This window comes from Carettochelys insculpta, chromosome 10 (assembly GCF_033958435.1).
Source record: "Carettochelys insculpta isolate YL-2023 chromosome 10, ASM3395843v1, whole genome shotgun sequence".
Lineage (NCBI taxonomy): Eukaryota > Metazoa > Chordata > Testudines > Carettochelyidae > Carettochelys > Carettochelys insculpta.
In genome coordinates, this window is record NC_134146.1 from 3,114,733 (window position 1) to 3,257,136 (window position 142,404).

General features: G+C 48.9%; 4 protein-coding genes, 1 long non-coding RNA gene and 1 pseudogene across 6 annotated transcripts; 5 read left to right on the forward strand and 1 right to left on the reverse strand.

Annotated features, from left to right (window-relative positions):
- Positions 1-3,461: 3,461 nt before the first annotated feature.
- Positions 3,462-7,466, forward strand: LOC142018484 (alpha-1,4-N-acetylglucosaminyltransferase-like). The gene is made up of 2 exons (XM_075004353.1): positions 3,462-3,884; positions 6,764-7,466. The coding sequence occupies exons 1-2, from the start codon at positions 3,474-3,476 to the stop codon at positions 7,373-7,375; spliced, it is 1,023 nt and encodes a 340-aa protein (XP_074860454.1). The 5' UTR covers positions 3,462-3,473; the 3' UTR covers positions 7,376-7,466.
- Positions 7,467-30,830: 23,364 nt separating this feature from the next.
- On the forward strand, positions 30,831-35,019 carry LOC142018628 (alpha-1,4-N-acetylglucosaminyltransferase-like; annotated as a pseudogene).
- Positions 35,020-54,146: 19,127 nt separating this feature from the next.
- On the reverse strand, positions 54,147-82,644 carry LOC142018446 (uncharacterized). 2 transcript variants are annotated; one of them, XR_012646825.1, is made up of 3 exons: positions 82,558-82,644; positions 79,697-79,918; positions 54,147-54,808 (listed from the first exon to the last, which is right to left on the reverse strand). It is a non-coding gene; the product is annotated as an uncharacterized LOC142018446 (long non-coding RNA). The 2 variants fall into 2 exon arrangements; XR_012646826.1 differs by having other exon boundaries at positions 79,697-79,938; positions 82,558-82,641.
- On the forward strand, positions 58,002-63,597 carry LOC142018617 (alpha-1,4-N-acetylglucosaminyltransferase-like). The gene is made up of 2 exons (XM_075004579.1): positions 58,002-58,430; positions 62,971-63,597. The coding sequence occupies exons 1-2, from the start codon at positions 58,020-58,022 to the stop codon at positions 63,595-63,597; spliced, it is 1,038 nt and encodes a 345-aa protein (XP_074860680.1). The 5' UTR covers positions 58,002-58,019.
- Positions 82,645-83,651: 1,007 nt separating the features above from the next.
- Positions 83,652-97,795, forward strand: LOC142018339 (alpha-1,4-N-acetylglucosaminyltransferase-like). The gene is made up of 4 exons (XM_075004073.1): positions 83,652-83,735; positions 87,074-87,187; positions 93,691-94,127; positions 96,494-97,795. Exons 3-4 carry the CDS (start codon positions 93,717-93,719, stop codon positions 97,085-97,087), a joined length of 1,005 nt encoding a protein of 334 aa, XP_074860174.1. The 5' UTR covers positions 83,652-83,735; positions 87,074-87,187; positions 93,691-93,716; the 3' UTR covers positions 97,088-97,795.
- Positions 97,796-109,727: 11,932 nt separating this feature from the next.
- Positions 109,728-117,912, forward strand: LOC142018629 (alpha-1,4-N-acetylglucosaminyltransferase-like). The gene is made up of 3 exons (XM_075004588.1): positions 109,728-109,775; positions 112,312-112,748; positions 117,286-117,912. The coding sequence occupies exons 1-3, from the start codon at positions 109,763-109,765 to the stop codon at positions 117,910-117,912; spliced, it is 1,077 nt and encodes a 358-aa protein (XP_074860689.1). The 5' UTR covers positions 109,728-109,762.
- The last annotated feature ends 24,492 nt before the right edge of the window (positions 117,913-142,404 follow it).

The window sequence follows — 142,404 nt, forward strand, 5'->3', positions numbered from 1 at the left end:
CTCCACGGCCAAAGGCCGTCTCAAAGAAAAGGGATGAAAAAGTGATGCTCTCCATGGACGGGGCAGATCAATTCCCGGTCAGCATCTACGTATCCCGAGCGAGCTTTCTCAGAAGGGTGCAGGGACGATACTTGCAGAGGTGCCCAGGAGTCCTTGCGCGCAGGGGCCTGGCTACACCTGAGGGGTTACAGGTCACTAGGCAGCGCTGCCAGACTGCCGCCTTCAGTCAGAGACCACGTGGGAACTTGCGAGCCCCTGGAAGTCGAGATGGCCTGTCTGAGTGCCCTTTGACGGAGCTTGGAGGGGTAGTCATTACAATACCCTGGGACAGGCAAGAGATGAGAGAGCGTCTTGGCTTACTCCAGGTTCACACCCTTCTCACGGCAGCCTCCCCGGGGGGCGAGGGTCGTATGGCAAAACAAAGGAGTTCTGCTCTGTCACCAGCCACCACCTCCCCATGGTGGTCCAGCACCCGGGAACACGTCACGCGTCTCATCTTCTGAAGGGGTCTGGTGTGGGGAGGGAACTTTCAGACCAGGCATTTAGCGTGGCTGGACATCAGGCAGCAGCAGCACCCTTGTAGGGGCCGCTGCCCAGAAGAACATTAGTCCGTGTTTCAGGAGACACTGCCAATCCCTCACAAACTCCTCAGGATGGATTTGTAGACTTGCACCGCACACCACCCACCTGCACCTCTCCTCTGCAGAGAACACGGCAGCTCTCCAAGGACAGTGCACATGTGCCAGAGCATGCTCGAGGCCCATTTCAGGTCCAGGGAGGAAGATACTCCTTCACTGGGTTAGCAGAACAGCCGAGCACCTTCAAAGCAGCAGAGCCTCCATTTGTCCTTTGGAAAATCCTCCTCATTGCACTGCAGAGGTACATGTTTTTGTGCATCAACCTCGCATGTGCTCAGAGGCCTACAAATTGAAAATGTAGCGGTTCTTCCTCTTATCGCAATGCAAACAGTGCGCAAATGCCAGTGCGAGGCTAGAAAAGCAAGGCAAAAGATACCACTCGGAAAGTTCTACCTAGCGTGAATGTACTGCCCAGGGAGTCTGCAGTCATAGGCACCGGGTCCTGGGCTTCTCCTACCTTCCTGATAATTCTTATGCCTACTTTTTGAAAGCGTCCTCATTCAAAGTAATTCAGCATTGGTTTCCAACAGACTGCAAGCTCGGTCTGGCTTTTACTTATCAAAGACGGTGAGTTTTGATTTGTTTACAACTACCTCACAAGAGAACAAGGGGGAAATTGTATCATGAGATCGAATATAGTTTGTTTTCCTTTCATGAATGTATTAACTATATGATATATTACACATTATTGACTCTAGAGGTTCCCCAGAGGATGGAAATTTATTGTGAGTCTGGGCTTAAATCTAAAACACAACTGACATTGATGTGCACTTGAAGGTTTCAACTTTTCATTTAATTTGTAATTAATCAGTAACAGACTATAGCAGATTTGTAAAAGAGAGAACTGGCCTGTGCGGCTCAGCAGGTGAAATGTCTCCTACAGATAACTGTGTCACTGGAAATCCATTGCCAGAAGAGCTAAGAACTATCACCACCCTCGCTGCATGCAGAGCCAAATGCAAAACCCAGCCCCTTTCATCCAGACAGTCCCATGAGAGAACCTGCATTTACACAGATTCCTTCGTAAGAAACAAGAAAAAAACTTAAGTCTGCTTCTTGGTGTCAAGGAAGCAGCAGAGACATAGAGAGCTGGTTCTTTTAAGTAATGGAAGGTGCTCAGCTCCCACGGCGATGGGTCCCAGATAGCTATGCACGGTGACGGTTTGTACAGCGATGACTGATAGCTAGATACGGACACAATTTAACTTTTCTTGCAGTCTGTGTGGCTTTACAGTTATGATGTGGGTGAGTCGGTTCAGATAGAAAAGGAATTCACAGCTCCTTAGTCCTCAATCCAAATCTGAACTAACAGAAATTTGCGGTTTAAAAGTTTCAGCTGACTGAAAAAAATGTCCAATAATATTTTAAAACAGTCAGAGCAGGGAGGAAAACCAGCCCCTCTCCCCACCACATGTGTGTGAGAGCCCCAGCATTATGAATTGATCTGCCTTTTGTATACTAGACTTATCACAGTTCGCTGGGAATCCCGGGGGAACGATTCTGAATATACACAACCCTTGCACACCTGCTGTCTATTCTGTGGAAAGGCTGAATAATTTTTAATGCAAAATACAATCAGAACAGGTATGAAATCACAACTGTCCCAGAGGGAGATCATGCCCAGAAGCACCATGTGTACAGGTGCTTGGTCCTGGGTCTGTGCATGGTCCTTTCCCGTCTGACAGCAAACCAGGGAGGGCTCTGGGGATGGGTGAATGGGAATCAGGCAGAAAGGCTGGGGCTACATTCAGCTGCATAAGCTAAGCTGAGCCCCTTATGCTGGGGACCTCTTCACAGTAGGATTCCAGGGACGGGTGCTATCAGGAAGAGTCTTTGGCAGCAGCCCAGGTACATATCACAGCACTTTCTGTCTTACAGCGTTATCCAAAATATAAAATGAGGGTCCCCCTTTGGCACTGAGGCTGCTGGTCAAAATCTCAGCCTGGCTGATTCATAAGCATTGGCAGATCTGTCTGTAATGGACATGCACCGGTAAGATGCAATCAAGCATCAGCCCCAGAGTGAATACACCTGAAACGCAGTCTGGTCCAGGTGTTGGTGCAAATCCTGCCTCCTTCATGCAGCAACCTCTGATCTACTGGCCTCCTGTGGGGTTGTGCGGAAAGGCTGAATTTAGCTGGCACATTTATTTTTCACTTCGCTCAGCCAAGAGGTAATAGAGGGCAAAGGGACCATAACCTGAGTTCCACAGAGACTGCATGGCCAAGTAGACGGCTATTACTAAGAGAAACCCAATACCTTACCATGAGAATATACACAGAAAATATCCTGCCCACTTCCCTTGGGATCTCCTGCGATCAGAAAGGTGTGAGTGACTGTTGAACCTTTTGCTCCCATATATGAAGCTCCCATGAAAAGACGGAAGGTTGACCTCTTAGTAGCACCTTTACCTGGGTCTTAACACTCAGCATCCCTTAGCTCAGTGGGTCCTTTGTTTGAATAAAAGATGTGGCTCAGTTAGGTTCAAGTCAATCTTTCCTTCCTTTTCACTGCCACTGAAGTTCATTGCCACATGGAGAACATCTCTGGTTTGATGAGGGAAGCCTTCAGGATTCTAACCCAGAGACAGCTGACGAAACTTTTTCGTAAACTGCTGCCTGAGTCAAAGAGGCTCCTGCCCTGTCGGGTATGTGACGTGGTTTAACTCTTGATTCCCCAGTTTTGCAATATGCTATCAATCGCATAAGAAATAATCCAAGGTAACAATAACTTCTGAAATCCTTTCCTCTCACATATTTCTCCTGGGGATAAACAATGGACAACTGACGTTGACTTTTTCCTTTTAAAGGCTCAGATGTCCAAAGGAAAGCAAGGATGCTGAAGGAGCTCCAAATAGCACTCTATCTCTTTTTTGTCTTTGTCTTTGCTGTTTTATATAAACTCTCCCTGCAGTACATCTGTGTCTTCTCGTGTGTGCCTACTGCAAAGCAGTTCTTGAGGGAAGAGGATGTGATGAGCCAAAGCAGAAGCATCATATTTGTGGAGACCACAGACCGCCTGGAGCCTCCTCATTTGGTTTCATGTTCTGTGGAATCTGCTGCCCGGATCTACCAGGACAGACCTGTTGTTTTCCTCATGCAAGGGCTGAAAAATAACGCATGGCTGGATTCAAATTCCGCTTACCCAGCCTTCTCCCTCTTATCTGCCATGGAGAACGTCTACATTATTCCTCTCCAGATGGACGCTTTGTTCCAGGAGACACCCCTGCTCCCATGGTATCGTAAGGTGAGAGGAAATGTAAAGAGGGAAATGTTTTTGAACATGATTTAAAGTAGAGGTGGTAGAAATAAATAAAAAAAAATAACATGAAACTGGTTGAGTACAGCCAGGATGGACCCCTTTTTTATGGCAAATGGAACATGGGAATAATAAGCTTGATAACCATGTATTCTTGCCTTCACTATCTTCTCCAAAAAGATAATTTTTGATAAGTAAGTTTTGCTTCAACAGTTTCCTTCCGTGTAAAACTAAAGTGAACATTTACTATTTGGGAAGCATGATTTAGGTGCTTGTTACAGGTCTGACAGCAGTGGAAGTGTTTGCAAGCAATCTCCAGAAGTGAGAGGGGAATTCAGAGGTCAGGTGTAACTGGGGGAGAAAGGAAGTGGTACTTTTCCAGGCTCCACCCATGCCTCATAGCAGTGTTGTTCAGACCGTTCATATGCCTATGAGTTCTTGTTTTGACCCAGATGAAATGCAGGGAGGCACCACAACAATACTCTACACTTGCTTCATGTTTTCATGGGTCTACTGACAGCCATGACAGTTAAGGACTTCCTTATTTGTAGAATAAACAGGCAGCTGGTGGCTATACTGGTACACCAGCCCTCCATGCATCTGCATGTCCCATTCTCTCTCACTTCCTATCTTCTGTCGAGATTGCCAGGAGAGGCCCGTTCCGAAGCCCAGTGATGTTCATGAGACTCTCTCAGTTTGGGTGCGTAAACTGAGATGGCTCTGGCGGGGGGGGGGGGGGAGGTGTGTTCCCTTGTGGCTGTAACAGTTAATGATTCATATTCTCACTGGGTGCATCTACACTAGGAACTAACTTTGAAGCTAACTTCGAAGTAGGGAGCCCAACTTTGAAGTCCTTACTCCATTCCCGGGAATGGAGTAGTCCCCTACTTCAAATTTTAACTTCGAAGTCGGGTGTGTGTCGACGCTCAACTTAAAAGTCGCTTACTTCGAAGTACAACTTCCATATTTGTTGTAACGTATAAGTTGTACTTCGAAGTAAGCAACTTCAAAGTTATGTCTGTAGTGTAGACGCAGCCATTATTTCATAAATACTGGATGTTTCCATGGCATTGGACACACTTGTACAGCCACACCCAATAAAATCTACATCTGCTCTGGTCTTTGTTGCCAATATCTCTTAACTAAAAAAGAAAAACAGCCAGTAAGAGTTGGGCTACCCCTCCGCTATGAGATAAATTTGAGTTTAAGGCAGTTAGCTTGATATTACCATCGGACTGTCTTCACTGTAAATATTATTAGTTCGACTTAGGGAGCACTAACATCAATGTCATAATATCGTGGGAACTGGCTAGGTGTGGCGTCAAGTTCGAATTCAAAAGTCCGATTAAAGGCCAGTGTGGAAGCGCCACATCTTTAAATCAAATTTATTAGCTTCCACGTACCCCACAATGGCCCTCACTGCTCCGCTCTGGCTGCTGCTCTTCAGGTGCGCCAGCATTAGGTACCAGGAAGACTGTGAATTTCAAATCGGAACAAGAAAGCCTGTGGCTGTGGGGTCGTGTTTGTATGAGCCTGAGAAATGTCTTTCTTTGCTATTAGTGCTGTGACCGCATCTACCCATTACAAATAGCCCCTGTGTTTGTGGCTCTGTCTTTACACTAGTTATTTTTTTCTGCGCTGCCTGGCACCAGCTGCTACCCTGCCGCACTGCATGGCAGCAAGGCTGTTGTGGGGGTTGTGTTTGCATGAGGCAGAGAAACTCCTTCTCAGCTGTTTACATTTGTGTGCAAACTCCCCTCGCTCCCCCACAGGTGCCATGCAGTCAGGGTCCTTCCCACGCTCAGCCACATCACGTGGGTGGCCCCCAATCCAATTAAAGGCCATTCAGTGCTGACCAGGCTACCAGGCAGCACCGCGTCCTGGCTTGCACATGGCTAAGGCTCTAAGGGCAGGAAAGAATTTTGGGAGTTTGCTGCTGCTGGGTGGGGGAGGTCTCCCCCCAGTGGCTAAGATATTCAGGACATTTCTGCCACCGGGGGGGGGGGGGGGAAATTCTCCCCCAGTGGCTAAGACTTTCGAAGCATTGCTGTCATCCCCCATATTGGCAACTTCTGTGTAGCTAAGAGGGAAGATAAAAATCTTTTTTTTCCTTGCCTTTTCTATCCTCTTTCTTCTAACTTCTTGCAGAGAAGAGTGGTTGGAGGGCCAGCTGAGAATACAGATTGTGTACAGAAGCTGTGGAATGAACAGGGAGGTGAAATACCTTCCCTTCAGCAACTCTCTATTTTCAAAAACATTCCTATCAGCTCTTTCTTTGTGCTTTTCATTGTCCCCGTGTTATTTTCAGGGACCAGATGCAATCAAGGGAGGGGGGACAGTCAGTGGAGGGCCAGCTGAGAAGACACTCACTTGCTGATTTTTATAAAATCCTTGATAATTCAGTTAAAGAAGAAAGATTTCCATTAGCTTTGCCATCTTTATTGATGCCCTACCTTTCCTTCTTTCTGCCTGGAAAGATGAACGTTTGCTTACCACGGGAGGAGAATAAGGGCAACGCAACATGGGAAGATGATGTCAGATACCAGCAAAAATACCCAGACTGTTACAGGGATGAGAGGACTGTGAGATAGTGGATGTTTGCTGATTGAGCATGGCAGCAATAAGTCATCTTTGTGAGGAGCATGTGGGGAGGTGATGATCATCAGAGTAGAATTTATAAAATCCAGCGTTACAAAATCAATATTAATAAATTCAAATGTATCTCATAGTGTAGATGTAGCCTTTAAGAAACTAAAGTTGGGATAGACCTGCCGAGAGCTTATATAATAAATAGCGAATAGAGCAGGTGCGGCGCTTTTCCAGACTGAAGTCAATTGCATGTCTGTGATCCCTTTCCTGCTCTGCAGATAAATGCACGCCAAGAAGAATACTGGGTTCATGTCAGCTCTGACGCCAGCCGACTTGCACTCGTCTGGAAATATGGTGGGATCTATTTGGACACAGATGTCATCTCTACCAGGCCTATTCCAGTGACAAACTTCCTGGCGGCCCAGGCTTCCCGGGAGTCAAGCAATGGGGTTTTTGGCTTTCCTCAGCGTCACTGGTTCATTTGGGGTTGCATGGAGGATTTTGTTCAAAACTACAATGGAGCCGTTTGGGGAAATCAAGGCCCAGTCCTAATGACGAGGAGGCTCCAGGCATTGTGCAACCTGACCAATTTCCACGATGTGGAGGACCTGAGCTGTCGTAACATTTCCTTCTTACATCCCCAGCGCTTCTACCCCATTCCCTACCCAGCATGGAGGCGGTACTACGAGGTCTGGGAGACAAGCCCTGTCTTCAACAACTCCTATGCTTTGCACCTGTGGAACTTCATGAATAAGGATCACGAGACGGTGGTTGCAGGAAGTAACACCTTGGTAGAAAATCTGTACAAAATGTACTGCCCCACCACGTATGAGGTCCTTATTCAAGGCGCAAAGCGCAGTGATGAAGAGCAACAAAATAAGACTGAATAGCTGAATCTAGCAGAATGAGTTGATCCTTCCAGGCCTGACAGTGATTCAAATAAACCATTCAGAACACGTATTTCTTCTTGGTGACTTTCAGCCATTTTCTATCTGCTGACCGCATTGTGGAAGAGAATCTCTCAGAAGCCACCTTTCCCCCAAGTTTTCCCAGGAGCTAGATTTGCATAGCAAGGCGGGGGTCTAATTATCATGTCATCACCAAGGGTACCTATGTCTTGTCCTTTACAGTCAAAATTTCCAAAGCAACTCAGTGGTCCAGGAATCTGAGCCCCTTTCTCAAAAGTCATGTTGGTTTTGGGAGCCAAAGCTCTACTGAACATCAGGGTCAAATTTTCATAGGGGTCTGCAGGTGCTGATAAGAGCTTTTTAAAATCTCATTGGCTGTCCGACTGCTTCCTTAGCTGTCCCAATGACCCTCCGAATCTGACCCCTAAGATGTGTTTGGAAATTCTGATCTGTTACGTGCTTCACGCAGGAATAGTACCTTGCTCATTGAATCTCTGAGCGGCTGAGGCCTCTCGCTAGTACTGTGATATCCATGTTCAGTAGCAGTGAATATAATGATACCCTACGAATGGTAGCTCAAACCTTCCCCACTGCAGGGGTTTGTTACAATTGTTGATTTTCTTCCTCTTTTCCTTCAGCTGTGGTCCTGCCTTCCGGACAGTGACATTTTAAATGTCCATGTAAGTAAAAGCTCTCACCCACCCCAATGGCTCCGAACTTTTATTCCCCTTTCAAGCCTCCCTCACAGTTCTGGGATGAGGAAAAGCAGAAAGGGGACTGTGTGTTTTATTCCTTCATACGTCTGTCTAAGTTGTTGTATGTCCCCATTCCTGCAGGACGTGTGCATCTCACTCAGACCACTGAATATTGTCTCCCAACAAAGGCTGGGAAGTTCTGTTCTCCCCATTGCTCCACTGGAGAACCCAGCCATGGAGATGAACACCTACAGACCCACAATGGAGCCTAGGCACCTAAAGCCCAGGGTCAGGCACTACCCCGATCCACACAGCCCCCATTCAGCTCCTGCCTGACCCTGTAGCTGCCTGGACTCAGGTTTTCAGTTCCCCTGGCACCTCAGTTCCTGCCTCTCGGCACATGTGCTACCTGCAAGGTCCACTCTGAGAGGTGTGCTCGGAGCACAGAATGGGCAGGGGAAGGACGCCTCCCTTCTAGCCTTCAGCCCAGTGGTTAGGGAGCTCACGCCGTGTGAAGGGGAGGCCAGTTCAATCCCCCCTCTGCCTGGCAAGGGGAAGGGATTGGACCTCAAGTGGTCCACCACAGAGGGGAGTGAACAAGCCTGCAGGGCATTCTGGTGTGAGTTTCTCCACTGGTGAAGCTGGATAGAGTTTGTGTAAATATGTACACTGGGGCGGAGCAAGCACGACTCCAGGTACATCCTCAGGCGGTGAGCTGGTGCCAGGCTGCAGCCACAGTGCTGTGTTGGGCACAGGAGCTCAGTCAGAGCTAGCGCCCGCAGAGGTACCTTGTGGGACGGGCCACGGCACGGGCAGGAGAGTGGCTGCCACTGGGCTGCGGTCAGAGGAAGCTCCACGTTCCAGTTCAATAATAAGAGTCGGGCTCGAAGTCAGAGACCAGAGGCAGCGCCAGGCTGCAGTCAGGAGGGTCAGGCTCAGAGCAGGTGTCAAGGTACAGTCCGCGGTCACAGTGGGCCGAAAGTCGATATGGTTGTCCAACTTCCTGGGGCTCCCTCCATAGTTAAATAGGGCTTCTGACCAATCAAAGGGCCACAAGGTGCTGTCACTCTGGGTCTCTTGGGCGGTACTTCCTGTGGTGCCTACTCTTCACACTGCTCCCTGGCTGTGGCTTTGCATGGGCTCCTGAAGGTGCTGTGTCTCAGGCTTTGCAGGACCTGCATTCTGGTCCCTGAGTCCTTGCGCCCATGCTGGAAATCACACCTACAGCTGCAGTGCAGCTGCACCTGGCAGCTGAATGACAAGATCTTTCACCCCCCGCCCATCACCCGCCTTCCCTGTTCACCGGGATGCTTCCCTGCACTCAGCAGCATGATTTGCAAACCACAGCAGCAGCAGATTTCCCAGCATTTAGTCTCACGGCCTTGCGCTGCAGGTTACATTTACTTGGCAAGAAATTTAGGCTGAATTACTTTCGGTGTTAATTCAGATCCTTTGTTTCCTGGGCCTGTAGCAACTAGAAATGTCAGATGGATCCCACTCTGCCTACAAGGCTTTTGGTTTTGTTTATTTATTTATTTAATTAATTTTTAAACCCACAGCTCGGGGGGGACGGCATTTTAATAACCCATTATTCAGTGCTTGCTGTCTGCCATGCTGTGTGTTTTGTAAACTCAGCCACAAACGAGCAGGTGACAAGCTGTAGCCATCTCTCTGCAGCAGCAAATTACAGTGAAGTTAACAAGGGGAAATCTACAATCGCCCACGCCCATAGCTGGGCTGAATGAACCGAGCTCTGGCGCCTTCACCCATTGGGCCTCGTTCTACTCTCCCCTAGCCCCACCCGCAGCCAAGAATACAGGCACCAAAGTCCTGCAGCTACACCAGCGCCCAGAGGCTACCAGGCAGAGGTGAGTGGCTCCAGTTGCCACAGCAACAGCTTGGCTTTGGGGAGCATTTTGCAATTTGTTTAAACCACGAGGCACCAAGCACTCACCCTGAAGATTCGGAGCAGTGTCCTTTCCCCTTCAGGTTCTGAAACCTTGCGATGTAAAAGTCCGCCTTCGCATGAGTGACCCTTCGCAGAATTCAGAGCTGCATCTGCAGAGCTCACCTCCGCCTTGGGAGTGCGGGGGGGGGGGGGGGGTCTACCCCTCAAGACACCCACATGTGCGCCCACCTTTCAACAACCACTGATGGTATGGAGGGAGAAGCCCTAGAGACGAGATGGATAACACCACAGGGCTCCTCCCCATCTCTGTGATTCCAGCCCTCTCACACACGGGGCATTCAGGTGTTGGTGGGCAGACCCCGGCTACATTTTCAACAGTTTTGATTGGTTATCTCCGAAACCGTGGACATGGGAACGCTGCATCTCCAGCTGGGCGCAGACTCTTTTCCCATTGGCTTTCCCAGTGTATGGTGAGAACAATGCAAATCTTTATATCTACATCAAAAAAAAAATAGTAGCTTAAATCAGTCATCTGGCAAATCAATTAAAGTGGAATTTTTACCCAAGAGACTTATTGCCAAATAAGCAGGAGGGGAGAGCCTGCTGGCTGCTCTGTGCGAATGGGGTATGTGAGACTTCCCCACTCTTCGAGCTCCTCTCCGGGGGGCGATAAAGGCCCTTGAAACCACAAAGCTCAGGTAGTGGGAGTGGGGGCTGGGAGTGGGAATGAGGGGGCGCGTAGGACACAGTGGAATATTTGATAATAATGAATAATACTTAATACTCGCCCCCTTTGCTCATTCACAGTGCTCAACACACCCAAACGGTCCCATCTTTAGCTTGTGAGTTCCCCAGCACCACAAAGTAGCTGTGGGCTTGTGCAGCACCCGGCACAGGGGGAGTTCTCCTCCACAGAGGGGGCTTCTAGGGGCTTTGGGGAGGCAAACGAGGCAGAGGAGGGGGAAGGCCCTCAGCCCCTCCCAGAACCTGCCCCTCGAGTATTTCAGCCCTTCTCCTGCATCCTCCCACCCGGTCACACTCCATATCACGCCACTGGCCACCTCACGGCGCTCCTTGTTCTCAGAGCAACCTCCCCTCCTCATGGTGCTGCTCAGAGCACCTGTGATTCCAGCCTCTGACCAGCCCCGCGTTTCCCCTTTCAGAAGCAGAGCAGAATGGGGGACAAGAACAGCCCCGTGTCTCTTACCAAACCAGCACACCTGCACTCCCAGCAAACAGGGCAAATAATCAAGCATGGTGGGCCAGATCCAGCTGTTAAAGATCCACCTAGCTCCGCCGCTGGCAGAAGAGCTGCATTAAGCCAGATGTAGTTCTGGTCCCATAATTCATTAGTTCTTCTTTGGCATTTCAGTTCACTTCTCTCAGAGAGATTTTGTGTAATTTTGACATGCAACAGAGCAGTTCATTTGTGAGCATTTGTTAAATTTTCACAGCGGTTGCAAATTATGTGGGGGGGGGGGGAGAAGGGACAGCAGGTGAGTAGCACCATAACGATTTCATGGCAGTGAACTCTGAAGAAGTGGGTCTTACCCAAGAAAGTTCATCTGCTAATACATAATTTTGTTAGTCTTTAAGGTGCTAAAGAACAGCTTGTTTTTGAGAGACCCAGAAAGGTAGGTCAGGTCTACACTAGCCAAAGATGTCGATTTCAGATATGCAATTCGAGCTACAGCAACTGTGTAGCTTGACTCGACTTATCCGTAATCAACTTACCTGCCCGTCCTCAAACAGGAAGGTCGATGAGAGGGTTAATCTGGGTTGACGTGGCCTTAGAATTTTCTAACCATTACAACAATCTGTCAAACATTATATTACAATGTAAATCCTGTTACATCAGGGCCTAGTGAGTTCCAAAAAGGCATATTTATTCTTTTGCTTCCCTGTGTACTTTGATCTTTAACTATGGAATTGTTTGCATTGATTTGCATGTGTCCAGTGAAACAGATATTTGCCAACATTTATTGATAACAATCTTTATCCTCCAAACCTAGTTGTAGATTTACATGTAGCCTCTTTCAGGACTAATACACGGAAAAGGCACCCCTTATCTGCGTCTCCATCTCTCACAATGGCTAGACGGGAGGTAGTTTCTCAAAGGGCAAAGGAAATTACTCATTCCATTTCTAAAAGTCGGGGCCCTTTTGTAGCCTGTTTTTATACTAATCAATGACCTGTTTTGTCCTTGGAATTTCAGGATGAACTCAAAACATTAACCCCAACTTACTGCCACTCAAGCCAAAATGATCAGTGTGTTTTTGCAGGGTTCAGATTTACTCAGTGGAGGGTAAATACCACTGTGCTGAACTGTACCTGAGTCCAAGCACGGCAAAGAGTGAAGCCCTGGCTCTGTTGTGGACCATGGCAAAAGCCTTTGCCGGGGAAGGACTTCAGGAGAAAATCCTCAGCTGGTGTAAATCACCACCAAGGGTCTGGTCCTGGTTTACATCAGCTGAGGATCTGGCCCAGATCTGATGCCCTCAGTGCCTGCCCCAGCAGCTGTGATGTCTCTGTTTGGGTGGGGACAGGCCTGCCCTGCCCTGCCCTGCCCTGTCCCTCCTGCCATCCCAAGTCCTAGGACTGGGGTGTTGGGCTATCAGTAAGCTGGATTTTATGGGAAATAAGTTTTGATAACACAAATCAAAGTTGTATTGAAATTTTGCTTGAGATACCCAGGAAGGTCCTTCCATGCAGAAAATGACAGTAAAGACAAATGGTTCCCAGACAGCCAGGCACACAGAGGAGGAGGGAATTTATAATGAGAACCAACTTACATCATATTAAGGAGGTTGATTCTCACTAGTGCTCTGACAATATACAGGAAGTGCACGAGGCATGTGAGAACCCAGAGTATGCCTGTGTTGCTGGCTACAGAGCTTGACAGGACCCAAATTTACTAAATTTGGACTCGGCCTTAGACGCCTCTTTCTCTTTGTGTTCCAGAGAAGTTGAGGAGATATTGCTCTTAACCGTCTGTGCTGTGTTATGGCAAGGGTATTCCTGGAAACACAGGGACCCTGAATTTACACGCCCAGATCTGCAGCTGATGTAAATCAGCACCACTCCCTCCATGCAAAAGGAGATTGTTGTGTCTTTTGCATTTTACGCAACTGAAATATTATATTGGAACGACCAAGGCTTAGTGGGCTTCAAACAACGGAGCTGACCAACGACATACCATATGCAATGTCAAGCTGCACATCACCCTCCAAATCCAGTGTTAAAAATACTAGTGAAGTTGCAAAAGTCAGGCAATGCCAGAATTAAGGAGGTTCTGGGTCTGTATTAGTACATGATGATGTAATTAAAGACCAGGCCATTGGGCTACTGGAGCGCTAAACTAACGTTATACAGACCACCTCAGTTCTGGCAGTCCTCTGCTTTCGAGAGCTTGCCTTGGAAAACTCAGGGATGTTCTGCTAATGTTGGCTTTGTGGATAGGTGTCCGTTGAAGCCCCACGTTAGGGAGGCAAGCCTCCCTCACCTAATGCCCTGCACCCGTATGGGAGAGCCCCAAAGCCTTTGCTCCCTGATAAAAGGAAAAGCTCCAAGCCCCCACCCGCAGACTGGAGGAGCCCCAGGCTACAACGGGCCAAGCCCCTGCTGCCCCATCTGTAACACTTCTTACTTCCCTGCCCTCAGGAGGACAATCGCGTTCAGCAGCAGACCCTTTTGGGTGCAGACTGTGGGGTTCGTGGGGAAGAGGGGGCACCGCGGCCCAGTTGTTGGTAAGCAGGTATGCCGCCCCTCCCACAGTTACGTGGGTGGAACTTCCCAGGTTTTTTATAAAGGAAAGAGCAGCACGAAGTTCTGAACGTTTCTCCATCAGCAACCAGGCCTTTTCTCCTTTTGCCCTACCTCGCTTGCCCACCCCTGATCTGGGACGATGCCCTGTTCCGTGGGCTGGTTTCACTCCGCCTTCACTGCAATGGCAGGAATTTGGGGCTTGTCACGCAGAACCAGTCTGTCCATCAATCCAGTCTGCATCCCTGCCTCCAGGAGTAGCTAAGGCAGCACGGGATGCTTCATAAGAGGCTCCCATGAGGAAATGAGCCATAGAATCACAGAATCCTCGGGCTGGACGAGACCTCGGGAGGTCTTCGAGTCCAGCCCCCTGCCTGAAGCAGGACCAACCCCCACTAAAGCATCCCAGCCAGGGCTTTGTCAAGGTGGGACTTAAAAACCCCTAGGGATGGAGGTTCCACCACCCCTCTCCACTACCATTCGTACTCTGTGACATATCTCTCGACCTACACAGTGATCGCTTTATGCCCTGACGTAGCTGCTTCCCCATCTTCTCACGCAGCAGGATTACAGCCTCTCTCTTTCTGTCATGATGTGATGGAGTGGGGGATACCTGTGTGTATGTGAGTGGCTCACAGAAGGTGTGGGTCTCCTGCTGAGGGTAACCTTGACGACCAGGTAACAACTTTGTACTGGAGACAAAGGAGGAGGTGGAGCCTGAGGGGTTTGAATTGGAACTGGGAGTTGGGAAGCAGTTAGTCTTGGCTGAGAGAGAGCGAGACCAAGGAGAGGGCAAGGCCCCAGCTCTGGGGGCCCCTCGGGGCCTCCTCTCCCCAACGTGGATTGGACTGGCTGTCTCCACCTGCTGTACCAACTCCTCTGTACGATGCTGTGTCCTGTCGGCTAATAAACCCGCTGTAATCCTGCTGAGTGAGAGACTCTCCTGCCTGCAGACGGGGTGCAGAGCTTGGGGGACTCCGAACCCCATCACACATGCTCTCTAAAATACCACAAGGATATGCAATATACTCAAACGTTGCCTTCTCTTCATAACCGTATTTCTGCAGGGCCTTTGCTGTACCTAAACAATAGATCCTGCCAGGTATTAGTCACGGTAGCTTGCCCATACCTCTCCCAATGAGTGAAGTCATCAGGATGGGCAGGGTAAGCTCTTAAACAGCTTGTGTTCAATTCCAGGAAAGCCACAGAATGAACCTGTCCTGTTCTTTTGGCCAAGAAGCAAATAGGAGAAAGGAGTGTGATGCCAGGCGCAGCTGCCTCCTGGAGAGCTGGTGGGGAGAGACCACTGTGAGAAACTCAAGTGAGGAGCTGATGCGCACCTCCTGTGCTCCTCGGAGGCCAGACAAGCATCTCAGCCTTAGTTCTGCCGACACCAGTGCAAAGAAGGGGCAGCTCCACTGACTTGCACGTGGTATCTCCTATTTCATGCGAGTGCAGCTCAGAGCAGGGCCGGGACATGCACATTATGATGGGTGGGGATCCCCGGGAAGCCACCTGGGGTTCTGAGATACCTCTCAGGGTACGTCTACACTGCCAAGATGGGTCACCGTGTGGCCATGAAAGAGCGAGAGCATTCACGCTGCAATGTGATTTTGTCAGGAAAAACACCCACTTTTTTTTTTTTTTACAACAAAAAACTTGCACCTTTATGGGAGACATTTTTTTGCTTTTCCTCTCCCTTTGCAGTCCACAAAGAGCCCATGTAAACATTGCTGTTTACTTCCAGAAGTATCTGACAACGCCCTGCCTGATGCAGCTGCTCAGCGTTTTCATTGCCTCTCCCCTTTCAGAGATCTGAGAAGTACCTGACTGCTGAGGACGCTGATCCCTCTGGGAACCAAACAAAGACAATTTATTGGACTCCTCCTCAGCCCAGGAGGATTGTTCCTGCAGTGGGAGGGCGAAAGGTTTCCATGCTGCTTTGGCATTCTTCTGCAGGGAGAGCTCACAGAGCTAGTCAGGATGCTGCTCCCAGAAGCTGAGGAGGCTGTGGGAGAACTTGGCGGGAATCCCATATTGCCCGGGGTTCAGCTCTGCCTTCCCACAACACTGCATTGTGGGATACACACCCACAGTACATGGCTCATGCTGTGGATGATGGTGCCCCCAACGAGGACATGATCTGTCATCAGAGAGAACAAATGTAGTAGTCCATGTTGACTACTCTTGATCACTTTCCACTCCTCCAAGTGCTACAAAATGGATTCCTTGAGGATCCCCTCCATGATTTTTCCAGGGACTGAGGTAAGGCTGACCGGTCCATAGTTCCCTGGATTGTCCTTCTTTCCTTATTTAAAGAGGGGCACTACATTTGCCTTTTCCCAATCATCCAGGATCTCTCCTGATTTCCACAAGTTTTCAAAGATAATAGCCAGAGGTTCTGCAGTGACATCTGCCAATTTCCTCAGTGCCTTTGAATGCATTAGATCCGCACCCATGGATTTGTGTACCAGTAGCTTTTCTAAGTAGCTCTTATCCTGTTCTTTCTCCACCAAGGTCTGCACACCACCCTCCCATACTGCATTGCCTAGTGCCGTAGGTCGGGAACTGAACTTGTCCATGAAGTCTGAGGCAAAAAAAGGACTGAGGACTTAAGCTTTTCCTGCATCATCTGTCACTAGGACAACAAGAAGCCCTGTGGCACCTTATAGACTAACAGATATTTTGGAGCATAAGTTTTTGTGGGCAAAGACCAACTTTGTCAGACGCCCAGTCCAGACACAGGGTCAAAATCTGCCTTCCTCATGCAGCAACCTCTGTGCTATTGGCTGGCTCACAAAGGCTGGTTTTGGCCTGTGCATTGCTTTTTTTCATTTCATGCGGCCAAGAGGAAATAGTGAGTGAATGGAGCCTTGCTCTGGCTTATTTATACCTGGCCCTGCAGATTTCCATGACCAGCATCTGATGAAGTGAGTCTGTGCTCACGAAAGCTCATGCTCAATACTTTTCTGTTAGTCTATAAGGTGCCACAGGACCCTTCATTGCTGTTATAGATCCAGACTAACACGGCTACCCCTCCGATACTGAAAGTCAGTGTGACTTAGGAACCCATGGGTCAGATACTCCAAGGTGTTTGATGCCTACTGATACAGGCAATTGGTTCTGAAAATCCCATTACGTGTTTGTGTTTATCTTTAGGTGCCTAAAGCTTTTTAAAAATCTGTCGCCTTAGATGTGTTTGGATATTTTGCCTTTTGATTTGCTGTGTGCATGCCCAGCACCTCGTGCAACAAAGCCCAGAGCTGGCTGAGGCCTCTGACTACTATTGCAATCATAAATTCATAGAATCATAGACTCCGCAGGCTGGAAGGGAACTCAGGAGGTCAACGAGTCCAGCCCCCAGCCAGAAGCAGGATCAGCCTTAGTTAAATCATGGCAGGTAGGACATAAAAACCTCTACGGATGGAGATTCCACCACCTCTCTAGATAACACATTCCAGTGCTTCACCACCCTCCTGGGGAAATAGTTTCTCCTCATATCCAACCTACACCTCTCCCTCTGGAACTTCAGACCATTGCTCCTTGTTCTGCCATCCATCAGTAAGGAGCACAGCCTCTCTCCATCCTCTTAGAACCCCTCCTTTAGGAAGTTGAAGGCTGCTATCAAATCACCCTTCAGTCTTCTCTTCTGCAAACTAAATAAGCCCAAAAGTCACTCAGCTTCTCCTCATAGGTCATGTGCTCCAGCCCCCTCATCATTTTCGTTGCCCTCAGCTAGACCTGCTCCAATGCATCCACATTCACGATATCCGTGATATCCATGCTCAGTAATAATAAATGTAATTTCACCCAGCAAATAGTAGCCCGAACCTCCCCCACTCCAGCTATTTAGTGCAGCTGTTTATTTCCTCTCTTTTTAGCTTCAGCTGTGCCCACTGCCTTCGGGACAGTGACTTTTAAATATCCATATAAAGAGAAGCTCTAACCAACCCCAGTGGTTCTGAATTTGTATTCCCCTCTGAAGCCTTGCTCAAGCTTCTGGGATGGAGTGCAGAGAAAAGGGGGCTGTGTTTATCAGCTGTTTCTGTATCCGCCTCTGTTAGCATTTATATGGCCCCATTCTTGCAGGATTTGCACATCTCACTTAAATTATTGAATTTCCTTGCCCTGTGCGGCTGGGAAGTGCTGTTCTCCTCACTGCCCCACTGGAGAACTCAGCCATGGAGATGAAGTTCAAGAGACCTACAATGGAGTCTAGGTACCTAAAGCCCAGCGTTAGGCAATACCGCAATTCACACCACCACCATTCAGCTGCTGCCTGAACCTTTAGCTGCCTGGAGTCATGTTGTATGTTCCCTTGGCACCTCTCATCTGTACAAATAATTTCAAACTCATTGGAACCAAGAAACCACAACTCTAGGTACAGGTTGAACCTTTCTAGTCTGAAAGTCTCTCTCCAGAAACATCTGTAATCCGGCATGACTTTAGGTAACTGGACAAACACTTATTGGGGTGTGCCAAGTTTCCCGCGGTCCCATAAAACTTGTTTCTAGTCACCAGTACTGGCTGTTAGCCTTCTGTGCGCTTATTTAGCTGTGATTTACCCCTAAATGTCTTCTAAGAGCCCAGGAAGCTGTGTAAGTATTGGTAATGTGCTAGACAATATTGACTGCCCGTCACCTCGCAAGGGTCAGGTCTCAAGGCTGCGGGATGAGAGAGGTTTTACCTGTATGCCCTCGGGCAGTAAGTGAGCTGGTGACAGACAGTGGCCACAGTGCATCTTAGCCTGTTAGCTCCACAATAGGCTTCCAAGGGAGGTGGCGGAAGCCCCATCATTGGAAGGTTTTACGAACAGTTTGAACAAACCCGTTTAGGATCTTTTGGTGTTGTCACAGGGCAGGTCGCTGAGCTGAGGATTTCTCAAGGTCCCTCCCAGTCCAGCATGACTATGACACTGTTCCCAGTACTGCCCTTTCTTTTTTAGCATTGGGCAGTTTACTTATACTCCCTGGGCTCAGCTCTTCATCTAAATTTGGGGATAAAATACACATCCCCCATAGACCGCACATGGCAAAGCACTAGGACCCAGGGGGGTTCAAATCAGTGCCCTGCATGGCTCAAGGCAAAAATCATTTCCATTTCTGAGATTCACGCAGACCCAGACAATGTCCAGGGGTCCAACAGTCCAAAGACACTCAATGTCAATGCGAGGCACAAGGGACTCTTCACATGCCAATTTTGTCACTCATTCCTTCTCTAAACCTGAAGGCCGAATTGTGTTTTATGCTGTTGCTCTCACCGTGCACCAAACTCCTAACCACGAGACAATTTACGGCATGTAAGCAGTAATAAAACATTTATAAGTACTTGATGAGGATATTTACAAAAGGGGCTAACCCCACATTGGCTAGCTCCAACATAGTCGGGCATGCATTAGCAAAGGGCCCTTTAAGAGGTCATGTTTGACAGCCTTTAAGAAACAAAGAGGGAGCCGTGCTAGTCTATACACTATCAAAACAAAAAGCAGTCAAGTAGCACTTTAAAGATTAGCAAAATAGTTTATTAGGTGAGCTTTCGTGGGACAGACCCACTTCTTCAGACCATAGCCGACCAGAACAGACTCAATATTTAAGACACAGAGAACCAAAAACAGTAAGCAAGGAGGACAAATCAGAAAAAGATAATCAAGGTGAGCAAATCAGAGAGTGGAGGGGTGGGGGGGAAGGTCAAGAATTAGATTGAGCCAAGTATGCAGACAAGCCCCTATAGTGACTCAGAAAGTTCCCATCCCGGTTCAAACCACGTGTTAATGTGCCGAATTTGAATATAAAAGCCAGCTCGGCTGTTTCTCTTTGAAGAACGGTGTGAAAGTTTTTTTTCATTAACACACATACCTTTAGGTCATTGACAGAATGCCCCATGCATTTAAATGTTGACTAACTGGTTTGTGGATCTGGAGTGTTTTGATGTCTGTTTTGTGCCCATTAACCCTTTGTCTAAGGGAGTTAAAAGTCTGTCCAATATACAAAGCATCTGGGCATTGTTGGCACATGATGGCATATATGATGTTAGTAGAGGAGCATGAGAAAGTGCCCGTGATTCTGAGAGTAACCTGGTTAGGTCCAGAGATGGTATTTCCAGAGAAGATATGTGGACAAAGCTGGCAGCGGGCTTTGTTGCAAGGAAAGGTTCCAGGACTGGTATTCCTGGGGTAGAGACTGGGTCTGTTGGTGAAGATCCTCATAAGGTTGAAAGGTTGTCTGTAAGAGAGAACAGGCATGTCACCCAGGGCCTTCTGGAGTGTGGCATCCTGATTAAGGATAGGTTGTAGGTCTTTAATAATTCATTGCAGTGGTTTGAGCTGGGGGCTGTAGGTGATGACCAGTGGTGTTCTGTTCTTGGCTTTTTTGGGATGATCTTAGAGTAGCTGGTCTCTGGGTATTCGTCTGGCCCTGTCGATTTGTTTTTTTACTTCTCCTGGTGGGTAATTCAGGTTTATGAATATTTGGTAGAGATCTTGTAGTTTTTGGTCTCTATCAGTTGGATCAGAGCAAATGCAATTGTATCTAAGAGCTTGACTGTAAACAATGGATCTAGTCACGTGTGCAGGATGGAAGCTAGAAGGGTGTAGGTAACTATAGCGATCAGTAGGTTTTCGGTACAGTGTGGTACTGATCAGGCCATCCTTGATTAATATTGTAGTGTCCAGGAAATGTATCTCTTGCATGTTGTAATCGAGGCATAAGTTGATGGTGGGGTGTCGATGGTTAAAGTCTCTGTGGAATTCTTCTAGAGTCTCTGTACCATGGGTCCAAATCATAAAGATGTCATCAGTGTATCTCGAATAGAGGAGGGGTAATAGGGGACGAGAGCTGAGGAATCATTGTTCCAGGTCAGCCATAAATATATTAGCATATTGTGGGGCCATGCGGGTGCCCATAGCAGTTCCACTAATCTGGAGGTATAAATTGTCCCCAAATCAGAAATAATTGTGTTTGAGAACAGAGTTACAGAGGTCAGACACCAGATTGGCTGTGGTGGCATCAGGGATGGTACTTGTGATTGCTTGTAATCCATCTTTGTGTGGAATATTAGTGTACAGAGCCTCTACATCCCTTGTGGCAAGGATGGCGTTATCAGGAACTTTTCCAATGTTTTGTAATTTCCTCAGGAAGACGGTGGTATCTCGGAGATAGCTGGGAGTGTTGGTGGCATAGGGTTTGAGGAGGGAGTCCCCGTAACTGGATAGTCTGGTGGTAACGGTGCCAATACCTGAAATGATAGGGCGTCCAAGGTTTCCAGGTTTGTGGATTTTGGGAAGTAAATAGAATAATCCAGGCTGCGGCTCAGATGGTGTGTCTGAGTGAATGAGGTCCTGAGCAGCAGCAGGGAGTTCCTTCAGTAGCTGTTGTAATTTCCTTTGGAATTCCAAAGTGGGATCAGCGAAGAGACGTCTGTAAAATGTGGTGTTGGAGAGTTGTCTGGCTGCCTCCTGTTCATAGTCTGACATTCAGGATGACAACAGCACCCCCTTCATCAGCTGGTTTGATTATGATGTCTGGGTTATTTTTGAGACTGTGGACAGCATAGCGTTCAGCATAGTTGAGATCGTGTCTCATTTGGTGTTGTTTGTGTATAAAGTCAGCCTGACCACGGTTGTGGAAGCACTGTACATAGAAATCCAGACTTTCACTACGAACCTTGGGGGAGTCCACATAGAGTTCTTCTTCTTTTGTTGGTGGGGGGGGGGCGGGGGTCGAGGGAGTCAGAAACGTCACTGATGAGGTCATGATCTTTGTAATCTTCAGGGCGCGCCGCATACACGCAAATGCAATCAGGAAGAGAAAAATTATGCCTCTGTTTTCTTCCTGGCAGCTAAAAGGACGACTCCACAATTGGCATTGGGGAGAGGAAGGGATTTATCATCATAAACATCATATACATATATTATCCCTGTATATTCTGTAGCTGTACACAGCTACACCACCTTGATCTTACTTTTTTGCCATGTTTTGTATTATTACACCTCTAGTCTTTTTAGCCTCATATCTGTATGTCACGCAGAGAGAGGATGTTGGCAGCAAGTATGCCAAGGGATGTGATACACAGACCACAGTGGTTCAGGACCCAAATGAACAATCGTCATGCTCCACAGCAGCCTCCACATTGTAAGTTCATTGTTTCATTCAATATACATCCATTTCACAGCAAAGCAGCTGATTGCATATTCTACAATTGGCTAATAACAAAATAAAAACATCCCGATTGGTGAACGGCTTGGACGGGTTATTAATAACCACATCCAGTGATTTCATAGCCTGTGCCCCAAACAGCAGCAAGTGGCATCTTGAAAAGCTGCTTGTGGCTGCCAAGCCTCAGTCTGTGGATCACTGGCTTAGTGGTTCTGCTTAACATTCATAGACAGTGCCAGCCTGAGCCCCCTGCCACCCAGAAACCTGGCAAATATCTTGCCATGTGGTAGCTGTTTCCCCTCCCCTTTTTATCAGACCTGTATCCAAGGAGAGAAGCCCTGTTGCCAGGGCCTACACATAAGAACAGCCACACGAAGCAAGACGAAAGGTCCTTCTAGCCCAGTGACTTGTCTTCCAGCACAGGCCAATGCCGGATTGCCCAGAGGGAGAGAACAGAACATGTAATTATCGACTGATCCCTCTCCTGTCATCCGTTTCCAGCCTGTGACAAACAGAGGCCAGGGACACCATTCCTTACCCATCCCAGCTCATAGCCATTGATGGACCTAACCTCCATGAGTTTATCTAGTTCTTTTCCGAACCCTATGAAAGTCCTGGTCTCCACCACATCCACTGGCAAGGAGTCCCACAGGCTGATCATGCACTGTGTGAAGAAAAACTTCCTTTTGCCATTTCTAAACCTATAGGCCACTGTCTGCCAGCTACAGGCAGCTCTTTGCTAACATCCCATCGTGCAAGGCCAGCACTCGTAAGCACTGGGGAGGGCCGCTGTCCTGCACGATTAGAGCTGAACTCCAAAACTCAGACGGTGGAGCCTCTGGATGGCCCCCAGACCCTGGGTGGTCATGTGACGGAGAGGGGAACAGGTGGGAAAGGTTGCCACGGAGGTCCTTCATTGCATTCCAAGTGGGCAGCAGCAGTTTAAAGAGCAACCAGCGTGAGAGGTTATTTCTAACTCCTTGCACCAGGGCAGCCATCAGTTTTATCACGGCCACAAGCGTAAATCTGAATCTTAACTCTCCCAGTGGGGTAAAAGGGAGGCGGGAGCGAGAGGAGAAACCTAGTGAGAAAAGACAACAAAGCAGGGTGGTTTATCTCCATCACAACTGTCACCTGTGCTGTTCCTATGGGCACCAGCCTGCCCCCTCTTGGGTGGAGACACCCAACCGAGGTATCACCAGGCTGCGCAGCTGTCTGCACCCTGTACTGACAAAGCAGGCCTGCTGAGGCACTCTGATTTCCGTCTCCGAGACAGCAGACAGCGTCACTGCCAGGGCCACGCCCAAGGTGTGTGGAGAGGGGCAGGTGAGCAGCCGCTCAGAGCACAAAAACGGGGCAGAAGAAGAGGGAGGAGAAATGATGGGAAAAAACACTGTAAGGGGTGCAAATATGCTTGTCACGCAGGGCACTGAACTGCCTCGTTAGGGGTCTGCAAGCAGCCACAGCTGAGCTACTGCACAGCGGTTCCTTGATTCCGAAAGTAAAAGTAACACAGGAAAAATACAAGAACCTCCTGCACACGTTCATTGGTTGGCCAGAGGATTCTCCTCGACTCCATCTCCACCAGGCCAATGCTCAGGGTCAGTCCTTCCAGGCCTGCCTTAATGGCAGGGGAGGCCCGTTAGCCCGTCCATTTGCTGGATCACAAAACAAGCCCTGAGCCGGTTTAATCTCAGGCTATTTGAACCAAAACCCTTTTCTGCGGCTGTTGCTGCCTGGAGACTTTGGTTTGAAGTGGTGGCTGTGAGCCTGTCTCTGGGGACTGGGGTCTCTTTGGAGGTGTTATCAGAGGGACTCTTCCCAGCCCCTATCTCCCCCCCCACAACTTACTATTAGTAGCACCTGGAGGGCTCTGCTCCCCCTCCCTCACAGACAGCACACAATCCCCGCCTGCGATGGCTACAGAAATGCAGTTGAATAAGGTTCACCCAGCACATAGCAGGAAATGGCCCTGTCTCACCCTTTTAACAACTCTGCCTTGTCTATGCTTGGTCTATGTTAGCTTGCGAAACCAAGACATGTCCATGCTAAGGACCACCAGCCTCCCCGCTCATTGCTTCCCGCTTCACCGCAGAGTCACTGGACCTAGTCCATTTATTCATGGCATTTCACAGCCAGACCCTTAGTCAGCCCATCTGTACCACAGGCCCTGTCTGTGGCAGAGCTGGTACTCCACAGACGACGAGCACAACGTGGCCCCACCTGTCGCTGGAGCCACTTCCAAAAGAAGCAGCTTCCCCTCCCTTGGTGTTCACACCTCCAGATCAACTGCTGGTAGTAAGCCTCACCCTTCCTGACTGAGCTAACCTTGTTATCCCCACCCTTGCTCTGGCTTATTTATACCTGGCCCTGCAGATTTCCAAGACCAGCATCTGAAGAAGTGAGTCTGTGCTCACGAAAGCTCATGCTCAAAACTTTTCTGTTAGTCTATAAGGTGCCACAGGACCCTTCGTTGCTGTTACAGATCCAGACTAACACGGCTACCCCTCCGATAGTTGACTTCCAACAGCGTGACATTAATGTGCACCAGAGAAGCTCTGGCCAGTGGTGTGAGATACGTGAGCGCAGACAAGATTCACACCCTTTGCGGGAGAGTTAGGTGACATGTAGACAGGCCCCATGTCTCCTAAGCCCCAACCTAGGCATTAACCACTGGCCACTTCTCCCATCCCAGGGGGCCACTTCTAATCCAATCCTGGCGGGGGGGGACAAACAGAAGTCCATTGATCATGTGGGGCCAGGTCCCAAACCAAGGTTTGGCAGTAGCTGAGGCAGGGCTCAAGTTTCCACCGGCCTGCAGGGAGCCCCCAGGCTTTGGGTGTCTGAGGTCAGGTGTCCCACTCTTGCAGAGATGTGCAGGAGAAGCAGGCTGAAGGAAGGCATGCATATCCATTTGCCTTTCTGGCAACAGGTAGGTCAGACTCCCAGCAAGGCTCCCGGCCTGGGGGACTGACTCTGGTTAGCAGGCCTGGTGCTCAAGCTCCCCAAACAGCTGCTTGTGGCACTGTGAATTTGAGGCACGGTCTGGAGTGGCAGCTAGGAAGCTGAGGGAGGCGGTTGCTGCCCAGGGCCGTGTGCACCTACCCACGGGGCCAGCATGGGAGGGTATTTGCACAGCTGCTCATGATGGAAATATAAAATTCAAACTCTCTGAACCGTCACCTAGCGGAAGGTGGATTCCTGAGCACAATAGGCCATTGTTTCTTGAGCTCTCAGATCACCTCTGTGCCAGTCTGGGTCAAGTTTGTGAGCTGAAAGACAGCCTGTCAAGGTGTCTAAGGACACTGCTTATCAGGAGGCAGCATTTAAAAGAGATGTAGGGGAAAAATGGCTTGGATACACCCCATCACTGTAGCTGCTGATATTCCATGAACCTGACACATATCTTTATACATTGAATAGTAACAGAGAGGGAGTCGCGCTAGTCTACACACTATCAAAACAAAAAGCAGCCAAGTAGCACTTTAAAGACTAGCAAAAAAGTTATGAGGTGAACTTTTGTGGTCCCACCTCATAAACTATTTTGCTTGTCTTTAAAGTGCTACTTGGCTGCTTTTTGCTTTGATCTTTATACTTGGTCACCCAAAAGTCAATGATCTGCAGCTACTTAGACTTGCATAAGATGACATGTGCATCGACCTTTTAGCTACCATCTGCTCCAGGACAGATTTAGTTCTGATTTCAATATTCCCTAGGGAATTCGAGGACTATTAACAAGAGCTGGGTGAAGTGCTTTGCTCAATTGTCTTTTTTTTTTTTTTCATCTGAAAAGTGCCGCGTTGGGTGAACTGAAACATTGGGCACAATCGGGCAGAGTTCACCACATCGTTTTGGTTGAGGAAAGCAAACTTCAAAGAGACCAAACCCTTCTGTTCTCGCCGGTTCTGAAAAAGGCCTTTTGATGCTACACAACTTTTCCTTTCAAATTTTCCTGCCATCTTCCAGCTGAAGCAGGTTTACAAGCAGGTGTTGACAATGAAACAAAAATGGGCACAGCATTTTTAAGTGCATTTTTTCCAATGTTTTTGGTCACCAAAAGTTGTTGGTTTTTTTGGCGGGGGTGGGGGGTGGGGTTAGGGGGACTGTTTTATGACAGCTCCAGACTCTTTTGTTTTCAATTTTTGTAGCTGGCCCAGCAAGCCTTAAGCCAAAATGTGCTTGCTTAGAAAGCAGTGGGCTGTGTGCTCACTTCTCTGTGGGCTGGTACACAGTTTATAGCTCAGAGGAGCAGGAAAAGGTACACCACCACTCCTTTCTCCCTCCAGCTGGGCTGGAAACATAGGGGCAGCCTGGGCTGGAATTGAGCATGGAGTGAGCCTGGCTGGCATCAGGGTGACCTCTACCCCACACAAGTTTACTGTGCCCTCCATATTGATGAGCTGACTGGTATGATGACCTATGGGCCTAGCTGTGCTCACAGCAGCGTGTTAGATAGGATCCAATTTCCTGTGACTTCCGAAAGACTTGGCATCTTACAAGAAAAAGCAACCACTGAGATTCATTTCAACTTTCAGCTCTCCAGAGAAGAGAAGTGAACATTTTGACAACAGCTGCCTACAGGCGAAGTGTGACTTGGATACATATCTCACTGCCCAGGGACTTTGAAACACCGACCATGGAAAACATTTCCTCAGAATAGGACCACAAAGATTTGCATTTTGCCTTCACAATGTCATATGCAGAGTGAGATACGTTGGCCTATCCATTTATTCTATTTCCACAGTTTGTAAGTAAAATGCCTTTAGGCCTGTTTTGGAATTAGATCTGCTGTTGCAACCACAGTTTGGCTCGTGTCTTGAGGAAGAGTTGAGACATCAGAATTTGAGTGTCCCCCAAAGATGAAATATTGTAATGTAATTACAATATTTGCACATTCCCATTAAAAATCGAATCATGGTAAACTCTTGGCTAACTGCTTCCAGCTAACATTGCCAAGGGGATGAAGCCAAGATGACAAAACTCATTTAGATGCAGACACACCTCGGTTTCCCTGGAAGAACATGATCTCTGTTTTCATTGATCTGAGTGATTCATGTTAGCTGGGAACTAAGATACTAAAAAGGCTGCGGGTGAAATCCTGACCCAACTGAAGTAGCTGGGAAAACTCTCTTTGACTTCTGCGGAGCCAGAAATTCATCTGATTATTTCCCCGTGTCCTTTTTGCGATTTGTTTCCTTGTTCTCTAGGTCTCACTGGCAAATTTTATTTCTGTCCCAAGCGCAGGCTGCAGGATGTACAGTTGTCTGTTTGAAAAGTTGAGGCTGACTGATTGCTGAGTCAGCTGTACTCACTCCCTCTCACCCACCCTGAAGTGCCAGTCAAAGCTGGCATTGGAAGGCTGGACAGGGCCTCTTCAACAAGGGAGCTGGAAGATCCAACTTCTCTAACATCGGCTCCACAGGACAGGTTATTTGCCAAGTGCAAATGAAGACTTGGAAAGAAAATGAAAAAATCCAAAGTAAAATATTTCCGTGAGCCTGAGATCCTAAATCAGACATACGCACTGATACACACGAATGCACCAACATAAATACAGGCCCACACAGAAACATAAAAGCATGTTGGACTCTACCTTCACAATTGCCCTGCCTTTTCTTCTCCTCTCAGAACTTACAAAGAGGCACACGCTTCCTATCTGTTGCTACTGTATAATCACTGCCAAACCCTGAGGCTTCCCCAGGGAATACGCAGCAAAAGCAGAGAGAGGAAAGCCCGGAGCTACTGGGCTGAGGTCCCTGGACAGGAGCCCACCTGGGTTCCCCTACCCACCCCTGGGGAAGTAGCTCAGCAGGGCAGTGAATGGGAAGACCACTGGAGTCCCCATGGAAGTGAGAGAGAATTGAAGGACTGGACCCAGGCAGTTGGGGAACACAGAGTGGCCTGGCTGGAAGGCCAAGTAACCAAGAGAAGATTGTGGTTCCTGGAGTGACAGAGGGGCTGCAGAGCAGAGAGAGAGGAAAAGAAAGATGGAGTGATGGCATGCAGACCACTGGAGGGGGTGGTGACCTCAAGCGATAATCCCCAGAGTGACCAGAAGAAGGTGCCCAACCAGAGGTGAGCGGAGCACCGTGTGACACCCACCTAACTCAGTGCCAGATGCTTCAGAAGGAATAAACAGAAGGAGGTAATGTAGAGTGATCCCATCAGCCCATCCCAGCTATTGGCTTTCCATGAGTCCTTAAACCTCCGAGCAGGGGGTTGCATCGTGGCCAATAGCCAGGGATGTACCTATCCTCCTTGACCCTGCCTAATTCTTTCTTGGAACCCAGCTATATTTTTGGCCTATCCAGCATCCCCCACCAATGAATTCCACAGGTTGACTGTATGCAGTAGAGGGCCCCTTGGTTTCTTTTAAACCTGCTGCCTATTAATTTCACTGGGTGAAACCAGATTCTTACAGCATGCGGACGATTAAACAACATTTCTCTATTCACTATCCCCACAGGTTCATAAATGTTAACACCTCTATCATAGCTGCCCTTGGACATCTCATTTCTAAGCTAAGCAGTCCAAGCCTATTTAAACCTCTTCTCACATTACAGCTATCTGTAGTCCTAAGCATTTTTGTTGTTCTCCTCTGTAATTCTGCCAGTTGTAAATTAGCTTTTTGAGAAGGGGCAAAGAGATGCCTGCAGTATTCAACGAGTGGGCATATCATGGATTTATACAGCAGCCCTATGATATTTGATATCTATTCTTTTTCTGTGCCTCCTAGCATTCTGTTAGCTTTCTGGATTTCTGCAGCACATTGAACTGATGTATTCCGAGAACGATCCACAATGACTCCAAGATCTTACTTGAGTAGTAACAGGGAGATTAGACCTCAACATATTCTTAATATAGTTAGGATTATGTTTGACAATGGGCATTCCTTTGCCATTATCTTGCCCAGTCACGGAATTTTCTGACATCCCCTTGTGACATTGAGAAGTCTGATATGGACTTAATATTTTGATTAATTTTGTATCATCTGCAGACTTTGCATCTCACTCCTTATTCCCTTGCCCAGATCACTTATGAATTTGTAGAACTGATATCTCTACCCCTCCACACTGGAGTGAAGTAAACTGGCCATTTATTCCTAACATTTGTTTCCTATTTTTTAACTAGCTACCAGTCCGTGAAAGAAACTTCCCCGTTATCCCATGGCTGCTTACTTTGCTGAAGAGCTTTGGTGCGCGACCTCGACAAAGGCTTTCTGCAGATCTAAGTACATTGTGTCTACTGCACCACCCTTGTTCACATGCTTGCTGACTCTCTCAAACAATTGGAATGAATCAGTGAAACACAATTTCCTTTTAGAAAATAATTAAAAAAAAAGCCATGTTGACTCTTCCCCAACATGTTGGGTGTGTCTACACAGAGCCCTAATGCCAACAGTTTCATACAAATAAGCAGTCTCGAAAATGCAAAATGAAGGTCCACTTGCATATTTGTGTGACTAATGTGCGTATTCATGAGGGTAATTTGCATACCATGGCAGTGGTCAAGCAGTGTACACAGGGGTTATGCTGGAAAAAAACACCCTTTGTTGGCAGCCCCTTATACCTGAGCCCCCATGTACCATTGATTTCTGCCTCAACATATAAATTAGCCTCATGAATATGTACATTAGCTGCACAAATATGCAAATGAATCACTATTTTGCATTTTTGAGACAGCCCCTTTGCATCAAACTGTCGGCACTAGGGCTCAGTGTGGACACAGACATTACGTTCATCTGTGTCTGATAATTGGTGTGGAGAAAATGTGGTATTTTGTCTGTATTCTGATCTAATTAGTCCATCAATTAGACAAGTTACCAGATAAACCAATGTGGGGATATTGCCTCACTTCACTAGAAGTACAACGTACATGGTTTATTCACAGGCTTAGTGAGTATTATGGATGGCTACTTCACCTTTTCCCCTTCAGACACCTGAAATCCACAACAATCGCCTTCATCCCGTATACTAGAAGGGAGTCCAGGTATGTCTCACTTTCTGTCTTGCAGCTTTGCCCCAAACAAGTGGTCTCCTTCAGCACTGAGGCTCCTGTTCCAAAACCTCAGGCTGGCCAATGAGCATCGGCAGATCCGTTTGCAATGGATATGCACTGGTAACTTGCAATCAAGTGGCACGCCCGGAGGGACACACTTAAGACACAGCCCAGTCCAGACACAGGGTCAAAATCTCCCTTTCTCATGCAGCAACCTCTGAGCTATTGGGTGGTGCAGAAAGGCTGGCTTTGGCCTTTGCATTCATTTTTCATTTCATGCAGCCAAAACAAAATAGCGAATGGATAAAAACTCTGCTTCCACAGAGGTTCACAGCCAAGTAGCCTGGGTTTCTCCTCATTGTACCAATGCCCTGCAGTGAGAATCTGCATAGAAAAACACACTTCCTTTGGGATCTCCCAAAGATCTGAGAGAAGTGAGTGACTGCGGTTCCGCAGCACAGAGTTGACTCTGCTACTCTGCTATATGATGCACCCAGGACAAGACAGTGGATTGTTTGGTTATTGGAACTTTTCACTGGTCCTTGTCAAACATGCACTGCCTTAGCTCACTGGGGGCCCTTGCTTGTTTGCCATGAGACTCTCAAATAGAGCCCAGGCAGTTTCTCCTTCTTGTTTTGAGCTAGGACTGTCAATTGCATGAGAAACATTCCAAAGTGGTAATAACAGTTGAAATCCTGTCCTGTCACCTTTGTTTCCCAGTGACAAACAATGAGCAGACTCTGACTTCTTTGTTTGCTTATTTTTATTAAGACTCATCTGTCGAGGGAAAAGCGAGAACGCTGAAGGGGACCAAGATAGTGCTCTGTGTCTTGTCTGTCTTTTTCCTGGCCTTTTTCTATAAACTTTCCCTGATGTCTGGCAGAATTTTTTCACACATTCCTCGTCCTGAGATATCCCTGATGCAAGAGGATGTTATGAACCAGAGCAGAAGCATCATCTTTGTGGAAAAAACAGACCACCTGGAGCCTCCTCATTTGGTTTCATGTGCTGTGGAATCTACTGCCAGGACCTACCAGGACAGACCTGTTCTTTTCTTCATGGAGGGTTGGGGGGCTGAAAAATAACATACAGGGGGATTCAAATTCCACTTACCCAGCATTCTTACTCTTACCTGCCATGGAGAATGTCCTCGTTCGTCCATTCCAAATGGAAGCTTTGTTTCAGGAGACGCCACTGCTCCCATGGTTTCGTAAGGTGAGAGGAAATACTAAGGGGAAAATATTCTTGAATAAGAAACAAAGTAGGGGGGTGGGAAATGAGCACTTTGGCGCAATTTGTTCAAGTTCTCAAGGTGCTTGTATTTTGTGCTATCCATTGTGGAGCCTTTTCCTATGAGGCTTTGCCATGAGCTTGTCAAAACATTCCTTGAGGCTGTTAAGGATATTTTTCAGAGGTCAGTTTTGAGGAAAATAGCTGACAGACTCTTCCAATCTCCCTCCACACCTCTGAGAAGTGGTGTTCACATGCGTTTGAGGCCTGTTTTGGCCTGTCTGGAAAGGCAAGCATTTGTCACTGAGTTACTCTGCACTTCCTCCCTGGTTTTATTCTTAATGGGTCTATTGGTGGGCAAGGACTTCTTTAACTATTTTTAAATGAAAGCCAAGAGTCTTCAGAATGAACAAGCAGCTGGCCGCTGTACTGGTACATCAGACTACCCTGCATCTGCATAACCCAAGGCCTGAATTTCTCTCTCACTTTTTATCCTATTTAGAGATTGTCAGGAGAAACCTCTTCCGAAGCCCATGGAAGTCAATGAGAACAAATCAATTGTTTTCTGTGGGCTTTGGATCAGGCAGTGAGTATATCATTCTGAAGGCCCAAGAAGAATCTGTTGAACAACTGTCCAAAGCCAAAATCTTCATGACTGAGGATATGAGGGAAAATCTCAAACACTGTCCATTCGTTATAGGTGACAAATCTGAGGGACTGGACCAGACTGAGGTATGTCATTAGGGGAGGTTTCAGAACAAAACTGATAAATTAAACAGTAATATGTCCCCAACGCTGGATGTATGCACTCAAGAGTTCTAAACAAACTCATAGGGGAAATCATAGAATCAAAGAACACTAGAACTGGAAGGGACCTCAAGAGGTCATCGGGTCCAGTCCCCTGCCCTCATGGCAGGACCAAGCACCATCTAGACCATCCCCGACAGGTGTCTGCCTAAAGTGCTTTTAAATATTGCCAGTGATGGCAATTCCAGAACCGCCCTAGGTAGCTTATTCCAGTGTTTACCTACCCTGACAGAAGGTTTTCCTAAGGTCCTACCCAGCCCTCTCTTGCTGCAGTTCAAGCTCATTGCTTCTTGTCCTATCCTCCAAGGCTAAAGAGAACAATTTTTCCTTCTTCCTTGTAACACCCTTTAAGATACCTGAAATCTACAATCATGTCCCCTCCCAGCCTTCTCTTTTTCAAACTAAACAAACCCAGTTCTTTCAGTCTCGCTTCCTAGTGCATGTTCTCTAGACCTTTAATCATTTTGCCGCTGTTCTCTGGACCTCCTCCAATTTATCCACATCCCTCTTGAAATGTAGTGCCCAAAACTGGACACAACACTCCAGTTGAGACATAATCAGCACAGAGCAGAGTGGAAGGATGACCTCTCATGTCTTGCTCACAACACTCCTGTTAATGCATCCCAGAATCATGTTTGCTTTTTCTGACAACAGCATCACACTTTTGACTCACATTTGGCATGTGATCCACTATGACCTTTAGAAACCTTTCTGCAGTACTCCTTGCTAGCCAGTCGCTTTCCACTCTGTAGCCGTGTCTACACGTGCACGCTACTTCGAAGTAGCGGCACTAACTTTGAAATAGCGCCCGTCACGGCTACATGCGTCGGGCGCTATTTCGAAGTTAACTTCGACGTTAGGAGGCGAGACGTCGAAGTCGCTATCCTCATCAGGAGATGGGGATAGTGCCCTACTTCGACGTTCAACGTCGAAGTAGGGACCGTGTAGTCATTGCGCGTCCCACAACTTCGAAATAGTGGGGTCCGCCATGGCGGCCATCAGCTGAGGGGTTGAGAGACGCTCTGTCTCCAGCCCCTGCGGGGCTCTATGGTCACCGTGGGCAGCAGCCCTTAGCCCAGGGCTTCTGGCTGCTGCTGCGGCAGCTGGGGATCCATGCTGCATGCACAGGGTCTGCAACCAGTTGTCGGCTCTGTGGATCTTGTGTTGTTTAGCGCAACTGTGTCTAGGAGGGGCCCTTTAAGGGAGCGGCTTGCTGTTGAGTCCGCCCTGTGACCCTGTCTGCAGCTGTGCCTGGCACCCTTATTTCGATGTGTGCTACTTTGGCATGTAGACGTTCCCTCGCAGCGCCTATTTCGATGTGGTGCTGCCCAACGTCGAAGTTGAACATCGACGTTGCCAGCCCTGGAGGACGTGAAGACGTTATTCATCGAAATAGCCTATTTCGATGTTGCTACATCGAAATAAGCTATTTCGATGTAGGCTTCACGTGTATACGTAGCCTGTATGTGTGAAACTTATTATTCCTTCCTAAGTGGAATGCTTTCCTTTCTCCTTATTCAACTTCATCCTATTTACCTCAGACCATTTCTGCAGTTTGTTTAGATCATTTTGAATTACGACCATATCCTCCAGAGCAGCTGTAACACCTCCCTGCTTGGTATCAACTGCAAATTTAGTAATCTTATTATCTATGCCAATATCTAAATGTTTGATTGACCAGAACCGATCCCAAAACAGAGTTCCACTTGTTAGGCCCTTCCAGCACTATTGTGAACTGTTAATAACTACCCTCTGAGAATGGTTATCCAGCCAGTTATGCACCCATCTTATAGTAGCCCCATCAGCAATGGCTCTTAAGTAGAATAAACTGGGAGGAAAAGAAAAGGAAGTATTTCTTCACACAACTCACAGTTAACCTGTGGAAATTTTTGCCATAGGATGTCTTGAGGCCTGACGCTATAACAGGGTCCAAAATAGATCTGGACAAATTCATGGAGGAGAAGTCTATCAATGGCTCCTAGCCGGGTTGCACAAGGATGGTGTCTCTAGGCTCCGTTAGCCAGAAGCTGGGAATGACCAACAAGGAATAGATTGTAGGGTGATAACCTGTTTTGTTCACTCCCTCTGTGACTCTGAGGCATTTATCGTTGACCACTGTCAAAAGGGAGAATATTGGGCTAGATGGACCTTTGATCTGACCCAGGGTGGCCGTTCCTATCATCTTATCATTCAGTCTCATTATTTCACAAATATTGGATGTTTCCTTGGTGTTTACTGGGCCTTGGACACACCTGTACAATCACACAGAACAAAACTGACACCTGCGCTTGCCTTCTTCCAGCAAAGGGTCACAGCTGAGAAAAGGAAAACAGCCATTCATTGTAAAACTGAGGATAGGCTGCTGAATGAGTTACACACTACATAGCTGAAGGGAGTAGAAGTCCTGACGTTTTACGGCGGAGTGAACTGTATCACTTTGATCTTTTTACACCTCTGCAGGTAAATGCAAAGCAGGAAAAATATTGGATTCATGTCAGCTCTGACACCTGCTGACTTGCACTCATCTGGAAATATGGTGGGATCTATTTGGACATACATGTCATCTCCATCAGGCCTATTCCAGTAACAAACTTCCTAGTGGCCCAGGCTTCCCAGGACTCAAGCAATGGTGTTTTTGGCTTTCCACAGCATCACTGGTTCATTTGGGGTTGCATGGAGGATTTTGTTCGAAACTACAATGGAGCCATTTGGGGATATCAAGGCCCCAGCCTCGTGACAAGAAGGCTCAAAGCGTTGTGCAAACTGGCCAATTTCCAGAAGATAGAGGACTTAAGCTGTCACAACATTTCCTTCTTACATCCTCATCGGTTCTACCCCATTCCCTACCCAGCATGGAGGCGGTACTATGAGGTCTGGGAGACAAAGCCTGTCTTCAACAACTCCTATGCTTTGCACCTGTGGAACTACACGAACCAGGAACGCAAGACGGTGGTTGCAGGAAGTAACACCTTAGCAGAAAATCTGTACAAAGCATACTGCCCCACCACGTATGAGGTCCTTATTCAAGGCACAGGAGGCAGTGGTCAAATGAAACAAAATAAGACTGACTAGCAGAACAAGTTGACCCTTCAAGACCTGAGAGTCCTGTGAATAAATAACCTGTGTACAACGCCAACCTCCTCTTAGTCAGTGACTCTCAGCCATTTTCTGGCTGCTGAGAACTTTGGAGAAGAGAATCTCCCAGAATCCAACTCTTCTTTCAAATTTTCCCAGGACCGACTGAAATGTGTCGCAAGGTGAGGGATGTAAATGTCTTTGGTGATGACATAATCACTAAGTTTTGTCCTTTGTAGTAAAATATTCCAAAGCATTTAAGTGACATAGAAGCCTGAGTCCCTTTCCCAGAAGTTACTTTGCTTTGGGAGGCAAAGCTCCACTGAAGGTCAGTGGGAGAAGGAAAACACGGGTCAGATCTTCCAAAGTATTGGGTGCCTACAGATGCGGGAAGTGGTTCTGAAAATCCCATTACGTTTCCATGTTTATCTTTAGGAGCCTAAATGCTTATAAAAATGTGCCCCCTTTGATGCTTTGGGAAATTTTACTTTATGAGTTGCTGTGCGCGTGCCCGGCACTTCGTGCAATGAAGTTCAGAGCTGCTTGAGGCCTGCTGCTAGTACTGAAATATCTCCATTCACTAATAATTAATATAATGGCACTCAGGAAATGGTAGCCCAAACCTACCCCACTTCAGGGGATTGTTGCAATTGTTTATTTACTCTCTTTTTTGCTTCAGCTGTGCCCCCTGACAATTTTAATGTCCTATAAATAAAAGCTCTAACCAATTGCAACAGCTCTGAAATTGTATTCCCCTCTCGAGTCTTCCTCAAGCTCTGGTATGGAGAGCAGTGGAAAGGCGGCTGTGTTTATTGATTGTTTCTATATCTGCCTCTCTAACTATTTACATGGCCCCGTACTTGCTGGATTTGCATAGCATAGGCACTCAAAGCCCAGTGTGAGGCACTACCTCTATTTACACAGCCTCGATCCATCTCCTGCCTGATCCTTCAGCTGCCTGGACTTGTTTTTTACATTTCTGTGACTCCTCTATTTTGTACAAGTGACTACATATACACTGGGGCAGAGTAACCATGACTCGGGCAGTGAGCTGGTTCCAGGCTGTTGCTATAGTGCTTTTTTAACCATTTTACTGCTGCAATAGGCTTCCAAGGGAAGTCATGCAAAGCCCATAACTGGAAGGTTTTCAGAACAATTCGAACAAATACCTGTTAGGGATTGTTTGGTCCTGTCACAGGGCAAGTGGATGGATTGAGGATTTCTCAAGGTGCCTCCCAGCCCTACATTGCTATGACGCTATTCCCAGTATTGGAACATTGGGCAGTTGATTTAAACTCTCTGGGGCTCAGTTCTCCAGCTAATATGAAGAATACATGTTCCTAATGGACCACAAATTGCAAACGTGCACAGCTGTGGTGCATCAAGGCCAAAGATATTTCCATTTGTGAAAAACACCAATGTCCAGCTAGTGCACTGCCCACTAGCCCCAACACACGTAATCGCAGTGTGAGACGCTAGGAATGGAAAAGGAAATATCTCGTTTTTTCCTGTTCTGGGGATAGAACCCCTTTCCCTGCAGCTGGAGTCACTCAGTTAGAATTGAAACATACATCCGTAAACCAGGAAACTTGATGAAAAAAGATCAGCATTCATGGCAAAAACCAGAGGGTGGTGTTTACAGGAGGAGAGACGTCAACAGGAGATACAATCGCCAAGAAAAAGAAAAAGCAACGAGGGGTCCTGTCGCACCTTATAGACTAACAGAAATGTATGAGCATAAGCTTTCGTGAGCAAAGACCCACTTCGTCAGATGCAGGGAGTGGAAATTCGCAGAGGCAGGTATAAATAGGCAGGCCAAAGCAAGGCTGGAGATAACGAGGTTAACAGTCAGGGAGGGTGAGGCCTGCTACCAGCAGTTGATCTGGAGCTGTGAACACCAAGAGAGGAGAAACTGCTGTTGTATTTAGCCAGCCATTCATAGTCTTTGTTTAATCCTGAGCTGAGGGTGTCAAATTTGCAGATGAAATGCAGCTCAGCAGTGTCTCTTTGGCATCTGGTTTTAAAGTTTTTTTGCTGTAGCACCGCTACTTTTAAATCTGTTACTGTGTGTCCTGAGGGATTGAAGTGCTCTCCTACAGGCTTTCGTACATTGCCGTTTCTGATAGCCGACTTGTGTGCATTCATTCTTTTCCGTAGGGACTGTCCAGTTTGTCCAATGTATATAACAGAGGGGCACTGCTGGCACATGATGGCATATATTACATTGGTAGATATGCAGCTGAATGAACCTGTGATGGTGTGACTGACCTGGTTAGGTCCTGTGATGGTGTTGCCGGTATAGATATGTGGGCAGAGCTGGCACCGAGGTTTGCTGCATGGGTAGGTTCCTGAGTTAGAGTTGCTGTGGTGTGGTGTATAGTTGCTGGTGAGAATTTGTTTCAGGCTGGCAGGTTGTCTGTGGGCAAGGACCGGCCTGCCTCCCAAGGCCTGTGAAAGTTGGGGATCATTGTCCAGGAGGGGTTGTAAATCACTGATGATGCGCTGGAGGCGTTTTAGCTGAGGACTGTAGGTGATGGCCAGTGGTGTTCTGTTGGTTTCTTTCTTGGGCTTGTCCTGTAGTAGGAGTCTTCTGGGTACACGTCTGGCTCTGTTGTTCTGTTTCCTTACTTCCTTGGGTGGGTATTGCAGTTTCAAGAATGCTTGGTAAAGATCCTGTAGGTGTTCGTCTCTGTCAGAGGGGTTGGAGCAAATGCGGTTGTATCTTAGTGCTTGGCTGTAGACAACAGATCGTGTGGTGTGTCTGGGATGGAAGCTGGAGGCATGAAGGTAGGCGTAATGGTCAGTGGGTTTAACGGTAGAGGGTGGTGGTTATGCGGACATCGTGTATTTGCACCGTGGTGTCCAGGAAGTGGATCTCCTGTGTAGACTGGTCCAGGCTGAGGTTGATGGTGGTGTGGAAGTTGTTAAAATCCTGGTGGAACTCCTCCAGAGTCTCCTTCCCATGGGTCCAGATGATGAAGATGTCATCGATGTAGCGTAAGTAGAGATGGGGTGTAAGTGGACGAGAGCTGAGGAAGTGCTCTTCCAGGTCAGCCATAAAAATGTGGGCATACTGAGGGGCCATGAGGGTGCCCATAGCTGTGCCACTGATTTGGAGGTATATATTGTCACCAAATCTGAAATAGTTGTGTGTGAAGATAAATTTATGGAGCTCTGCCACCAGTTGTGCTGTGGCATCATTGGGGATACTGTTCCGGACAGCGTTTATTCCATCTATGTGTGGGATGTTGGTGTAGAGAGCCTCTACATCCATGGTGGCTAGCATGGTGTTTTCTGGAAGATTACCAATGTTTTGCAGTTTTCTCAGGAAATCAGTGGTGTCCCGGAGATAGCTGGGAGTGCTGATGGCAGAGGGTCTGAGGAGAGAGTCCACATAACCAGACAGTCCTGCAGTGAGAGTGCCAATGCCCAAGATGATGGGTCGTCCAGGATTTCCAGGTTTGTGGATCTTGGGTAGTAGATAGGACTAGGAAAGGACCTAGGAGTTGTAGTGGACGAGAAGCTGGACATGAGTCAACAGTGTGCCGTTGTAGCCAAGAAAGCTAACGGCATATTAGGTCGCATCAAGAGTAGCGTTGCCAGTAGATCCAGAGAAGTGATTATTCCTCTTTATACGGCTTTGGTGAGGCCGCATCTGGAGTACTGTGTCCAGTTCTGGGCCCCCATTTACAGGAAGGATGTGGATACACTGGAGAGGGTCCAGCGGAGGGTGACCAAAATAATTAGGGGGGCGGGAGTGTATGACTTATGAAGAAAGGTTGAGGGAACTGGGACTGTTTAGTCTGCAGAAGAGAAGACTGAGGGGGGACTTGATAACAGCCTTCAACTTACTGAAGGGAGGCTGCAAAGAGGCTGGAGAGAGGCTGTTCACAGTGGTCACAAATGGCAGAACACGGAACAATGGTCTCAAGTTGCGGTTGGAAAGGTCCAGGTTGAACATTAGGAAAATCTTTTTCACTCGGAGGGTGGCGAAGCATTGGAATGGTCTACCCAGGGAAGTGGTGGAGTCTCCATCCCTGGAGGTGTTTAAGTCTCGCCTCGACAAAGCCCTGGCGGGGCTGATCTGATGGGTTTGGTCCTGCTTAGAGCAGAGGGCTGGACTCGATGGCTTTTTTAGGTCTCTTCCAGCTCTATTGTTCTATGATTCTATGATGGAGTAGCCCTGGACGGGGCTCTAATGGTGTGTTTGTGTAGATCTGTTCCTGTGCTTGTGTAGGGAGTGTCCTGAGCAGATGGTGCAGTTTCTTAGTGTATTCCTTGGTGGGATCTGAAGAAAGTAGCCTGTAGAGTTTGGTGTTGGAGAGTTGTCTGGCAGCCTCCTTCTGGTAGTCAGACCTGTTCATGATGACAGCTCCTCCTTTATCCCCCTCTTTGATTTTAATGTCCGAGCTGTTTCCGAGGCTATGGATGGCATTGTGGAAAGTGCAAGTTCTCAGAAATGCATGGAAACATGTGAGTGCGTCTCCGAAAGCAGACTTCAAATGAAAAATGGATGGAAGTGAACCTCCCAGATGGGCACATGGGCACTGCACCTTCCTGCAGTGTATAACAGGAACACACTCTGGGTGCAAGTTTCTACAGTACTCAGCATTGGCTCTACTCTGCATTCGGGGTAACTCTCCCATTAACTTCAATGGGAACAAGGTGAAATGAAGGCTGGGAGCTTTTGAAAGTCACACCCTGAAGAGTGAGAGCAGGGAAAAAGTGACGTATCTATGCTCATGCTAGGCTCCCACAGAAGCCGACACCAGCATTGTAAAGGTATGCCGTCGCACACCAGCCAGGCGTGGAGACCTAGATGAGACAGCAAGTCCCACATTTCTCACTGTTCTGGATGCAGTCCCAGGATGCAGAAAGAGAGATATTTATTTGCAGCGGAGAAAGGGCAGTGTTAGCATCTGGGTACAAGGCCTTGGTGAGATCTCATCTGCAATATGTGAACAATCCTGGTTGCCCATGTTTAACAAAGATGAATTCAAAATGGGACAGGTGCAGAAAAGGGTTACATGGACAAGCTGAGAACTGGAAGACCTACCTTATGAAAGGAGATACAAAGAGCTTGGCTTGATTAGCCTAACCAAAGGAAAGTTGAGGGTGATGTGATTGCGCTGTAGAAAGACACTCAACCAGGGACAGGCATGAGTTATTTAAGTTAATTCACAATATGGACACAATAACAAATGACAATCAATCAATCTCCTATCAGCAAGATTATGCTTGAAATTAGGCAAAGTTTTCTAGCAATTAGAGGAATGAGGTTCCGGAAGAGTCTTCCCCAGCAAAACCCCCTAAATGGCTCCAAGACTGAGCTTGGATATGGTTATGGAGTGGATGCCTACGATGGCATGAGACCAACTGGCAACTGCCAGTCACAAAATTCCCAAGCAGCTGAAGACAGGAATCTAGATGGAGAGGGCTCTGAGATACTGCAGGGAATTCTTCGCAGGTGTCTGCCCAATGGGTCTTCCCCACGTGCTCAGGAACTAACTGATTGCCAGATCTGGGGTCAGGAAGGAATTCCCACCCACCCCAGACAATCTTATTCGAAACCTGTGGGCAGGGTTTGATTTCCTCTTCCATATCGGGGAGGTGTGTCTTGCAGGTTTATCCTAGTCTAAATGGTGGATTCGCTGTGACTTGAAATCTTTCACCATTCTGCAAGGACTTCAGTAACTGAATCCAGCGGTCAGGGTACATTTCAGGAGGGGGTTAGAGAGGTCCTCTGGTTGGCAGGACGTCTGAAGAGATGATCACAATGGGTTCCCCCAGCCTTAAAGTCTAGTTGTCTCTAGTTGTGTTTTTCCTGTTCCTGCGGAACACAAGAAAAGAAACAGGCCCATAAGCTGGAGCAGGAGCCAGGGCTCAGATCCAGGGAGGCAGAAGATGAATTCCAGAGCGGGAGGGTCAACCAGAGTCATGAGGCAGGGCTGGGGGCTGAAGCCAGAAGTCTGAGGACAGAGGGGCCCAGGGATGGGAAGAGGCTCCAACAAGGACTGGAACAACGGCAGACACAGCTGCAGGCCTGGAAATCATTGAGGAGCTGCTGGTCTGCTGTGGGGGCAGCCAAGGCACGGCTGCCAAACCGGAGGCCAGTCAGGAGCACAGGCTCCTTAGCCATTTCCCTGTGTTACAAAGAGGGTTTGTCAGAATAGGTTTCTCTTGTCCATGTGCATTTACCTGGAGATTTTCTTGCAGCCTTATTGTGTTCCATATCAAACTGGGGAAATATGGGCTCATTGGTCACCCAGCCACAGTAAGTCGGGGAACAGGCCAGCGGCTGGGCCTAGCTGGTCTGGTCCCTGACAGTCACTGCTTATCGGTAAAGCCCGTCAGAGAGAGAATGGGTCCATCTGAAGATGGGAATGTCAACGGTTCAGGGATCTCCTGAAGAAAATCTGTTGCTGGGACACAGCTCAATAAATCATCTCAGTGTAGATCATAGAATCATAGAACACTAGGACTGGAAGGGACCTCAAGAGGCCATCGAGGCCAGCCCCCAGCCCCAATGGCAGGACCGAGTACTGTCTAAACCATCCCTGATAGACATCTATCTAACCTGTTCTTATATATCTCCAGCGATGGAGATTCCACAACCTCCCTTGGCAATTTATTCCACTGTTTGACCGCCGTGACAGTTAGGAACTTTTTCCTGAGTGGGAATGAAGATTTAGGAAAAATAAAGGAAAACAAAGCTCCCAAATCAAATATACACACACATGCACATGTCCTCACCAATGTAAACACAGGCACATATACCAACATGAAACTGATTGGACTGTCCCTTCTCCTTTTACCTTCACAATAAAGTTTCAATCAAGTCTGGCCTTTTCTTCTTCTGGAATGTATAAAAACTGCATCCTTCCTTTCTGTTGCTACAGCGTAACCCTCCAGCTTGCTGGGGCTCCAGTACCCTTCCAGTCACCATTGGCTGACTGAAAACTGAGTTAGTGGGAACAAAATAAAGCAAAGTAAATTTAACATTGAAATAAAAAAAAAAATCTAGGAGAGGCTGAATTACTACTGCTAGGCTGGAGCATCCAGAGACCTCCCAGTAGAATTCTGATATAGTTTAAGAAGATCCAAACAGTCACACTAGGTCAGTTCAGTGTCTTCCAGCTGTGATGGGGTGTCCGTCCACTCAGAACTGGTCGTCAGGTTGGGCTATTAACTCAGGTGCAGCTTGCACCTGAAGGGTGAGCCAGGGAGCAGAAAACTGCGTGCAAGCACATTCACCTGGGGATAAAACAAGGAAGCTGGCAACAGAGCTGCTGTTGAGAAAACACCCTTAGCTCGTTGGGGAGAGGGAGGAGAATTTGGATGTGATACACCCAGAGACGGGAGGTGAACCAGAACTTGTGGGAACCTGTTCAGGGAAGAAAGAGTGATACCTGGGAGAGGAAAGCCCAGAACTATAGGGTGGAAAGCTGGGCAGTGGAACTCAGGGAAGCATGTGGGCCTGCATTCCCTACATGACCCACTCCCCGGGGAAGTGGCACCAGTGGGGCAATGAATGAGGACACTGCCTGAGTCACTGTGGCAGTGATAGAGGGGTTGAAGGCGTCTACCCCAGAATGGAGAATGCTGAAGGACTGGGCCAATGCCTGGAGGGGGTCCAGCATTTCCTCCATGACAGAGGGACTCCAGGCCAGAGAGACGGGTCATGCGACAGTGAGCAGAAGCCTATGGACGGTCAATAGGAGAAGGTGGACAGGCCAGAAACAGGAAGGTGCTCAGGGCCTGGGTGACTGGCAGCCCACTCCGAAGGTGCTAAGGTTGTTGGAACAGAGAGCATATCCCGATGAAAGGAAACAGATGGATCAGGAATGTGGAAGGATCAGAGTTATATTGTTATGGAAGAAGTATAAGAGTTATATTGCAAAAATCACACTATGATGCAATGTTGCTTCTGAGCTCCAGAAGGGGAAGTTATGTTGATACTGTGTGAAGCAATGTAGGGTGGGTTTCGATGGAGCCAGGTGTGCCTAGGAAAGCAGGAACCAGAGCCGTAGGTGTTAGACACTAATTAATTAAGATAACCAGAGAGTCATAAATAGGAGATTGCTGAAGGTGATACAGAAACGAAGATACGCTACTAATCTCAGGGGCTATGTGGGATGGGTGTGTGTCTGTTTTTTTCCTTTGTTTATTAACTTGCCCTCTTTTGTCTGTATAAATTGAGAAACTTGAGCTCTAGCAAGAGGGCTCACTTTTTTCTGAATGTATTAGCAGAGCAGCTTTGCTAATAAACAGAGTGGTCTGACAAATTGTGAGTCTCGAGTCTAACTTCGACAGGAGGTAAGTCTCAATCAGGAGCTAAGAACAAACTCTCCATCTTCACCCATCCGAGAGAAACAGTTTAGTTGGAAGCTAAGTTTCCAAAAGACTGAGGATGAAATCCTGGCCCAGAAACTGAGTCACAGGAGGACTTGAATTCCCTGTGAGGAGACGTGACCCCTACAGAGAAAAGCATGACAGGAGCTACAGGAAGAAATAAGCTCTTCCCCTAAGAAATCATGCCGTTCTATTAAAGTGCTATGTGACTGCTGTTTTGTTTTGAGTGGGGACAGTATGTAATGAACAGTCCACCTGACTCAGATCAGAACGCAGCAGGCCCAGATCCAGCACCTGCATGTGAAGGAAGAGCTGAGAACAAGGCCACACACTGCAAACAGGTTTGCTGAGGCAGAAATAGGTGGAACCTACAATGCCAACAATTTTGTAACTGAGGGGGCTGCTCCTTGGAACGTGCAATCAACGCCTCGGGAAGAGGGAGGAGTGGATTGAGCTGATCTACCCAAAAAGGAAGGGAACAAGGTTGGAAGAAGCAGTCCAGGGACGGAGCAGCGAGGGCTGGGAGAGGAAAGCTCAGAGCTGCTGGTTGGAGAGCTCCAGGACAGCAGTATTCCTACGTGCCCCAAGGAAAGTGGCCCCAGCAGGGCAGAGAGTGGGAAGACGGCCTGAGTCCCATAGAAATGAGGGAGATTTAAGAGACAGGATCCTGGCCGTTGGGGAACGCAGAGAGGCCCAGCTACAGGGCCAAGTAACAACGAGGAGCTTGTGGTTCCCGGTGCGAGAGAGGGGCTGCTGCAGAGGAAAAAGCACAAGAGAGGGGACGAGAGAGCGTGAGAGTGACTGAACTCCTACCGTGGAAGAGGGTGGTGACCTCAAGTACTAGTCCACAGACTGACCAAAAGAAGGCGCCAGCAAGAGGTAAGTGGATCACCCTTTGATAACAGGTGCCAGATGCTTCAGAAGGAATAAACAGAGCAGGGTAGTAGGTGGCATCCTTCAGTCTGCACAGACTGTGGATCGCGCCCTTTAAAGTTTCAATTGGGGACTTCATTTACAGCATCTGTTGTGACTATGAAGACCCACACGAGAGTGACAGTCCTTGCTGCATCTCTTGCAGATGTAGTGGGCGTCTGGCAAGTCCTTATTGTGCTTTCTGTGCGCTCGCTTCTCCTCTGCTAGCTGTCTGATCTTCAACTCGCCCTTCTGAAGGCCCTTGTGTAAGCCCTGCCTCCATCTGCCGCGGTCGTCTGCTAGTTCTTCCCAGTTGTCCAGCTCGATGTCTACCTCTCTGAGGTCTCTCTTGCAGACATCTTTGTAGCGCAACTGGGGGCGTCCGGGAGGTCTTTTGCCAGAGGCTAGCTCACCATACAGGATGTCTTTTGGAATCCTTCCATCGTTCATCCTGTGGACGTGGCCAAGCCAGCGGCGCCGACGCTGCCTGAGGAGGGTGTGCATGGTTGGGATTCCAGCTTGCTCAAGGACGACGGTGTTGATCACTCTGTCCTTCCATGATATTCTAAGGATGCGCCTGAGGCAGCGCAAGTGGAAGACGTTCAGCCTCTTTTCCTGGCGGGCACACAGGGTCCAAGTCTCGCTGCCATAAAGGAGGGTGCTGAGGATGCAGGCTCTGTAGACTTGCATTTTGGTGTGAGTGTACAGCTTGTTGTTAGTCCACACTCTCTTGCTGAGTCTGGACAGAGTTGTGGCCGCTTTTCCGATCCTCCTATTTAGCTCAGTGTCCGTGATGGTGGACCCGAGGTAAACGAACTCGTGGACAACCTCTAACGTATAGTTGTCAATGCTGATTGATGGGGATTCAGCAACATCCTGACTGAGTACATTCGTCTTCTTTAGGCTGATGGTAAGCCCAAAGTCCTTGCACGCTTTGCACAGAAGAAACAGAACAGGGTAATGTAGACTGATTCTGTCAGCCTATCCCAGCTTTTGGCTTCCTGGGAGTCCTTAAACCTCTGAGCATGGGCTTGCACCTTGGCCAATGGCCAGTGACAAACCTATCATCCTTGACCTTGCCTAATTCTTTTTTTGAACCCAGCTATATTTTTGAACTATATGACATCCCATGGCAATGAATTCCACAGGTTGACTGTATGTGGTAGGGATCCCTTTGGCTTCTTTTTAAAGTCCTGCCTATTAATGTCTCTGGGTGAACCCTGAATTCTTATATTACGTGGAGGGTTAAATAACATTCCTCTATTCATTTCCTCCGCACGTACATGAATGTATATATCTCTATTATATCCCCCCTTGGTAATCTCTTCTAAGCTGACCAGTCCCCATTTCACTATTCTTTCCACAAACTGCAGCTGTTCTATATAACTCACCATTTGTGTTCCCCTTCTCTGAACTTTTCCTTTTTCAAAGACAGGTGGGGGTGAGGGCAAACAGAACAGCTTTCAGCATTGAAGGCATAGGCCTGTCATGGTTTTATATAGTGCCATTTCCTTCAAACACCAGCTGGAGCATGGGGAGGGGAGAGGGAGAGGGCCAGTATATTTTGTGGGCCCCTCCAGTCGCTGGGGTGGGGGCCAAAATGAGGGGTTTAGTGTGGGAAGGAGCTGTCAGGAGGTGGACTTGGGCTCTGGGCAGGAGGGAGGGTGCAGGAGTGGGCTGGAAATTAGGCTTTGGGCAAGGTGGGGTGCAGGAGTGACTGTGTGCTGGGGGGAGGAGGTCACAGAGGGCTGGGGTAGAAGCCTCACACGAGAAGCAATTGAGCCAGAGCAGGACCTGCCTATGGTGTGGGGAGGAGAGCCATAGAAACAGAAATGGCCCCTACAAAGGGGCAAGGAGCTGAGGAGATAAGAGAAAAACGAAGCCCCGTATTGAACCTGAAGCAGTTGTGGCAAAAGCAGAGAGACAGGTGAGACAGTGTGTGGTGATAGGCCCCCAGGCAGGAAGCTGACCCATGCAGCAGTTAGCTCCCAGAGGGAACACTGTGTGAACTCAGCCCTTGTGCAAGAGGGTGCTGGGGACTTGCTGTAGAAGACGAAGCAGCTTCAGCAGAGGCTGGTAGTTTACAGTCGAGCCTATCAGGTAGTTCTGAATGGCTTGCAATCCTAGTGGAAGAAGTTAAGGGATGCCATGGAGTGGGGTGGGGTGAGGATTCATTCTCATGGTCAGTGATATAAAGTGGTAGAGGGATGACCTGGGTGCTTAGCTACGTAAGAGTCCGGGGAGATGATAGCTCCCCCTCCCACAGTAATCTGAGTTAAGGATAATTAATATTCATAGTGTGTGTAGTTTGAGCTGCTGGCTAACACTAAGAGCCAATTACATAAGAACATAAGAATGGCCATACTGGGTCAGACCAAAGGTCCATCCAGCCCAGCATCCCATCTGCCGACAATGGCCAATGCCAGGTGCCCCAGAGAAGGAGAACAGAAGACAATGATCAAGCGATATATCTCCTGCCATCCATCTCCTGCCCTTGTTCTGAAGGCTGGGGCACCATACTTTATCCCTGGCTAATAGCCATTTATGGACCTAACCTGCAAAAATTTATCAAGCTCTTTTTTAAACCCTAATAGAGTCCTGGCCTTCACAGCCTCCTCGGGCAAGGAGTTCCACAGGTTGACTGTGCGCTGTGTGAAGAAAAATTTCCTTTTATTAGTTTTGAACCTACTACCCATCAATTTCATTTGGTGTCCCCTAGTTCTTGTATTATGGGAAAAGGTAAATAATTTTTCTATGTTCACTTTCTCCACACCATTCATGATTTTATATACCTCTATCATATCGCCCCTCAATCGCCTCTTTTCCAGACTGAAAAGTCCCAGTCTCTCTAACCTCTCCCCATATGGGACCCGTTCCAAGCCCCTAATCATCTTAGTCGCCCTTTTCTGAACCTTTTCTAATGCCAATATATCTTTTTTGAGGTGAGGAGACCACATCTGCACGCAGTACTCAAGATGTGGGCGTACCATAGTTTTATATAGGGGAAGTATGATATCTTTTGTCTTATTATCGATCCCTTTTTTAATAATTCCTAACATCCTATTTGCCTTACTAACTGCCGCTGCACACTGCGTGGATGTCTTCAGAGAACTATCCACTATAACTCCAAGATCCCTTTCCTGATCTGTAGTAGCTAAATTTGACCCCATCATGTAGTACGTGTAATTTGGGTTATTTTTTCCAACATGCATTACCTGACACTTACCCACATTAAATTTCATTTGCCATTTTGCTGCCCAATCACTCAGTTTGCTGAGATCTTTTTGTACTTCTTCACAATCCCTTTTGGTTTTGACTGTCCTGAACAACTTGGTGTCATCTGCAAACTTTGCCACCTCACTGCTTACCTCATTTTCGAGATCATTGATGAACAAGTTGAACAGGATCGGTCCCAGGACTGACCCCTGGGGAACACCACTAGTTACCCTCCTCCATTGTGACAGTTTACCATTTATTCCCACCCTTTGTTTTCTGTCTTTTAACCAATTCCCGATCCATGAAAGGATCTTTCCTCCTATCCCATGACCACCTAATTTACATAAAAGCCTTTGGTGTGGGACCGTGTCAAAGGCTTTCTGGAAATCTAGGTATATTATTGAAGCTAACTTAGTTTACCCACCTGTCTGACTTAAATCTAGATTAGACTAAGAGACTGTTAGAAAGACAAAAGCTGAAAAAGTTTAGAAATTAATCTTAGCTCCTAACTCCTCCAGCCCTGCTTCTTCCTTCCTTGTTTTTCCTAACTTCTCCCTCTCCAGAAGTGGCTGGGCCCTCCTTCTATGCCCAAATGTATCTTCCTCACCCCCAGACTATCAGGGTACACTAACTTCGTGGGCTGGACACACAGCATATATTTGTGCATATTGATAACATGTACATACCTATCAGTGATATTAAATCATTCTCACCTACATTAGTTCTGTTATTTCTTCTCTTCTTATGGTGTACTTGTTAAATTTGAGGGTATTCTTGGAAACCCCCTATGCCATAAAAGTCCTATTATCTATCACCATCTCTCCAGGTGAAAAAATCATAAATACCTGCAAGTTGTTTTGGCTATCTGGTGGAAAGATACCAGACAAAAGCACAATTATCTGACATATCTGGGTGAATAAAAATACCAATTTGCCTCAGATTAAATACACGCTATTGCTGGGAGATCACTTGCGCATTAGAGCCAATTTGCTTGACTAGATACCTAGAAGCCTCCTACATTAAAACCAGCAATTATACCATAAGACAATAAATACATCTCCAGACAAACAAGCAGGTTATCCCTATAGCCGACACCATGGATAGCCACTTGAGTGGTGAGAGTCCTCCTGACTGGCCTAAGTCCACAGCCAGCACTTAGAGCCAAGACCGAAGTATGCTAAATCTACTGGGTCACCCCGGTCCATGGACTTGACGACTCCCTCAAGGAATTCTAATGGATTGGTGAACCCTGACTGTCCTTTACAGAGCCCCATGTTGACTCTCCCCCCCATGTATTAGGTTCATGTGTGTAATAATTGGTGTGCAGTACATGGTACTTTGCATTCTGATTTGATTTATTAGTGAATTAAACAAGTGACCAGGTAAGCCAATGTACTCAGTTTAGTCACAGGCTTAGTAGGTATGATAGATAGCTACTGCAGACTTTCCCCTTCAGACACCTCCAATCCCCGAGTGTCAAACAATCGCCCTCATCCTATACAGTAATCCCTAAATTTACGTGGAAGTTGCGTAAATTGAATTTCTTAAGTTAAATTGTTTCTATCTTTGTATAAACAAAAGGTAATTGTTAAAGCCTCTAATAAGTGTAATTTTCCTCTTGCTGCTGTACCCGAACCAAACGCAAACCAAAGAACCCAGCCTGCCCTGGCTGCTTAGCGTAGCTGCTGGTGCGGCATCACCCCCTTTGCCCCACCGGACCATTAGCTGGCACCTGGGCATCGGCTCACAAGGGGTTTCTAAAATATATACCCCAAATTAAAAAGCATAAAAAGAAATCCACCCCCAGCTACTGCTGAAGTGCCACCGTGGCTAGAGGACAACGTGAAAGGAGAAAGGAGAGGTGAAAAATGGTTTTCTAAACAGTCGAAGTTAAAGCCTGGGGAGGAAAACAGAAAAGCATTGGAACTCTAGAAAGTGAAGGGTAAAAGTGCCATTATGAAATCCAAAAAAAAAAATAAAAACAAAAAAATTGAACAACAGCTAGCTTAAGCCTCAAAATTTAATTAAAAACCAAAAAGTACATCAGAAGCAGGAAGCTTCCTAAACAGCCCGTAGGGCCACTGGACGTTAGAGATGCTAAAGGATCACTCAAGGACAATAAGACCATTGCAGAAAATTACATAAATACTTCACCTCAGTCTTCATAACTGAGGATGTGAGGGAGATTCCCAAACACGAGCCACTATTTAGAGATAACAAATCTGGGGAATTGTTCCAGAGTGAGGTATTATTAAAGCAGGTTTTGGAACAAAATCATAGATTCAGCTGTAATAAGTCCCCACCCCTACCTGGTATTCACTCAAGAATGCTGGAGGAACACAAATGGGAAATAGCAGAAACATTAACTATATGCTCAGGGGGGTAGCTATGTTCGTTGGTTTTGCATCTATACACTAGGAGTCCTGGGGCACCTTAAATACTGACAGATTTGATTGGGCATAAGCTTTTGTGGGTATTGAAGATGCTTCTGACAAAGAGCCCTTGCCCACAAAAGCTTTTTCCTAAATAAATCACTTAGTCTTTAAGGGGCCCTGGGACTTGATACTATAGTTTGCAACCTATCCATTAAACCAAATGACTATAGAATGGCTAATATGATGTCAGTTTTTTAAAGGGTATCAGAAGTGATCCTGGCAATTACACACCGGTAACCCTGACTCCAGTACCCAGCAAACTGGCAAGAAGTACTGTAAAGATCAATATTATCAGATGTGTAGGTGAATTTCGTTTGCTGGGGATGAGTCAACATCATTTTTGCAAAGCAAAATCATGCCTCATCCATCTATTAGAATACTTTGAGTGGGGTCAACAAGCATGTGGACAAGAAGGATCTTATACTTGGCTTTTCAGAAAGCCCTTGACAAGGTCCCTGACCAAAAGCCCTAAAGCAATATAAGTGATCACGAAAGAAGCAGGAAGATAGGAGACAAAGAGTGGGAACAAATGGTCATATTTTAGAATGAAGAGAGGTAACTAGTGTCACCAGATGTCTGTCCTGGGACCAATCCTATTCAACATATTCCTAAATGATCTGGAGTAAGGGGTAAACAGTGAGGTGGCCATGTTTGCAGATGATACAACGTTAATAAATATATTAAGTTCAAAACTGATTGTGACATGTTACAAAGGGCTCTCACCAAACTGGATGACTGAGGAAGAAAACAGCAGGTGAAATTCAGTGCTGACAAATGCAAAGTAATATATATTGGAAAACATAATTACAATTATACATATAGAATGATGAGGTCTAAATTAGTTGTTACCAATGAAGAAAGATCTTGGAGTCATTGTGGCTAGTTCTGTGAAAACTTCCTCTCAATGTATAGTAGAAGTCAAAGTCAAAAAGGCACATTGAATGTTGGGAATCATTAAGAATGTGATAATAATAAGAAAGACAATAAGAAATAAGAAGAAGAAGAAAGACAAACCATGCTATGACCCATCTTGAATAGCCATCTCAAAAGAGATATATTGGAATTGTAACAGGCTCAGAAAAGTGAAACAAAAATAATCAGTATTGTAAGGCTTCCATAAGAGGAAAGATTTTCATCTTGGGAAATAGAGGCCCAACGGGGGATATGATTGAAGTCGATAGCATCATGCCTGGTGTAGAAAAAGCAGACAAGAACTGCTGCTTACTCCTTCTTGTTACACAGGAGCTAGGGGCCACCAACAGAAATTAACAGGCAGTAGGTTTACAACTAGAGAAGGGAACTATTTCTTCACACAGTGCATAACAAAAACAACGGAACTCTGACAGAGGATGTTGTAAAGACCAAGACTAGAAAAGGGTTCAAACAAGAACTATATAAATTCATGGAGCAGAGATCTATCAGTAGCTATTAGACAGGATGGTCAGGGATGGTGTCCCTACACTCTGTTTGCCAGAAGCTGGGAATAAGCAGCAGAGATCTGTTCATCCCCTCTGGAGCACCTGACATTGGTCACTGTCTAAAGACAGGATACTGGGCTAGATGGATCCTTCCTGTGACCCAGTATGGCTGTTATTCATATTCTTATTATCTTGTAATTGTTGGATATGTCCTTGGCATTTGCTGCCTCTTGGACACACTTGTACAATTACGTTGAACAAAACCTAGATCTGCTCTTGCCTTTTTACAGCAAAGTGTCACAGCCAAAAAAGAAATATGACCATTAATTTTAAAAGGAATTAAAGTGAAGACAATGCTGAGTGTTTTATACAGTACATAGCTAACAGGAGCAGGTGATGAGATATTGCAAAGTGCAGTCAATTTCCTCTCTGTGGTCCCTTTCTAACTTTGCAGGGAAATCCAGACCAGGAAACATACTGGCGTCATGTCAGTTCTGATGCCTGTAGACTTGCATTTATCTGGAAATACGGTGGGATATACATGGACACAGATGTCATCTCCATCAGGCCTATATCACTGCCAAACTTCCTGATGGCTGAGGCTTCCCAGGTCTCTGGTAGTGCGATTTTTGGCTTTTGTTGTCATCACCAGTTCATTTGGGATTGCATGGAGGATTTTGTTCAAAACTACAATGGAGCCGTTTGGGGATACCAAGGTCCCAGCTTACTGACTAGGGCTACGTCTACACGTGAACCCTACATCGAAGTAGCCTATTTCGATGTGGCGACATTGAAATTGTCTATTTCGATGAATAATGTGTACACATCCTCCAGGGCTGGCAACGTCGATGTTCAACATCGACGTTGCGCAGCACCACATCGAAATAGGCGCTGCGAGGGAACGTCTACACGCCAAAGTAGCACACATCGAAATAGGGATGCCAGGCACAGCTGCAGACAGGGTCACAGGGCGGACTAGCGCTTCCGGGGCAACAGCTAGCCGCTCCCTTAAAGGGCCCCTCCCAGACACACACAGCCTGCACAGCACGCGGTCTGAGGAGCCATAGGCACACAGACCCCGGGCGCCGCAGTCATGGACCCCCAGCAGCAGCAGCAGCAGCAGCAGCAGCAGCCGCTGCCGCCAGAGGTCCACCCACCCCTCCCTGCAGGAGCAGGGCTCGCCCTGATCCATGCCATGCGGGAGGCAGCTGAGCACCTCCTTGCCACACCGGAGGAGGAGCGGCCCCCGCAGGGGAGCAGGGCTCAACCCCCAACCCTGCAGCACCCCGACCCCCCCGCCTCACACGCCGCCGCCTGTGGAGCTACCCCACCAGCACCGACTGGTGGGAGCAGCTGGTGCTTGGGGAGTGGGACGATGACCGCTGGCTCAGGAACTTTAGGATGAGCCAGCAGACATTGATGGAGCTGTGCCAGTGGCTCACCCCCGCACTCAGGCACCAGGACACCACCATGCGGCGTGCCCTCCCGGTGGAGAAACGGGTCGGCATCGCTGTCTGTAAGCTGGCCACTCCCGACAGCTACCGATCCGTGGGACAGCAGTTTGGCGTCGGCAAGGCCATCGTTGGGGCTGTCCTCATGGAGGTAAGAGGACCCATGAGGGGAGGGGGAGGCAGCTCTGGGAGGGCAGGGGAGGAGAGGGGAGGGGAGGGCAGGGGGGCCCTGGCAGGGCAGGGCCAGGCCACGCACCCCCTGCTCACCCCTCATTGGTGCTGTCCCATGTGCTTTCACTGCAGGTCGTGCACGCCATCAACGCCATGCTCCTCCACAGGCTCGTGAGGCTGGGGGACCCAGATGCCACCATCGCGGCCTTTGCCACCCTAAGCTTCCCCAATTGCTTTGGGGCTCTGGATGGGACACTTATCCCGATCCGCGCCCCGCAACACAGTGGAGGATGCTACGTAAACCGCAAGGGCTACCACCCTATGGTCCTCCAGGCCTTGGTGGACAGCCGGGGTCATTTCCAGGACATTTATGTGGGCTGGCCTGGCAGCACCCACGACGCCCGGGTTTTCCGGAACTCGGGCCTGTGCCGCCGGCTGGAGGTGGGGACCTACATCCCCCAGCGGGAGATCCCTGTGGGGGACACCACCATGCCCCTCTGCGTCATCGCAGATGCGGCATACCCCCTCCGGCCCTGGCTCATGCACCCGTACACGGGCCATCTCTCTGCCAGTCAGGAGCGCTTCAACGAGCGCCTGAACCACGCGCGCCAGGTGGTGGAGCGCTCATTTGGCCGCCTCAAAGGGCGCTGGAGATGTCTCCCGACCCGCTTAGATGTGGGCCCCAACAACATCCCCCAGACTGTGGGCGCGTGCAGCACCCTACACGATCTGGTGGAGAGCAAGGGGAAGGCCTTTTTCCAGGGCTGGGCTGTGGAGGCCGGCAGGACCAACGTGCAGCCACCTGATGCCCCCAGTTGCCAGGTGGACCCCGAAGGGACCCGGGTTCGGGAGGCCCTGTGGGCCCACTTCGATGAGGCCTCAGGGTGAATTCTGCCAGGTCCCCCACTGCCCGCCCCTTCCTCCACAACACTCCCTGCCCCTACGCCCACACCACGGAGCACCCAACCGCACCCACCTCCCCCAACTTCTCCTGAACAAATAAAAGCACGCACTCGTTGGTAAAATCAAACTGGTTTTCTTTTAAATGTTCTTTTAACTAATACCAAACTATATACAAGAACGTCTAACTATTATAAGTGAAAAATAAAAATGTATGTATGTATATAGTTACAAAAAAAACCCCGGGATTGCAAGGACGGGGACAACTATTTACATGGGGGGGGGGGATGGGGCAAACGGGGGGCACAAATGAATAAGTCCAAACTATATACAAGGGGGGGGGCATGTCCTGGGCCCCACACCCCTATAGTCCGGCACTGGGGGTGGGCGGCCAGGAGCCCTGCCTCGGCCGCAGCCCTGTCCGGGGCTGGCTGGGGACCGGTCGGACCGGCAGATACGTCCGGCGAGTCTCAGCTGGCCCCACGTCTCCCTCGGCGCTCCGGCCCTCGGTGGCGGGGCGACAGCGGACGGCGCGGCGACTGGAGCAGCGGGTGGCGCAGTGGGTGGAGCAGGCAGGGCGGGCGCAGCGGCGGCCGGCGCAGCACGGGGGGGGCCAGGTAGTCCACTAGCCGGTTGAAGGTCTCCATGTAGGCCCCCAATGTCTCTTGGCGCCAGGCCAGCGCCCACTCCTGGAGATGGAGGCGGCGTTGCTCCACCCGCAGGCACTGCTCCGCAACCTCCAGCTGCCGGCAGTGGAGGGCCACCAGCTGGGGGTCCGTCGCCGTCGGGTGGTGGTGCTGGGTCCGCTGTCTTGCCTACCGTGGGGCCGGTCGGTCATCCGCTGAGGGGCTGGCCTGGAGCGATGGCCCCGGAGGGGATTCCGGGAACACTGAAGCCTCGCCAGCGCTCTCCGGTCCTTCCGATGGTGCAGCTGCGGAACACAGGAGGGGGGGAAGAAGAGTGGAGACAGGCGTTAGTGTGGGCCCCGAGCCGTGGCCCTTGTCCCCTCACCCCTGTGCTGCATGGAGGGCCCAGCTTCCTTTTCTTCTAGCACTGGGTATCCTTTTCTCCTCCAGCTCAATTTGTTTTTGCAGAGCTGGAGCCCTTTCTAAGCATTGCAGACAGCAGGGCAGATCCTGTGATTCACGCTCACTTGCAATGGCAATGGAGGGTCGGGATAGGGTCCAGAGTGACCTAGACAAATTGGAGGGCCAAAACAAACTTGATGATGTTCAACAAGGAGAAGTGCAGAGTCCTGCACTTGGGATGGAAGAATCCCAACCACTGTTCCAGGCTGGGGACCGACTGGCTAAGTAGCAGTGCAGCACAAAGGGAGCAGGGGGTTACAGTGGAGAAGAGGCTGGTTATGAGTCAGTAGTGTGCCCTTTTAGCCAAGAAGGCTAATAGCACATTGGGGTGCCTTAGGAGAAGCATTTCCAGCAGATCTAGAGAAGCTATTATTCCCCTCTAGTTGCCACTGGTGAGGCCATATCTGGAGTACTGGAGGATGGAGAGTGACTGTTCTCAGTGGTGACAGATGGCAGAACAAGGAGCAATGGTCTGAAGTTAGAGGGAGAAGTATAGGGTGGATAGTAGGAAAAATTATTTCCCCAGGAAGGTGGTGAAACGTTACCGAGTTACTGGAATGTGTTACCGAGATAGGTGGTGCAATCTCCATCCTTAGAGGTTTTTAAATCCCAGCTTGACAAAGTCCTGGCTGGGGTGATTTAGTTGGGATTGATCCTACTTCAGGCAGGCGGCTGGACTCGATGACCTCCTCAGGTTCGTTCCAGCCCTAGGATTCCATGATTCTATGTTGATTGGGCCTACTCTTCGTTAACGCCCATGCTTCTGACTTTATTTTGATGCTTGTAGCAGGCTGGTAGCAGAAGACCTGCTTGTTTCCTCTGCTTTTACAACTGCAGAGAAATATCCTGTGACCTGGACACCAGTAACTATTTGTGCTGGTGACCTGGAACCTAGAAGACCTAAATAGTCCTGAAAGGCAACTCCTGGGTCATTGAATGTCGTCTCCTATTTCAAACAAATCCCCAATATGTCTCTCTCTGTTCAGTTGTTTTCTGTGATTTTATACCCAGTAACATTTTTTTCAATTAATTTAGAAAATCACCAGTTAGAGATAGGTAGACTGTGGGCTGTCAAAATGTAGTATGAGCATTTGCTGAGAAATTCGGAATTAGAGAAAGCTACACAGATCCACCATGTGCCAAGACACGCAATCTCACACACGTAAAGATTGTAGCCAAGATGCTCTGGGCAAGGTCATCGCTCAGCAAGAGGTGTGAAAAACCCTGTCTAGTGAGAATTGTCAGTGCAAACAAGGGCACTAACTTTATAACAGGCTAGGAGTTTAGACTTGTATGGGATTCACTAATGTCAACTTCCATATAGGTACTGGCTGACCCTTGGGCAAAACATAAGCAGAAGGTACCATTGCCTGGTGTTTAAAACAGAGGGCCTGAGATGAAGGAGACTGGACTTTCCCTTAAGAAATTAGGGATTATTGTACTATAAGGTAGGTACACAACAGGCTGAAGGATTGTAGGCACAGAGTTGGTACCACTGGCTTGCAGTCAAAATGGCAGGGCATCTCTAGAGGAGTCCCACTGGGGTTGGTACTATTCAGTATGTTCCTTAATGACTTGGAGTGGAAAGTGTGCTTATAAAATATGCAAATGATGCCAACCCGGTAGGGGTTACAAGGACTTTGGAGGACAAGATTAGGAGCCAGAGAGGTATTCACTAATTCTGGACTGGGTGTAAATTCAAAAAATGAGACACTGAAAATAAATGCAGGTTACTCACGCTCAAAGGCTCATCTACCAAATGGGAGTAATTAGCTGGGGGGGTTGTACTGCTGAAAGGGATCTGGGGGTGACAGTGGAGTATTCAGGGGCCAAGTGGGGGAGAATGTTAGGAAAGATGTAGTCAAACTAGGCCGAGTGAAGAAGAGAAAACCAAAAATGATCAATGTGTTACAAAACTTGACCTCAGAGGAAAGATTAAAAAACTGTCCATGGCTAGTCATGAGAAAAGACGACGGCAGAGGGACCCACGAAGAGTCTTCGAATATTAATGTTAAGGGCTTTGAAAAGAAGAGGACGATCAACAGTTCTCCATGGCCTCTGCAGGTAGGACACGACATAATGAGCTTCATCTCAGGCAAGGGAGACTTAGGCTAGACGTGAAGGGAAACTTTCCAGTCTCAGGGGAATTAGGCTCTGCAGTGGGCTGCCACGGGAGGTTGTGGGCTCCCTCAAGATGGAGGTTTTTAGGAACATTTTTGACAAACACCTGTCAGGGATCTTCAATATTTATTTGGTCCTGTCACAGGGCAAGTGGCTGGACTTGATGATTTCGCAAGGTCCCTTCCAGCCTGACATTCCAATGACACTATTGCCTTTATTGGTTCCGCCCTTTAATTGAAGTGTAACAGTGCAGGTTCAGCTGGCAATCATATGCACCAGCCGGTTCCAGTGAAACTCACGGAGAGGTGAGCGTCATTGGCCCATTGTTGGTTTGGCTTAGAGACATCACCACTGGCAACAGCTGTGCTACCCTCCCTACCTCCCAGCATCACTTACCTGAGGACAAAAGGGGACAACAGAGTAGACCTCTTTGATGTTCCACAAGGGACAGGAGCACGTGGCAATTTCCGAACACCACACAGGAGTCCTCTGGTGCACTGGTGGATGGAGACGGGGAAGGGAGCCGTCCATGGCAGACAGAAGCTGCAGTTCTGTTAACACCTTGCAGTCAGCAGTGTCCAAAAGGACATCTACACTGAGAGGTGACTTATTATTCTGCTCCATCATCCGGCACTCCCAAGACCAGACAGCAGGTTGGTCTGTTATCGGGGCCTTTCACTGGGTCTTTTGCAAACACACACCACCTTAGCTCACTAGGGTCTCTTGCTTGCACACAGCATGACACTCAGTACAGCCCAGGCAGTTTCTCCTGTGCGTTTTGAGCTAGGGCTGTCAATCTCATAAGTAATAATCCAGAGTGATGATAACATTGGAAATCCTGTCCTCTCACATTTATGCCCCAGCAACAATGAACCGACTCTGACTTTGTTTGTTTCTCTTAATTAAGATTCATCTGTTCAAGGAGAAGAAAGGATGCTGAACGGGATCAAAATCGGGCTCTGGCTCTTTTTCGTCTTTGCCCTGGCTGTTGTCTACAAAGTCTCCCTGCCATCCGGCTGGATCTTCTCAACCACGCTTAGTCCTGAGACACCCCTGATTCAAGAGGATGTTATAAAGCAGAGCAAAAGCATTATCTTTCTGGAGACCACAGACCGCCTGGAGCCTCCTCATTTGGTTTCGTGCGCTGTGGAATCTGCTTCCAGGACCTACCGGGACAGACCTGTTCTTTTCTTCATGAAGGGCCTGAAAAATAACACACTGCTGGATTCAAATTCCTCTTACCCTGCCTTCTCCCTCTTATCTGCCATGGAGAATGTCCACATTCGTCCTTTCCAGATGGACAGTTTGTTCCAGGAGACACCCCTGCTCCCATGGTATCGTAAGGTGAGAGGAAATATTAAGGGGAAACTTTTAACGAGATTCAAAGTAGAGGGGGTGAAAAATGAAAGTTTCGGCAGATTTTTTCAAGTTTTGAATCTGTTGTTCTTCTGTTGAGCCCAGTGTGGACCCCTTTATCACGATGCTTTGCCGTGCGTTAGTTGTAATTATAACTGAAACTGTCCGTGCTTTTTTTGTGCTGGGACCGAGTACAGGCAGGTCAGCAGCCCCAGTTGTGAGCCTGGCTGGGGGCAGGGCAGGGGAGCCGTTGAATGCCAGCACCCCTTTTTTTTTTTAAACAAAAGAGAAAATACTAGAAATTGTTGTGGATGGTTTTCATCTCCTGATGGCAGGATTTATGGCAAATGAACCATTTCAATATAAATTTTGATAACCACCTTTTATCAAAATGGTTAGTTGCCATTTCTTTTCAAAAAAGGCAATTATTGATTAAAATATTGCGTTTCAAGTATTTCTGTCCACTTGAATGTAATGGGAGCATTTTCTGTTTTGGAGCCATGATTTCAGTGCTTGTGAAAGGTTCCTGACGGTTACGAACCGGTCTGGTTAAAAGATTTCGAGGTAAGAGGGGAATTCAGAGGTCAGTTTGAGGGTGGTGGTGGTTGAGAAAGTCAGTGGTTCTCTTCCAGTCCCCACCCAGACCTCTCAGAAATGCTGCCCATGGAGTTCACACCACTCTGAGTTCTTCTTTTGGCCTGTCTGAGAACACAAGCGTATCTCAATGCATCACCCTGCACTTGTTTCTTTGATTTCATGGGTCTATTGGCAGCTCTAACAGCCAAGCGCTTCTTTATTTCTTTTTAAATAAAAGTTGAGGGTCTGTAGAATAAACAGGCAGCAAACTGCTACTGGTATATCGGCCTTCCCTGCACCTGTATAACCCAAGGTCTGAATTTCGCTCACCCTTTTTATCCTCTATAGCGATTGCCAGGAGGTGCCGTTCCAAAGCCCCTAGTAAGCAGCGATATCCTCTTGATTCATTCCCAGGGAATTTGGATCAGACAATCAGTGTGTAAATGGAGACAGAGGTTTTTTTTCCTCTTTTTGTGGAAATAACAGTTAATGGTAATGAAGGGGATCTACGCTAAGCTGAGCAAGTTAATTAAACAGAATATTAACTGCCAAAGTACCAAAAGTGAAAGCTCTGTAAGCTACATTGAATCTTTTGAAAGACATCATAATCGAGGCTATTCTTATATATATACATCCCAAATTTAAAAGTAACAGAGAGGAAGCCGTGCTACTCTATACACTATCAAAACAAAAACAGTCAAGTAGCACTTTAAAGACAAGCAAAATAGTTTATTAGGCGAGCTTTCCTGGGACAGACCCACTTCTTAAGACCATAGCCAGACCAGATTTTAATTTAAAATTTAAAAGCATAACACACCCAAAAAAGTGTCACCGTGGCTATAAACAACAAGGTAGAAGAAGCAACAAGCAGCAAAAAGTGCAAGTTAAATCCTAGGGAGGAAAATAGAAAGGAGTTCAAACTCTGGTAAGTGAAGGGCAAAGATATCGTGAGGAAAGCCAAAAAGGAATCTGTAGAACAGCTACCTGAAGAGTCAAAGTATAGCAAAAAAAAAAAAGGTGCATAATCCAAAATCTCACTAAACCTGTGAGGCCACTTGAAGGTTGAGATACAAAAAGAACACCCACTGATGATTAAACAATTGTGGGTATTCTTTGTATCAATCTTCAGGACTGAGGACATGAGGGAGGATCCCAAACTTGATCCATTCTTTAGAGGTTACAACCCTGAGGAACAGTGCCAAACTCAGGCATCATTAGAGGAGGTTTTAGAGTAAATGGATAAATTACACTGTAATAAGTCACAAATGCCAGGAAGTATTTACCCAAGTTCTAAAAGAACCCAAATGTGAACTTGCAAGCTGCTAACTGTGGACTGTAACTTATCATTTTAATCAGCTTCTGCACTAAGTGACTGGACAACAGTTAATCTGGCACCAATTTCTAAAAAGGGCTCCAGCGGTGATCCTGGCAATTACAGGCTGGTAAACTTGCCTTCTGTACCAGGCAACTGGGTGAAATTACAATAAAGAATAATGTTGCCGGACGTGTAGAGGAACATGAGCTTTTGAAAAGGGAAATCATGCCTCGCCCGTCCATTACAATTCTTGAAGGGATCAACAAGCATGTGGACAAGGGGGACCCCAAGAGACGCAGCATATTGAGATTTTCAGAAGCCTTTGACAACTTCCATCAGCCAAGGCTCTTAAGCAACGTAAATTGTCATGGGTTAAAAGGGAAGTTCCTCTCATAGGTTCATAACTAATGAAAAGACAGTAAACAAAGGGTAGGTATAAATTGTGACAGACCACAGTCCACAGCAGGTTATAGTAGCCTGGTGGAGGGCACATACATGGGCAGTTTGGTGTGTGTTTTTATGTCCCCCGGGGATTAAGGCCCAGCAAGGATCAGCCTGCAGCACCAGCTAAAACCAACACCTGGGGCTAATTAAGCACCTGCCGCCAGTCTAGGCCTGTGGAGCTTGTGCAAAAGGCTCCTGTCAGGTAAGGAGGGAGGAGGGGCGGACCGGGAAGGAGGAACAGTCTGTGCAGGGGAGGCCTGCAGGACGGAAGGCAAGTGGGAGCTACAGGAAAAAGATATGGGACAAAGAATCTGGGGAAGTAGCCCAGGGAGGAAGCTGTTGCTCTTTTGGCTGAGGGAGACAGCCCCTCCAGCAGCAGCTGCCCAGGATCCATGGGCTGGGACCTGGATCGAGGTGGGGGGGGCGGGGTTCCCCCCAGATTCCCCCCAGGATAGCTCGGGAGGAGCCAGGGTTCCTTCCACATTAATGGGGGGACTTCCCCAATTTTTGATTGTGCCTATGATGAGTACGGCTCATTAGGCTCTACCCCGCCCTGGAGGCAGAGCAAAACAGGGCACAGTAAGCCTCTGGGGCATTTCCTTAACTATCCCAAAGTGCAGGACTTTGTCACAAAATGGTCAGCCTTCAGAATGGAGAGGGATAAATAGTGAGGTCCTCCAAAAGTCCTAGCCAACATATTAATAAATCATCCTGAAAAAGGGGTAAGCTCAGCAAATGTTGCACACCGCTCATGATAGTTAACTGCCAGGTAAACCATGAAGAGCTCCAAAAAAGATCTCTGGAAACTGGGTGAGTGGGCAATGAAATGACAGACAAAACTCGGTGTTGATGAGGGCAAAGTCATACATATTGGAAAATGTAATCTCAGCTATACAGTTACGTTGATAGAGTGTAAATTAGCTGTTGCCACTCAAGAAAGAGATCTTGGGGTCATTGTGGATAGTTCTCGGATGTCATCTGCTCAATTTGCAGTGGTAGTTAATGGACCAAATGGAATTTTGGGAATTGTTAAGAAAGGAATCAATATTAATGCAGAAAAAATGATATTGCCTTTATATAAGGGGAGGGCACTCTCCCACCTTGAATACTGGGTGCCTTCATGGTCGTCCCACCTCAGAAAAATACGTAGGAAAAGGTTCAGAGCAGGATGACAAAAACAAGGAGGGGTATGGAACCTCTCCAGTAAGAGGAGAGATTAAGAAGAATCAGCTTTTTTCAGCTTGAATAAAAAACAACTCAGTGGGAGACTATAATTTCGGTCTAGCATGAGGACTGGTGAAAATAAGGAATTGCTGTAATTGCTATTTACCGCTCATAACAAAGGAATTAGGGAGTCACCAAAGGCAATTAATAAGCAGCGCGTTTAAAACAAAGCAAAGCAAAGGAAAAATTTCTTCACACGACATACAGTAAACCTGTAGAAATCTTTGTCATTGGATCTTAGGAGGTCCAGGACTAAAACAGGTTTCAAAACAGAACAAGATAAATTCATGGAGGCTCAGTCCCTTAATGGCTACTAGTCAGGATTGGAGGATGGAGTCTCTAGCTTCTCTTTGCCAGAAGCTGGGAATGAGCGACCAGGACTGGTCACGTGTCGATCACCTGTTCTGTTCATTCCCTCTGAGCTAGCTGACATTGACCACGGTCAGAAGAGAGACAACTGGGCTAGATGGCCCTTTGATCTGACCCAGTATGGCTGTTCCTGTCATCTTATGGTTTACAGTCTCATTCTTTCCCAAATATTTGATGTCTCCTTTGCGTTTCCTGTGCCTCAGACACACTTCTACGATCATAACAAAAAAGCAGTAAAGTAGCACTTTAAAGACTAACAAAATAATTTATTAGGCAAGCCTTCGAGGGCTCACTTAATAAATTATTTTGTTAGTCTTTAAAGTGCTACTTGACTGCTTTTTTGTTTTGATAGTACATAGACTAGCACGGCTTTCTCTCTGTTACTGCTCTACGATCACATAGAACAAAGTTTACATTTACCTTTACCTTCTTCCAGCAAAGGGTCATAGATGGAAAAGACAAACAGCCATTAATTTTAATGGCATTAAAGTGAGAATAGACTGCTGAGAGTTTTGTACACTACATAGCTAATAGGAGCAAGAGTTGAGAAGTTTAGAAGAGGAGTCAACTCTATCTCTGTGATCTTTTTCAACTCTGCAGGTAGATCCAAAGCAGGAAAGGTACTGGACTCATGTCAGCTCTGACGCCTGCCGACTTGCACTCATCTGGAAATACGGGGGGATCTATTTAGACACTGATGTCATCTCCATGAGGCCTATCCCAGTGGCAAACTTCCTGGCAGCAGAGGCATCCCAGGTCTCAAGCAATGGGGTTTTTGGCTTTCCTCGGCATCACTGGTTCATTTGGGGTTGCATGGAGGATTTTGTTCGACACTACAGAGGAGCCATTTGGGGATATCAAGGCCCCAGCCTAATGACAAGGAGACTCAAACTGTTGTGCAACCTGACCAATTTCCAGGGTGTGGAGGATCAACGCTGTCACAACGTTTCCTTCTTACATCCCCATCAGTTCTACCCTATTCCCTACCCAGCATGGAAGCAGTACTACGAAGTGTGGAAGACAATCCCTGTTTTCAACAACTCCTATGCTTTGCACCTGTGGAACTACATGAACCAGCAACGCAAAACTGTGGTTGCAGGAAGTAACACCTTAGTGGAAAACCTGTACAAAGCATACTGCCCCACCACTTACAAGGTCCTTATTCAAGGCACAGAAGGCAGTGGTCAAATGCAACAAAGTAAGACTGACTCTAGCAAAACGAGTTGACTCTTCCAGACCTGAAAGTTCTGTTACTAAATATCCTGTACACAACAGGTACCTCCTCTTAGTCAATGGCTACATCTACACTATGAGATAAATTTGAATTTATTGAACTCAGTTTTGTAATGCTGGGTTTTATAAATTCGAATTTGACTATCCTCACTTCACCACAGGCTGCCCCCAAAGTCGACTTATTGATGCCACACTGAAGCCGTGTCTACAAGTGCACGCTACTTCGAAGTAGCAGCACTAACTTCGAAATAGCACCCGTCACGGCTACACGTGTTGGGCGCTATTTCGATGTTAACATCGATGTTAGGCGGCGAGACGTCGAAGCCGCTAACCCCATGAGGGGATGGGAATAGCGCCCTACTTCAACGTTCGACGTCGAAGTAGGGACCTTGTAGTCGTTGCGCATCCCGCAACATCGAAATTGTGGGGTCCTCCATGGCGGCCATCAGCTGAGGGGTTGAGAGACGCTCTCTCTCCAGCCCGTGCGGGGCTCTATGGTTACCGTGTGCAGCAGCCCTTAGCCCAGGGCTTCTGGCTGCTGCTGCTGCAGCGGGGGATTCATGCTGCATGCACAGGGTCTGCAACTCGTTGTCGGCTCTGTGTATCTTTGCTGTTTAGTGCAACTGTGTCTGGGAGGGGCCCTTTAAGGGAGCGGCAGGCTGTTGAGTCCGCCCTGTGACTCTGTCTGCAGCTGTGCCTGGCACCCCTATTTCGATGCGTGCTACTTTGGCTTGTAGACGTTCCCTCGCTGCGCCTATTTCGATGTGGTGCTGCGTAACGTCGATGTTGAACATCGACGTTGCCAGCCCTGGAGGATGCGTAGACGTTATTCATCGAAATAGCCTGTTTCGATGTCTCCACATCGAAATAGGCGACTTCGAAGTAGGCTTCACGTGTAGACGTAGCCTTAATCACCAAACATCAACTGTTGCAGCAGTGCATGGTGGGAACATGTCCTACACTTTCCTCATCCCCGTAGCATTCTGGATATTTTCGCTGGTGCAGCGTGGGAAAAAAATATCCTGCAAGTGGCTGTGGGTTTGTGACGTCATCTTCCCACATGGCATTGCCCTCAGTTGCCTCTCGTGGAAAGCAAATGGCCATTTCTCCAGGAGGAAGGAAGGAAAAGTAGGGCATCAACAAAGATCCTCAAATTAACTGAAATCGCTTGCTGCTATAACTGAATTGCTTTTTGTAACTGTAGATGTAATTGAATTAGCAAAGATTTTGCAGAAAGCAGCAGATGTCTGAGTCTTCTCAACTGGCCCTCCAGCCACTGTCCCCTCTCCCTTGATTACATATGATCCCTGAAAATAATACAGGAACAATGCAAAGCTTGAAGAAAGAGTCGGATAGTAATGGTTTTAGGAAAAAAAAAAAAAAAGAGGTTTTCTGAGGCAGGGTTTTTGGCTTCCCAGTCTATTACATAGCTTCTGTGCCCTGGGATAACCCAGTAGTCTGAGTCTTCTCAAGTGGCCCTCCACCCATTCTTCGCTGTGTTAAGGGGGCCAAAGCTTGAAGGAAGAGGATAGAAAAAGGTTAGGAAAAAAGATTTTGGGCTTCCCGCTACACTGCACAGAGTTGTCCAGCGTGAGGGCTGGGGCTCGCCAAATTTCACTCAGGTGGGGAGGCCAGCCACGTTTGATCATTAGGGCGCTGGCCCCCTCATCCCATGGGAGGTTGGGTGGATCGGAGGATGAAGAACCAGTTCCTATGTTCTCAGAAAAGTTTTTGACCAGGAGTTGTGGGGTCCATGGCTTGAGGGCCAGTTAAGATGGTGCCCCCAGGCATGTACGAGCCCCCACAAGTCTTAGCTGCCAGGAGAGACCTGAAAATCCTTCCCACCCTTGGAGCCCTCACTGCACACAGGCCAGGACATGGTGCTGCTTGGCAGCATGGTCTGCACTGAACAGCAGGCACATCCTTTTATTGGATGGGGGTAAGCCACATGATGTGGTGAGCATGGGAAAGACCCCGACTGCATGGCACCTATGGGGGAAACGGAAGTGGGGGGCCGCACAAATGCAACCCACAGAAAAGAAGTTTATTGGCCTCTCATACCAGCACAACCCCCCCAAACCCTCTCTCAACAGCCTTGCTGCCAGATAGTGATGCAGGGCAGGGGCTGGTAACAGTGCAGAAAAAAATCCTCCAAGTGCTCAGCTAGCAGAGGTAGAGACAGAGACATGAACTCCATGTTGGGGCTGTTTGTAATAGGTAGATGCGCTCACAGCAGTGATAGCAAAGAAAGAAATCAAGTTTCTCAGCCTCAAATACAAAGATGAGCCCACAGCCACGGGCTTCTGGTGCCGAATTCAAATTCATGGACTTCCTGTTACCAAATTCCTGCACACCTGGAGAGCAGAGGAGATGAAGCGACCAGAGCTCAGCACTGTGGGGCATTGCAGGATATATACAGGACGCCTCTGGAGGCTAATGAATTTGATTCAAAGCTCCCACACTAGCTTTCATTGGAACTTTTAAATTCAGACTCGACACTACTCCCAGCCGCTTGCCACGATGTTATGATGTTGCTACTAGTGCTCCCTAAATCGAGCTAAGGGTGTTTACAGTGAAGACTGTGACATTGTAATATCAAGCTAACTGACTTAAATTCGAATTTCTCTCACAGTGTAGATGTAGCCGGTGACTCTCGGCCATTTTCTGTCTGCTGACCGCTTTGCAGGAGAGAAGCTCTCAGAAACCACCTCTCCTCTCAAAATTTTCCCAGGACTTAATTAAATGTATAGGAAGGTGAAGGGGGGCAAATACCTTTGGTGATGACATGATCAGTGCCACGGAAAATTTTCCAAAGCACCTAAGTGATATAGGAGCCTGAGTCCCCTTTCCAAACATCACTTTCGCTTTGGGAGACAAAGCTCCACTGAAAGTCAGGGTGACTTAGGGACCCAGGGGGTCAGATATTCCAAGGTGTTTGGTGCCTACGGATGCAGATTAGTGGTTCTGAAAAATCCCATTAGACACCTGCTTTTATCTTTAGTTTCCTAAATACTTTTAAAAATCTGGCCCCTTAGCTGAATTTGGAAATTTTGCCTTCTGATTTGCTGCGTTCATGTACAATGTTCAATGAAGCCCAGAGATGGCCGTAGCCTCTCCTTGCAAGTGTAATATTGATGATCAGTAATAATCATAATAAATATAATGACATTCAGCATGTGCTAATCCAAACCTGCCTGTCTCCAGGGGTTTATGATGTTTCTTTATTTTCTTTCTCGTTTACAAATCCATGGGTCCGGACTTAATGCATCCAAGGGGACTGAGGGAATTGGCAGATGTCATTGCAGAACCTTTGGCTATTATCTCTGAAAACTCGCAGAGATCGGGAGAGGTCCCGGATGATTGGAAAAAGGCGAATGTAGTAGCCAACTTTAAAAAAGGAAAGAAGGACAATCCTGGGAACAATAGACCAGTCAGCCTTACCTCAGTCCCCGGAAAAATCATGACACGTCCACTGACTTCCCCGTGTCCACAAAGCCTGTTATCTCGTCACAGAAGCTAATCAGATTGGGCAGGCAGGACTTGCCCTTGGTGAACCCACGTTGACTGCTCTTGGTCACTTTCGCCTCTTCCAAGTGCTCCAAAATGGATTCCTTGAGGATCCCCTCCAGGATTTTCCCAGGGACTGAGGTAAGGCTGGCCGGCCTATAGTTCCCTGGATTGTCCTTCTAGGCTATGTCTACACGTGAAGCCTACATCGAAATAGCTTATTTCGATGCAGCATTATCGAAATAGGCTATTTCGATGAATAACGTCTACACGTCCTCCAGGGCTGGCAACGTCGATGTTCAACTTCGACGTTGCGCAGCACAACATCGAAATAGGCTCTGCAAGGGAACGTCTACATGCCAAAGTAGCACACATCGAAATAGGGATGCCAGGCACAGCTGCAGACAGGGTCACAGGGCGGACTAGCGCTTCCGGGGCAACAGCTAGCCGCTCCCTTAAAGGGCCGCTCCCAGACACACTCAGCCTGCACAGCACGCGGTCTGAGGAGCCATAGGCACACAGACCCTGGGCGACGCAGGCATGGACCCCCAGCAGCAGCAGCAGCAGCAGCCACCAGAGGTCCACCCAGCCCTCCCGGCAGGAGCAGGGCTCGCCCTGATCCATGCCATGCGGGAGGCAGCTGAGCACCTCCTTGCTACACCGGAGGAGGAGCTGCCCCCAGGGCAGCAGGGCTCAACCCCCAACCCTGCAGCACCCCGCCCCCACCCCCACCTCACACGCCGGCGGCTGTGGAGCTACCCCACCAGCACCGACTGGTGGGAGCAGCTGGTGCTTGAGGAGTGGGACGACGACCGCTGGCTCAGGAACTTCAGGATGAGCCAGCAGACATTTATGGAGCTGTGCCAGTGGCTCACCCCCGCACTCAGGCACCAGGACACCGCCATGCGGCATGCCCTCCCTGTGGAGAAACGGGTCGGCATCGCTGTCTGGAAGCTGGCCACTCCAGACAGCTACCGATCCGTGGGGCAGCAGTTTGGTGTCAGCAAGGCCACTGTCGGGGCTGTCCTCATGGAGGTAAGAGAACCCACGGGGGGAGGGCAGGGCAGGGGAGGGGGGCCCGGGCAGAGGAGGGGAGGGCAGGGCCACGCACACCCTGCTCACCCCTCATTGGTGCTGTCCCATGTGCTTTCTCTGCAGGTTGTGCGTGCCATCAACGCCATGCTCCTGCATAGGCTCGTGAGGCTGGGGGACCCAGATGCCACCATCGCGGCCTTTGCCACCCTGGGCTTCCCCAACTGCTTCGGGGCTCTGGATGGGACTCACATCCCCATCCGCGCCCCGCATCACAGTGGAGGACGATACCTGAATCGCAAGGGCTACCATTCTGTCATCCTCCAGGCCTGATGGACAGCCGGGGATGTTTCCAGGACATTTATGTGGGCTGGCCTGGCAGCACCCATGACGCTCATGGGAATAAGGAGACTTCGAAGTAGGCAGCATCCTTTCGAAAAGGAGTCCCGTCTGGACGCGCCACGTGGCGGCAAGGAGCGCCAATTTCGAAGCGCGGCTGCCGCCCGCATGCTAATGAAGCGCTGAATATGCATTTCGAAGTTTGGGGCACGTGTAGACACAGCCTATAAGACCAGCTGGTTAGGGTAAGAACTCACATGGAACTAGGTGCTTAGTGGAATAAAACTAGCTAGTGCGGCAAAGGCCCCTGTTCCCCAGGCCACTGTTTCATCAGTCTCTGGCTCCTTTCCCCCAGGGGCTGTGGTCTTGCAAGCTGCCCCCATGGTAGGGAGCCAAGCCACTCCTCCTGGGACTCCCTCCCCTGTGGTCTCTGAGCTGGAGTTGGTCTGACTCCTTCTCAGGCTTCTGCTTTCTGCTCTACTTGCTCTGTCTCTTCTAACGTTCTTCCCCTCCCATCTCCCAGTCCACCCACTCCCTCCTCCACCTTCCAACTGTGGAGTGTTCTTAAAAGGCCTTCATCGAGCCAGCCGTGGAGTCAGCTGGCCCCAATTAGCCTGAACCAGCTCCCTCCCAGCTGCTTACAATTGCCCTGCTGCCCTCTGCTTGCATTTAGCAGGTCTTTTTCCCTTATGGACTGCCTTTTCATGCTCTGCTGGAGCCCTCTGCTCTGAACGTGCCACACTATAGCTGTGTCTACACATGCCCCTCCCTTTTGGCATGTTAATGAGGAACTTCAGAACGGGTTAATGAGGCACTGACATGCATATTCAGTGTCTAATTAGCATAATGACAGCCAGTTGTGCTTCAAAAGTGTTGCTTTCAAAATGCAGACTGCCTGTATAGATGCGGGCGCTTTAAAATAACCCCCATGCTTCAACAGTCCCTTATTCCCAATTTGTTTTGGGAATAAGGGAATTTCAAAAGTGTGGGGTTTATTTTGAAGCACCCACATCTATGCAGGCAGTCCGCATTTCAAAAGCAGCAGTTCCAAAGCATGACTGGCTGCCATTGTGCTAATGAGGCACTGAATATGCATGTCAGCACCTCATTAACCTGTTCCAAAGTGCCCCATTAACATGCCACTTCTGGAAGGGAGAGGCCATGGCTACACATGCCCTATGCCTTTTACTTTAATTTCATAACTCACTTTGATCTGCCTTTTTCACTTATAACCACTTAAATCCCACTGGGTTTGCTCATTAAAACTCTTCTGTTCATAATCAAGCCCAGTATAAGTAGTTACTACCTGGGGAGAGCTAACAAAGTGCATATCTCCCTTTCATTGATAAACGGGGCTGTGCTCCCTGGATGGAAACACCTCCTGGGAGCAGGGATTTGGGGCAGCATGCTTGTCTGGTGGAGGCTAAGGCTCCACCTGTTGGCCCCAGCCTCCAGCTGCTCCCCTACGGTGCAGTTGCTCTGGTGCGGGGAGACTCTCAGAGCTGCCCTTGGCTTCCAGCAGCCTCCTCCCTCCTGCAGACTGTTTGGGAGGGTGGCGTGGGGGAGGGCCAGGCTCTAGGGGCTGCCCCTGGCCTCCAGTTGCCTTCTCCACCCCATGGTCTGCAGGCTGCCTGAGGGAGGCCAGAATCCGAGGGCTGCCCTTCCGGCATGTAGCATACAGGCTGTTGAGGTTGGGGTGAGGCTCTGGGGCTGCTCCAAGCCACCAGTGGCCCCTGCCCCTTAGCCTGCAGGCTGGCAGCGGGAGAGCCAGGCTCCAGGGACAGTTCTGTCCTCCAATGGCCTCTCTGTGACCTGCAGGCTATCTGGGGAGAGGCCAGACTCTGGGGGCTGCCCCACCCAGCTCTCCTCCCCTCCATTTGCTCCCCCATGTGACCTGCAGGCTGTCTCGGGGGACCAGGCTGTGGCGGCTGTCCTCCACTCCAATGGATCCCACCTGCAGCTTGCAGCCTGGGGAGGGGAGCAGGATCCAGGGGCTGTCCCCACCTTCCAGATGCCCCCAGACAGCCTATGGGGTTGCCTTCCTCCACCCTCTGCTTTCAAGAGCCCACCCCGACCCCCAGCCTGCAAGCTGTCCGGTGGAGCAAAGCCCTGGGGACTTCCCGCTCCTCCAGCACTGCCCCCACAACCTGCAGGCTCTCCCTAGGGGAGGCAGGCCCTGGGTTTGGGGCAGGGGAGCTATTTACCCAGTCACACAAGACTTGCTGGTCTCTTAGTGGCCACTCTGGGTATCGCAGCCCTGCTCTCTCTGCCTCTTCCCTTTCCAGGCTATGTAAAACAGGCCCACTCCTGTCACTGTTCCATTGTATGCACACAGCCAAGCCCTGACGATCACGCACTGGTAAGGACACTTGCCACATTCTTCTCCACTGCTGCCTGTGGTAGAACAGTGTTATAAAGATGGTTCTCTGCATCGTGGTGTATTTCTGGGGTCTGCCCCACATCTATATATTCTCCGCCATCACCTTTTGCTACCTGCCTACGTCTTTGCTTATACCAGTTAGATTTACGCTGTGTGTATCCTAGAGTGGGGACATTAAGCCCAATAGTAATTGCTTGGCCAATAACCTATCCCTTTAGACCAACATCAACAAAAAAGGTTACTGAAGGCACGCCGCCATCATTCATCAACAGAACGATTGTTTGTCGGGCTGTCAGTTAATGCACAGTAATGGCTACAATTAACACACTGCAGAATTAATGCACTTAAAAAACTAACACACGTTAGAGTGCGAGAAACCAGCATGAGCGGCTCCAGAGGCTCTGGTAAGGCGCAGTAATGCAAACTGCCACCAGAGGGCAGATGGAAAAAAAAAAACCAACAACAACAAACCCGCAGGGTCCCAGCTCCCTCAACATGTGATTCTGACCATCCCCCCCACCCCCTGAACTCTATACTTCCCATGTTCTGATCTACACTCCCCAGAGCTTGGGGGATGACCCCCACACCATCTGCCTTAAACTTTTCTGTCCTCTTTCTCCTAACTTTGAGAATACGGTCCGGGTCCCTGTGTTCTTTTCAGGGATTGGAGGCAATCACAGGAGAGGGGACACTCAGTGGATGGCCAGTTGAGAATTCAGCTACTGAAGAAAGACTTTTCTGTAAACTTTTTTGCCATCTCTGTGGATGCCTACTTCTCCCTCCTTCCAACAGGGAAAATGGGCGTTTGCGTAACATGGGAGGGGAATGAGGAAAATACAATGCGGGAAGATGATGTCAAAGACCAGCAACCGTTACCCACAATGCTATGGGGATGAGGGAACTGTGGGATAGTTTCCCACAATGCACTACTGCAACTGTCGATGATTGTCAATTGAGTGTGGCAGCAATGAGTCGACATTGTCAGGAGCAGGTGGGGAGGTGAGGATAATCAGAATTATAAATTCCAGAATTACAAAATCGATATTAATAAATTCAAATAATCTCCTAGCGTAGATGCAGCCTGAAGGCCTAAAATAATGGTCTAAGCCTAGCTAAAGGACCTCAAGCCTGAACAACATAGGGTTAACTATATTACCAAAGAGCAAAGCTAAAAGCCAAGCTATGGGTTAGACAGGCGCTGCTCACAGGAATTTGGCAGAGACGGGTCCGATCAGAACATTTACCCCAAAAAACTAAGCGCTCAGTGACACACAAACACATTCTAGGAAATAAAGGAAATTACAAAACACCGGAAGCCTTCCTGACAATACCATCCTTGCCACCATGGATGTAGAGGTTCTCTACACCAATATTCCACCTGAAGATGAACTACCAGCAAATCAGGAACACCATCCCTGATGTTACCATGGCGAATCTGGTGGGTGACCTATGTAACTTTGTTCTCACCAACCATTATTTTGAATTTGGGGACAACTTATACCTCCAGATTAGCCACACTGCTATGGGCACCCGCATAGCCCCACTGCAAGGTAACATTTTTATGGCTGTCTTAGATCAGTGATTCCACAGCTCTCATCCCCTATGACCCCACCTTTACTTACACTACAACGACATATTTATCATTTGGACGCACAGTAAAGAGACTTTGGAAGAATTCCACAGAGATTTTAACAACCTGCACCCTACCACCAATCTCAGCCTTGACTATTTCACATGAGAGATACATCTCCTGAATACCACAGTACAAAATGACCGATGGCCACATTGACACCTCTTTCTACTGGAAACCCACTGACTGCTATACTTACCCACATGCCTCCAGCTTCCATCCAGCACACACCACACGATCCATCTTTTATAGTCAAATCCTTAGATACAATCACATCTGTTCTGGTCCTATTGACCAAAACCTTCAAGATCTCTGCCAAGCATTCATAAAACTTAATTACCCAATGCAAGAATTAAAAAAAACTGATTGACAGGGCCAGACGACTACTCAGAAATCAGCTACTGCTAGACAGGCCCAAGAAGGTCTACACTAGAACATCACGTGTCATTACCTAGAGCCCCCAACTCAAACCCCTGCAACGCATCATTAAAAACCTACAACCTATTCTAGGTCATGATGCTACACTCTGGAAGGCCCTAGGTGTCAAGCCTGTCCTCTCCTGTAGGCAACCTCCTAAGCTAAGAAAGATTCTCACCATCAATCACTGGTTATACCACAGTAATACTAATCCTGGAACTTTTCCTTGCAACAAACCCCATTGCCAACTTGTCCATATATTTATTCTGGGACTACTAACACTGGACCTAATCACCTTAATCTTATATATGCCATTATGTGCCAGAAATGCCCCTCTACAATGTACATCGGACAAACCTGGCAAAGCACTTTGCCAAAGAATGAATGGACATGGAGAAGCCATTAGGATTCTCAGTACACATAAGCCTGTCCATGAGCATGGCAATGGAGTGAGCCATTCTGTTAAAGTCCTGAAAATATGCATCCTATAACAGAGAAATGTAAAAACAGATCACATAGGGAGATTTGTGAACTGGGGTTCCTTTCCAAATCTGACACATTAACACTTGGTATGAACAAACACAGCAACTATCTCACACATTACAGGGACTGTTTCCCTTCCTGCTGATGTTCATAATTATCTCAGGCAACACACTTATCACCCTCCTCCCCTCACCCCTCTCCTTCAGTTCATGTGTTTGATTTGTCAGTTTTTATTGCAATTTTTTTGGACCTCTGTGCTATATAACTGGGTCTAGACTGGAACTTCCATAGCTCTGAAGAAGTGGGTCTGTCCCACGAAAGCTCATCGCCCAAGAAATTATTTTGTTATTCTTTAAAGTGCTACATGACTGCTGGTTTGTTTTGTTAGAATACAGACGAACACATTCTAGGAAGATAACAGGACATTCTGCATGGTATCAGCACCCTCCCCATAGATAACAGCTTAGTACCAGGGGCTTCCTGAAGCAGGTGCAGTACAAAGTTGTTATGAAAACGTGATGGATAGTGTAGCTTTGATGGTACCACTATCTACAAGGTAATGGCTAGTATCTAGATACATTAAGGGGTGTCAACATATTACAATAAGGGGTGGCACCTGGTATACATAATGTATATGTAAGTTGTTTGTACCTGGTTATAAAAGCATTGCTCAGCTGAGGCGCGCCGAGCGACCTAGGGGATGACTCGCCCCCTTGCCATCAATTAAGTCACGTCCATTGTCAAGGCACGTGCATATATTAGCGCAAAACTGCCAGCGTCCAGGAGGGGACACCCAGTGTGCTAAAGCCCATTGTCAAAGACAATAAGCCTGGTTCCAGTTCCTTCGTACCTCGCTTGATTTGTGGTTATTGAGGCCCTCCGAAGTCTGCTGTGCAGGCCAATTGATCAGAGCCAGCACTGGCATTCAGAGAGAGAAAATACACATATAGCCAAAGGTTATCAATGCAGCAGGGACAGAACAGATGTCCGAACACACCGGCAACAGTGTCTCGCTACTTTGGTGACTCTGACCACTGACCTGGTGAGTAAACCAGCTGTCCTCTGTAGGAATCGCAATATAACATGGCAGAAAACTCAAAGCTAGGGAATCCTCTGTATAACCCCCTCCCTTTAAATCTCCCCAAAGTTCAACGAAACCTGGACCCAGTGGCTTGCCAACCAGAGGGAGTCCTCATGAATTTAAAAAAGAAAGTGGGGAAACTTGGACTGGCATATGTAAGGCAATGATAGAAACTAAAGCTCTAAAGAATAGTAACAAAAAGCAAAAAATCCAGAATTTACCAATGATCAAACAGGCAGTGAAATGTGTTAAACAACATGCCACTGTGCCTGCCTTCCCTGTAAAGGGAAAGATCAGAGAGAAAAAGGAGGTAACTATATCACTGGAAAGCGTTAACCCTGTGGGCAGGACAGCAAACATTCCAAAGAGATAACATTTTCCTCCTTTAATTGAAAACAGCTGTTAAGAACTTGTTAAAAAAAAAGCGACATCCCCTGTTGCAAAGCAGACTGCCGATGTTTTTACAATGCTGGCAGAAACCGGACAGCAATGGAAACAGGTAGCCCAGAGAAGCTGCGAGGAGATACGTGGGACAGTTGGAATGCGAATGACCTAGGTAAACCCTCCTCTGCTGACACGTGGACAGGAGCTACCACACCGCAACCACCAATTAATGTAGAGAGCCAGGTTTTGGAAAAACCTCTGCCAAAACCTAGATTAATTCCTGTTAAAATGGGAAGCCTACCTGGTGAAGGAGCGAGTCAGCTTCGTCACAGTTCCCACCCCAACTTACTCCTGAAGGTTCCCCCATAAACAGACTATTAAAAGATATTCAAAGTATGGCTCACGGGAAAGGGGATGTCTTTAAAGAATTGGTTAAAAAGGGGGACTACTGTAACAAAGTATTTGATAAATAAGTCACAGGAACCTCGAGCCAGAGGGTTAACAGACAGGTTTGATGTTTTAAAAATTTATGAACTAACTTTTTTAGCAGAGGCTCTTAATCCCCTCCCTCCAGAATTATAATGAGTTTTGGCATGGTTGGATAAATGTGCACAACTATTAAAGACTGTAGAAAATAACATTGCCCAGGAACCAATGTAACATAAACTTTATTGGGAACATTAAGCAGGCAAACTCTAAGTTTTGATAATAATGTCACTCAAATGGTTAAATGTTTAACTCAAAAGGATTTTGAATTATCTGGTGCCATCTGCTACTCTTACAGGAGTAGCAAGGCTGCCAAGAAAACCTCCTGCCAAACTGGCAGACAGGATTCAAACCTACCTTGGGCTAACAATGGGGGAAATCGATACAAAAAGTTTTAAACTAAAGAAATGGAGAGTGAAAATTTAAAATACAGGGTGCTGGCAGCACTGCCCTCAAAGTGACAGAACGAGTGAATGTATGTTGTGAGAATAAGAATAAACCTTTGCCTTGGAATGAATGGCTTGAAAAAGTGGAAATGGTTTTTTAAGCAACAGGAGGCAACCCCTGTGCATGAGTGAAAAACTCATTTGGACCAGTGGGGAACAGAAAACAAACAAGCAGTCCAGTAGCACTTTAAAGATTAACAAAATAATTTATTAGGCGATGAGCTTTCGTGGGACAGACCCACTTCTTCAGATCATGGCCATACCAGAGATTGGGATACTTTCTGCCCATGACTACAACCGTGGCTGGAGGGAACATGGAATGGCAAGAGGCAGAGTGAGTCGAGCAAAGGAGTGGGTGCTGCCCGATATTTTAAAACAGGAGAGGATGAGAAGCTGCAAGCGCAGCTGCAAGCTTGCCTGATTAGCAAGAAATCTACGCAGCCAGAGGAAAAAGCTGTAATAAAAGTTGCTAAAGTAAATATATTAACTCATGAATTGAATGATCCTGGTGTGAGTGATCCAGTAAGCTACCTCTGCAGCTTGGTGCACAAACCATTCTGGAGAAGTGTGCTGTATCTGGGAGAGAAACCTTAATTGGAGCAGAAAGTATAAAATGATTGGGAATAATTTTAAATTTTCCAAATATGTGTATTCGACAAATTTTTATTGCAAAAAAGAAAATTGATGCGCCTCTGATCTCAATGGGACTTGCTACTGAGACTGTTTCAATTTTATTGTTTTTACAATCCCCCCCACCCCTGCCCCACACACATTGGAATGTCTGAGCACTAAATTCCCTAAAGTGAAAACTAATAAAAAAAATGAACACTAATCCACAGTGTTCAGCGCCTAACATGGCACCTATTTGGCTAAGCAGAAAACCTGATGGAACATGAAGATTAACAAGTGACTACAGAGGGTTAAAATAAAGCCATGCAGCAGAGAGCGCTCCTAAAATAAAGTGGTTCACGGTGCTTGATGTGGCAAATGAATTTTGGAGTTTACCTCCGAGTCCAGACTCTCGGTATTGAACAGCCTTTGTATTCCAGGGTGTGTATTAATAAGGGGACATTTTGCTTATGAACTACTGTGACGCAGTCACAATCTTTCACACTGTTGTTAAAAAAAAAATACTAGAAAAGAAAGGATAGTAGCAAACAGGAAAAACAGAGCAGTAGGTGAATAACATTTTGGTTGTCAGTGAAACAGAGCAAAATAAAAGTTCTGAACTATTGCCAAAAGTATGGTGTAAGATTTAACCCTTCTGAATCCTAGATTAAACAAAGAAAAGTGCAGTATCTTGGGAGCAAAGTGAGTGAAAAAGAAAGTCAAATGTGTAGTTGCTCTTCCTATGCCAGTAAGCAATATATCACTGCAATCTCTTCCTGGATTGAGTAAGCAACTAATGCATGGAAAGTTTGAAAACTGATAATAAATTCCCCTTTGTACTGTAGCCTAGTGTAAGAAACTTCTGTATCATTGGTATGCTCGCTCATAATACTGGTGCTGGGAAACAACCTATCTCATACTACAGCAGAGTCTTAACCACTTCAAAAGTAAATTGGGACTCTAAGCAAACTGCACGTGCTGCCTATTGGATGCTACAAAAAGCCCAAAACCACATTAAGTATTATGATTTAGTAATGATAATTGCATTTGGCTACACAATCTTATAGGAGAGAGAAGCATTTCTTTTTGTTTTTTTATTTTCATAGGTATTTGCCAGCCTGGCAATGCATGCTGTCCAATGCAGTGTGGGTTTTCCAATACAGAGAAACTCTGATACCACACAGATCACACCTACGCAGTGGTCCGGAACTTGCAAACTAAACCTTACCACCTCCCACAATGATACAGACGGCAAGCCAAACCCATCCAGTTGGAACTGTTTCAAAGTTGGTGTGTGAAGCACAACGAGGGCAACAAGCAAAACGTAACCACAGAGCCACACCACCTGCTCTCAAGGGAACCCGAGTGGACAGTTGCAAATATGAAAAATTTCTGGACAAAAATTGATCAGAGAGGAAAAATCGTAAAAGAACTGACTTCACTAAGAGCACACAGGAAAGATGCGTGTGCTGCTTGATAGTTCACGATGTTCTTAATTGTGTTTGTTCGTTTTTACTGTGATTTTATAGACAGGTTCCGATAATAACTCTAAACTTCGCACACCTGCTGCACAGGCAAACATACCAAATTAAATGCAGCAGCTACAAAACTGGCGACAAATTTTAGACCACACAGCCAGCATAAAGCATGTGCACGAATAAGGAATACATCATATGCACCCAAAGATTTTACAATTTGCTAAATTTAACAAAATACGTAAGTTACATCATGAGGATGGTAAATGCGTACCTCATGACAGCCGTCCCTAGATGGGTGCAAAGAGTATTATGCAAACAATATGGGACTGTGGTAAATAACACATAAGACGTATATATAAGACTACCTCTCTGTGCATTTAGTCACAGACATCAGCCTAGAGGTTAATCAGGCTTGGGGCATTAAACATAAAGGATGGTGGCTGCGTGAATGCTATGCCACAATTGAGACTAATGAGTGTAAAAGAGGCTGGGCATGCATGGTTATCAGGAATGAGTATAAGAGGTGGTCCGGATATAAGATATGGTCTGCACTCTGGGACACTCAATTTTTTCTGTACCCAGACACACATGTACTGCCGAGGATACTGGATCTTGTGTGCCCGTTGCCAGCACAGTTCAGATTGGTTCACATGCCTTTCGGTCCATAAGCAGTGTTAACACCACCACTGAAACGCTCACTCATCCTGGACACCTATAAGATCTTTCGATTAATTTGTTCTCTCCTATAGAACATTTACACCTGGACGTACGTATCTTGGTTGCCAGAACAAAAAAAGAGGCCCTAGTCCCCAAAGCACAACTGATACAACAGCAGGTAGAAGGAATCAAGAATGTGCAAAAAGAGGTGGAAACACCCTGGTGGACCCACCCAGAGGATATCACTTTACATCTGGGGTAAGGACTCCAAGTATTGTCTTAATGGGAGTCCAAGCCATCACAGGCAAGCAAAAAGAGCTAGATTACAGTACAAAATTAGAGAAGGAATGGAAGTGGCTGTTAACATCGCCATCATAGAAAATCATCATGTTAGGACATACGTACATGTAACATCTGGACAACAAATCCTGCCATTGAGTAAATATTGTCCACTGTGGATCAACAATTAGCTTAATGCACTTGATCAATAGATAAACACAGTATTCACATCTATTTTTAGACACATTAACACAATATGTAATCATGAGGATTCGCTTCAGCTATGTCTATACTTGCATTCCTCTTTCAAAAGAGGAGCGCCAATGAGGGAAATCGAAAATGCAAATGCGGCACTGGATTCCACGTGCCATTCTTCATTTGCATAATCTCTTTTCAGAAGACATTCCTTCGAAAGAGAAAAAAAGCAGTGTAGACGGGGCTCTTTCCAAAATAAACCCCCCCCATCTTCAAAAGAACCCTTCTTCCTATTTTGCAAGCCAGTGGGGGAGTGGGGACCCACTAAAAGCATGATCCCCAAATGAATTCGGGGGACAACTAAAGAGGTACAGCAGGCACCCCGGCACGACCTTGACACTCCCCAGCACCTCGGGGAGAACAGGGTCGCCACCACACCTTGATGGGCTGAGAGTGGCTAAAGTAGACCGTCTCCCCACCCAGCACTGCCGGAGACCCATCGTGCACCCCCTGGTGTTTAAAGTGACAAAGATGAACGGCAACATTGTGAGGGCTGGGAAGGATCCTCCCTGAAGGGGGCGTCAGCGGTACCCGTAGGGCCTCATAGCAGTCTGTCACTCACCCCGAATGTGAGCAGGGTGCCACGGGCCCACTGGTAGGCCACAGCACCCCTCCTCCCGGTCCCTTTACCTTCTTTCAAAACAGCCCTCACGGTCTCAAGGATGAGGTAATCTCCCCAGTGCCGAAGGGTGAGAGTCACTTTGTTCTTGGATCCATGAACGTCGTCCAAGAAGCTGCACATCTCGGCCTTCAGCGTGTTGGGCACTGGGGCTTCAGGGCCCTGAATGTACTCAGCCAGACTCCCCTGCAGGCCCCACGGCCGACAAGGGTGGGCATGCGTGGATCGAGCCCCTGCCATGGGACAAGATGAGCTGGTGAAGGAAGAACAGCCCCAGATGTGCTGGGAGTGGGTGAAGCAAAGCACACCTCCTGGGGTTGTCATGATGGGGAAAGGAAAGTAGGGACAGTGGTGACTGGAGCAGGAGCAACGTGAGGGATAGGAATGAGGAGGGTATCAGGAGAGTGAAAAGGCTCGGGGGGAGAGGAAGGTGAAGGGAGTCAGGGTTAGGAGCGGGGCATTCGCCAGGGAAAGGGGCAGAGGCGGGAGTGGGAAGGGGCAAAGAACAGGGACAAGAGGGGTTTCAAGAGCCTGAGCAGCAAGCCTGTTGGGAAAAGACACCCCCTTCTCACAGGCCAGGGAGGTGGTAGGGATGGGGACTGGGAGGTGATGGCCCCCAGCACCGGGCTGTGGTGCCACAGCGGGGTGCAGTGCCAGAGTCCTCGGTGCTGGGGTTTCCAGGCACTGCGGGCGCCCCAGCCCACCAGAGACACCCAGGGGCTCAACAGCCGCGACAGGAACGCTACTCACAGCCGGGCAGGCAGTCGCCCCCTGGGATGAGTCGGGGGTGGGGCAGGGGCGGAGAAGCGGTCGGAGGAGGCTGGAGAAAAGGGGGACAGAGTGGGTGACTGGGCACAAGCATTGTGCTGGCTGCCCTTCAGGAGCAGGGGGTCCACAACGGAGGCAGCTGGACTCAGGCCCAGGGCCTCAACCTCCTGGGAAAGGAAGGCGAGGCTGGTGCCTGCCTCTTCAGGGCTCCCCTCAGTAGTGGCCGGAGCAGGGGCCGCCTCCGAGTCTGATGCGGGCATGTGCTCGGAGAGGTCGCGCACTGTGGCCTTGCTGGGCCAAGATTCCCTGCAGCAACCGCCACAACTGCCACGGAAACCTCTACCACCCCCGGCTGTTGGTGAGTGGCTGGGGGTCCAGCGGGACCGGGCAGGGCTGCCACTTCCCCTGGGGGCCTGGCGCGGCACATCCTCCCCGTCATCAAACAGGGCAGAGCGCCAGGCGCACACACCCCGCTTCTTCTGCCTCCCCTGTACAAGCTCCCAGCCCTCCAATGAGATGGGCTGGGTGATAGAGGGGGACCAGGGCAGTGGGAAGAGGGGAGAGGAGAAGGAGGATGGGACAGTGAGGGAAGGGAGGAATCAAGCGCGGCCACAGGCCCCGCCACCCTCTCCTCCACAGGCCCGGCTTCCTTTCCCGCTAAGGCATTGGCACCTGCGCCCTCATCTGGGTCTCATGGGGAGACATCATCTGGCACCTGAGCAGTGTTGACAACCCTCAAGAGAGGAGGAGGAGGGGTGGCCCCAGGGTCCAGAATGATCAGGCCACTGGTGGTGACATGGCTGGTGCCCTGTTGGGTATCAGGGGCTTCTCCCCAGGCTGGGCCAGTCCCTTTGGACACATCCCATCTCCTGGCAAATGGGGCACCAGCCCTCCCCCCGGCATAAAAGACCTGGAACTGGGCCCCTTGATGGGGCACCAGAAAAGTCCCCTCTGGGGCGATCCCACCATGTGCCTCCAGCAGCAGCAGTTGGCCATGGGCCTGCTGGCAGAGGGAGAGGACATGGCAGAGGGTGGGGTCTTTGCAGCCTGGGGGAGAGGACTGAGGACCGACACCAGTTTCCCCAGCGTGGTTAGGAAAGGCAGAAGGGAGGCTCCGGGGAGGAACAGAGGAAAACACCACCAGTATGCCCAGTTCCTTTAGCACTGTGGGGGTTACATGGATGACCCCGACCACCAGGCCCTTCTTTACCACCTCCTAGGTGATGGCCTCGGCACCAGGAAGCACGCTCTCTTCCTGAGCATCCGGGAGGCCAACACCTGGGCTGCAGGAGGCCCCCCACTCGTACCGTCGCCCACCCATAGGTCTCCACGTGGGGCGAGGCCAATGCCAGGAGACAATGCACTCCACGCCTCCTGGTGAGGGTGGGGATGGGGGGCTGTTTTAGGGGTAGCACCAGCAGGTGCGGCAGAGCCTCAGAGCCCATGCCCACACTCAGGGTGGTACGACCAGCTCCTGCTGCCACTGTGGGGAGATAAGGGGAACTAGAGAAGGGGTGAGGGAGGGGAGTACGGAAGCAGGGGGGGCCCCACTGGCACCAAACAAAGCAAAAAATGGGGGTGCATGTGGGAAGTGGCAAGAAAGCAAGGGCTGAGCTGCAGCAAGGCTGGGGGGGCTGCAGAGGGACAGGCCCTCAGCTAGCAGAGCCCAGCAGAGCAGAGGAGGTGGCAGGGGTACAAGCAAGGGGTGGACCCCAGCCCAGCTGCACGGCCACCCTCTGGGAGCCCTGGTGGAAAGGGCTCTGCACAGACTCACCCCTCTCCCCACATGCACCGCCCCACAGCCGGCTGTGGAGGGAAGCCCAGCCCCTGCCCTAGGGCAGCCCCGGAACTCCTCTGCAGCAAGAGAAAGCAGCTGCGAAGCTGGAACTCCAGGCCTGCAAGAAACGGGAAGAGGCCAGACAACCCCCAAGGAGACGTAGGAGAAGGGGTCTGCCCCCCTCACTTGCCCCAGGGCAGGTCCATAGGAGACCCCACCACCCTCACAGCAGCTCCAAGAACTAGCTGGAGGGAAGGGGGGGAAAGCAGCCTGCAAGAAGCAGAAACTGGCATAAGGGCAAACAGCACCATTCCCTGCTACACTGACCTTACAGAGAGCAAACAGGTGGGCAGTCAGGTCAGTGCCTTTACGTTTCCCCGGGACTGAGGCTTGTCAAGGATCAGGCTAAGCCAGCACCTGGAGCTAATCAACCACCCACAGCCCATTAAAGCTGGTGGAACCCTTTTAAAGGGCCTCCCCTTGGGTAAGGAGGGGGAGGAAGAGAGGGGAGGAGTCAGCAGGAAGGAAAGAGCTGCAGAGAAGAGGCTGCAAGAGAAAAGTGCAGCAGCTGGTAGAAGGTACTGGGGAAGTGCTCCAGGAGCAGCTACCTAAGATCAGATAGTGTGGGAGGGGACTGTATTCCTCCAGGTCAGCTTGGAAGGGGCAGGAGAGGGCTTAACATCTGGGGGCTTTCCCTACTTTCTGGCTGTGTTGATGATGATGATGATGATGATAAGGGTGCAATAGGCCCTGGGAAAACTGGGAGGTAGAGCAAAAGGATGCAGTGAGCCCCTGAGGCATTTCCTTAACTGCTGCAAAGTGCAGGACCCACAGGTGGCAGCTCAGGACTTTGTCACAGCATTGATGAGAACTTATGCTCACAACCAAAGCCCTCTCATGTCAACAAATGCATTCCCCCCAATTGCAGTGATGGTCCCAAGCCTAATGTTCCTAGGCCCACCATAAGGGACTGATCACAAACAAAATCTGTCTGTCAGTTGTATCAGGGAATGTGCAGCCTTTGGAACAGATGGGGCATAAGTGTGGGGACTGGGAAATTAAGGTGGTCATACAGCTGTGTTTAGCCCCTGGGTCACCTTCAGTCTATGCATCAGGCTTTTCTGGTGTGATGGGTAAACATCATCCCCTTAAAAAGACAAAAATTTGAGGGATGTTGTAGTGAGAGGGTCTGATAGTCAGGCTTTGTGTCTGGCTAAAGGCCTAGACAATGGTGAATGCCTAGCTAAGGCACCTCAAGCCTGAACAACAGAGGGTTAAAGCAAAAGCTGAGAGCTAGGTAAACTATTTGGCAGAGACAGGGCTGAGCAGAGCATTACTCCAAAGTGCTCAGTGATACGCAAACATATGCTAGGAAGATAACAGGACGTTCTGCATGGTAGGACCCTCCCCACAGATAACAGCTCAGCCCCAGGGACGTTCTGACCCAGGATCAGTACAGAGTCCTCATGACAACATGATGTTTCGATGGTACCACTAACCACAAGGTAATGGGTAGTATCTAGTTACATTAAAGGGTGACAATATATTATAAGGGGTGGCATCTGGTATATGTAGTGTGTGTGTGTGTGTGTGTGTAAAGTTCTTTTGTTTTTTGTCCCTGGTTATGATAGTGTCTCTCCACTGAGGTGCACTGAGCGATCTAGGGGATGATGGTACCACCTTGCTGTCGACTGAGTCGTGGCCATTGTCAAGGCACATGCATGTATTAGTGTAAAAGTGTTGGGTGTCTTGGCTTGGTTGCCAGTGTGCTAAAGCCCATGTGTCAACAACAATAAACCTGGCTTCCGTTCCTTTGCACCTTGCTTGATCTGTGGTTATGGGGGGCAGGGCCCTCAGAAGTCTGCGGTCTAACTGATCAGAGCCTACACTAGCAATGGGAGAAGGTAAATACACAGGCGGCCAAAGGTTATCAGCGCAGCAGGGAGCAGAACAGACAGCCAAACACAACACCGGTAACAGCTACAACATAAGATAATTAAGCTCTGGAAGGTATCCAGTTGAAAGTGCACATTTTGTATATACTGCTTTGTTTCCCGATTTAGTCCAAGAGGTGACTACCACAGTCCCTTCACGTAGTCCTTCATCCTTCTCGGCACATTCACACAGGTCAAACTTGCCCTGACATCCCATTTACACAAACTACTTTGGTGGGTTGTTTTTTTTTTCCTCCAGCTCCCATGTGATACCCCAGGACTAAGGGAAGTTGAATTTCTTGGGGCAGCGGTTGTTGGGTTTAGTCCTAAATCCGCGGTTCTGGCTTAATTTTCTCCTTGGAGCGACTGGAAGGGGATGGTAAATGGGACATAGCAGTGTCCACCTCGTGGCTGTAATCTACTGGACTTTGGCTGCTGTTCATTTAGGTCACCGGTGACACGTGGGGGAGGGATAGAGAATCACATGCACCCTCGATGCCGTGGGAGGGAGAGGAAGACGTTCAAAAGGTCAGCAGCCAGAGGCTCGGCTCTGAGGCTGCCGCAGTCCCTCGGGATACCTCTCCTCAGAGAGGAGGTGCAGTGTCCCAGACAGTTCCCCCAACCAGCCCCCCTGCTGTCAGGTACTGGGACTGGGGTGCAGAGGAGAGGGCAGGGCCCTATGGGGCTGAGGGGGCAGACACTCAGGGGGGCGGTGGTCAGCTGTTGGGAGGCTTAGGGGGCCCTGTGGGGCTGGGGAAGGGAGGGCAGCTGCTGGGCAGCAGTTGTAGCAAGCAAAGGGGTGAGTCCTGCGGTAAGGAGGGGCAGCTGGGTCCAGGCAAGGAGTAAGATGGGGGCTCGCAGGTTTCAGAGATCCCCCTGGGGGCTGGTGGCCAGGCCACAGGAGGGAGCCGAGACAGGAGGAAGACAGGAGGGTGCACAGGCCCGTTTTTATCTCTTCTGGTGTCACGGGACCCCTAAGGTCTGGGGTGGGGACAAAAATAAGGGGCTCAGGGTGTGGGAAGTTGAGATGGGTGGGGGTGAGAGGTTTGGGGTGCAGCAGGAGGAAGGGCAACGGGCAGGGGCCCAGGGGGTTGGAGTGTGGGAGGGGGTTCGGCCTGGCCAGCTGCCAGGAGTCATGGGGGGCAATTACCCAGGGCCTGGCTGATTTCAAATGGCCCTGGGGGGTCCTAAACCCTTTTAAATTGCCCGGGTAAGGGTGGCAAGGTAGAGCCCTCCTTCAGAGGGCATTAGGCCCTGGCTTTGTACCTTCCAGCGGTGACTTTCCCCAAATTCTCCCCCCCCCCCCCCCCGCCCCCCAACACAAGAAGGGTGATGGGTGGGGAGGTTGGGCTGCCCCACTTTCCATAGGCAGTGCTGAGCTTTTCGAAAGAGGAGATGTCTTTCAACAACACCACGGCTTTCGGGCGGCTGGTGGGGGCCTGAAAAAGGGGATCCGCACTTTCACCAGCCTACTAATTAGACCATGGGAAAACTCAAACCTGGAAGAGCTTTTCTATGGAGCCTGTTAATTTTCTGGATTCCAGCTGTAACTCAATCGGTGGAAATGATTTCTTTTTAGGGAGAACTTGTGTAAGCAGGGAGCGGCCTGGCTTTTGGGGAGAGCTTTCCTGACTTCTCCGCTACCCCAGTGCAATGGGCTAGTGAAAGGGTTGGAGTCCCTGCTCCCACGTCCTTTACCCACAGGCCTTTTCACACCCGCTACCAGAGCATGTCTGAGAGGACTGGTTAATCAGCACTCACCAGCTGACCCCTTATCTGTCCCAGGGCTCAGCAGGCTGCATTGCATAGCTGTGACCTGCCCATGCCCTTGGACGCAATGGGCTGAGTGTAAATAGCCACTTTAAGCTGCCATCCTCAAACACCCCCAGAGTCAGCACAGCCCTGCCCTACTTTCGCCCCACAACCCTTCTCCTAATGACCCAGGTGATGAGCAAACCCCACGGGCTTTTTGGGCATGACAGGGACCTTTAGCTTAGGTACAATGAGCATTGTTGCAAAGCAAATGGGGCAGCAGAAACAACACCCCTGAGGCAGGGAGGGGGAAGAGGTTAAAAAGAGAGAAAAGCAACCAGTGTAGCCATGAGTGAATTCTTTCCAAGTAGTAACCATGCAGGGCAAGCCAAACAAACCAATCAAACTTCAATCACCTTCTAAACATGAGGGCTAGCAAATTGTACCAGATCACCTAAGGCAGAGAGATGAGCCAATAGCTAGAGGGAGGGGGCCGGGCAGAGAGAGATGGATCTCTGCCCCCTGTGAAGCTTGTACTGATTGGGGTTCCCGGGGGGGGGTGATGGCAGCTGTGGGGTGCAGACACGCGGATTGTTTATGGGTACACAGATGGTTCCAAGGAGTATTGTAAAGTTGTTCTGTTCTGGCTGCTCTGTTCGTGCACTTAGGCGGTTTCAGTATTTTGGATACCCGTAGGGGATTCATCACTGACATTGGTCTGATAACTCCTGACCAGGATGTGCAGCCTGGTGGGTTCATTGGCCTAGGGAGCAGAGGTTTCCCATCAGGCGGCGCTTTCCTGCGTTCCGTCTCCCACCGTCCCGTGTGCTTCATGCTTTGCAATCTCGGTTCTCCAGTCCGTGTGCTAATGCGGGTGTCTTTCTGCCCTGTCTTTGCTGCAAATGAGGCGAGGGGTGTTCCCTTAACCCCCTCACCCTGGTCCTCCCCTGCCTCTTCAATGCTCGTTGTATGGGCTTTGGCTCGAGCAGAGGCCAGCAGAGGAAGGGGAGGGAAAGTTTTCCACAACTGTGCCCTGGTTTCCCAAGAACACAGCTGCTAGGGAACATGGGGCTACCCAGAGGGTGTCTCCTCCCCCCGCTTCCTTTTGCATCATCAGTTACCTCCTCTAAAATGACATTTGTCTCCTCCTCCTGCAGGGCCACTCTAGGACTTCCTTTCCCCTCCTGCAGACCACTGAGGGCTGCTGCACAGCTAACTTCCTCCCCATGCCCGTGGGTCCTGAGACTTGACCTCCATTGCCGATCTGAAAGGTACTGCGCCCGGAACTAACGGTCTTGTCTTCGATATAGGAACTGGGCCCAGCAGCTGCTCTGTTTTTATAAGCTCCACCACGTCAACGGGAATAGGAAGTGATCCATCATCCTCCTCCTGCCTTTCTGACACTCTGTGCCCCTGCGTTTGCTCTTTCTGCGGCAGGCAGTCTGTCTGCTGCAAGCCTTGTCTTTCTCCAGCACATTGCAAACCCACTCCGACTTTCTGAGCTGCTCCGTTCCCACTTTTCTTTTAACTTCCTGCTTCCTTTGGAGCAGGGCTGATCCCCTCTCTGACCCTACAGCTAACCGATTTGTTAACTCACTGATTGCTTCATCTTTCTCCTCCAAATGTTGCTGGGCTGTTCAGAGTGACTCTAATTTCCTCTTCAGTTTCCTCCCTAGAACTTATTTCCAAACTGAAACTTCACTATTGGCCAGCCTGTAAAATAACCCTCCTCTTATCTTCACTCTAAATCTGGAGATGTCCCCAAAGAAAACAGTGGTATGGGTGGGGCGAATTCCCTCTCTCTTCATTGGATGGCTCTTAACTGTTTGTGAGGGTATACTCCTGTTGGGGCCTGCTAAACAGCTGGGGGAAGCTGAAGCAGTCAGATCAAGAGTGCAGCCTGGGAGAACTGGGGCATACCAAACAACTTGAACCCCACAAGTTGAGACATGAAGCTTTTCTGGCAGCTTCCACACATTTGTGGTGGCTTATTTAAAACATACATCAGCTTCTCCTGCTGCTACCAGGGCAGGTTACTGCACGCCATGCTTCTGCCTTACGTAATTTTCACCATGCAATAACAATGCCCCAAAATGTGCATATCACTTTAAATAAGGCTATTATTCTTCCACAATAAAACTGCAAACCTCTGGACAGGAAAGGACAAAAGCCAAGGAGGAGGAAAGAAAAGAAAAAAAACCCTATGTCAAATCACAGAACAGGAAAGTGGGATTCCTGCCAAGAAGCAGTCACAGTAAATAAGTTTTTGGATTGACCACTAAGAGAGCATTCAGATAAGTGCAGGTGGAATAGGGGAAGAACAAGGACAAGAAAAATGCAATCCCTCTTTATAACTCAGGGAATGTAGTCCTAAAGAATTCATTGCACTTGACCTGGAGGGGTGTGGAGTCTGAGTGAATACATAGTATTTCCCCCAAATTTATATTGGGTAAAATGGAAAGAGGAGTTTGCTTTGCAAAAAATGCAGACGCCTCTCACTGGTGATAACTGATTAATCTGCTTTCAGAGAATACTGCAAAAGTTACCTGTGAACTCATTGGTATGATGAACTATGGACACAGCAGCAGTCCCAGCAGCATAGCCGACAGGATCCAATCCGCTGTGTGTCATTTACTTCTCTCCAGTATAAAAACTGGCTATGTATCCCTACCCTTCATTTCCAAACTCTGAACCAGGAACGAATTCCTAAGAGGACCTTCCCTCTTATCTTTTGGTGAAGGACCTTGTCAAAAACTTTCTGAAGACATAAACATACAAGATCATCTGGATCACCCTTGTTCACACACATATTGGCCCAGTCAAAGATTTCTAATAGATTGAGATGTGACTTCTTTTTACAAAAAGCCATGTTGACTCTCCCCCAACATATTGTATTCATCAGAATCTGAACATTGGTGTGCTGAGCACGGTGTGTTGTCTGCATGATGATCTGATGAGTTAATTAATAAGACATGTTACCAGATAATCCAGTGTGGCTATAGCGCCTGACATCACTAGATGTACAATGTATTCACTTTATGCGCAGGCTTAGTGAGTCTTACAGATGGTTCCTGCAGATTTTCTCCTTCAAATGCCTCAACTGTCAAACCACCACCCTCCTCCCCTAGGTTAAATTTCGTGCAAACAAAAGAAAATAGAGGGCAAGGCTGCGTCTACGCTGCCGAGACTTTTCAAAAGAAGGGGGCTCTTTCGAGAGACCCTGCAGAGAGCCTACACGCGCAAAGCGTTCTTTTGAAAGTCAGTCGAAAGAAGGCGAAGCCTCTTCCGGAAGCGTTCTTCCCTCCACCTGTATCCGCAAGAACACCTTCTTTCCAAAGACAGCATGCGTAGACGCTCCTGTGGGCCCTTCTTTCGAAAGAGCAGTCCTCATGGTGCCGGATTTTGCTATCCCTGGCTTCTATTTTCAAAAGAGCAGGGGCAGCATGGACGCGCTCTGGCCATGTCTACGCTGGCAAATCCATCCGAAGGAAGGCGGCGCTCTTCTGGAAGATCCCTGGAGCAATTATGCACAAAGGCCATTCTGCGGGAAGGAATCCAGAAGAACGCAGGGTCTCTGCTGGATGACAGATGCCACTCCAGTTGCAGGAAGAGCATCCTCTTCTGGAAGATTCCTCTGGAAAAAAGCGCCTGCAGATGCTCCGTGAGCGCCTCTTCCACAAGAGCAGTCTGCCATAGCGCCATCCGCAGGCAGTGGGGAGATGCTCTACGCACTACCAGAGGAGCGCTATGGCCCGGTGCTCTAGCCACTCTGAAAGCAGTAGCAAGTCCCATAGACCCTGGTGCCCGAAGGCAACAGGTACACAGGCTGGGTGCCCACACCTCCCCATGGACCCTGCCCCATGGACAGCACACTGCAACCCTGACATGCAGAGGGGCCACCCAGGGAGGCAAGCAGGGGCTCACAGCAAACCCTGACCCATCGCTGCAGGCTGGCCATGCACCCATGCCCTGATGCCAGGGGGCCCTTGAAGCAGCACCCGCTCCACGCACAGGCCTCAGCCAGTACCTGCACCTGCAGACAGGGCTGCACGCCACATGGCTGCAGGAAATGCCCTGGAAATGGACTAGCTATGCATGGCCCACAAACCACCCCCATGGGGATCCCCCATCTGCCAGGCTGTTGCCTGGGGTGGGGCAGGGGCATGCTCTCCCCTGCCCAGCTGCCTGAAGGACGTGCTGTCTTCCCCCCACCCAGACAGCCATACCACCCGAGGGCCACGGGGGATCCACCCACCACACCACTGGAGGGATTGCTGCCCTCCCAACCCCCATGGGAACCTAGGCTGCACCCTGTGCAGTACTCCCCCATGGACCCACGTCTCCACCCCTCTCCCACCGCAGATGGGGCACCCCTGTGCACACGTGGGAGAGAATGGCACAGCTCAACCATGGTGCTCCAGCTTCAGCGGCATCGTGTATTGCCTACGAAGAGCTATCTAAGTTGGGTACAGCACCCAGTGCCCCAAAAGGCCATCACAGCAATACACGTATAACTTGCCTGAGGAGCCGGCACTCCCACATCCCTAGTGCCCGGGGAGGGAGGGACAGGCCCAGGCCCAGGCTGAGGGATGCTGGGGGAGGGATCCTGGTGAGGCTGAGGTAGCACAACACCCAGTGGCCTCGAGGAGCTAGTGCCAGCCACCAGGGGACCACTCATGGGGCCTCGTGGATGAGCTCTTGCCGGTGGGCATCCCGAATGTGGAGTGCCGCAAGGCGATCCTTGGGCTCAGGGGCTGCCTCAGGCTCTGCGAAGGCAGGTATGGCCTCATCCAGCCAGGCCTGCGGGAAGGGACCCTGCCTGCTCTCAATGAGGTTCTGTAAGGTTCAGCAGCCCACGAGGACCTGTGAGATATCCTCCACCCCATATTCAGGAAAGCCAGGAGGCTCTGAAAGCACACCTGCAAGTGAGCAAAAGCACACTCCCTGGGGGCAAGTGCATGGGCCGCCTGCCCCTCAAAGAGCCCTTGGGAAGGCTCGGGGCACCACGACAGCAGGGGGGCAGCCTAGCTCACCCACCACACAGGCACGCTCATGTCTCCGACCAAGCGCTCACACTGCAGGGTGAAGGTCCCAGTCTCCATCCTGAGGTACAGGCTGGAGGTCCAGAACACCTGCACCTCAGGGGCCGGACCCAGGCTGCCCATGCAGACGTCTGCAAAGTGGCCCCGATGAGCCACCAGCGCCTTACAGCATCAGGAAGTGACAGCCCATGCGGTTCACATGGCGGTCGGGGCCCCAGTCCAGGGCACGGATGGTGGTGTGAGTTGTGTGGGTCACGCCGAAGCAGTGCGGGAAGCCAAGGCCCACGAACCCTGTGACAACCTCGTCCAGATCCCCAATGTGCGCCAGCTTCTGGAGCAACGTGTGGGTGATGGCCTCTGTCGCCTGCCAGGGGTGGAACGCAGGCGCATTCAGGGCTGGGCACGCAGCAGCCCTGGCCCCTCCCAGCCCCACCGCCCACTGGCCCCATGGGGAAACCCCTCTTCTGCCCCTAGTGGGGAAGCCCCTCCAGCAGTAGGCCCAGCCCTAGCTGAGGTGGCATGGGCACCCGGGGCAAGGCCTCACTGTGCCCTCCATCCCATTCTGTTGCCAGGGCTGTGAGCAGAACAGGTCTTACCGGGCGGAGGGCAGCGGCCAAGGTTGCCTTGGCCAGCTGAAACTGCCGCCCCACAGCCTGGTAGCTGCGTGTGGTGGCAAATCTCCAGAGGACCATGGCTACATGCTCCGGCACAGTCACTGTGGACTGCATGCAGGTGTCCTGGCACTGGGGGCTCAGGGCGAGGCACCTGCAGAGTTCTGTGGAGGTGTCCTTCCTCATGCAGCAACCGCGCAGCCAGCATGCATTGTCCCGCTCGTGGAGAACCACCCAGTACCCTCAGGTGGGGCCGGCTGTGAGCCTGGCTCTTGGGCAGGGGTGCCCAGTGAAGGCCAGAGCATTCATCAGCACCCGGAACGCGTACACGATGGAGGTCAGGAGGAAGGCCCGCAGCCAGGTCAGGGCAGACAAGTGGGCTTGGGGCTCAGGCCTGTGCCACGCCTAGCTTTCCCTGCACCAGGCAGACAGCTCCACTGGCCTCCCTTGGAATGCAGGGGGACAGCAATGTGCAGGTGCCTCAAGGCCACACAACCCTGGGGCTCCTCGGCATGTGCTGCGGATAACAGCGGGGGCCCTGTACGGGTGTGCATGGTCTGATCTCCGGGAGGGGCTTGGTGGCTGTGTGACCCAGGGTGTGTGTACAGCCGCTGTGAGCCCTGGGATGGGGCTGACAACGTGTGGACAGGCGGGGCCATGGCCTCCTCCGCGCCAGGCCCTCGTGGCCACCTGCTCGCACCAAACATGGCCAGCGGCCGGCCAGCCACTATCCCAGTGTCGGTCAGGCCCCCCTCCCCACCCCCGTCCCCCCACAGGGACAGCAGCCAGGAGGCCGGATTGGACAAGAGGCGCAGGACCTCCTGGGGCTCTGGCAGGAGGAGGAGGTCCTGGGGGACACCACCAGGCCACTGTTACAACACCCCCCTGCTTTCACCCACCTGGCCGATGGGCTCACTGCCTGGACCGCTGAACAGGTCTGCTGTAAAGGAAGAGAACTGCAGCAGGGGAACCTGCAGGCCTGGGACAGCGCCAGGCAGGCCCCAGCCAGCTGCCCCTGTTTCCTGGAGGACAGCAACTCCAACGGTCACCTCGCCCACCCTGAACCGCTGCCTGAGGGAGTGGTCCATGGGGGGTTGGGGCCCCAGGGACGAGGTCTCCAGTCTCACAAGTGGTGGAGGAGGACTTCCGGGAGGGCATCCAGCAGGCATGCCTGCGTGACCCTGTGGGCGTGCAGCTGCTGTGGGTCCCTGTCTCTTGCAAGTGAGGGTCAGAACTGGGCACAGGCTCGGCTTCACTGTAAACAGCTCCGCAGGCCTCAGCGACGTGTGCAGGGAGGGGGTGTTTGGGTGGGGCCCTTTAAGGCCAAATGTGGCCAATGCTCCCGGAAGTGCTTTCGGGCCATGCGACCCCCTTCTGGGGCATTTCTTGGCCCCTTCTTTGGGAAGAGGCTGCACAGCTGTGTGGATGTGCCCTTCCGGAGGGATGAGCAGATCTTTCAGGCCACATTGTAGGTGTAGATGTGATCTGGAAGATGAGCTTCCGGAGGACAGTCTTGTAGATGAAGCCGCTGTGGAGGGAGAGAGATAGAGAGTGTGTGTGTGTGTGTGTGTGTGTGTTTTAAATGTCCTCTTTTGAAAGGAGCTTTTTCTTCTTCTGGAAGAACTTCTTTTGAAGGATCTCTGTAACGTAGATGTATCCCAAATGATTAACAACTCTGCTTCCACAGGGGCTGCACAGCCAAGTAGACTGGGTTTCTTTTTGTATTACCAAAACCCAGCAGGGAGAATCTACATAGAAAAATACAACACCCACTTCCTGTGGGATATTCTATGCTCTGAAAGGTGTGAGTGACTGTTGACTCTTTTGCTCCCTGATATGGTGTTTCCAAAACAAGATGGTAGGTTGTTCTGCTATCGGGGCCTTTCACTGGGTGTTTTTCACACACACACCCCCACCTTAGCCTAGTAGGGTTCCCTGTTCGTATGCAGCACGCCTCTCTAATAGAGTTGAGGCGTTTTTCCTTCCTTTTATAAGGTAGCACTGTCAATCACATAAGAAATAATCCGAACTGGTAATATTTGAAATCCTGTCCTGTCATATTTGTGTGTCAGTGACAAAAAATGGACCGACTCTGACTTTTTTTTGTTTCTTTTTATTAAGACTCATCTGTCCAAGGAAAAGCAAGAATGCTGAAGGAGATCAAAATAGCAATCTGCCTCTCTTCTTTCTTTTTCTTGGCCATTTTCTATAAACTTGCCCTGAAGCCTGGCTGGATCTTCTCATTCGTGCCTAATCCTGAGAGATCCCCGCCGCAAGAGGACGTTATGAACCAGAGAGGAAGAATCATCTTTGTGGAGACAACAGACCATCTGGAGCCTTCTCCTTTGGCTTCGTGTTCTGTGGAATCTGCTGCCAGGATCTACCAGGACAGATCAGTTGTTTACTTCATGAAAGGGCTGAAAAATAACACAGAGCTGGTTTCAAATTCTGCTTACCCCGCCTTCACCCTCTTATCTGCTATGGAGAATGTCCACATTCGTCCTTTCCAGATGGACGCTTTGTTCCAAGAGACGCCACTGCTCCCATGGTATCGTCGGGTAAGAGGAAGTATTAAGGGGAAAATATTTGTAAACAAAATTCAAAATAAAGGGAATAGATGCTGTTAACACCTTGTGGCACCCAGGAGGGACCCCTTTGCATGACACTTTGCCGTGCATTTGTCAAAATATTTACTGCAATTGTTATGGGCATTTCCCATTTCCTGATGGCGGGATTTATATCAAATGGAACATTTCAATAATGATTTTGATAACCATTTGGAGAAAATATGGCTGATCAATCACCATCCTTTCCAAAAAGGCACTATACTGATAAAATGTTGTATTTGAAACCTTTCAGTCTGCATGCATTTAAAATGAGCATTTACTCTTCTGAAAACATGACTTCAAGGCTGTCAAAGGGGGCTGACCGCAATGAGAAGGCCAGGGGACAAACTTGACAAGTGAGAGGGGAAATTCCAGGGCTGTTTGGGGGAAAAAGGCAGTGAGATGCTTCCAAGCTCCATTTGCTCTGTCAGAAGTGTTCCAGAAGTCCCCACCCCCACCCCGAATTCTTGTTTGGGCCAGTTTGAAAATGCAGGCAGGTATCACTGCATTACTCTGCACCTGTTTCATGTTTTCATGGGTCTATTGGCAACCATGACAGCCACATACTTTTTCATTTATTTTTAAATGGAAACTGAGAGTCTGGAAAATAGAGGCAGCTGGCTGCAATATTCGTATGCCGCCCCCCGCACCCGTAGAACCCAGGCCAGTGAAGGGGAACTCCACAAAACTGAGGAGGTTAGGTCAACAGAACATTAAAAGCTGTAATGCCAAAAAGCAAAAGCTCTTCCAGCCGCGTGGAAACTTTTTAAAGACACCATAACAGAAGCTCAAGTTAAATGTGTGCCCCAAATTAAGAAGCTTAAAAAGAAAACCACAAAAGTGCCACCGTTGGTGAACAAGCAAAAAAAAAAAGGGGGAGGGGGGTAGAAAAGGGCGTAAACTCTGGCAAGTGATGTGTAAAAGCAAAAGAAAGGCAAGAAGCTTGCTAAACGACCACTGGGGCCACTGGATAATTGAGATGCTAAAGGAGCACTCCAGGATTATATGGCCATTACAGGGAAACTAAATGAATTCTTCACGTTGCTCTTCCTGACTAAGGTGACGTTTGAGGAGCTCTTGCAGGTCATGTTTAGAGGAGGGTTTGGAACAAAGGACTCAGTTAGAGTATAATCAGTCACCACCACCAGGCTGTTATGTACCTACCCAAGAGTTCTGCAGGAACTCAATTGTGAAACGGCGGACAGACTAGCTGTACTTTCAGAGGGGTGGCTGTGTTCAGTGTTTTTGCAGCTACAGAGGAGGAGTCCTATGGCACCTTAAAGACTATGTATTTATTTGGATATAAGCTTTCGTGGGCAAAGATGATGAATCTGACAATGTGCGTCTTTGACCACAAAAGCTTATGTGGAAACAAATCAGTTTGTCTTTAAGGTGCCCCAGGACCATTACATTTTCTTTTGTATCAGAACACTGGAGGACACAAGAACTAGAAATTAATCAAATGAAATTAATAGGCATCAGGTGTAAAGCAAAGAAAGAGAAGTATTTTTTTCACAGTGCGCAGACAACCTATAGAATTCTTTGTCAGAGGGTGCTGTGAAGCTGAAGACGAGGACAGCGTCCAGATGAGAACAGTATTAATTCGTGGTGGAGAGGTCCATCAATGGCAGTTAAAAAGGATGGTCAAGGGTGGTGTCCCTACATTCTGTTTGCCTGAAGCTGGAAATGAGTGACAGCGAATGGAACTCGATGATTACCTGTTCTGTTCATCCCTTCCAGGACACCTGGCATTGGCCACTGTCTGCAGACAAGTATCACAGAGGGAGCCGTGTTAGTCTGTATCTTCAAGAACAACAAGAAGTCCTGTGGCATCTTAAGACTAACAGATATTTTGGAGCATCAGCTTTCGTGGGCAAAGACCTGCTTCATCAGATGCATGAGAAGCGGGTCTTTGCCTATGAAAGCTTATGCTCCAAAATATCTGTTAGTCTATAAGGTGCCACAGGACTTCTTGTCCACAGACAGGATACGGAGCTAGATGGATCTTTACCATGACCCAGTGTGGCTGTTGTTATGCTCTTATGGTTCATATCGTTATTATTTCACATTTGTTGGGTGTTTCCTGCATCTGGGACACACTTGAACAATTACATGGAACAAAACCTAGATTTGCTCTTGTCTTTTTCCAGCGAACAGTCAAAGCTGAAAAAAGACATCCGCTCATTAATTGTTAAAGGGATTAAAGTTAAGGTAGATGCCGCTGAGAGTTTTATACAGTATATTGCTAACAGGAGCTGATGATGAGATATTTTAACTGCAGTCAGTTGCATGTCTTTGATTCCTTTCCAACTCTGCAGGTGAATCCAGACCAGGAAGTGTACTGGCGTCATGTTAGCTCTGATGCCTGCAGATACGCGCTGATCTGGAAGTACGGTGGGATCTACATGGACACAGATGTCATCTCCCTCAGGCCAATATCACTGGAAAACTTCCTGACAGCCGAGGATTTAAAACTCATGGGCAGTGCGATTTTTGGCTTTTCTCATCATCACCCATTCGTTTGGGGCTGCATGGAGGATTTTGTTGAAAACTACAATGGAGCTGACTGGGGATACCAAGGTCCCAAGTTACTGACTAGGAGGCTTCGAGCACTGTGCAAACTGACCAATTTCCAAAATGTGGAGAATCAAACCTGTCGCAACATTTCCATCTTACATCCTCAGCGTTTCTACCCTATTCCCTACTCAGAATGGTGGAAGTACTTCGAGGTCTGGGAGACAAACCCAGACTTCAGCAGCTCCTTCGGTTTGCACCTGTGGAACTTCATGAACAAGGAACACAAGACTGTGGTGGCAGGAAGTAACACCTTAGTGGAAACTCTGTACAAAAAGTACTGCCCCACCACGTATAAGGTCCTTCTTCAAGGCAGTGGCCATACAGAACGAAACTAAAATGACTGATTGGATCTAGTGGAACTACACAACCCTTCCAACCCTGTGATGAGCTGAGCTGCGCACAACACGTACTTCCTCTTAGTCAGTGGTGCACAGCAAACTTCTGTGTGCCCACTCTGTAGGGGAGCACCTCTTAGAAGTCACTCCTCTCATGTTTCCCTGGGACCCAATGAAATATGTAAGAAGCTGGGATGTAAATACCATTGTTGAGGACATAAGTGTGTCTTGTCCTTCAGGGTAAATTTTAACAAAGCAAATAAGGGATCTAGCAACCTTAGTCCCATTTGAAAGGTGACACTGATGTGTGGTGGCAAAGCTCCAATGAAAATCACAGCATCTTAGGGACACAAGGGTCAAATGTATTTGACACCTACAGATGCTGATAAGTGCTTTTTAAAATCCCATGAGGATCTATTTGCTTCCTGGAGTCCTAGTGCCTTTCTGAATCTAACCCCAGAGATCCTTTTGGAAATGTTGTTCTCTCGTTCGCTGTGTGTGTGTCTACAACACCTGCTGCCACAAACCCCCGAGCTGTAACACTGATCTTCAAGAATTAATATAATGACACTCAGCAAACGGTATCCCAAACCTCCCCCATTCACTGAGACTGTTTGTTTATTTTCCCTCCTTTTCCTTCAGGTATGACCCCTGCCTTCCGAACAGTGACATTTCAAATGTCCGTGTAAATAAAAGCCTCTAACCAACCCCAATGCCTCTGAATTTATATTCCGCCTTTAAGCCTCCCTCATGCTTCTGAGACGGAGACGAAGGAGGTGGAATGTGCATTGTTTCTAGATCTGTCTCTCTAAGTTGTTGTACGGCCCCACTTTTGCAGGATTTGTGAGTCTCATTTAAACTATTGAACTTCCTCTCCCAACAAGCCCGTGGGGCAGAGAAGTTCTGTTCTCCTCTTTTCCATGGCTGAGTTCTCCAGTGGGGCAATGAAGACCTACAGACCCACAAAGGAGCCTAGGCACCTGAAACCCAGTGCCAGCCCCCATTCAGCTCCTGCTTGACCCTGTAGCTGCCTGCACTCAGGTTTTCCATTCCCCTGGCACCTCAGTTTCTGCCACTCTGCGCAGGGGGTACCCACAAGGTCCAGTCTGACAGGTGTGCTCTGAGCACCACCAATGCAACAGAACATGGGCAGGGGAAGGAGGCCTGTGTTATTACCTTCAGCCCCGTGGTTAGCGACTCGTGCCATGTGAGGAGAATGCTGGTTCAATTCCCCCCTCTGCCTGGGATTCCACCCCAGGCGTCCCACCTCGGAGAGGAGTGGTCAAACCTTTTGATCTACAGGGCATTCTGATGTGAGCCTCTCTGCTGGTGAAGGTCAGTTTACTTTGTACAAATAGTTACGCATACATTGGGATGGAGAAAGCACCACTCTAGGTGCATCCTCAGGCAGTGAGCGGGTGCCAGGCTGTGGCCACAGGGCTGTGTTTAGAGTGTTACCGCCTGCACGTTCACCCCATGGAAAGGGCCACGGCACGTGGCAGGGACAGTGGTCACAGGCATCACCAGAGACATGCTCAGTAAGTAAGAGTCGGGCTCAAAGTCAGGCCAGGGTCAGAGACCAGAGATCGCGCCAGGCTGCAGCCAGGAGCAGACTGAGAGGAGGGGTCTGCAGTCACAGCAGGCCCAAGGTCCCATGGTTGCCCAACTTCCAAGGGCACCCTCCCTAGTTAAATAGGGCCCCCTGGCCAATCAAAGGTCCACAAGGTGCTGTCACTCTGGGTCTCTTGGGCGGTACTTCCTGCAGGGCTTGCTCTCCACACCACTCCCTGGCTGTGGCTTTTCATGGACTCCCACCCGACGCCTAAAGCACCTCCAACTCCCCTCTCCTTCAGCAGCCCCTGGCAGTGCGAGAGAGAGACTCCCTAAAGAGGAGCCGGATAATGTCACAGGGCTCCTCCCCCAAGCGCTCTCACGCCCGCAGGGCGCTTGGCTGTTGGTGGGCAGGCCCTTAGTATGTTTTCAATGGCTTTGAGCTATTATCACTTAAACCACGTGTTGGAAAGTAAAGAGGAGGTGGACCTCCAGAGATGGGTGGGGTAGATGGGCTTCTCTGTTGCTGCTAGCCATGTAATGAGCATCATTATACCTGCTCCTGACTCCTGTTTGCACAAATTTAGGCTTAAGCGTGTCATTTTTACTGCACAAACTCCAAGCTAAGGGGCGGGAGGGGGGAGCCACAAAGCCATGACCTTGTGCACATTGCAGCTAGCTGGGAAAGAAAGGGGAGGCGGGAGATAACTTTGCTTCCGGTGCGTCTGCGTCCTCTTATCAAGCAGGAGGGGGAGTGCAGCAAACCACATCTATCAAGCAACAGGCAGAGTGCCCATGCCGACTGCCTATTACCATGGTAACTATTACCCAGGCCTTTATTTAACCCTTCCAATATGCCAACATTGGAGGTGGGAACGCTGCTTCTCTGGCTGGATACTTTCACTTTTCCCATTGGCTCTCCCAGGGTACGGTTCTGCGGCGTTTCAGTTCTCTCCTCTCAACTGATTTTGCATAATGTCAACATATAACACTGTGTATTTTGGATCATTTTTTATCAATTTAAGCTTTCCCTTTTATGGGAAATTATTAGGGCTGCCCATTAATCACAGTTAACTTGCCCAATTAGCTTGAAGATTAAAAAAATTTAACGCACACTCTTAGTTCTAGTCACACTTAAAACTAGAATATCAATTGAAATGTACTAAATATTTTGGATATTTTTCTGCATTTTTCAAATATATTGGCTTGAGGGGCAGTACAGAGTACAAAGTGTACTGTTCTCACTTTAGATTCCTTATACTGCAAATATTTGCACTGGAAGAATAACAAACATAATAAATAGCATTGTAGCGCACTCTCTTCACCAAGAAATTGCAACTTACAAAACTAGATTTTTTTTTTAAATACCCAGTTACGCAAAAACAAAATAATGGAAAAATATAGAGCTTACAAATTCACTCAGTCCTGCTGCTTCGTGTTTGGCCAGTCACTTACAGAAGCACATTATTTTACATTTATAGGAGATACTGTTGCCCGCTTCTTATTTACAAGGTCATCTAAAAGTAAGAATATGTGTTCATGGGCCTCATTTGTAGCTGGCATAGCGAGATGATTTCTGTGCCAAATATGCTAACCATTAGTATGTCCCTTCTTGTTTTGACCACCAAGCTTCCATGTTGATGACACTAAAAGTTAAAAACAATAAAAAAAGAGGGTTAATTAAATTTGTGACTGACTTCCTTGGGGGAGAACTGCATGATTCCTGTTCTGGTTTACCTGCATTCTGCCGTGTAAACATTGGTCTCTCAGTTTCGGCTGATGAGCCAGCATATTCTGTTCATTTTTAAGAACACTTTTGCTGCAGATTTGACAAAATGCAAAAAAAAAAAAAAAAAAGGGGAGACTGATGTGAGATATCCAGAGATAGCTACAGCACTTGATCTAAAGTTCAAGATCCTTTCCAAATGCCTTCCAAATTCTTAGAGGGGTGATGTAAGGAGCATTCTTTCAGAAGTCTTAAAAGAGAAACGCTCTCATGTGGAAACTGCAGAACCCAGGCTACCAGAAAAGGAAATTAATCTGCTAGCGGCATCTGACTCAGACCATGAAATGAACATGCATTGGTCTGCACTGCTTTGGATGGGAATTAAGCACAACCATCTCAGCATGGACACATGTCCTCGGGAATGGCAGTTGAAGCACAGAGGGACACCTGAGTCCTCAACACATCTGGCACGTAAATATCTTGCAATGCCAGCTGCAACAATGACATGCAAAGACCTGTTTTTACTTTCTGGTGACATTGTAAATAAGAAGCGGGCAGCAGGTTTTTTTTCCCTGCGAATGTAAGCCAATTTGTTTGTCTGAGTATTTGACTTATTCAATACACATCATTCAGCACACACACAGCTTCCTGTATCCTCCCACACTTTTGAAACAGAAAAACTGTCCTGGTTTTTGGGCATAAGAGAATATTTTGAAGAAAATCCTTCCTTGGCTAAAAATGGAGGTTGTGTAAATGATATGAGAGGAAGAGGCAAGGCCTTTGTGTAAGAATGAAACATCATAAGGAAAACTGCTTATTGGGAGAAAATGATGTGGCTATTGCGGAGTGGATCAGCTGGTTTAGTAACCAAAATCATTCACTTTGCAATGTGTTGTTCTTCAAGATTCTCTCTGCTTTTTAGCATAAGTGTGATTTGACAAGTTAATTCCCAACCTGTTTGCACTGTTGGATGTTAATTGAAGAAAAGTTAACCTTAGCTAATTTTTAAATGTGTTAACTAGGTTTAGAATCTATCATCCAAGTATATAGTGAAGAAAGCTGAAGAGAGAGAGCTAGAGTTGCCATTTGCCACCGTCATTTTCTTATGTGCTGTGTATTTTAGAAACTGTGCGTTTGTTTGTTTGTCAGTCTGCTAATCTGTTCAAGAACTCCTCATAAATGGTAAGAGTGAAGAGCCACCAAATTTGGTATGCATCTTCCTCTTATCATAACTTAAAGCAAGGTCAGGGTTTGATTGTTCCAGGACGATGGGATGTGCTTGGAATGTGATTGTTTCTCAGCAAGGGCCTGCTAGGAAGGAGTTATACTGCAGACTAACCACACGGGGGTAGAAAGGAGTCAGAGATGGGGACTGTGACAGCCACAACCACACTGAGCCAGCAGGGGGAAGGGGTGGAGACAGGAACAAGAGATTTCAGAGAGTTTGCCTGTTTGTGTATGTCTGTCCGTCCACCGGCTCTTCCCACTGCACTTGCCCCGAACAGATGCTTTTCACCTGGCCCTAAGCTGCTGTGGTGAGAGAGGGATGTGGTTGTCCCTGTTCCCCTGGGCAGCTGCGTACTGAACTCCTCATCCCCAGAACAATTATTTAAATGAAGAATAACAAAACCTACTGAGTAAATCACTGGGAAATCTTCTAATATGGTATCAGATATGCCACTTATTTTGGGACATCGTGTTCACAGACTTTAGTGGTGATGCTATAAGCCTATGCCCTATTTTACTTCAGCATAACCCAGCTGTCCCAAGGGAACCTCCTTCTATACTTGTTTTCTCAAGAAACAGAAGTGCCAGGGAATTCAAGGGGGCATACTCCAGCATTAAGAAGACAAAACAAGCAGTCCTGTAGCACCTTAAAGACTAGCAACGTTATTTATTAGGTAATGAGCTTTGGTGGGAGAAGACCCACTTCTTCACATCTGGACAAGCTTGTCCCCTAATAGAGGGCTGAGCAAACTTTTCTACGTCGGGCCCCGCTTTTTGTCCTTGCAATTAGCTGGGTCCCCCGACCTGTCCAGAAGCAAGTGTTGGTCCCCTGGAGGTGATGCACCGCACTCCCTCAGCAGCTATGGAGGTTGCCCTGGGGGCAAGGGGCAGGGAGAAGACAGTGCTGGGACCCCAAAGGAAGCTCTGGCTCTATCCTCCAGATTTTTTTTAAGCAGGCTTGGCTGCCACATTTACTACTTGCAATGTCCGATTTAAGACTTGTAAACAGCCCAGAAACCATTGCAAGTCAGTGGGAATCACAGGATCTGCCCTGCTGTCTGCAATGCTTAGAAAGGGCTCCAGCTCTGCAAAAACAAATTGAGCTGGAGGAGAAAAGGACACCCAGTGCTAGAAGAAAAGGAAGCTGGGCCCCCGGCCTGCTGAAAGGGGAAGAAGCAGTGCCAGGGAGGCGTGTGAATGGATCCAGCACACTTGCTACTTTGCAGGGCAGTTTCTGGGCCCTGCTTCTTTAAGAAGCCCAGGGCGTGGACTGCTGCAAGCCGAGCTGTTTGTCTGGTGCCAGCCAGGCTGCTGGGAAGCTACCGTCAACTCTCACTCTCTCTGCCCGCACTCCCTCCGCCTGTTCCTGCCCCCCTCGAACTGCAGGGGAGGAGCAGCCCTGGCTTGCTCCTGTGCAAAGGCTCTGGAGAAAAGAGCAGCCGGTGTGGGGAAACCAGCCCCTGGCTCTGGGTTTATGGACCCAGCGGCAGAGAGAGGGGAGACCAAGAATCAGAGCCCTGTGCGCCTCCGCCAGCCATTGCACGAGGCCTTTGCCAAACACACCAATGGCTTTATTCCTGTCCAGGCCAGACTCCAAAGAACAGACAGTGGGCGCAAGCTGTGGGGGCGGGGGGTGTCTTTTGCAGACGTACTTTCTCCAGAACAAGGAGAGGGCCGGTGGGGGGAATAGCTATGGAGGTCCCTAGACTGGGGGCTGGTGTAAAGAGCAGAGGAGGGCTGGATGCAATCAGTGTGCAGGAAGTGATGGGTCAAGGGGGAGGGGCCGATGGACGTTTCTCCCCCCCCCAATAATACAGTAAAATACACAGCTTCAAGTTATGCGTAACTCGCTTTAACGCAAGTTAAGCACAACTTGAAGCTGCTGTGTGGCCCCTTTCCCTGTCTTCCACCAGTGGTGCAGCTGTCAGCCTGACAGCCATGCCGCAGGAGGAAAGCTTTTATCTTGCCTGGCTGCCTAGGGAGGTCGTGGAATCTCCGTCGCTGGAAATTTCTAAGAGCAGGTTAGAAAAACTCCTGTCAGGTATCCCCTAGTGGTTACTTGATCCTACCATGAGCCCAGGGGACTGGTCCAGGGCACCTCTCGAGGTTCCTTCCAGTTCTATGGGTCTGTGACTTGGCGGCTCTAAAGTTTTACATTGTTTTGCTTTTTTGAAGATAGTGATGTCATCAAAAATACATTTTACATTGCACTTTTACAATAAAGAAATTACACTACAGTACTTGTGAATTCAAGAGTAGTATTTCTTTTATCAAGTTTATGGTACAAATATTTGTAATACCATAACATAAAGTCACCACTGTATACTTTGTATTCCATGTGTAAGTGAAATCAGTATATTGACAAATTAGAAAAATGGCCAGAATATGTAATACATTTAAATAGGCATTTTATTATATAACGTGCAATTAAAACCACAATGAAAAATGCTTAATTTTTAAATGCAATTACATTTTTAAGTTAATCCCGTGAGTTAACTGTGATCAACATCCCTAGTTCTTATATTTTATATTTTGTGGATTTTAGCCCCCCCCAAAAAACCTCTAGATACCAAGACTAATAAAAAACCTTCCTTGAAACTAGATAGAAAGGTTACAGATTTTTAAACTAACTCTTAAGCATGATTATCTAACTGTTTCAATATGTATGTCTGTATTCTTGGACACAAGCAAAAAAATGACTAACCATTGTGTCAGAGAATGAATTATATTGACATCAGAGCTAGGTAGCCCAGGAAAAGTGTTTTTGTGCTGGTTGCCTGGGAGTTTGTTGGAAATAAAATACACATGGATTTTTTTCCCCTGTGACAGAGTGAGGCCAGGAGAGAAAGTACAAGAGGAAAAAAGCCAGGCTTTTTTGAGATGGCAATGAGACAGAGTGGGAGCAGGTGGGGCGGAGGCTGTCCTAAATCAAATAGGGCCACCTGGTCCCACTTAAGACTCCTTTTAAAAACCCTTTCCCCAGTAGGGCAGAGGGAGGGTGTGAGAGGTGACTGAGGAGAGCCGAGGTGTGGGTGTGGGTGTGGGTGTGGGTGTGGGTGTGGGTGTGGGTGTGGGTGTGGGTGTGGGTGTGGGTTTTAGGAACAGCAGAGGATGGGGGAAGCTTCAGTAGCAAGGGGCTGGCTCAGGATGACCCCAAGCCTTGACTGGAGGCTGGAAAGAAGTGGTCACCTGGTGGAGCTGATCGTCTGGGGAAGTGGCCCAGGGAGAAGAGCTGCGGTATCAAGGGCGAAGGGGGACATTCCTCACTGGTAGCAGCCACACAGGGTCCCTGGGTTGGGTGTGATGGTGGGTTCGAAAGAGGCTGGAGTTAGGCTGTTCTTAGCAGTGGCATATGATGGAATAGGGAGCAATGGTCTCAAGTTGCTCCTGGGAAGAGCTAAGCTGCATATTAGGAAGACTGTTTCACTGGGAGGGTGGTGAAGCCCTGGCATGGGTTGTCGAGGGAGGTGGTGGAATCTCCATCAGGTTTCGAAGGCCTGATTTGACAAAGTCCTGGCTGGGTATTTAGTTGGGATTGCTCATGCTTTCAGCAGGGCGTTGGACTGGACGACCCCCTGAGAGCTCTCCCAACCATAATCTATCATTCTATGACTCAGTTGTGTAGAGGACCATCTCCTCATTAAATCAAGTTGCAGAAATATATGTTTCAATCCTAGCCAAAAAAAAAAAAAGCTTTTGCGAGAGTAACCTGACTGTTCTTCAAATATTCTCCAGGCACATTTTGTTTAGGTCCCTATATTTTGGGCTGGAGCAAAGATGACTATCAAAATAAAGGGGAGTTTATCAGAAAAATTCCCCTTTCTTAGAGACACATGCCCATTATCGCCTGTTTTCTGCCATGATAATCAACTGTTTTGGAAGGATCAAGCAGGCAAAAGGGAAGGGGAAATATCACATTGTCAAAAATGGCATCACCTGTTTTCAATTCACTGACACGCAACAAAAACGATGAGGGTTTGGAACGGGTGCCATATGAAGAAAGATTAAAAAGACTGGGACTTTTCAGCTTAGAGAAGAAGAGACTAAGGAGTGACATGATAGAGGTCTATGAAATCAGATCTGGTGTGGAGAACGTGAATCAGGAAAAGTTATTTACTTGTTCCCATAACAACAGAACTAGGGTCATCACATGAAATTAATGGGTAGGAGGCTTAACACTAACAAAGGGAAGTTTTTTCTTCACCCAGAGCATGGTAGGCCTGTGGAACTCCTCGCCGCAGGATGTTGTGAACATCGGAATTTTAACAGGGTTCAAAAAAGAACTAGATAAATTCATGGCAGATTGGTCTATCAAGGGCTATTAGCCAGGCTGGGTAAGAATGGTGTCCCTAGCCTCTGTTTGCCAGTGATTGGAAATGGATGTCAGGAGAGGAATCACTTTCATGATTATCTGTTCTGTTCACTCCCTCTGGGGCAACTGACATTGGCCATTGTCAGAAAACAAGCATCGGAGGGGTAGCCGTGTTAGTCTGGATCTGTAACAGCAATGAAGGGTCCTGTGGCACCTTATAGACTAACAGAAAAGTTTTGAGCATGAGCTTTCGTGAGCACAGACTCACTTCATCAGATGCTGGTCATGGAAATCTGCAGGGCCAGGTATAAATAAACCACAGCAAGGGTGGGGATAACAAGATTAGCTCAGTCAGGAAGGGTGAGGCTTACTACCAGCAGTTGATCTGGAGGTGTGAACACCAAGGGAGGGGAAGCTGCTTTTGTATTGTAGGGTGTGAGAAGACATTGTAAAGGTTGAGAGTGTAATCTGACCCCTCTGTGAATCCTCAGGAGAATCTAAACAGACCAGTCTGTGCAAGGTGAAAAGCTGCAAAATAACTGCCATGGGAACTACTGCAGAACCAGGTGCGCTTGCCAAAATTTCAAGGCTAGGCCACAAGAGATAGTGGTAGGAATGCATAGGCAATTTTAGGCAATCTTATGTTAATGAGTTGAGCTTTATCAGCTAGCGTTAGGAGGCCTGTTACAGAGCCTCTCCCCGAGCGAAGCTCTGATGCATCGGGTTTTCCCCCATTGGTGACTGCGGCATTTCCAGGGCTCCTGCTGCGGGTGTCACGTGCTTTCAATAAACCAAATATAGCACTCGCCTTCTGGGTGCAGCCTCGTCTCTGGGGAACCTGAGCCTGGTTGGTTACATGTATTTAGCCAGCCATTCACAGTCTTTGTTTAAGCCTGAGCTGAGGGTGTCAAATTTGCAGATGAATTGTAGCTCAGCAATTTCTCTCTGGAGTCTGGTCCCAAAATTTTTTTGCTGCAGGATAGCTACTTTTAAGGCTGCTACTGTGTGGCCTGGGAGATTGAAGTGCTCTCCTACGGGTTTTTATATATTGCCATTTCTGACATCTGATTTGTGTGCGGTTATTCTTTTACGTAGAGACTGTCCAGTTTGTCCGATGTATATAGTTTGTCCGGGGGAGCGGAGAGCAGGGACATGAAGACCTCCAGCTGGGACTAATGGCCCATTCCCCACCTCCCCTTCTGTCTCCACAGTTCCTGTGGCCATTGGCTGGACCAGCCCCACCATGGAGGGCGAGGGGAAACGGTCCGAGTCCTGAGCAGAGACCATGCGGGGCTGCCGCCGGGCCATCAGCCGGTGCCACCAGGGTGGCAACGAGGAGGCGGGGGATGCTGCCCATGCCGCAGCACTGCGGGACCTTACTGGCGTACTGCAGGAGTGGCTTCCCATGGAGCGGCAGGCCTGGGACCAAGTCACAGCAAATCTGGATTTCGAATGTACTTGCTTGTGTAGACACACTCGTAGTGATCAATGGCTTAATAGCTGGTTGGTGGTCGGTTTCAAGTGGAGTGTCCCAAGGATCCGTTCTAGGGCCAGTATTGTTCAACATCTTTATTAATGACCTGGATGAGGGACTGGATTGCACTCTCAGCAAATGTGCAGATGACACTAAGCTAGACGGTCAGGTAGATAAGTTGGAGGGTAGGGGTAGGGTCCAGAGGGACCTAGACAAATTGGAGGATTGGACCAAAAGAAATCTGATGAGGTTCAACAAGGAGAAGTGCAGAGTCCTGCACCTGGGATGGAAGAATCCCAAGCATTGTTGCAGCCCCTGGAGGGAGGCAGTACCCAGGGTGCAGCCCTGGGTTGCACCCTCAGCAATTTTGCAGATGATACTAAGCTTTGGGGTCAGGTAGATACATTGGAGGGTCGGGATAGGGTCCAGAGTGACCTAGACAAATTGGAGGGCCAGAACAAACTTGATGATGTTCAACAAGGAGAAGTGCAGAGTCCTGCACTTCGGATGGAAGAATCCCAAGCACTGTTCCAGGCTGGGGACCGACTGGCTAAGTAGCAGTGCAGCAGAAAGGGAGCAGAGGGTTACAGTGGAGAAGAGGCTGGTTATGAGTCAGTAGTGTGCCCTTTTAGCCAAGAAGGCTAATGGCACATTAGGGTGCCTTAGGAGAAGCATTTCCAGCAGATCTAGAGAAGTTATTATTCCCCTCTACTTCGCACTGGGGAGGCCATATCTGGAGTACTGGAGGATGGAGAGTGACTGTTCTCAGTGGTGACAGATGGCAGAACAAGGAGCAATGGTCTGAAGTTAGAGGGAGAAGTATAGGGTGGATATTAGGAAAAATTATTTCCCCAGGAAGGCGGTGAAACGTTACCGAGTTACTGGAATGTGTTACCGAGATAGGTGGTGCAATCTCCATCCTTAGAGGTTTTTAAATCCCAGCTTGACAAAGTCCTGGCTGGGGTGATTTAGTTGGGATTGATCCTGCTTCAGGCAGGCGGCTGGACTTGATGACCTCCTCAGGTTCGTTCCAGCCCTAGGATTCCATGATTCTATGTTGATTGGGCCTACTCTTCGTTAACGCCCATGCTTCTGACTTTATTTTGATGCTTGTAGCAGGCTGGTAGCAGAAGACCTGCTTGTTTCCTCTGCTTTTACAACTGCAGAGAAATATCCTGTGACCTGGACACCAGTAACTATTTGTGCTGGTGACCTGGAACCTAGAAGACCTAAATAGTCCTGAAAGGCAACTCCTGGGTCATTGAATGTGGTCTCCTATTTCAACCAAACCCCCAATATGTCTCTGTCTGTTCAGTTGTTTTCTGTGATTTTTTATACCCAGTAACATTTTTTTCAATTAATTTAGAAAATCACCAGTTAGAGATAGGTAGACTGTGGGCTGTCAAAATGTAGTTTGAGCATTTGCTGAGAAATTCGGAATTAGAGAAAGCTACACAGATCCACCATGTGCCAAGACACGCAATCTCACACATGTAAAGATTGTAGCCAAGATGCTCTGGGCAAGGTCATTGCTCAGCAAGAGGTGTGAAAAACCCTGTCTGATGAAAATTGTCAGAGCAAACAAGGGCACTAACTTTATAACAGGCTAGGAGTTTAGACTTGTATGGGATTCACAGACGTCAACTTCCATATAGGTGCTGGCTGACCCTTGGGCAAAACATAAGCAGAAGGTACCATTGCCTAGTGTTTAAAACACAGGGCCTGAGATGAAGGAGACTGGACTTTCCCTTTAGAAATTAGGGATTATTGTACTATAAGGTAGGTACACAACAGGCTGAAGGATTGTTGGTACCACTGGCTTGCAGTCAAAATGGCAGGGCATCTCTAGAGGAGTCCCACTGGGGTTAGTACTGGCGTTGGTACTATTCAGTATGTTCCTTAATGACTTGGAGTGGAAAGTGTGCTTATAAAATATGCAAATGATGCCAACCCGGTAGGGGTTACAAGGACTTTGGAGGACAAGATTAGGAGCCAGAGAGGTATTCACTAATTCTGGACTGGGTGTAAATTCAACAAAATGAGACACTGAAAATAAATGCAGGTTACTCACGCTCAAAGGCTCATCTACCAAATGGGAGTAATTAGCTGGGGGGGGTTGTACTGCTGAAAGGGATCTGGGGGTGACAGTGGAGTATTCAGGGGCCAAATGGGGGAGAACGTTAGGAAAGATGTAGTCAAACTAGGCCGAGTGAAGAAGAGAAAACCAAAAATGATCAATGTGTTACAAAACTTGACCTCAGAGGAAAGATTAAAAAACTGTCCATGGCTAGTCATGAGAAAAGACGACGGCAGAGGGACCCGCGAAGAGTCTTCGAATATTAATGTTAAGGGCTTTGAAAAGAAGAGGGCGATCAACAGTTCTCCATGGCCTCTGCAGGTAGGACACGACATAATGAGCTTAATCTGAGGCAAGGGAGACTTAGGCTAGACATGAAGGAAAACTTTCCAGTCTAAGGGGAATTAGGCTCTGCAGTGGGCTGCCAAGGGAGGTTGTGGGCTCCCTCGAGATGGAGGTTTTTAGGAACAGTTTTGACAAACACCTGTCAGGGATCTTCAATATTTATTTGGTCCTGTCACAGGGCAAGTGGCTGGACTTGATGATTTCTCAAGGTCCCTTCCAGCCTGACATTCCTATGACACTATTGCCTTTATTGGTTCTGCCCTTTATTTGAAGTGTAACAGTGCAGGTTCAGCTGGCAATCATATGCACCAGCCGGTTCCAGTGAAAGTCACGGAGAGGTGAGCGTCATTGGCCCATTGTTTGTTTGTTTGGCTTAGAGACATCACCACTGGCAACAGCTGTGCTACCCTCCCTACCTCCCAGCATCACTTACCTGAGGACAAAAGGGGACAACAGAGTAGACCTCTTTGATGTTCCAGAAGGGACAGGAGCACGTGGCAATTTCCGAACACCACACAGGAGTCCTCTGGTGCACTGGTGGATGGAGACGGGGAAGGGAGCCGTCCATGGCGGACAGAAGCTGCAGTTCTGTTAACACCTTGCAGTCAGCAGTGTCCAAAAGGACATCTACACTGAGAGGTGACTTATTGAGCAGTGTCCTGGCAACAGCTTTCTTACGAGGCTTCCTTAAGGGAAGAATTGATATCCTCATCTCCCAATGGACCCATTCTCTCTCTGAAAGTCTTTGCTGACAAGCAGTGACTGTCAGGGACCAGAACGACTAGGACCAGCTGCTGGCCTGTTCTCTGACTAACTGCTACTGGGCAACCAACGAGACCAACTGCAGAGCCTTCGAAAGGGACATGCGGCCTGTGGCCCTGACTGGCTGCTGGTTTGGCAGCCCTGTCTTAGCTGCCCCCCCAGCAGACGAGCAGTTCCTCAATGGATCCCAGGCCTGCACCTGTGTCTGCCATTGTTCCAGCCTCTTCCCATCCCAGAGCCCCTCCCTCTTCGCTCTTCTGGCTTCAATCGCCAGCTCAGTCTTTGATTCTCACTTCCCGCGCTGGGCACAACCACCCAAGGCCCAGTGGAATGGATACAGCCTTGCAGTCACACACTAAACACCACTGGAATAATCTTTGTACAAGCTATACCTTTGAAGCTATCATAAGCTACATTAAAATGCAGAATATACCGCTCAGTATTGTCCTTGTAAAATACACATGACAACAGTGAAACAGAGTGATTGGGTGGAAAGGGACTGTGAGGGCCATCTCGTCTCAGCCGCTGCTAAGATGCAGGATTTGAGGCCTAAGTCCTCAGCCAGGGAGCAGGTAATTGACTGCAAACAGTTTGACCAAGGCAGGAATTGCTGGGTTCTATAAAACCAAGAATTTTACAGCAGGGGGCCACTGCTCAGAAAAGGCAGTCACGCCCTGGGGAGAGGGAGGGGTGTCTGGAGCAGATCTAACCAGCGAGAGAAGGGAAACCAGGAGTCACAGGAAGCAGGCTAGGGAGGGAGCAGTAAGGGCTGGAAGAGAAAATCCCAGAGCTGCTGGGTTGAGGGCTCCTGGGCCGTAGCCCACCTGGTTCCCCTGCACACCCCGGGCAGCGGCCCGAGCAGGGCAGTGATTGGGAAGATCGCCTGAGTCCCCGTGGAAGTGAGAGAGAATTGAAGGACTGGGCCCAGGCAGTTGGGGAGCACAGAGTGACCTGGCTGGAGGGCCAAGTAACCAAGAGGAGCTTGTGACTGCTGGAGTGAGAGAGGGGCTGCGGACCAGAGAGAGGGAGGAACAGAAAGTGTGCAATCCTGGCAAGAGGGTGGCGACCTGAAGCATTAATCCACGGCCTTATCGGAAGAACGTGCCAGACAAGAGGTGAGTAGAGCACCCTCTGACAGACACCTGTGTCCAGAGCAGATTCTGGAAACAATCCAGACAAGATATTGGGCCAAATTCTGCCTCCCTTTTGCAGCAGCTTCTGATCTCCTGAGGTTGGGCAGACAAGTGGCTTTGGAGTTGCGTTTATTTTTCATTTCACTCATCTAAAAGGCAACAGAGGGTGGGTGGAATAACAACTCTGTTTCCACAGAACCGCACAGTCAGGTAGGCTGGGCTTCTTCTCATATTACAATGGCCCTTCAGTGAAAATCTACAGAGAAAAACACACTACCGACTTCCTTTGGGATCTTTTATGATCTAAACCATGTGAGCGACTCTTCTGCTCCATCATACGGCACTCCCAAGACCAGACAGCAGGTTGGTCTGTTATTGGGGCCTTTCACTGGGTCTTTTGCAAACACACACCACCTTAGCTCACTAGGGTCTCTTGCTTGCACACAGCGTGACACTCAGTAGAGCCCGGGCAGTTTCTCCTGTGCGTTTTGAGCTAGGGCTGTCCATCTCATAAGAAATAATCCAGAGTGATGATAACATTGGAAATCCTGTCCTCTCACATTTATGCCCCAGCAACAATGAACCAACTCTGACTCTGTTTGTTTCTCTTAATTAAGATTCATCTGTTCAAGGAGAAGAAAGGATGCTGAACAGTATCAAAATCGGGCTCTGGCTCTTTTTTGTCTTTGCCCTGGCTGTTGTCTACAAAGTCTCCCTGCCATCCGGCTGGATCTTCTCAACCACGCTTAGTACTGAGAGACCCCTGATTCAAGAGGATGTTATAAAGCAGAGCAGAAGCATTATCTTTGTGGAGACCACAGACCGCCTGGAGCCTCCTCATTTGGTTTCGTGCGCTGTGGAATCTGCTTCCAGGACCTACCGGGACAGACCTGTTCTTTTCTTCATGAAGGGCCTGAAAAATAACACACTGCTGGATTCAAATTCCTCTTACCCTGCCTTCTCCCTCTTATCTGCCATGGAGAATGTCCACATTCATCCTTTCCAGATGGACAGTTTGTTCCAGGAGACACCCCTGCTCCCATGGTATCGTAAGGTGAGAGGAAATATTAAGGGGAAACTTTTAACGAGATTCAAAGTAGAGGGGGTGAAAAATGAAAGTTTCGGCAGATTTTTTCAAGTTTTGAATCTGTTGTTCTTCTGTTGAGCCCAGTGTGGACCCCTTTATCACGATGCTTTGCCATGCGTTAGTTGAAATAATAACTGAAACTGTCCGTGCTTTTTTTGTGCTGGGACTGAGTACGGGCAGGTCAGCAGCCCCAATTGTGAGCCTGGCTGGGGGCAGGGGAGGGGAGACAGTTGAATGCCAGCACCCCCTTTTTTTTTAAAAAACAAAAGAGAAAATACTGGAAATTGTTGTGGATGGTTTTCATTTCCTGATGGCAGGAGTTATGGGAAATGAACCATTTCAATATAAATTTTGATAACCAAGTTTTATCAAAATGGTTAGTCGCCATTTCTTTTCAAAAAAGGCAATTATTGATTAAAATATTGCGTTTCAAGTATTTCTGTCCACTTGAGTGTAATGGGAGCATTTTCTGTTTTGGAGCCATGATTTCAGTGCTTGTGAAAGGTTCCTGACAGGAACGAACCGGTCTGGTTAACAGATTTCAAGGTAAGAGGGGAATTCAGAGGTCAGTTTGAGGGTGGTGGTGGTTGAGAAAGTCAGTGGCTCTCTTCCAGTCCCCACCCAGACCTCTCAGAAATGCTGCCCATGGAGTTCACACCACTCTGAGTTCTTGTTTTGGCCTGTCTGAGAACACAAGCATATCTCAATGCATCACCCTGCACTTCTTTCTTTGATTTCATGGGTCTATTGGCAGCTATAACAGCCAAGCGCTTCTTTATTTCTTTTTAAATAAAAGTTGAGGGTCTGTAGAATAAACAGGCAGCAAACTGCTACTGGTATATCGGCCTTCCCTGCACCTGTATAACCCAAGGTCTGAATTTCGCTCACGCTTTTTATCCTCTATAGCAATTGCCAGGAGGTGCCGTTCCGAAGCCCATAGTAAGCAGCGATATCCTCTCGATTCATTCCCAGGGAATTTGGATCAGACAATCAGTGTGTAAATGGAGACTGAGAGGTTTTTTTTCCTCTTTTTGTGGAAATAACAGTTAATGGTAATGAAGGGGATCTACGCTAAGCTGAGCAAGTTAATTAAACAGAATATTAACTGCCACAGTACCAAAAGTGAAAGCTCTGCAAGCTACATTGAATCTTTTGAAAGACATCATAATGGAGGCTATTCTTATATATATACATCCCAAATTTAAAAGTAACAGAGAGGAAGCCGTGCTAGTCTATACACTATCAAAACAAAAACAGTCAAGTAGCACTTCAAAGACAAGCAAAATAGTTTATTAGGCGAGCTTTCCTGGGAAAGACCCACTTCTTCAGACCATAGCCAGACCAGATTTTAATTTAAAATTTAAAAGCATAACACACCCAAAAAAGTGTCACCGTGGCTATAACAACAAGGTAGAAGAAGCAGCAAGCAGCAAAAAGTGCAAGTTAAATCCTAGGCAGGAAAATAGAAAGGAGTTCGAACTCTGGTAAGTGAAGGGCAAAGATATCGTCAGGAAAGCCAAAAAGGAATCTGTAGAACAGCTACCTGAAGAGTCAAAGTATAGCAAAAAAAAAAAAAAGGTGCATAATCCAAAATCTCACTAAACCTGTGAGGCCACTCAAAGGTTGAGATACTAAAGAACACCCACTGATGATTAAACAATTGTGGGTATTCTTTGTATCGATCTTCAGGACTGAGGACATGAGGGAGGATCCCAAACCTGATCCATTCTTTAGAGGTGACAAACCTGAGGAACAGTGCCAAACTCAGGCATCATTAGAGGAGGTTTTAGAGTAAATGGATAAATTACACTGTAATAAGTCACAAACGCCAGGAAGTATTTACCCAAGTTCTAAAAGAACCCAAATGTGAGCTTGCAAGCTGCTAACTGTGGTCTGTAACTTATCATTTTAATCAGCTTCTGTACTAAGTGACTGGACAACAGTTAATCTGGCACCAATTTCTAAAAAGGGCTCTAGCGGTGATCCTGGCAATTACAGGCTGGTAAACTTGCCTTCTGTACCAGGCAACTGGGTGAAATTACACTAAAGAATAATGTTGCCGGACGTGCAGAGGAACATGAGCTTTTGAAGAGGGAAATCATGCCTCGCCAGTCCATTACAATTCTTGAAGGGATCAACAAGCATGTGAACAAGGGGGAACCCAAGAGACGCAGCATATTGAGATTTTCAGAAGCCTTTGACAACTTCCATCAGCCAAGGCTCTTAAGCAACGTAAATTGTCATGGGTTAAAAGGGAAGTTCCTCTCATAGGTTCATAACTGATGAAAAGACAGTAAACAAAGGGTAGGTATAAATTGTGACAGACCACAGTCCACAGCAGGTTATAGTAGCCTGGTGGAGGGCACATACATGGGCAGTTTGGTGTGTGTTTTTATGCCCCCTGGGGATTAAGGCCCAGCAAGGATCAGCCTGCAGCACCAGCTCAAACCAACACCTGGGGCTAATTAAGCACCTGCCGCCAGTCTAGGCCTGTGCAGCTCATGCAAAAGGCTCCTGTCAGGTAAGGAGGGAGGAGGGGCGGACCGGGAAGGAGGAACAGTCTGTGCAGGGGAGGCCTGCAGGACGGAAGGCAAGTGGGAGCTACAGGAAAAAGGTATGGGACAAAGAATCTGGGGAAGTAGCCCAGGGAGGAAGCTGTTGCTCTTTTGGCTGAGGGAGACAGCCCCTCCAGCAGCAGCCGCCCAGGGTCCATGGGTCGGAACCTGGATTGAGCTGGGGGGGGACTGGGTTCCCCCAAGCCCCCCCCCACCCCATGATAGCTCGGGAGGAGCCAGGGTTGCCTCCACATCCATGGGGGGACTTCCCCGATTTTTGACTGTGCCTATGATGAGTACGGCTCATTAGGCTCTGCCCTGCCCTGGAGGCGGAGCAAAACAGGGCACAGTAAGCCTCTGGGGCATTTCCTTAACTGTCCCAAAGTGCAGGACTTTGTCACAAAATGGTCAGCCTTCAGAATGGAGAGGGATAAATAGTGAGGTCCTCCAAAAGTCCTAGCCAACATATTAATAAATCATCCTGAAAAAGGGGTAAGCTCAGCAAATGTTGCACACCACTCCTGATAGTTAACTGCCAGGTAAACCATGAAGAGCTACAAAAAAGATCTCTGGAAACTGGGTGAGTGGGCAATGAAATGACAGACAAAACTCAGTGTTGATGAGGGCAAAGTCATACATATTGGAAAATGTAATCTCAGCTATACAGTTACATTGATAGAGTGTAAATTAGCTGTTGCCACTCAAGAAAGAGATCTTGGGGTCATTGTGGATACTTCTCGGATGTCATCTGCTCAAGTTGCAGTGGTAGTTAATGGACCAAATGGAATTTTGGGAATTGTTAAGAAAGGAATCAATATTAATGCAGAAAATATTATATTGCCTTTATATAAGGGGAGGGCACTCTCCCACCTTGAATACTGGGTGCCTGCTCAGAAAAATACGTAGGAAAAGGTTCAGAGCAGGATGACAAAAAAACGAGGAGGGGTATGGAACCTCTCCAGTAAGAGGAGAGATTAAGAAGAATCAGCTTTTTTCAGCTTGAATAAAAAACAGCTCAGTGGGAGACTATAATTTTGGTCTAGCGTGAGGACTGGTGAAAATAAGGAATTGCTCTAATTGCTATTTACCGCTCGTAACAAAGGAATTAGGGAGTCACCAAAGGCAATTAATAAGCAGCGCGTTTAAAACAAAGCAAAGCAAAGGAAAAATTTCTTCACACGACACACAGTAAATCTGTAGAAATCTTTATCATGGGATCTTATGAGGTGCAGGACTAAAACAGGTTTCAAAACACAACAAGATAAATTCATGGAGGCTCAGTCCCTTAATGGCTACTAGTCAGGATTGGTGGATGGAGTCTCTAGCTTCTCTTTGCCAGAAGCTGGGAATGAACGACCAGGACTGGTCACGTGTCGATCACCTGTTCTGTTCATTCCCTCTGAGCTAGCTGACATTGACCACGGTCAGAAGAGAGACAACTGGGCTAGATGGCCCTTTGATCTGACCCAGTATGGCTGTTCCTGTCATCTTATGGTTTATAGTCTCATTCTTTCCCAAATATTTGATGTCTCCTCTGCGTTTCCTGTGCCTCAGACACACTTCTACGATCAGAACAAAAAAGCAGTAAAGTAGCGCTTTAAAGACTAACAAAATAATGAATGAGGCGAGCCTTCGAGGGCTCACTTAATAAATTATTTTGTTAGTCTTTAAAGTGCTACTTGACTGCTTTTTTGTTTTGATAGTACATAGACTAGCACGGCTTTCTCTCTGTTACTGCTCTACGATCACATAGAACAATGTTTACATTTACCTTTACCTTCTTCCAGCAAAGGGTCATAGATGGAAAAGACAAAGAGCCATTAATTTTAATGGCATTAAAGTGAGAATAGACTGCTGAGAGTTTTGTACGCTACATAGCTAATAGGAGCAAGAGTTGAGAAGTTTAGAAGAGGAGTCAACTCTATCTGTGATCTTTTTCAACTCTGCAGGTAGATCCAAAGCAGGAAAGGTACTGGACTCATGTCAGCTCTGACGCCTGCCGACTTGCATTCATCTGGAAATACGGGGGGATCTATTTAGACACTGATGTCATCTCCATGAGGCCTATCCCAGTGGCAAACTTCCTGGCAGCAGAGGCATCCCAGGTCTCAAGCAATGGGGTTTTTGGCTTTCCTCGGCATCACTGGTTCATTTGGGGTTGCATGGAGGATTTTGTTCGAAACTACAGAGGAGCCATTTGGGGATATCAAGGCCCCAGCCTAATGACAAGGAGACTCAAACTGTTGTGCAACCTGACCAATTTCCAGGGTGTGGAGGATCAACGCTGTCACAACATTTCCTTCTTACATCCCCATCGGTTCTACCCTATTCCCTACCCAGCATGGAAGCAGTACTACGAAGTGTGGAAGACAATCCCTGTTTTCAACAACTCCTATGCTTTGCACCTGTGGAACTACATGAACCAGCAACGCAAAACTGTGGTTGCAGGAAGTAACACCTTAGTGGAAAACCTGTACAAAGCATACTGTCCCACCACTTACAAGGTCCTTATTCAAGGCACAGAAGGCAGTGGTCTAACGCAACAAAGTAAGACTGACTCTAGCAAAACGAGTTGACTCTTCCAGACCTGAAAGTTCTGTTACTAAATATCCTGTACACAAGAGGTACCTCCTCTTAGTCAATGGCTACATCTACACTATGAGATAAATTTGAATTTATTCAACTCAGTTTTGTAATGCTAGGTTTTATAAATTCGAATTTGACTATCCTCACTTCACCACAGGCTGCCCCCAAAGTCGACTTATTGATGCCACACTGAAGCCGTGTCTACACGTGCACGCTACTTCGAAGTAGCAGCACTAACTTCGAAATAGCACCCGTCACGGCTACACGTGTTGGGCGCTATTTCGATGTTAACATCGATGTTAGGCGGCGAGACGTCGAAGCCGCTAACCCCATGAGGGGATGGGAATAGCGCCCTACTTCAACGTTCGACGTCGAAATAGGGACCGTGTAGTCGTTGCGCGTCCCGCAACATCGAAATTGTGGGGTCCTCCATGGCGGCCATCAGCTGGGGGGTTGAGAGACGCTCTCTCTCCCGCCCGTACGGGGCTCTATGGTCACCGTGTGCAGCAGCCCTTAGCCCAGGGCTTCTGGCTGCTGCTGCTGCAGCGGGGGATTCGTGCTGCATGCACAGGGTCTGCAACTCGTTGTCGGCTCTGTGTATCTTGTGCTGTTTAGTGCAAGTGTGTCTGGGAGGGGCCCTTTAAGGGAGCGGCTTACTGTTGAGTCCGCCCTGTGACCCTGTGTGCAGCTGTGCCTGGCACCCCTATTTCGATGCGTGCTACTTTGGCTTGTAGACGTTCCCTCGCTGCGCCTATTTCGATGTGGTGCTGCGCAAGGTCGATGTTGAACATCGACGTTGCCAGCCCTGGAGGACATGTAGACGTTATTCATCGAAATAGCCTATTTCGATGTCTCCACATCGAAATAGGCGACTTCGAAGTAGGCTTCACGTGTAGACGTAGCCTTAATCACCAAACATCAACTGTTGAAGCAGTGCATGGTGGGAACATGTCCTACACTTTCCTCATCCCCGTAGCATTCTGGATGTTTTCACTGGTGCAGCGTGGGAAAAAAATATCCTGCAAGTGGCTGTGGGTTTGTGAGATCATCTTCCCACATGGCATTGCCCTCAGTTGCCTCTCGTGGAAAGCAAATGGCCATTTCTCCAGGAGGAAGGAAGGAAAAGTAGGGCATCAACAAAGATCCTCAAATTAACTGAAATCGCTTGCTGCTATAACTGAATTGCTTTTTGTAACTGTAGATGTAATTGAATTAGCAAAGATTTTGCAGAAAGCAGCAGATGTCTGAGTGTTCTCAACTGGACCTCCAGCCATTGTCCCCTCTCCCTTGATTACATATGATCCCTGAAAATAATACAGGAACAATGCAAAGCTTGAAGAAAGAGTCGGATAGTAATGGTTTTAGGAAAAAAAAAAAAGAGGTTTTCTGAGGCAGGGTTTTTGGCTTCCCCGTCTATTACATAGCTTCTGTGCCCTGGGATAACCCAGTAGTCTGAGTCTTCTCAACTGGCCCTCCACCCATTCTTCGCTGTGTTAAGGGGGCCAAAGCTTGAAGGAAGAGGATAGAAAAAGGTTAGGAAAAAAGATTTTGGGCTTCCGGCTACACTGCACAGAGTTGTCCAGCATGAGGGCTGGGGCTCACCAAATTTCACTCAGGTGGGGAGGCCAGCCACGTTCGATCATTAGGGCGCTGGCCCCCCTCATCCCATGGGAGGTTGGGTGGATCGGAGGATGAAGAGCCAGTTCCTATGTTCTCAGAAAAGTTTTTGACCAGGAGTTGTGGGGTCCATGGCTTGAGGGCCAGTTAAGATGGTGCCCCCAGGCATGTACGAGCCCCCACAAGTCTTAGCTGCCAGGAGAGACCTGAAAATCCTTCCCATCCTTGGAGCCCTCACTGCACACAGGCCAGGACATGGTGCTGCTTGGCAGCATGGTCTGCACTGAACAGCAGGCACATCCTTTTATTGGGTGGGGGTAAGCCACGTGATGTGGTGAGCATGGGAAAGACCCCGACTGCATGGCACCTATGGGGGAAACGGAAGTGGGGGGCTGCACAAATGCAACCCACAGAAAAGAAGTTTATTGGCCTCTCATACCAGCACAACGCCCCCACCCCTCTCTCAACAGCCTAGCTGCCAGATAGTGATGCAGGGCAGGGGCTGGTAACAGTGCAGAAAAAAATCCTCCAAGTGCTCAGCGAGCAGAGGTAGAGACAGAGACATGAACTCCATGTTGGGGCTGTTTGTAATAGGTAGATGCGCTCACAGCAGTGATAGCAAAGAAAGAAATCAAGTTTCTCAGCCTCAAATACAAAGATGAGCCCACAGCCACGGGCTTCTGGTGCCGAGTTCAAATTCATGGACTTCCTGTTACCAAATTCCTGCCCACCTGGAGAGCAGAGGAGATGAAGCGACCAGAGCTGAGCACTGTGGGGCATTGCGGGATATATACAGGACGCCTCTGGAGGCTAATGAATTTGATTCAAAGCTCCCACACTAACTTTCATTGGAACTTTTAAATTCAGACTCGACACTACTCCCAGCCGCTTGCCACGATGTTGTGATGTTGCTACTAGTGCTCCCTAAATCGAGCTAAGGGTGTTTACAGTGAAGACTGTGACATCGTAATATCGAGCTAACTGACTTAAATTCGAATTTCTCTCACAGTGTAGATGTAGCTGGTGACTCTCGGCCATTTTCTGTCTGCTGACCGCTTTGCAGGAGAGAAGCTCTCAGAAACCACCTCTCCTCTCAAATTTTCCCAGGACTTAATTAAATGTATAGGAAGGTGAAGCGGGGCAAATACCTTTGGTGATGACATGATCAGTGCCATGGAAAATTTTCCAAAGCACCTAAGTGATATAGGAGCCTGAGTCCCCTTTCCAAAAGTCACTTTTGCTTTGGGAGACAAAGCTCCACTGAAAGTCAGGGTGACTTAGGGACCCAGGGGGTCAGATATTCCAAGGTGTTTGGTGCCTACGGATGCAGATTAGTGGTTCTGAAAAATCCCATTAGACACCTGCTTTTATCCATAGGTTCCTAAATACTTTTAAAAATCTGGCCCCTTAGCTGCATTTGGAAATTTTGCCTTCTGATTTGCTGCGTTCATGTACAATGTTCAATGAAGCCCAGAGATGGCCGTAGCCTCTGATTGCAAGTGTAATATTGATGATCAGTAATAATCATAATAAATATAATGACATTCGGCATGTGCTAATCCAAACCTGCCTGTCTCCAGGGGTTTATGATGTTTCTTTATTTTCTTTCTCTTTTACAAATCCATGGATCCGGACTTAATGCACCCAAGGAGACTGAGGGAATTGGCAGATGTCATTGCAGAACCTTTGGCTATTATCTCTGAAAACTCGCGGAGATCGGGAGAGGTCCCAGATGATTGGAAAAAGGCGAATGTAGTAGCCAACTTTAAAAAAGGAAAGAAGGACAATCCCGGGAGCTTTAGACCAGTCAGCCTTACCTCAGTCCCCGGAAAAATCATGACACATCCACTGACTTCCCCATGTCCACAGAGCCTGTTATCTCGTCACAGAAGCTAATCAGATTGGGCAGGCAGGACTTGCCCTTGGTGAACCCATGTTGACTGCTCTTGGTCACTTTCACCTCTTCCAAGTGCTCCAAAATGGATTCCTTGAGGATCCCCTCCAGGATTTTCCCAGGGACTGAGGTAAGGCTGGCCGGTCTATAGTTCCCTGGATTGTCCTTCTTGGCTCCAGGGGCTGTCCCGCCCTGTCCTGTGCCCCCTGCTGCCTCCAGGATGTCTGGGGAGGGCCAGGCTGTGGGGGCTGCACCCCGTTCCAGCAGCCCCCCTTGGCCTGTGGGCTTTCCATGGGGGAAGGGCAGGGTTAGGGTTCGCAGCAGGGGAGCTAGTTACTCAGTCTTTCTGATAGGCAAGATGGTAGAGCTCCAGCCTTGCTGGTCTCTCCTGGTGCTACAGCTTCCCCCCGTTCGCACTCTCAGCACTGCTTCCCTCCTGTCTGTGCCCTCCTTTTTGCCTCCCGCTTCCTCCTTTTACATGCCCTGGGGCATCCCGCAGAGGATTTCAGGCGTTTCCCACTTTCCAAGTGCAACCAAGTCCAGATCTTGGTTTTAGTTAGGGTAAGAGGAAGCTGCACGCCAAAGCTGGTGGCCGTCACTCTTCTGGTTACAGGGGCTAATTGGGCTGCATTAGTGGGCACACTGCCAGCAGATAGAGGAAAGTGACTATCCCCCTCTATCCGGCACCGGTGAGGCCACACATGCAGTACTGCATCCAGCTTTGGGCCCCCCACCACAGAAAGGATGAGGACAAATTGGAGAGTGTACAGGAGATAGCAGTGAAAATTAGTAGGGGACTAGGACATGTGACTTATGGACAGAAGCTGAGGAAACTCTACCTACTTGGCCTTTGTCTACATTGGCAATTGAGTGACAAAGTTTAAACGCACGCCCTTCCCCCACCTAAACAACAAAAGCTTCACCACAGCAAGTACTAGTGTAAAAGAGTGTTTTCTCTGCAGGAGTGCTCTGCTACCGACAAAGAAAATACCTCTCCTCAGGGGTGGAAGATTTTTCTGGACACACGTTGTTTACACTGCCTGACTTTTAGTGATAACGGTTGCGGTAACATAACTGAGTCGCTAGAAGCTGTGTAGTGTAGTGTAGTGTAGACATGCCCTTAGTCTGCAGAAGAGAAGAGTGAGGGAGGAATTGATGGCAGCCTTCCACTATGTGATGGTGGGTTCCAGAGAGGCTGGAGTTAGGCTGTTCTTAGCGGTGGCATACGACAGAATAGGGAACAATAGCCTCAAGTTGCTGCTGGGAAGAGCTAGGCTGTATATTAGGAAGACTGTTTCTCTAAGAGGGTGGTGAAGCCCTGGAATGGGTTGCCTAAGGAGGTGGTGGAATCTCTGTTGGGTTTCTAAGGCCCATCTTGACAAGGCCTTGGCTGGGATGAGTTAATTGGAGTCAATCCTGCTTATAGCAGGAGGTTGGACTGGATGAGCTCTGGAGGTCTCTTCCAAACCTACTCTATGATTCGGTGACTCAAGTGTGTGTCTTAGAGGACCATTTCGTTAATCGGATAGTGAAGAAACTTCATTCGTAAAAGCAAAAGCGTTACTGAGAAAATAAAGAAAAAAACCCACCAACCAACCTAGACAAATTCTCATGTTGGCTCAGAGGCCGTTTACCAACTCAAAACTGGCCTCCAGTACACATCACTCTTTCAGACTCCGCAGCTACTTTCCGGCCCGCATTACCCATTGAGGTCAGGTTTCAAATCAAGTACCAGCTCCCTGGGGACGGTTCAGCTGTTACTTTGCACATTTTGCATCTCTGGTATCAGACCTCCGGTACCAGGACTCAGCAGTCACTGACGCTGTCCTGAGAAGGAAGCTTCAAAGGCTGGGTTTCACGTGACCACTGTTGGAGAATTTGTATCAGTCAACGCCTAATGACTGCAGATTTTACAGGTGACCCACCCATGTTAACTAGAAACTCATAAATACATGTCACTTGTACAGAGATGAAAGGCTAGGGATCGTCTGTCTGGCTCATCTCAGTGCAAACACTTTTTTGATGTTTTCCTGTTTTAAACCTAAACTATTATATGGTCCCCAAAGATGCTGCATGTGCGGCAATATTGATCCCTGATGGATGTACCCGGAAATAAGGTGTCACTGTACCCCCCGGCGTGCCATCCTATCCTCCGGATGGTAAGCCTGCTGCTCTGAGCAAGTGGGATGAGGGGAGCTTCAGGCAGTGCTTCTTCTCTCCTGTTTCCTGTAACAGCTCATGCCAGTGCTGACCAGGGAGCAGTATTATGGATGCCGGAAGGGCAGTTTGGCTCCTCAACTGGTATAAGCCAGCATTGTTTCACTGAAAGATTCCCAGCTGATGCAACTCCATGGCGTTCCATTGCCAGCAATGTAGGCACGTTGATTAACATCAACATTCTTCTTTGAGACAAATTAGGCAACAGGTGTAGAACCTCTTGACACTGTTGTTAGGTCCTGGTTACACACAGGCCAATGCTGGTCAAACCAGTTTGGAAGCAAATAAAGGATGGTCACAAAGTCCAGAACTTCTCTCTTTTCAGTTCTGCTTTGCCTAGAAATACGCTTATCGCTTGCGTTTGACTTTAGACTGAGGGAGATGTGCTCACAGATCCATGAAGATAAGGGTTGGTTTTGCGTCAAAGAAACTCCAGGAAGAAGAGATAAAAATGTCTTATTGTACCACTTACAGTATCTTATAAACAATAAATGCTTCTTTAATTTACGCAAATTGCCCAAACCCTTCTCCTGGCTGCCTAAGACTTACTTTTATCTATGAAACAACTGCAAGACCCCCAGCTGCTCCCACCTCTCTGATCAGAGCCAGGGACTCTTGCCAACCTTAAGGCTCTCCAGGTGCCTACTAACTCTTTTTCTCCTGCAGTGGCCAGGACTGTGGTGTCCACTGGATCAGGGTGCCGTTAGGAGTCAGAGGGGTGCAAAGTTCAGTCATGTTGGTCTCTTTGGGCATTCCATTCTGCACTGTCTCACCTACAGTAATTGCTAGGTGGAAGTATGCCCAGTTTCCTGGTGATCTCATGGATCTGCAACTCTGGGCTCTAGACACACTTTTCTTTATGTCTCCATTTTGATGGGCCTGTGCTGATGCTGGAGAATTCTGCCATGGTGAAACAGGCAGTGGAACACAATAAACCCTGAGGGGTTACAATAGCGTTGAGTGCAAGGCTCAGCCAATCTTCTCCCCCGCATTTTTTCTCTAAAAATAAGAATTTTTCAGGGTCTGAAACCATTAATTCGATCTGGGTCAATATGAAGTAAATTATACTTTGGGGGGGAAAAACCATATTCAAAGCATAAAAATGGCCATTTGATTTTACATTTGGCCAATTTAAAACAAACACAATATTACGCACACAAGGGGTGGAAATTGCTGTAAGCAGGAGAATCAAATTGAAAAACCTGGAGGGGAAAATTGCTTTGAGTCAACCAAAATGTGTTGATTGCCTCAACCCAAGGAAGCAAACGGTTTGGGCTTGACTTACAACATTCAGATCACTCATGCGAGGTTTCCAATTTGAAAAAAAATAAAAGCTGACAAAAATTATTGGCTTTCACTTGAAACTGCCATCTTCTGTTCCGATCAGCTTCGCAACTGGGAAGTCCGTTGTGCAGGACAAGTCTGGGCTATGGTAATTTGACTGCTTTTGCATGTCCGCAATAGCTCCTTTTGTTAGCAGTGTGCATTTTCACTAGCACCGCTTGCACAGGCAAAGAGCCATGCACCATCAGTGGTGATCTCACTGTGAACTTGCCAACATCAAGCACAGGGTGTACTGGTAAGAGCTTGCAATGCCTAGCAGGGGAAACAGGTCACACAGGGGGATTAGGAACATGTTTTTAACATCCCACTAGGCAATTTTCTTTCTCCCGTAATTTTAGCTGCATCCCATAATGTTTTGTGACTTTTTACAAACGCCCTGCAAACCTGAACATCCACCATCTCTGTGAGAAGCGAAACCCATGCACAGCTTTGCACCAGTGCATTGAACATGGCTAGCTCAGTGTGGTATTTTTAGAGCCACTAGAGGAGCCTTGGCGAACGTGGTGATTCCTTGGAGGCTAGCTGGGTGTGGGACACGGAAAGTGACAGTTCAAGATTGTTAGGCTTCATGGAGCAGCTGGAAAGTGGACAGTGGAAAGGTGGTTCTGGGCCTGAGAAACAAACATTGACTGGTTGGATTGTATCATTTTGCAACTATGGGATCATGAGCGGTGGTTGCAGAGCTTTCAGGTGCACCAGGCCACATTCTCGTAAGGGTGTCCAGAGCTTGCCCCAACCCTCTGTCGCACCAATACCATTATGAGAGCTGCATCCACAGCAGGGCACCAAGTGGGGGTTCCTGCATGGAAGCTTTCAGTGTCAGGATGCTGCTGATCAGTTGGGAAGCGTTCTGGAACCGGGAAATCCTCCATGGGAGCTGTGGTGATGCAGACAAAGGGCAAGGTGACCAAAGGTACTTGCCTTTGTGATGAGAGAGGGCTAGTTACCGCTGTCCCTTCTCCAGACTGACTCCCTTTCCACCACCTCTAAGTTCTCTCTTCATGCCCAGTTAATGAAGGCATCTTCAGTGGCTTCAGCTGTGGGCCAGTTCTACCCCAGAAACTTTTGTCAGTAGGACAATATGGCTACATCTACTCTATCAAGTACATTCGAAATCCAGATCGGAAGAGCGAGCTCTTTCTAAAGAATCCACGGGGCGTCTACACACACCCCACGCTCTTTCGAAAGTAATTTCAAAAGAACTCCCACGTTCTTTCAAAGTCAGTCCTCTGTTCCCGGGATGGGAAGAGCACCCTCCTTTGAAAGATAATTTTGAAAGACACAAGTGTAGACGTTCTGCAGCCCGCTTTTTCGTTAGAGGGAGTCCTCAATGGTGGTGATCAGCTGGCAGGCAGTGGCACCGCTCACAGCACAGATGGAGCTCTATGGCTCCAGCGTCCAGCTGCGCTTAAGGATGCAGGCTCCCAGAAACCCTCAGGCAGGAAGCTGAGAGCCTGCAGGCAGCAGTGAGGCCACGCTGTTCTCCAGCTCACCAGCCACCGTGACGACCAGCCAGTCCCCCCACACCACCTGGACCCATAGCCAGCCACCCGGACCCCCCCCCACCCCAGGGGCTCTCCAAGGACAGCGGGGAGTTGTCCCAGGAGGCGGGCCATGCCCCGAAGTGCCAAACCCCCTCCTGGACAAAGGCCAAGATCCAGGACCTTCCTCTCCATATAGCAGGATGAGGAGATCCTCCAACAAACAGGGTCCATCGTCGCAGTGCTGTGGTCTTCTAGCAGCTGGCGTAGGGGCTGCTTGGACGCAGTCACCCCACCCGCACCCCAGACCAGGTCCAGTCAAAGGTCAAAGAACTGCAGCAGGGGTATTGCAGGGCCCAGGACACAGGCCCCCACAAGCTGCCCCTACTACAAGGAGCTCCACCGCCTCCTGGGGCCAAAGAAGGCCGGACCCCCCTGTCATCCTCCTCAACACATCCGTGGCTGACACTGAGCCAGAGACAGCGACGAAGAGTGAGGAGCACCTGGGACCATCAGCCAGCACCAGGCGACCACAGACAACACGGCAACTCGACCCCCACCAGCGATGATGAGGGCTCAAGCGAGGGGGCCCTCGTCATCGACATCCCGTCCTGGCCGTCCAGCCAGGCCCCGTCCAACAGTGCCCCACCCGCCTTTCTGGAGGGACCCACGAGTAGATGGCATGCACGCCAGCTTCCCTAGTGCCTAGGGAGGGAGTGTCAGGTCCCACCCGGGGTGGCCACAGGCATCCCACACGGCCGCCAGCCCAGGTGCATCTGGACCCTGGACGGCTATGCTCCCTGGGCACATGGGGACGATGTGCAGCACTCAGCACCACATGGATGGGGCAGCACCATGGGCCGGCCAGATGGAGAGGAACTGGGGGACAGCGGGGTGCGGGGCTGCACCCTTGGTCCCCTGCGTGGCACCCAGGGACATGGACCCGGGGGAGCGGTGAATGGGGTCATGAAGACCTCCAGCTGGGACTAATGGCCCATTCCCCACCTCCCCTTCTGTCTCCACAGCTCCTGTGGCCATTGGCTGGACCAGCCCCACCATGGAGGGCGAGGGGGAACGGCCCGAATCCCGAGCAGGGACCATGCGGGGCTGCCGCCGGGCCGTCCGCCGGTGCCACCAGGGCGGCAACGAGGAGGCGGGGGGATGCTGCCCATGCCGCAGCACTGCGGGACCTGACCGGCGTGCTGCAGGAGTGGCTTGCCATGGAGCAGCAGGCCTGGGACCAAGTCAGGGCAAATGTGGATGCCCTGACCTGGGCCATGGTGGGCCGCCTAGACCCAGCCACTACCCCATTGCAAGCCACTCATGCATCCGCCTCCCCTGCCCCCACCCCACCATCCCTCATCCTCCTGTCACCCAGCCGCCCCCCGACCTCCCCCCTCTGACCTCCCCCACCTCCCTGGTACCCCAGTCAGCCTCCCCTCCTCCGACCTCCCGGCCCCCCCCGGTCTCCCCCGCCACCCCACCCACTGCAGGGAACGCCCCCTCACCATGAGCCCAACCTCTCTGCCCTGGTCCTAACCCACCTACCCCAAGCCACCCTGATACAGCTGGTCCATATGTTGCTGGCCAGAGCTGGCCAGGGTGAGGTCCACCCACCCCCCCATTGCCCCCCGCATGCCGACCCCAGTGAGACCACAGGGGCCCCACCCCAGCATCATCCCTACCTCTCCATGCCACCCACCCCGGCCCAGCCGCCACAGACCACCCGGAGCTGGGGGCGGGGGGAAGGGGCAGATGTGGGCAACAGGGATCTTGACCCTCGACACCCCATAAACGATTAGGGCCTCCCGCCCTTACTCTCGGCCCTCCCAGGGCCCGAAGAGTGACCGCTTGTGGCCGCAACACCCCTGTATATAGTTCCCCCCAGCCCCTCCTTTTTGTGATACCCCTCCCTGTACATAGGCAAAGCAGCAGGGGCAGTGTTAAGTGTTTATTTCGTGGTTCCATCTGAGTCCCCTGTGCACGTGTGGGGTGGGGTGGGGTGATTACTGCGGTCCCTGCTCAAAGGCCAGGTGCAGGGCCTCCCATACCTGCACCCCGTCCTGCTGGCCCTGGCGGCATGGGGTGGCAGGGGGCTGCTCACACCTGCTCCCCGCCTCAATAGCCCACCCATGCACGAATGGCTCGTGCTTTGCCTCCACGACGTTGTGCAGGGCACAGCAGGACCCAACCACTGCCGGAATGCTGGGGAAGCCCACCTCCAGCCTGGTGCGGAGGCATCTGAAGTGCCCTTTCAAGCGGCCAAATACCCGCTCCACCATGTTGCAGGCCTGTTTCAGCTGCTCATTAAAAACTTCCTGTCTAGGCTGTGTGTGTCCTGTGTATGGCCTCATGAGCCAGGCCTGGAGGGGAAACGCCGCATCTGCCATGATGCTGGGTGGCACTGTCGTATCCCCAATGGAGAGCTCCCAGTGTGGGATGAAGGCCCCTTGGCCATGCAGCAGCCCAACCCTGAGTTCTGGAGCACCCTAGCGTCATGGGCACGGCCAGACCAGCCCACGCAGATGTCCTGGAACCAACCATCGGTATCACCAAGTGCCTGCAGGACCACAGACTGGTAGCTCTTGTGGTTTATGAAGGCTCCTCTGCGGTCTGGGGCCCGGATGGCGATGTGCGTGCCGTCCAGGGCCCCAAAGCAGTTTGGGAAGCCCAACTCCTTGAAGCCCCAGATGGCATCGTCCAGGTCCCTGACACAGACCAGCTGCCACAGGAGGACCCTGCTGATGGCCTGGACAACCTGCGGGGAGTGAGAGGAGGATGCTGTCATGAGCATGGGGTGGGGTGTAGTGTGCCTGACCGTCCCTGTCCCCTGCAGGCTGGGACTCCCTGGGGTCCCTGTCCCCTGTCCCTGTCCCATCCCCGGTGGGGGCTGCCCCGTGGTCCTCGATGGTGCCCCATGCTGGGGTGCCCCCTACCCCAGCCCCTGCATGCGCATGGCTTACCTCATTGAGGACAGCCCCAACGGTGGCCCTGCCCACCCCGAACTTGTGGCTGACAGATTGGTGACTGTCTGCGGTGGCCAGCTCCCAGAGGATGATGGCCATCCTTTTCTGGAGCGGGAGCGCTGGCCTCATGCGGGTGTCATGGTGCTGGAGGACTGGGGCGAGCCAGTGGCACAGCTCTAGGAATGTCCTCTTGGTCATCCGGAAGTTCTGTAGCCACCAGCCATGTCCTCAGTCCTCCAGCACCAGCCGGTCCCACCGGTCGCTGCTTGTGGGGAAGGCAGCAGATGAACCGGGGGACCAGCTGGGAATGTCGCGCCCTCAGGATGGCTTCCAGGAGGGTGGCTACTAGGCTGGCCACCCATAGCTACTTCTGGGCAGCGGCCAGGACCACGGCCAGTGCACCAGCCATGGTGTTGATGCGGGGGGGTGGCGGTTGCTTGGGTTCCATGAGAGTCCAGGGCGCCTCCTCTGATCTCCTCGACCTATGAGCCTGGGGACAGGTAGCTGGCCCTCAGCGTGTACAGGCCAAGGTATGGGATGGGAGGGGCCACCTCCCTCAGCCCCAGGAGCCTGTGCAGCTCCTGGTAGTGGGGGCAGTGCACAGGCCGTGCCCCCAACCAGCTGGCAGTGTCACGGGCCTTGATATACATCTGGCGCAGCTCCTTCACTTGGTATAGACGCTGCTGCCGGTGCAGTCGGGGTGTCCTCGGGCAGCGAGACCACTGGCCAGCTGGTTGAAGGCCTCAGCATTGCGCTGGCGGGTGCCAGTTTGCCAAAGGACCTGCTGCTCCCCACACAGAGAGAGAAGGTCCTTCAGTTCTGCCTCAGTCCAGGAAGGTCCCCTCCTGGGCCAGCCCTTGCCTGGGCCCTGTGAGCCCTCAGACCCCTCCTCTGGAGCCCATGGAGGGGAAGGTACTTATGAACCCTCCCCACTGTGGCTCTGATGGGGTGGGGAGGACAGATGGCACAATGTGGAAAGGTTCTGTCTGACCCAGCCACAGCCCTCAAGGGACAAAATGGCTGTCACCTGATTTCAGAGGGTTTATTGTAGTAACATTCTTCATGCTCTTACTGAGGTACAAAACAATGGATGAAGCAAGAAATTATATTTCACTGCAAGAGTTGCACAGGTTGAACTTCTCTCATCCAGCACCCTCGTGACCTGACCAGTGCCAAATGAGAGGATTTGCCAGACCACCGGAGGACAATATTGTCTAGCACATTACCAACACTTCCACTGCTTACTGGGCGCTTAGAAGACATTTTGGGGCAAATTACAGCTAAATAACAGCACAGAACACTGAGGGCCAGGACCGATGGCTAGAAATAAACTTTACGGGACCACGGGAAACTTGGCAACACCCATGATAAGCAGTGATCCCGCTAACTCAAATCATGCTGGATTATGGATTTTGACAGGTAAGAGAGTTCTGGGTTAGAGAGGTTCAAACTGTAATACATGTCACAAGTGTATCAAGGCCTCAAAGGAAACGTCACCACTTCTCAATCTATATTCACTTGTCCATCTAAAACCTATCCCAGTTTGTTGGTCTTAATCTCTTGGTCTGTTTGCAGAAGAGCATGTTACTATGACACAGACTATGTTGTTAATTATTTACAGTAAGTAGCCTGATACATGCCACTTATGTACCTCTTATTAGAACAACCTAGACCAAAGGACAATCTTTAGAACACCGCCATCCTTTCACTCCTCACTGAAATACATTCACCTCCTGAGTAGATAGGAGCAGCTGTTCAACAGAAAACAAAGGACAATAATTAATGCAGTTGAAAGGCAAAGGGAACTGTAAGGCAGGAGGCCATAAAAGCCCTTCCCTGGCGCCTAGCAGCACAGCAGAAGCTAGGCGGTTTTGTACTTTAATGCCTCCATTTGATACCGGTGACAATGGGGCCGATTCCCAGCTGGGGTAAGTGTCACTGACTCATTGAACTGACTGGAATTGTGACAAGTGACATGGGATGAGAATCTGCCCCAGCTCAGTCAGGTGCCGATTCCTCATTGACTCAATACAGCCAAGAGTGTCACCCTCCGAACCCCAATTTCCCTTCCTGAAGCAGCTTTACCTTGGCAGCCTCTCATGCAACTGTTGCCGAAGCCTGAACTTATTAACAGATGTACCTGGCCTCCTCAGAGCCCAGCGTGGGCAGGCTGCCGGCTCACCAAATTGGTCAACAGGGTCATCTTTAATTAGCAGTGTAATTCCTATTAATGGAGCCCCAAGAAGGCTCAGCTTGTCTCACGGAATAAACCCATGACCAGAGACAGGTCCTGCCAGGGAACCTGCAATCCCAGTAGTCAGAGTATGGGGCGTGGGAGAAGTGACTGGCCCTGACTCAGCTCACCCTGATGCCCAGCTGGATGAGTTAGCCGCGAGACCACACTGCCTCCTCAAAAGAGGTATTTGCATAGTCCCACATCTGTCCTTAAATCTCCCGCGGTAGAGTATGACTCTGATATTGATCTCCGTCAGCTGTGGCTAATATTGTGCCTCACTGTGCTCTGCATTCCCAAACGTGCCTGGGGCTGCTGCTTAAGCCTCCACCAGTGTGCACACCGGTTTCCTGAGCACAACAGACCACAAGCTTGCGAGCACTCAGCTCACCTCTCCTCCAGGCTGAATCAAGTGTGTGAGCTGAAAATGCAGCCTACGGTGAGGCCAAAGGAAGATGGCATTCAAAGGAGATGTCGACCTGTGTTCTCCAGCTCTCCTGTGGACACATGCTGTAGCTGCTGATAGTCCATGTAGCTGACATATAACTTTATACACAAGCCCTGAAAGCCAAAGGTCTCGGACAATTCAGCCCCCCATATGATGACATGGGCATCAACATTTTAGATGCCCCACCTGCTCCAGGACAGACTTAGTTCTGATTTCAGACTCTGGCTGCACACATTGTTTCCCTAAGGGATACGATCACTACTAACAAGAGCTGGATGAAATGTGTTGACAATTTTTTTTTTAGTTGATAATTTGGGAGAAGTGAAACATTTGGCAAAATTGTGCAAACAAGGGCACAAAACTTTGTAACCGGCCAGGGAGTTTCGACATGTTTGTAAATCACGGCAGTTAACTTGCAGATAGCTGCTGGCTGACATTGGGGCAAAACAAAAGCGGGAGGTGCCAGTGTCTAGGGTTTAAAACAGAGGGGCTGAGATGAAGAAGACTGGATGTTCCCTTAAGTAAAATAGGAAAATGAGGTCTAGATTAATGTGCTCTAAGTTGGCTATGCAACTGAGGGAAGGACTGTATTCACAGAGTAAGTACCAACAGTTTGCTGTCAAAATGGCAGGGCATATCTAGACGGGTCCCACTGGGGCTGGGTTGGGTACTATTCAGTATTTTCCCCAATGACTTGGCGTGGAGCATGTGCTTATAAAATATGCAAATGACGCCAAGCCGGAAGGAATTGCGAGCACTTGGGAGGACAAAATTTGGAGTCAGAAAGACATTGGCTAATTGGAGGGGGGGTGTGAATTCAACTCAATGAGACACTGAAAGTAAGCGCGAAGTACTTCACAGGGAAGGAAAATATCAAATGCTCATCTACAAAATGGGAGTAAGCAGCTGGTGGGTTGTTCTGCTGAAAGGGATCTGGCGGAGGACAGTGGCATATTTGGGAGGAACACATTAGGAAAGATGTGGTCAGATTGGACCAAGTGAAGAAGACCAAAACAAAAATGAACAAAACTGCACCAAACTTGACCTGAGAGGAAAGACTAGAAAACTGCCCCTGTCTAGTCTTGAGAAAAGATGACTCTGGCGGGAACTGAAAATAGTCTTCAAATATTAATGTTAAGGGCTTTGAAAAGAAGAGGGCAATCAACTATTGTCCATGGCCTCTGAAGTTAGTACAAGATATAATTAGCTAAATCTGAGGCAAGGGAGATTTAGGCTAGACATTAAGAAAAACTTCCTAATTCTCAGGGTAATTATGCTCTGCAAGAGGCTTCCAAGGGAGGTTGTGGAATCCCCATATTTGGAAGTTTTAAGAACAGTTTGGGCAAACTCCTGTTAGGGATCACACCTAATTGATACTAGACACTGGCTGGAAAGTACATACCAGAGGGGTTGTAACAGAACATCCCATGATGAAATATCTTGATACCAACGCACTCCCCACAGATAACAGACAGACTGACCTGGGCTCAGGACAGGGTCTCAACTGACTGCATGATAGTGATTGAAGCCCCATGTATGAGGTAAAGGTTGGTAAGTAAGGCTATGTCTACACTTGGAAATAAAGTCAAATTTATTAAAGTCAGCTTCATACCACTGTATTTTATAGAGTCAATGGTGAGTGTCCACACGTTTACAAAGTTGATGTAGTGTGGCACTTTAGTTATTTTAAGATGGTTATGGCTACAGACCATCATGATGAAACCATACATCTATTCCCTATTTTACTTCAGCATAACTCGTCTTTTGCCAGGGTACCCCATCCTACACTTCTTTTCTCAAAAAGGTCCCACCTTGCAGAATAGCAGGAAAAAGAAGTGAAGATCTGTACTTATGCCAGGGTCCCAAGAAAGCAGACACCAGCATTATAAGAGTATGCCATCACTCACCAACCAGTCATGAACACCTAGACGAGATGGCAGGTATCATATTTCTCACCAATCCAGATGCAGTCCTAGGATGCAAAAGGAGAGGTATTTGCCGAACAGACAGGGCAGTGTTAGCACTTGGGTACTAGGCCCTGGTGAGATCTCCTCTGGAACACTGTGAGCAGTTCTGGTCTCCTATGCTCAGCAAAGATGAATTCAAACTGGGACAGGTACAGAAAAAGGTTACATGGATGATCTGAGGAACAGAAAACCTACCTTAAGAAAGGAGATGAAAAGAGGTTGGCTTGATTAGCCTAACCAAGGGAGGAAGTTGAGGGTGATGTGATGGCCTTATGTAAGTACACCCAATGGCTAAATCCCGAGGAAGGAGAAGAGTTATTTAAGTTAATTCCAATTATGGACACAATAGCAAATGGCTATCAACTGGCTATCAGCAAGTTTAACCTAGAACTTAGGCAAAGCTTTCTAACAATCAGAGGAGTGAGGTTCTGGAACAGTATTCCCAGGGGAGCAGTGGGGACAAAACCCCTAAATGGCTCCAAGACTGAGCTTGATACATTTTTGGCATGGATGCCTATGATGACACATGGCCCATTGGCAACTAGCAGCTGTGAAACTCCCAGTGGCTGGAGACAGAACGCTAGATGGGGAGGGCTCTGAGTTACTGGAGAGATTTCCTTGCAGGCATCTGCCCAATGGCCTTCCCCAGAGGTTTGGGTATATTTCAGGAGAGGGTCGGTGAGGTCCTGTGGCCGGCAATGTGCAGGATGTCTGGAGAGATGAATAAATGATCGCAGTGGGTGTCTGACTACATGCTTTGCAATTTTTTCCTAATTTTTCTGTGCTAAGCAAAGCCAAGAAAATGCACTTTTAATTTCTAGATTTGCTCCAGAGGATGTACTGTGCTTCCTGAAAGGCTGCAGGAATTCCTGGGTAATATTGGAAGTATCTGGTAATCCAGAGAGGATCAACTTGGCTTCCTTCTTTGGCAGGGTAACTGATTTAGTGAATGGGGGAAATATGGTGGACATATTACATGTGGAGTTCCGCAAGATGTCCAACGTGGTCCTTGATGTAGGATTGCAAGGAAGAGATGGGATCCACCTAACGAAGAGGGGAAAGAGCATCTTTGCAGGCAGGCTTGCAAACCTAGTGAGGAGGGCTTTAAACTAGGTTCCTCGGGGGACGTTGACACAAGCCCTGAGGTAAGTCAGGAAGGAGGAAGTAACAACAAAGGAGGACCCCTGATTCTAAAGAAGAAGGTGAGCCAGTCAGCTAACTGAGGTGTTTCTACACAAATGCAAGATGCCTGGGAAACAAGCAGGAAGAACTAGGGCCCTGGCGCAGTCAAAGGAGTATGAGATGAGTGGAATAATGGAGACTTGGTGGAATGATGCATAACTGGAGCACGGTCACAGAAGGGTATAAACTGTTCAGGAAGGACAGGCAGGGGAGGAAAGGAAGAGGAGTTGTGATGTATGTAAGAGAGAAGCATGACTGCTCAGAGCTCCAGTATATGGAGGGAGGAAAACCAGCTGAGATTCTCTGGCTTAAGCTTAGAGGTGAAAACAACAGAGGTGATGTTGTGGTTGGTGTCTGCTAAAGTCCATCAGATCAGGTAGGTGAGGGAGATGAGGAATTCTTCAGACAAATAAGAGAAGTTTCCAAATCACAGGCCCTGGTTCTCATGGGAGACTTTAATCACCCAGACATTTGTTGGGAGACCAATACAGCAGCACACAGACAATCCAGGAAGTTTTTGGAGAATGTTGGGGATAACCTCCTGGTACAAATGCTGCAGGAACCAACCAGGGGCCGTGGGAAGCTTGACTTGCTGCTCACAAACCAGGAAGAAATAGGAGAAATACAAGTGGGTGGCAACTTGGGCTGCAGTGACCATGAGATGGTAGATTTCAGGATCCTGATAAAAGGAAGAAGGGTGAGCAGTAACATACAGACCCTTGATTTCAGAAGAGCAGACTTCGACTTCCTCAGAGAACTGATGGGCAGGATCCCTTGGGAAACAGATATGGAGGGAAAGGACTTCAGGAGAACTAGCAGTATTTTAAAGAAGTCTTATTGAAGGCACCGGAACAAACCGCCCAGATGTGCAGTAAGAAAAGCAAATATGGTAGGCAACCAGCTTGGCTTAACAGGGAAATCCTTGGTGAGCTCAAACTCCAAAGGGATGCATATGAGAAGTGGAAACTTGGACAGATGACACAGGAGGCATATAAATATATATCTGGAGAAGGCTGGGGAGTGATCAGGAAAGCAAAAGCACAATTGTAACAGCAGCGAGCAAGGGATGTGAAGGGAAACAAGAAGGCATGTTAACAATATGCAAAATGGCAAATGAAATTTAATGTGGGTAAGTGTAAGGTAATGCACATTGGGAAAATTAACCCCAATTATACATACAATGTGATGGGGGCAAATTTAGCTACAACAGATCAGGAACGGGATCTTGGAATTATAGTGGATAGTTCTCTGAAAACATCCGCGCAGTGTGCAGTGGCAGACAGTAAAGCAAATAGGATGTTAGGAATTATTAAAAAAGGGATAAAGAGTAAGACGAAGAATATCGTACTTTCCCTATATAAAACTATGGTACAGCCACATCTTGAGTCCTGCGTGCAGATGTGGTCTCCTCACCTCAAAAAAGATATATTGGCGTTAGAAAAAGTTCAGAAAAGGGCGACTAAAATGATTAAGGGTTTGGAAAGGGTCCCCTATGAGGAGAGGCTAGAGAGACTGGGACTTTTCAGTCTAGAAAAGAGGAGATTGAGGGGCGATATGATAGAGGTATATAAAATCATGAATGGTCTGGAGAAAGTGAATATTGAAAAGTTATTTACTTGTTCCCATAACATAAGAACTAGAGGACACCAAATGAAATTAATGGGTAGTAGGTTCAAAACTAATAAGAGAAAATTTTTTCTTCACACAGAAAACAGTCAACCTGTGGAACTCCTTGCCGGAGGAGGCTGTGAAGGCCAGGACTCTAACAGAGTTTAAAAAAGGTCTCGATAAATATTTGGAGGTTAGGTCCATAGATGGCTATTAGCAAGGAGTAAGATATGGTGCCCCTAGCCTTTTGTCAAAAGCGGGAGATGGGTGGCAGGAGACAAATCGCTTGATCATTGTCTTCGGTTCACCTCCTCTGGGGCACCTGGCACTGGCCACTGTCAGCAGACAGGATACTGGGCTGGATGGACCTTTGGTCTGACCCAGTATGGCCGTTCTTATGTTCTTAATAGAAGGGTGATCAGGGAGGGTGTGGGGCCGTCATTGGATGAGGGAGGTAACCTAGTGATGGATGATGTGGGGAAAGCTGAACTACTCAATGCTTTTTTTGCCTCGGCCTTCATGGGCAAGATCAATTCCCAAGCTACACCACGAGGCAATGAAGTATGGGAAGGAGGTGGGCAGCCCTCGGTGGGGAAAGAACAGGTTAAGAGCTACTTAGAAAAGCTAGTGGTACACAAATCCATGGGTCCGGATTTATTACACCCAAAGGTACTGAAGGAATTGGCCTTTTGGGCAGAAGGGGGATGGTGGGGTGGGGGTGGGAGGGGCGGCTGCAGGAGTGGGTGGCAATGGGCTAGCGGTCGGGGCCGGGTGGCAGCCCATGGCCTGGATCAGGGTGTCAAGGTTGGCCGTCACCCGGTCCCAGGCCCATCGCTCCATCTCCAGCCACTCCCGCAGCACACTGAACAGGTCCCACAGTGCTGCGGTGTGGGCAGCCTCCCCTGTTTCCTCCTCCCCACCCAGGTGGCGCCAGCGGATGGCTCGGCCGTGGGCCCGCACAGGAACAGTGAGGGGTCTGGGTAGCTCCCCCTCACCCTCGCTGGTGGTGCTGCTCCAGCCACCGGCTACGGGAGCTGTAGAGACAAAAGGGGAGAGCGGGGGGGGAGGACATGAGTCCCAAGCACTGAACCTTGTGCCCCCCCCCCACTGGGTGCCCTGTGATGCCCATGTCCCAGGGTTCCCTGCGTGGGTGCCAAGGGCATGGGATACCCCACGCTGCCACTCTGATACCTTAACAGCCACCGGTCTGTGGTGCTGTCCCGCCCATGTGGTGCTGAGTGGGCACTTGCTGCTGGGCACGGGTCCAGGATGGTGCTCCTCTGTCCCCACCTCCTGCTCCGAGGCCAGGACCATTGTGTCCAGCAGCACAGCCGGGGGTCCTGCCTGCTTGGGTCCAAGGAGGTGGTCCAGGTCTCCATAATAGGGGCAGCTGGTGGGCACTGCCCCTGACCGCCCGGCCATGTCCTGGGCCCTACAATATCCCTGGTGCAGCTCCTTCACCTGAGACCTCACCTGGTCCGGGGTCCGGGTGGGGTGACCCCGGCCAGTGAGGCCTGTGGCAAGACGCTGGAACACCACCGCATTCCTGCACCGGACCCCCATCTGGTACAGGATGTCTTCATCTGCCCAGATAGCAAGGAGGTCCCACACCTTGACATCAGTCCGGGAGGGTGCCTGGCAGTTGAGGGACTGGCTCCCCTCCTGGGAGGGTTCCCCAGTTTCTTTGTGGGGTCCCTGGTGTGGGCGGACATCAGGGGTGCTGGCCATGGTGCCAAGGGGGGCTCAGGGCTGGCTGGAGCGTCATGGCAGGGAGCGGCGGTGCAGCAGCGTGGGCTCCCTGCTGCCTGCACGTTCAGCTTCCTGCCTGAGGGCTTCTGGGAGCCTAGGTCCTGGAATGCAGCCCGTCGCTGGAGCCATAGAGCTCCACTCGTGCTGGGAGCAGTGCTGTCACCTGGCAGCTGATCGCAGCCATGGAGGACCCGCTCTTTCGAAAGAGTGGGTTGCGGAGCGTCTACACGTGTGCTCTTTCGAAATACGCTTTCAAAGGAGGGCGCTCTTCCCAACCCGGGGAGGGAGGACCGACTTCAATAGAACGGGGGAGTTCTTTCAAAGTTAATTTCAAAAGAGCACTGTGTGTGTGGACGCTCCGCGGGTTCTTTCAAAAGGACTCGCTCTTCCGATCTGGATTTCGAATGTACTTGCTCGTATAGACGCACTCATAGTGATCAATGGCTTAATAGCTGTTTGGTGGTCGGTTTGAAGTGGAGTGTCCCAAGGATCCGTTCTAGGGCCAGTATTGTTCAACATCTTTATTAATGACCTGGATGAGGGACTGGATTGCACTCTCAGCAAATTTGCAGATGACACTAAGCTAGAGGGTCAGGTAGATATGTTGGAGGGCAGGGATAGGGTCCAGAGGGACCTAGACAAATTGGAGGATTGGGCCAAAAGAAATCTGATGAGGTTCAACAAGGAGAAGTGCAGAGTCCTGCACCTGGGATGGAAGAATCCCAAGCATTGTTGCAGCCCCTGGAGGGAGGCAGTACCCAGGGTGCAGCCCTGGGTTGCACCCTCAGCAAATTTGCAGATGATACTAAGCTTTGGGGTCAGGTAGATACATTGGAGGGTCGGGATAGGGTCCAGAGTGACCTAGACAAATTGGAGGGCCAGAACAAACTTGATGATGTTCAACAAGGAGAAGTGCAGAGTCCTGCACTTCGGATGGAAGAATCCCAAGCACTGTTCCAAGCTGGGGACCGACTGGCTAAGTAGCAGTGCAGCAGAAAGGGAGCAGGAAGTTACAGTGGAGAAGAGGCTGGTTATGAGTCAGTAGTGTGCCCTTTTAGCCAAGAAGGCTAATAGCACATTGGGGTGCCTTAGGAGAAGCATTTCCAGCAGATCTAGAGAAGTTATTATTCCCCTCTACTTCGCACTAGGGAGGCCATATCTGGAGTATTGGAGGATGGAGAGTGACTGTTCTCAGTGGTGAAAGATGGCAGAACAAGGAGCAATGGTCTGAAGTTACAGAGGGAGAAGTATAGGGTGGATATTAGGAAAAATTATTTCCCCAGGAAGGTGGTGAAACGTTACCGAGTTACTGGAATGTGTTACTGAGATAGGTGGTGCAATCTCCATCCTTAGAGGTTTTTAAGTCCTGGCTTGACAAAGTCCTGGCTGGGGTGATTTAGTTGGGGTTGATCCTACTTCAGGCAAGGGGCTGGACTCAATGACCTCCTGAGGTTCCTTCCAGCCCTAGGATTCCATGATTCTTTGATTCTATGTTGATTGGGGCTACTCTTCGTTAACCCCCATGCTCCTGACTTTATTTTGATGCTTGTAGCAGGCTGGTAGCAGAAGACCTGCTTGTTTCCTCTGCTTTTACAACTGCAGAGAAATATCCTGTGACCTGGACACCAGTAACTATTTGTGCTGGTGACCTGGAACCTAGAAGACCTAAATAGTCCTGAAAGGCAACTCCTGGGTCATTGAATGTGGTCTCCTATTTCAACCAAACCCCCAATATGTTATGATGATACCAAGTTGGGAGGGGTTGTGACTGCTTTGGAGGATAGGGTCATAATTCAAAATGATCTGGATAAATTGGAGAAATGGTCTGCGGTAAACAGGATGAAGTTTAATAATGAGAAATGCAAAGTGCTCCACTTAGGAAGGAACCATCAGTTTCACACATACAGAATGGGGAGAGACTGTCTAGGAATGACTACAGCAGAAAGGGATCTAGGGATTATAGTTGACCACAAGCTAAATATGAGTCAACAGTGTGATGCTATTGCAAAAAAAGCAAACGTGATTCTGGGATGCATTAGCAGGTGTGTTGTGAACAAGACACGAGAAGTCATTCTTCTGCTCTACTCTGTGCTGGTTAGGCCTCAGCTGGAGTGTTGTGTCCAGTTCTGGGACATAATGAGCTTAATCTGAGGCAAGGGAGACTTAGGCTAGACATGAAGGAAAACTTTCCAGTCTCAGGGGAATTAGGCTCTGCAGTGGGCTGCCAAGGGAGGTTGTGGGCTCCCTCGAGATGGAGGTTTTTAGGAACATTTTTGACAAACACCTGTCAGGGATCTTCAATATTTATTTGGTCCTGTCACAGGGCAAGTGGCTGGACTTGATGATTTCTCAAGGTCCCTTCCAGCCTGACATTCCAATGACACTATTGCCTTTATTGGTTCCGCCCTTTAATTGAAGTGTAACAGTGCAGGTTCAGCTGGCAATCATATGCACCAGCCGGTTCCAGTGAAAGTCACGGAGAGGTGAGCGTCATTGGCCCATTGTTTGTTTGTTTGGCTTAGAGACATCACCACTGGCAACAGCTGTGCTACCCTCCCTACCTCCCAGCATCACTTACCTGAGGACAAAAGGGGACAACAGAGTAGACCTCTTTGATGTTCGACAAGGGACAGGAGCATGTGGCAATTTCCGAACACCACACAGGAGTCCTCTGGTGCACTGGTGGATGGAGACAGGGAAGGGAGCCGTCCATGGTGGACAGAAGCTGCAGTTCTGTTAACACCTTGCAGTCAGCAGTGTCCAAAAGGACATCTACACTGAGAGGTGACTTATTGAGCAGTGTCCTGGCAACAGCTTTCTTACGAGGCTTCCTTAAGGGAAGAATTGATATCCTCATCTCCCAATGGACCCATTCTCTCTCTGAAAGTCTTTGCTGACAAGCAGTGACTGTCAGGGACCAGAACGACTAGGACCAGCTGCTGGCCTGTTCTCTGACTAACTGCTACTGGGCAACCAACGAGACCAACTGCAGAGCCTTCGAAAGGGACATGCGGCCTGTGGCCCTGACTGGCTGCTGGTTTGGCAGCCCTGTCTTAGCTGCCCCCCCAGCAGACGAGCAGTTCCTCAATGGATCCCAGGCCTGCACCTGTGTCTGCCATTGTTCCAGCCTCTTCCCATCCCAGAGCCCCTCCCTCTTCGCTCTTCTGGCTTCAATCGCCAGCTCAGTCTTTGATTCTCACTTCCCGCGCTGGGCACAACCACCCAAGGCCCAGTGGAATGGATACAGCCTTGCAGTCACACACTAAACACCACTGGAATAATCTTTGTACAAGCTATACCTTTGAAGCTATCATAAACTACATTAAAATGCAGAATATACCGCTCAGTATTGTCCTTGTAAAACACACATGACAACAGTGAAACAGAGTGATTGGGTGGGAAGGGACTGTGAGGGCCATCTCGTCTCAGCCGCTGCTAAGATGCAGGATTTGGGGCCTAAGTCCTCAGCCAGGGAGCAGGTAATTGACTGCAAACAGTTTGACCAAGGCAGGAATTGCTGGGTTCTATAAAACCAAGAATTTTACAGCAGGGGGCCACTGCTCAGAAAAGGCAGTCACGCCCTGGGGAGAGGGAGGGGTGTCTGGAGCAGATCTAACCAGCGAGAGAAGGGAAACCAGGAGTCACAGGAAGCAGGCTAGGGAGGGAGCAGTAAGGGCTGGAAGAGAAAATCCCAGAGCTGCTGGGTTGAGGGCTCCTGGGCTGTAGCCCACCTGGTTCCTCTGCACACCCCGGGCAGCGGCCCGAGCAGGGCAGTG

Excerpts from the sequence above, each read along its gene's own strand:
- LOC142018484 (XM_075004353.1), top strand. The coding sequence starts at position 3,474 with ATGCTGAAGGAGCTCCAAATAGCACTCTATCTCTTTTTTGTCTTTGTC. Across the intron at positions 3,885-6,763 it reads TGCTCCCATGGTATCGTAAG|ATAAATGCACGCCAAGAAGA; the intron begins GTGAGAGGAAAT and ends CCTGCTCTGCAG.
- LOC142018617 (XM_075004579.1), top strand. The coding sequence starts at position 58,020 with ATGCTGAACGGGATCAAAATCGGGCTCTGGCTCTTTTTCGTCTTTGCC. Across the intron at positions 58,431-62,970 it reads TGCTCCCATGGTATCGTAAG|GTAGATCCAAAGCAGGAAAG; the intron begins GTGAGAGGAAAT and ends TCAACTCTGCAG.
- LOC142018339 (XM_075004073.1), top strand. The coding sequence starts at position 93,717 with ATGCTGAAGGAGATCAAAATAGCAATCTGCCTCTCTTCTTTCTTTTTC. Across the intron at positions 94,128-96,493 it reads TGCTCCCATGGTATCGTCGG|GTGAATCCAGACCAGGAAGT; the intron begins GTAAGAGGAAGT and ends CCAACTCTGCAG.
- LOC142018629 (XM_075004588.1), top strand. Across the intron at positions 112,749-117,285 it reads TGCTCCCATGGTATCGTAAG|GTAGATCCAAAGCAGGAAAG; the intron begins GTGAGAGGAAAT and ends TCAACTCTGCAG.